Source organism: Ranitomeya imitator, chromosome 2 (genome assembly GCF_032444005.1).
Source record: "Ranitomeya imitator isolate aRanImi1 chromosome 2, aRanImi1.pri, whole genome shotgun sequence".
Lineage (NCBI taxonomy): Eukaryota > Metazoa > Chordata > Amphibia > Anura > Dendrobatidae > Ranitomeya > Ranitomeya imitator.
Genome location: NC_091283.1, coordinates 242,913,273 through 243,057,451, shown reverse-complemented (window position 1 = coordinate 243,057,451; position 144,179 = coordinate 242,913,273). Strand labels below are relative to the sequence as shown.

Sequence of the window (144,179 nt, the reverse complement as noted above, 5' to 3'; positions counted from 1 at the left end):
CTCAACAGTGTTCACAAAGTACTCCTGCACCAGAGCCACACCATGAACACCATAAAAGGACGTCACCGGAGGAAGATGGGAGGCACCTGACCGTACCAACATCGGTTACGTCCTTTTGGTTCAGTTTAATGTATTGTCTTTTTCTCTAAGGTTACATCGGGGGCTTATCTACTGCATTATAGAATGCTGTACATAAGCCCCTGATGCCGGTGGGCTTACCTCACCCACGATTATTTTGGGTGACAGGTTCCCTTTAATAGTGTATTGTCCTCTTCTTGTGTTTCAGCTGTGGTTCTGGTGCTGGCGTACTTTGAACAAACTCGAAAGCTTATTATAAATTAATGATGCGCCCAGGAGACGTGAAAGGTAAGAGGCGCACAGCGCATGCGCACTGCATTAATTTGCTCTGCCCTCAATACGGCACACAAAGTACGCCAGGGCCCTAGCCGTCACAGCAAGACAAGAAGAGGATGTCATCCTATTTTGTTTGGAGGAAACAGAGCATAACAAAACGCACATTGTACAGTTCCACTGCTGGAACGCCCATTGGTGAGTATAACATAAAAATTTGTTTTTTGCATTTTTCAGGTAATAACGTTGGCTTATGTACATCCTTAGCCAAATTCAATAGATAAACCCCTAATGCAGGTGGAATTAAATAATAAAATGTTGTTTGTGGTTGACATCTTCACTTGTAATATAACGGTAACTTTTTGGTGGAATAATAAAAACACTATTCATGTAGTTTACACATGTTCACTATAAATCAGTCTTTGTAATAGTTATCTTCAAAAAATGTTAACATTTATTATTTTACTACTTGTTTAGTGTTTTTTCATGTCAATTTTGTTTTGTTAGCATAAATTTTGGCTAATCTAAATATTTTTAAATCGGAAAATTCTTTTTTTTTTTTAAATCTTCTTTTTTTGGACGCTCTTTGTTGCTGACATTGGGGGGCATACAAGGAGTTCTGGAGATCCATGGAGAAGATATCTCTCCTTTTGCAATTCTTAGAACATTTACAGAGAGTTCCTCTAAATATTCCACCGATACTTTATCAAAAACATCACTTACAATCCATCTACTTCTTCCTTTCGGAAACACAATTTTTGTCCGTTTGGTGCCCACAGCTTCAGTATTTTTTTGGCAACCTTTACTGTTGCAATTTGTCTCCCAACATTATAATTGTGTGTTAGAGCAGCGAGTTTTGTCCGTGCTTCCATTGAGTCAATCCCAAAATGGATGCGTTTGGGTCGGTATTTCAAAACCAGGCTATGGAAATTTTCCAAAGATCCTGTGTGACAATTGTGCACTAAGTGTGGCAAATCTTGCAACAATTGTCGGCTTGTCACAATGTTCTTAATATTTATGTAAGGTGGTGTCTCTTTCTTTAGCCACAGAATTTCACCATCCTCCGCATCTTCTACCAGTGGTCCATGACTGCATTGGTGGTACATGTTGCAGCCTTCCCACTCATGTATGTTTGTTATGTGTTGCAGGCACGACAACCATTTTTCCTGTAACAACTCAACATTGTCATTACAGGTTTTAATGGACCACCAGAGATGTAATGCAATTTTGTCTATCCAAGGAATTATCTCCTTGCTTAGCTTAGATTGACTTGCAGCTTTTAGTTTTTTCTTTACCGATTTAGCATAATGCCACACATCAAATTGATGATTGATTTGAGAATAGTCTTTACGCATTTTGCTTCTTATGCTGACGTGTCTATCAGAAGCAAAAATTTTGATTTTAAATCCTGAATTGAGTAGGCGATCCATACAAACTTTGAAGCCATAATTTTCCATAGCAACAGACGATGTGCATTGAGTTTGTTGCACTACCCCAAAGTCTATTATTTTCTCAGATATGGTGTCCATGACGGTATAGACACAGTATTTAGCACTGTGACCAGGACTGTCACATTCTCCGTCACCGGAAACTATGATGTTTTTTTGAATTATTTCCTTTGTAACATTTTCTTGTTGTGTTTTCCAAGCAATGTCAATAGCAGGGAATAAAAATTTGCTTTGGTACCTGTAGAAAGTTTTTTCGCATATTGACAACACTCCTAAAATGTTTAAAAGTTCCTGAACTTTTTGAAAATTCAGTCCACTGAATAGAATGGCGGAAGCCAGCAATATGTTTCCAGCTGCAAAATTTCCAATTTTTGGCTGTGATTCAAAAATATGACTTTGGTGACCCAGTCGGCATGTGCCAATAACTTTCATGTAACTACCCTCAACTATTTTTCTGGCACTTACTATTATATGTTTGCATCCGTTAACTTCTTGACATTTCACTTTTTTAAATAAATTATCTAAGCAGGATTCGAAAACAATTAGTTTCCTTTCAGTCACAGTTTCATTTACGGTTTTAACACACTCCTCACCTTGGATCGGTAATTGATCTTGAAAGCTTAGAGATGCAAAACCAAATAGATCCGATTCTACAGCACTTGGCAAATCTGGAATATATTCTGAATCTTCTCTAATAGTATTTTTCGGATTTTCATCACTAGAAATGTCAGCACTATAAGATAGAGGTGATAGTGTTCTTATCCCTTGTAAAAATTGCTTTTCTAACATCAATGATTTCTTTACATTGGAATTTTCCACCTGATGTCTTTTCTTTACTGGGGATTGTAACTCTGTCTCAAAATTTGGCGTGGAAAATAATGGTTGTTCTTCCCCCTTTCCAGAAGTTTCTACATCAGCTATTACTTCAGCACCATTATTTCCTTCACATCCCAATACTTGATTTAAGAATACTGAAGAATTTTCCAGAGTGAAGTCTGTCTGTGTGGCAATACTACAGGACTGTTTTTCTGATGCATCCGAACATTCTATGTTAAAACTACGGGTATCAGTTGAAACAGAGCTGCTACTTTCTGCTGTTTGCCGTTGCCTTTTTCTACGACTACGTTTTCCGATAGTCAAATTTTCTTGAATAACAAATTGTACCTCTTCTAAAGGAGGGAAGATGGATGGTAGAGCATTTGGACGCAATGTTCGTCCACTAACATTGTGAATGTAGCAATCAGATGTGAAGTGTTTAGAACATAAACGATATTTGTCGTTCTTGTTTCCATCCAATATATTCTGTGATAATAGATCAACATTGGAAAACACTTGACCAGTTTGGAGAAGCCATTGCGTAATTGCCTTAACATCCTTTGGAAATGGGTGTAAAATTATATCACGGCTCTGACCCTGTCTACCAGTCCCACTACCGCACTCATTAACGATGCAGTTTGGCATTGTGTCTTTCACATTTGTCCTTCAATTAAAAAAAAAAAAAAAATTATTAGTATTTAATACAAAATAAAACACAACACATTTCTCGATCACAAATTTAAAGATTACATCAAAATAGATTTATATATACAGTGGGGCAAAAAAGTATTTAGTCAGTCAGCAATAGTGCAAGTTCCACCACTTAAAAAGATGAGAGGCGTCTGTAATTTACATCATAGGTAGACCTCAACTATGGGAGACAAACTGAGAAAAAAAAATCCAGAAAATCACATTGTCTGTTTTTTTATCATTTTTTTTGCAGATTATGGTGAAAAATAAGTATTTGGTCAGAAACAAACAATCAAGATTTCTGGCTCTCACAGACCTGTAACTTCTTCTTTAAGAGTCTCCTCTTTCCTCCACTCATTACCTGTAGTAATGGCACCTGTTTAAACTTGTTATCAGTATAAAAAGACACCTGTGCACACCCTCAAACAGTCTGACTCCAAACTCCACTATGGTGAAGACCAAAGAGCTGTCAAAAGACACCAGAAACAAAATTGTAGCCCTGCACCAGGCTGGGAAGACTGAATCTGCAATAGCCAACCAGCTTGGAGTTAAGAAATCAACAGTGGGAGCAATAATTAGAAAATGGAAGACATACAAGACCACTGATAATCTCCCTCGATCTGGGGCTCCATGCAAAATCCCACCCCGTGGGGTCAGAATGATCACAAGAACGGTGAGCAAAAATCCCAGAACCACGCGGGGGGACCTAGTGAATGAACTGCAGAGAGCTGGGACCAATGTAACAAGGCCTACCATAAGTAACACACTACGCCACCATGGACTCAGATCCTGCAGTGCCAGACGTGTCCCACTGCTTAAGCCAGTACATGTCCGGGCCCGTCTGAAGTTTGCTAGAGAGCATTTGGATGATCTAGAGGAGTTTTGGGAGAATGTCCTATGGTCTGATGAAACCAAACTGGAACTGTTTGGTAGAAACACAACTTGTCGTGTTTGGAGGAAAAAGAATACTGAGTTGCATGCATCAAACACCATACCTACTGTAAAGCATGGTGGTGGAAACATCATGCTTTGGGGCTGTTTCTCTGCAAAGGGGCCAGGACGACTGATCCAGGTACATGAAAGAATGAATGGGGCCATGTATCATGAGATTTTGAGTGCAAACCTCCTTCCATCAGCAAGGGCATTGAAGATGAAACGTGGATGGGTCTTTCAACATGACAATGATCCAAAGCACACCGCCAGGGCAACGAAGGAGTGGCTTCGTAAGAAGCATTTCAAGGTCCTGGAGTGGCCTAGCCAGTCTCCAGATCTCAACCCTATAGAAAACCTTTGGAGGGAGTTGAAAGTCCGTGTTGCCAAGCGAAAAGCCAAAAACATCACTGCTCTAGAGGAGATCTGCATGGAGGAATGGGCCAACATACCAACAACAGTGTGTGGCAACCTTGTGAAGACTTACAGAAAACGTTTGACCTCTGTCATTGCCAACAAAGGTTATATTACAAAGTATTGAGATGAAATTTTGTTTCTGACCAAATACTTATTTTCCACCATAATATGCAAATAAAATGTTAAAAAAACAGACAATGTGATTTTCTGGATTTTTTTTTCTCAGTTTGTCTCCCATAGTTGAGGTCTACCTATGATGTAAATTACAGGCGCCTCTCATCTTTTTAAGTGGTGGAACTTGCACTATTGCTGACTGACTAAATACTTTTTTGCCCCACTGTAGATAGTTAACAGATAGGTTGATAATGATATAAGTAATGTAATGACAAATAATTGAGAGATAGCTGATAGATACATAGATAAAGTATAGAGTTATGTAGTCGGTGCAGAATTTTTATTAATCCTGTATTTCTAAGGATTACATTTATTAGTAATCAACAACTATATTCCTAATCACACTAAAAACATTTGCTATGGTGTATTACACCTCTCTCACAACACTCCACACAACTACCAATTTGTTTGTTGATTATTCTTGCACATGAATGTCAAATGCAACGTAACTTCAATTATGATAAAATCTAATGCTAATATTTACATTTTTTAGGTCAACACCGTCAGCCTATACTCACCCTTCAGCCTGCATCTTGTTGACATTACCATGCTACAAGGACTACTTGACAGACCAAATATTCATTTTCTCATTCCCCCTCGCCACCTACAAAATTACACACCTTGTCCATCTGTGTTCCTCAAGACTTGTTTCTAGGACACCTACTCTTCTCCACCAACTTCTTTTGCCTTGGAGAGCTTATATGATCCAACGGTATACAAAATTAAATCTAAAACGAAAATCCAAAAGATTAACCTATCCGTACTTGACGATTTTTTTTTTTAAATTACATGCTCTATAGTGTATGCCCCGTATGCTGCTGCTATAAAGAAAAAAAACAAAAAAACTTGGCACCTATCGTCGCTGTGCGCCGAGTGCTGGGGGGCATGAGCAGGCGTGGACACCGGTGCTCAGTGGGGGTCAGGTGCCGGTATCGCCAACAGCTCTGGCCCCCCAGCACTTACTATATTCATCTGTCCTCCATTCCACCGCTGTGCGCCGCCATCTTCCCGGTCATCGGCCTGTGACTGCGCCGGCGCTTTCGCTGTCTATAAAGGCTTGGGACAGAGTGACGTTCCCAGTGTTATATTATAGATCTTGTCCCGGTAATTTGATACACGCAACCTCCATTAATCTCAAGACCTCCATCTCTATTCCCCTATCATGTATTCTTCACACAAACGCATTAAAAACTTATCCCGTACTTCCCCTTGCTCTTTATGGTGATTAATCCGGCATATACCGTATATACTCGAGTATAAGCCGAGATTTTCAGCCCAAATATTTGGGCTGAAAGTGCCCCTCTCGGCTTATACTCGAGTCACGGTAGCGGTGGGGTCGGCAGGTGAGGGGGTGAGGGCGCTGAGGCATACTTACCTAGTCCCAGCGATCCTCGCGCTGTCCCTGCCTTCTTCCCCTCTTCAGCGGTCACGTGGGACCGCTCATTACAGAAATGAATAGGCGGCTCCACCTCCCATAGGGGCGGAGCCGCCTATTCATTTCTCTAATCAGCGGTGCCGGTGACCGCTGACAGGAAGAGGCTGCAGCACCGAAGACCGTGGGACGGCAGGGACAGCGCGAGGATCGCTGGGACTAGGTGAGTATGTTATATTTACCTGTCCACGTTCCAGCCGCCGGGCGTCGCTCCATCTTCCCGGCGTCTGCGCTGTGACTGTTCAGGTCAGAGGGCGCGATGACGCATATAGTGTGCGTGGCGCCCTCTGCCTGATCAGTCAGAGCGGGGAGTCGCCGGAACGAGATGCTGGGAGCTGCAATCAAGAGAGGTGAGTATGTGTTTTTTTTTTATTGCAGCAGCAGCGGCCATGGCACAGATTTATGTGCAGCATCTATGGGGCACAATGAACGCTGCAGAGCACTATATGGGGCATCTGTGCAGCATCTATGGGGCACAATGAACGCTGCAGAGCACTATATGGGGCATCTATGCAGCATCTATGGGGCACAATGAACGCTGCAGAGCACTATATGGGGCATCTGTGCAGCATCTATGGGGCACAATGAACGCTGCAGAGCAATATATGGGGCATCTGTGCAGCATCTATGGGGCACAATGAACGCTGCAGAGCAATATATGGGGCATCTATGGGGCACAATGAACGCTGCAGAGCACTGTATGGGGCATCTGTGCAGCATCTATGGGGCACAATGAATGCTGCAGAGCACTGTATGGGGCATCTGTGCAGCATCTATGGGGCACAATGAACGCTGCAGAGCACTATATGGGGCATCTATGGGGCACAATGAACGCTGCAGAGCACTGTATGGGGCATCTGTGCAGCATCTATGGGGCACAATGAACGCTGCAGAGCACTATATGGGGCATCTATGGGGCACAATGAACGCTGCAGAGCACTGTATGGGGCATCTGTGCAGCATCTATGGGGCACAATGAACGCTGCAGAGCACTATATGGGGCATCTGTGCAGCATCTATAGGGCAATATGAACGGTGCAGAGCACTATGGGGCATCTGTGCAGCATCTATGGGGCAATATGAACGGTGCAGAGCACTGTATGGGGCACAGATATTGGGCAAAAATGAACGGTGCAGAGCATATATGGGGCACAGATATGGGGCAATATGAACGGTGCAGAGCACTATATGGCACAGCTATGGGGAAATAATGATCTATTTTTATTTTTGAAATTCACCGGTAGCTGCTCCATTTTACACCCTAGGCTTATACTCGAGTCAATAAGTTTTCCCAGTTTTTGGTGGCAAAATTAGGGGGGTCGGCTTATACTCGGGTCGGCTTATACTCGAGTATATACGGCATTCGAAATTGTCATGAGCTGTGATTAACTAAGACTCTAATGTTGCCGTCACACTAGCAGTATTTCTTCAGTAGTTTACTAACCTTATTACACAATTTTGGTGTGATTGGAAGCTGTAAGCATGGTTTGTGTCTTAACATATGCCCACAACCTTTGATGGATTGTGTATTTCGCTACTGTTGTCGATTAGACCCCGACGTTATCTAAAAGACAAGGAAAAAAGTAATTTAAATAATGTACGACTGTTGATCACATTAAACACAATGGCCGTAGTGGGTTTGTTACATTGTACGGCGAAAATCTGTACTTGTTATGTTAGGTCAAAATGTCATACTAGTACGTATGCGCAGGATCTTCGACAATAAGCATCTTCGATGCAGTGATCGCATGTTGTTTGGAGGCGATACACAACCTGCAACTGCTATACCAATTGTACCAGTCAAAATATAAAAAATAGTAATGTGGTGTAATAACAATAAGATGTACAATGTTTCATACTAAAATCTGTGGAGTTATGTTACTATATTTATAGATATAATAAAAGAGCTATAATGCATAAATCATAGTGAACTAAGTAATACAAAAAGGTCTAATTTAAGTTACAGATAGATAGCTAAACATCATGAACCCATGGTGGGAAGCAAGTACCGATGTTGTAAGTTTGACAAAGAGATGCACAAAAAAAAACGGCGTGGGCTCCCGCGCAATTTTCTGCGCCAGAGGGGGAAAGCCGACGACCGTGGACCAATATTTGTAGCCTGCTATGAATACCAGCCCACAGCTGTCTGCGTAGCCTTTACTGCCTATAAAAATAGGGTGGCCCACCTAAAAAAATTGTCGTGGGGTCCCCCTATATTTTATAGCCAGAAAGGCTACGCAGACAGCTGCGGGCTGATATTCATAGCCAAGGGAGGGGCCATGGATATTGGCCCCCACTCCCGGCTACAAACACCAGTACGCAGCCGCCCCAGAAATGGCACTTCTGTCAGATGCGCCAATTCCGGCACTTAGCCCCTCTCTTCCCATTCCCGTGTAGCGGTGGGATATGGGGTAATAATGGGTTAATATCACCTTGCTATAGTAAGGTGACATTAAGCTGGGTTAATAACGGAGCGGCGTCAATAAGACACCTATCCGTTAGTAATCCAATGATAGTAAAGGATTAATAACAGACACACACATTTTTTCCAACAATTTTTTTTAATATTCTTCATTTCACCATACTTACCATAGTTCTGGACCTGTAAAAAACACTAAAATAACAAACCGTAAAATACCTGTCTTCGCCGGAGTCCAACAACGTTCTAGTGTTTCCCAAAACTATTTCACCTCCCTATAGCACAGTGACATCGGGTGATGTCTCTGATTTATAGGACCCTCAGTGACACGATGACAGGAGATAATGTCTCCTGCAGTGCATCACTGAAGAGGGTAACCATTTGTCATAGTCTCATTTTTTGACAAGGCTGCTTGAACAGCATTGGCAGCAGTGAGGCCAGGGAGTATCTTCAAAAAGTGGTGTAGGAATACATTGTGAGTAACACAATATGGAAGGATACTTTCCTACCATCATTGTGTTCCTTGAGCCCCTGGAGAGCAGTCTCATCTGCAGATGCTCCTGCTCTCCACGGGAGATCGTCGTGGGACACTCGTTAACATAGGATTTCTGCGGACAGGGTTTTTTTTTTTTTTTTATAGATGACACTGGCTTCGGGGATAAAAGTGACAAGTGATGGTGAGTATGTAATCTATGTTATATGTACTGTATGTATGTCTTGTATGTATGTTTAGTATGGTGCATGCTGCATGTTGCCACATGTCGCAACGTGCATGCTATCGCATGTCGCACGGTTATGAATTGTGAATGCTGACGGATGGTTGAGCATGTCGCATGTAGTTGCATGTCGCATGTAGTGTGATGTATTTGCTCGTTGCATGCTGTGGTATGTTGCATTTATTGTAATGTAGAATTTTGCATGTAATCTCATGTGGTCACATGTAGTGGCATGTTGCATGTCACATGTTGTTGCATGCCGCATTTGGTCGCATGTAGTTGCATGTTGCATGGCGCATGTTGTTGCATATATTTGCATATTGCAGCATGTCACATGTACTTGAACGTTGCCACATGTTATTGCATGTGACATGTAGTCGCATATTGTTGCATGTAGCATTTTTTGGCATGGTGCATGTGGAAGCATGTAGTGACATGTTGCACGGTGCATGTTGTTGCATGTAGTCGCATGTTGGCACATGTTGCATGTCGCATGTTGGTGAATGTTGCCGCATGTGACATGTAGTTGTATGTTGTTGCCTGTCGCATGTTCTTGCATGCAGCATGTGGTCGCATGTAGTTGCATGTTGCATGTTGTTGCATGTAGTTACATGTTGCTGCATGTCGCATGTACTTGCACGTTGCCACATGTTGTTGCATGTCACATGGTTTTGCATGCCGCATGTGGAAGCATGTAGTGGCATGTTGCATGGTGCATGTTGTTGCATGTAGTCGCATGTTGCATGTCGTTGAATGTTGACGCATGTGACATGTAGTTGCATGTTGTTGCCTGTCGCATGTTCTTGCATGCAGCATGTGGTCGCATGTAGTTGCATGTTGCATGGCGCATGTTGTTGCATGTAGTTACATGTTGCTGCATGTCGCATGTACTTGCACGTTGCCACATGTTGTTGCATGTGACATGTAGTCGCATGTTGTTGCATGTCACATGGTTTTGCATGCCGCATGTGGAAGCATGTAGTGGCATGTTGCAGGGTGCTTGTTGTTGCATGTAGTCGCATGTTGCATGTCGTTGAATGTTGACGCATGTGACATGTAGTTGCATGTTGTTGCATGTCGCATGTGGTGGCATGTTGTTCCATGTCGCATGTATCCGCATATTGTGGCATGTCGCATGTTGTCGCATGCTGTATGTAGTTGCATGTTGTTGGATGTGTCATGTAGTTGCATGTGTCATGTGGCATGTAGTCGCATGTTGTTGCAAGTCGCATGTATTCGCATGTAGACTCAAGTTGAATGTCGCCAGATGTTGCATATCGCATGTAGTCGCATGTTGTGTGTCGCATGTTATCGTATGTCGCATGTTGTCGTCGTACGTTGCATGTCGCACATAGTATGTTCAAAGTGGTATGTTGCATGTAAAATGTGGTAGGTTACAAGTTGTATATCGCTGGGTGTATATCACAGTGTTTATGTTGCCGGTTGTATGTTGTATGTAACCTGCTCTTAGATGAGTTAGATAAAGAGATAGAAAGAAGGAATAAGAAAGTTAGAAGGGTGTAGTTAGCTGAAAAGAGAAAGATAGATAGATAGATAATATATAGATAGAAAGAACTGTAGAAAGATAGATGATAGATAGATATATAGATTCATATAACGATAGATAATAGATAGAAAGATCAATAGATATATAAATAATAGATAGATAGATAGATAGATAATAGATAGATAGATAGATAGATAGATAGATAGATAGATAGATAGATAGATAGATAGATGATAGATAGATAATAGATAGATGATAGATAGATGATAGATAATAGATAGGCAGATAGATAGATAATAGATAGATAGATAGATAGATAGATAGAACTATAGATAAATAGATAATATATAGAAAGTTAAATATAGATATATATATATATATATATACAGGTCCTTCTCAAAAAATTAGCATATAGTGTTAAATTTCATTATTTACCATAATGTAATGATTACAATTAAACTTTCATATATTATAGATTCATTATCCACCAACTGAAATTTGTCAGGTCTTTTATTGTTTTAATACTGATGATTTTGGCATACAACTCCTGATAACTCAAAAAACCTGTCTCAATAAATTAGCATATCAAGAAAAGGTTCTCTAAACGACCTATTACCCTAATCTTCTGAATCAACTAATTAACTCTAAACACATGCAAAAGATACCTGAGGCTTATATAAACTCCCTGCCGGGTTCATTACTCAAAACCCCCATCATGGGTAAGACTAGCGACCTGACAGATGTCAAGAAGGCCATCATTGACACCCTCAAGCAAGAGGGTAAGACCCAGAAAGAAATTTCTCAACAAATAGGCTGTTCCCAGAGTGCTGTATCAAGGCACCTCAATGGTAAGTCTGTTGGAAGGAAACAATGTGGCAGAAAACGCTGTACAACGAGAAGAGGAGACCGGACCCTGAGGAAGATTGTGGAGAAGGACCGATTCCAGACCTTGGGGAACCTGAGGAAGCAGTGGACTGAGTCTGGTGTGGAAACATCCAGAGCCACCGTGCACAGGCGTGTGCAGGAAATGGGCTACAGGTGCCACATTCCCCAGGTAAAGCCACTTTTGAACCATAAACAGCGGCAGAAGTGCCTGACCTGGGCTACAGAGAAGCAGCACTGGACTGTTGCTAAGTGGTCCCAAGTACTTTTTTCTGATGAAAGCAAATTTTGCATGTCATTCGGAAATCAAGGTGCCAGAGTCTGGAGGAAGACTGGGGAGAAGGAAATGCCAAAATGCCTGAAGTCCAGTGTCAAGTACCCACAGTCAGTGATGGTGTGGGGTGCCATGTCAGCTGCTGGTGTTGGTCCACTGTGTTTCATCAAGGGCAGGGTCAATGCAGCTAGCTATCAGGAGATTTTGGAGCACTTCATGCTTCCATCGGCTGAAATGCTTTATGGAGATGAAGATTTCATTTTTCAGCACGACCTGGCACCTGCTCACAGTGCCAAAACCACTGGTAAATGGTTTACTGACCATGGTATTACTGTGCTCAATTGGCCTGCCAACTCTCCTGACCTGAACCCCATAGAGAATCTGTGGGATATTGTGAAGAGAAAGTTGAGAGACGCAAGACCCAACACTCTGGATGAGCTTAAGGCCGCTATTGAAGCATCCTGGGCCTCCATAACATCTCAGCAGTGTCACAGGCTGATTGCCTCCATGCCACGCCGCATTGAAGCAGTCATTTCTGCCAAAGGATTCCCGACCAAGTATTGAGTGCATAACTGAACATTATTATTTGTTGGTTTTTTTGTTTGTTATTAAAAAACACTTTTATTTGATTGGATGGGTGAAATATGCTAATTTATTGAGACAGGTTTTTTGGGTTATCAGGAGTTGTATGCCAAAATCATCAGTATTAAAACAATAAAAGACCTGACAAATTTCAGTTGGTGGATAATGAATCTATAATATATGAAAGTTTAATTGTAATCATTACATTATGGTAAATAATGAAATTTAACACTATATGCTAATTTTTTGAGAAGGACCTGTATAACGATAGATAGATAGATAGATAGATAGATAGATAGATAGATAGATAGATAATAGATAGATAGATAGGCAGATAGATACGCAGATAGATAATAGATAGATAGATAGATGATAGATAGATGATAGATAGATGATAGATAGATAATAGATAGATAGAACTATAGATAAATAGATAATATATAGAAAGTTAAATATAGATATATATATATAACGATAGATAGATAGATAGATAGATAGATAGATAGGCAGATAGATAATAGATAGATAGATAGATAGATGATAGATAATAGATAGATAGATAGATGATAGATAATAGATAGATAGATAGATAGATAGATTAATAGATAGATGATAGATAGATAGATGATAGATAGATAGATAGATAGATAGATAGATAGATAGATAGATAGATAGATGATAGATAATAGATAGATAGATAGATAGATAGATAGATAGATAGATAGATAGATAGATAGGCAGATAGATGATAGATTGATAGATAGATAATATATAGATGATAGATAGATAGATAGATAGATAGCTAGATAATAGATAGATAGATAGGCAGATAGATAGATAGATAGATAGATAGATAGATAGATAGATAGATAGATGATAGATAGATAATAGATAGATGATAGATAGAAAGATAGATAGATGATAGATAGATAGATAGATAGATAGATAGATAGATGATAGATAGGCAGATAGATAATAGATAGATAGATAGGCAGATAGATAATAGATAGATAGATAGATAGATAGATAGATAGATAGATAGATAGATAGATAGATAATAGATAGGCAGATAGATGATAGATTGATAGATAGATAATAGATAGATGATAGATAGATAGATAGATAGATAGATAGATAGATAGATAGGCAGATAGATAGATAGATGATAGATAGATAGATAATAGATAGATGATAGAAAGATAGATAGATGATAGATAGATAGATAGATAGATAGATAGATAGATGATAGATAGGCAGATAGATAATAGATAGATAGATAGGCAGATAGATAATAGATAGATAGATAGATAGATGATAGATAATAGATAGATAGATAGGCAGATAGATGATAGATTGATAGATAGATAATAGATAGATGATAGATAGATAGATAGATAGATAGATAGATGATAGATAGATAATAGATAGATAGATAGATAGGCAGATAGATAGATAGATAATAGATAGATAGATAGACTGAGCGCCCACAGCCTACTCATCGAATCCGGGCGGCACCGACAGAACTACAAGCCTCGAGAGAGCAGACTCTGCCAGCAGTGCCCCCAGGAGGCCGTGGAGGATGAGGCCCACTTCCTGCTGAGGTGCCCCAAATACTCCGCAGTGAGGGACACTCACTTCAAGAGGCTGTCTGATCTCCTCCCAGATTTCACCTCCAAGGAGGAGGAAGAGAAACTGCCGATAATACTGGGGGAAGAGGAAAGTGCAGTGGCCGTAGCAGCGGAATATGTCAGTGCCTGCCACAGACTAAGAGGAGCCTGATATGTCATGGACTCCCGTACCCCAACACTGGACATATCCCTATCCCCCGACTAAAGAGCCCGATATGTCATGGACTCCTATACCCCACCCTGGAAACATCCCCTATCCTCTAAAAGGAATTTGATATTCCCTGGACCTCTATATGCCCCCACTCCCCCACCCCCGTATTTTTACCATATGCTTTGGCAATGCTAACATGTACTTAGTCCTGCCAATAAAGCTCATTTGAATTTGAATTTGAATTTGAATTTGATAGATGATAGATAGGCAGATAGATAATAGATAGATAGATAGGCAGATAGATAATAGATAGATAGATAGATAGATAGATGATAGATAATAGATAGATAGATAGGCAGATAGATGATAGATTGATAGATAGATAATAGATAGATGATAGATAGATAGATAGATAGATAGATAGATAGATAGATGATAGATAGATAATAGATAGATAGATAGATAGATAGGCAGATAGATAGATAGATAATAGATAGATAGGCAGATAGATAGATAGGTAGATATATAGATGATAGATAGATAATAGATAGATGATAGATAGATAGATAGATAGATAGATAGATAGATAATAGATAGATAATAGATAGATAGATAGGCAGACAGATAGATAGATAGATAGATAGATAGATAGATAGATAGATGATAGATAGATAATAGATAGATGATAGAAAGATAGATAGATGATAGATAGATAGATAGATAGATGATAGATAGATAGATGATAGATAATAGATAGATAGATAATAGATAGATGATAGATAGATGATAGATAGATAGATAGATAATAGATAGATAGATAGATAATAGATAGATAATAGATAGATAGATGATAGATAGATAGATAGATAATAGATAGATAGATGATAGATGATAGATAGATAGATAGATAGATAGATAGATAGATAGATAGATAGATAGATAATAGATAGATGATAGATAGATGATAGATAGATAGATAGATAGATAGATAGATAGATAGATAATAGATAGATAAATAATAGATAGATAGATAGATAGATAATAGATAGATAGATAGATAGATAGATAGATAGATAGATAGATAGATAGATGATAGATAGATAATAGATAGATAGATGATAGATAGATAGATAGATAATAGATAGATAGATAGATAGATAGATGATAGATAGATAGATAGATAGATAGATAGATAGATAATAGATAGATAGATGATAGATAGATGATAGATAGATAGATAGATAGATAATAGATAGATAGATGATAGATAGATAGATAGATAGATAGATAGATAGATAGATAATAGATAGATGATAGATAGATGATAGATAGATAATAGATAGATAGATATATAATAGATAGGTAGATAATAGATAGATGATAGATAGATAGATAGATAGATAGATAATAGATAGATGATAGATAGATATAAAGATAGATAGATAGATAGATAGATAGATAGATAGATAGATAGATAGATAGATGATAGATAGATGATAGATAGATGATAGATAGATAAATAGATGGATGATAGATAGATGATAGATGGATAGACAGATAGATAGATAATAGATAGATGATAGATATATGATAGATAGATAGATAGATAATAGATAGATGTTAGTTAGATAGATAGATAGATAATAGATAGATGATAGATAGATAGATATATAATAGATAGATAGATAGATAGATAGATAATAGATAGATAAAAGATAGATAGATAGATAGATAGATAGATAGATAGATAGATAGATAGATAGATAGATAATGGATAGATAGATAGATAATGGATAGATATATAATAGATAGATAGATGATAGATAGATAGATAGATAGATAGATAGATAGATAGATAGATAGATAGATAGATAGATAGATCCCGCCCACCATTCACAGGAGTAAGCTGCATTTGACATGGGCTCCTGAAATTTAAGCAATTTATACCTTGTAATGGGCAACCTGTAAGACGAAACTTGGAAAATACGTGCTCCATGGAAGGCAAAAGCGAGCAGGACTAAAATACACCCAAGAAAGGAAAATATAAACCAGGATAAAAGAGGAATTTCGACGATAAGGAAGATCTACCCCCTGCACAGGATTCAAGCAGCAGAGCATATGAAAGCTGGAAGACCCCAGAGCTAAACACCAAGAGGTAAGGCCATCTCTCTGCATCTCAAACCCTTTAGCATTGAACTCTATAGAATCAAAACCTATAGAATCTCCCCAGAAAACAAGCACAATATAAAATAAGCAACATGGAAAGAAATAATATTTTGGATAATGAAAATCCCAGCACTATAGCTAAGCCCCCTATAGAGGTCAGTGCCTCAGCCCCAGCAGATGGCAGGGTCTCAGGCGTCAAGGAGATAACATATCCCAGAGATCACAGGAGCATGGGAGAAAAAAAGGCCATAAAACATTCCATCATCAAAGAGGAACCAGAAACTCTCTTTGCAGACTTTACTAAGAAACAGAATAGAAAAACAAATTATCTCTTCTATAGTGAGCAGCCTGAGGCATGGCACACAGCCTTCTGCAAATATTATAAAAACATTCTAAAAAATGACATCAACAGGGGCCGACAAATCAGAGTAAAAGACCCACAAAACGAGGATATCTCACTCACCATCAATCTATACCACTCTGGCATAATAGTCATACAGGGCAATGAGGACAACCTCGAGGCATTTGAGGAAATCTTCCCTCATATCAAACTCAAGGCTCAAAAATATAAAATAGAAAAGCCAGCACGTAGAAAGAGTGATGGGCCCACACGTACAAAAAAGACCACCAGGGACCCCCCTGCAGCCCAAAGCCCTAATAATGCACTCCCCTCATTGGACACCCTCAGAGAATGCCTGTCCCAGCTGGAGAGGGACTTCACACTGCTTAAGGAACAGATCCAAAGACAGACAAATGACCCAACATATGCAGAGATAACCAGACTGAAGTGTGCACTGGACTCAGCGGTGCAGGAAATCAAACATGAACTATATGAACTACGGCAAGAAAATGCTAAATTAAAAGGAGAAATAGAAAACCTAAAGAGCCAGACACCACCCCTAACACAGGAGGGGGACCCAGGGAAGGAGACAGGTGAAGACACAATGAGAGCTAACAGCCAAACCACCACTAACTTAAAGAACTGCCTAAATATTGAGGGCAAAAGAGAAAATAACCAAGAACCACAGGATGGGCCAGACCCAAGCACCAAACAAACCCCAAGTCTAGAACAAAAGCAGACCACAACAACAGGACAGAGCAACAAGAAGAACGAAAACAGAATCTCCCATAGGAGCAGCCAACCAACATGTCCTGATATAGTCCTGATTATAGACTCCAACGGAAAATACCTCAATACAAGGCGACTCTTCCCAGGAAAAAAGGTCTCCAAAATCCGCTGCTCAACTATAGAACTAGCAAAGGCCGTAATTGACAATCCATATTTCACCAACCCAAACCACATCGTCATACATACTGGCACCAACAATCTCCAGGACCAACACCAGCAGGTAGCAGGACAATTGTGTCAGCTGGCAGAGGCCACACAACAGAAGTTCCCCAGCAGCAAGATCATCCTGTCATCTCTGCTGCCAAGAAAAGATTCCTTCCAATACATCACCCAAGACGTCAACAGAGAACTAATAGCCAAGATCAATACGATGCTAGACATCACCCTGGCACAACATCCCATCATAAACCTCCACCACCTGTATGATGACAAACATCGTAACAACCAAGGAGTCAGCCTTCTTGCCAAAGAACTTAAAGACATTGTACTCAACAGAGTCCCTGGACCAAGAACCCATACAAACCGAAAACCTATAGGAAGAGCACCAACTAACAGACCTAAAATGGAATATGCACAACGAACTGAAAACTGCAACCTGTATGGAAAACCAGTCTATGAGAGACACAAACCATGGAAGACACCACCCTCTCCACACAGAGTGAAACAGGGCAGTGAGCTGGCAGAAATAAAGACCATGATCAGCTCCATATGCAAGAAACTGACGCGACTGGACCAATTGCCTACAACAAGGTCACCAGTCAGCAACCCAAGATGTCCTATGCAGGACAGCCCATTACAAGGTATACATCTACACAATGTCAACTCTAATCATTAGTAGCTGGAACATCCAGGGCCTGAACACCTCAGCCTTTGGATACAAGACAAATGACCCAGACTTTAACCAAAGACTGAAAGACATTGATATACAGATCCTCCTTGAAACATGGACTAAGGCCAATAATGAATCCTATGTCCCCATCGGATACAGGGAATTCTCTGTCTCCGCCCTGAAAAAAAAAAAACATCAAACAGGGCCGGAGCTCAGGAGGAATATTAGTATGGTACAAAGAAGAGCTCCATGAACATATCAGAGCAGTGAAGAGAGGAGACAGCCATATCTGGATAAGAATAAGCCGCTCCATCCTCACATCCGTGGCCGACATCTACCTCTGTGCAGTGTACGTAGCTCCTCCAGAGTCTCCATACTTCAACCCAGACAGCTTTGAGACCCTAAAGACTGAAGCTGCCCATTTCCAGACTCTTGGGAATGTTCTCATCTACGGAGACCTCAACGCAAGAACGGGAAGAGAAAGAGACTACCTGACCACTGATGGAAACATCTATATACTTGGAGCAGATACCGACTGTGACAACCCAGTGCACACCGACAGGAACAGCTATGATTGCACAGTTAATAAAAGTGGCAGAACGCTGTTGAACCTATGCCGAAGCCTTGGACTTCGTATCCTCAATGGCCGCACCAAGGGAGACTCACTGGGAAGACATACCCTAAACTCCCATGTGGGCAGCAGTGTGATAGACTATGCCATCACAGATATGGACCCTACAAATATTGGCGCCCTTATAGTCACCCCACAAACACATCTGTCAGACCATAACCAACTGCTCCTATACATCAAATCCACAAAGAAATCACCCTCACAAACCCCGCAAAAGACCGGCCTCTTTAGCCTGCCACCATCCTTCAAATGGTCCAAGATGTCGGCCCCAAAATACAAAGATGCCATCAACAGACCAGAGATCAAGGAGAAGCTCCAATGTTTCCATAATAACGTGTATGAACTCAACCCAGAAGGAGTACACCTAGCAGTAAGAGACCTTAACGACATTCTATATGCCATGGCAGAAATGTCTGACCTGAAAAGAAGCATCAACAAGAGACCGAGTAAACAAAATCCCAACAACTGGTTTGACAAAGAATGCAAGACCATACGGAAGGCCCTAAGAATGGCCTCAAATAAAAAACACAGAGACCCCAATAACCCCACTCTGAGAGAAGCCTACCACACCGTACAACGAAACTACAAAGCCATCCTCAGAAAGAAAAAGCAAAACGACATCTCTACCAAACTCCTCCAACTCCAAGATGCCCTTGAAGACAACAAATTTTGGGAACTGTGGAATCACCTTGGATCCAACCAGAAAAGCAACAGCCTCCACATCCAGAGCGGCAACATCTGGCTCCAGTACTTCAAGGACCTCTACAATGACATCCCAAGTGAAGACCTGAACCTGGCACAAAAAGAGCTTGTGAAAAAACTGAAAGATATGGAGGAAAAGTTCAAAGATTTCCAAAATCCTCTGGATACACCAATCACACTGACAGAAATAACAGAAAGGATCACACAGATAAAAGGTAAAAAAGCCAGTGGTCCAGATGGGATCCTCCCAGAAATGCTGAAATACAGCCCTCCAGACATCCAGGCTGCGATAACAAAACTATTTAATATTGTACTGCAGGCCGGCTGCTTCCCCAAAAACTGGAACCAAGGCCTCATAACCCCTATACACAAAAATGGGGACAAGTACGACCCAGCAAACTACCGAGGGATATGTGTCAGCAGCAACCTGGGTAAACTCTTCAACTGCATCCTGAACAAGAGGATCCTCACCTTCCTCACCGAGCACAACATCCTCAGCAAGAGCCAAGCAGGGTTCATGCCAAACCACCGCACCACTGACCACATCTACACTCTGCACAGCCTCATCAAGAGCCACGTCCACAATACAAAGAACGGGAAGATATACGCTTGTTTTGTGGACTTCAAGAAGGCCTTCGACTCAGTGTGGCACCCAGGACTATTCCTAAAATTGCTGGGGAGCGGAATAGGAGGCAAAACATATGATGTCATCCGAAGCTCCTACACAGAAAACAGTTGCAGTGTGAAGGTCAACGGAAGGAGGACAGCCTATTTCCAACAAAGTCGAGGAGTGAGACAGGGCTGCAGCCTCAGTCCAACGCTCTTTAACATCTACATCAATGAGCTGGCAGTGGCCCTAGAGTCCTCCTCAGCACCAGGACTCACCCTCCATGACACCCAGGTGAAATTTCTGCTGTATGCAGATGACCTCGTGCTGTTATCACCAACTGAGAAAGGCCTCCAAGATCATCTGAAAATCCTAGAGACCTTCAGCAGCACATGGGCACTGCCAATCAACGAGAAAAAAACTAATATCATGGTGTTCCAGAAAAGAAAGCAGAAACCCACTGGCAATCCTACCTTTATGATAGACAACCGTCCACTTACTGAAACCAACAGGTACACCTACCTGGGCCTAGAACTGAGCCAGTCAGGGAGCTTCAAGCAAGCCATAGAGTCACTAAAAGACAAGGCATCCAAAGCCTTCTATGCCATCAGAAGGCGTCTGTACCACCTCAAGGCACCAGTAACCGTATGGCTAAAAAATTTTGACTCCATCATTGCCCCAATTCTTCTATACGGTAGTGAGGTCTGGGGCCCAGTCTCATACCCAAACTGGTCAAAGTGGGACGCTGGGCCGACAGAAATATTCCACCTAGAGTTCTGCAAGCATCTTCTCCAAGTCCATCGGAGCACATCAAATAGCGCCTGCCGAGCAGAGCTGGGCAGATTCCCACTACACATCGCAATAAAGAAGAAGGCGCTGTCATTCAAGGCTCATCTACAAAGTAGCAGTCCCAGCTCCTACCATCACAAAGCCTTCCTACACCAGGAAGCCTCAGGAAGCCTCCCAAGAAAAAGTACCCAAAGCCAGTCTGACCAAGCCATCAACCTCCATGGCCTGACAAAAGGTGAAATCCACAAAATGATACACAAAGTCAAAGAGGAATATCTCAGCATCTGGAGGAACGACATAAACAAATCCCAGAAACTGACAATATACCGGAATCTACAGAGGGAGTACAAACTGGCCCCATATCTAGAGAAACTAGAAAACCCCAAAGATCGACAGATCCTGAGCCGGTACAGACTGAGCGCCCACAGCCTACTCATCGAATCCGGGCGGCACCGACAGAACTACAAGCCTCGAGAGAACAGACTCTGCCAGCAGTGCCCCCAGGAGGCCGTGGAGGATGAGGCCCACTTCCTGCTGAGGTGCCCCAAATACTCCGCAGTGAGGGACACTCACTTCAAGAGGCTGTCTGATCTCCTCCCAGATTTCACCTCCAAGGAGGAGGAAGAGAAACTGCCGATAATACTGGGGGAAGAGGAAAGTGCAGTGGCCGTAGCAGCGGAATATGTCAGTGCCTGCCACAGACTAAGAGGAGCCTGATATGTCATGGACTCCAGTACCCCAACACTGGACATATCCCTATCCCCCGACTAAAGAGCCCGATATGTCATGGACTCCTATACCCCACCCTGGAAACATCCCCTATCCTCTAAAAGGAATTTGATATTCCCTGGACCTCTATATGCCCCCCCTCCCCCACCCACGTATTTTTACCATATGCTTTGGCAATGCTAACATGTACTTAGTCCTGCCAATAAAGCTCATTTGAATTTGAATTTGAATTTGATAGATAGATAGATAGATAGATAGATAAATAGATGATAGATAGATAATGGATAGATAGATAATGGATAGATAGATAATAGATAGATAGATAATACACTGTGTTCCAAATTATTATGCACAAAGAGTTCAGGGGTGATAAGGTTAGAATTTTTTGTTTGTCATTTAAACTCATTGATGGTGATGTGTGTCAAGGTTGTTTATATCACTGAAAGCAATTGCAGATACCTGTGCAAAGTAGTTTGGCAGGTGTGTCCAAATAAAGGCAAGTCTACTTAAGAGGGCTGTTCCACATTATTAAGCAGCCTACATTTTTAGCCAAAATGGGAAAGAAAAAGGATGTGTCGGCTGCTGAGAAGCAACAAATTGTGGAGTATTTAGGTCAAGGCATGACTACAATCAACATTGCCAAGACACTTCATCGTGATCATTGCACAATCAAGAAGTATGTAGCTGGTTCCCAGCATACACGTTTGCGTGCTGATAAGGAAAAATTGAGGACTCTTTCCAACAGGCAATTGCGTAAGGTTAAAAAAGCAGCTGCAAAAATACCTTGTCATAGCAGCAGGCAAGTTTTTGAAGCTGCTGGTGCCTCCAATGTCCCCAGAACAACAAGATGCAGGGTCCTTCAGAGGTTTGCAGCTGTGCGTAAGCCATCCTGTCGACCACCTCTATCCACTGCACACAAGCAGAAATGGCTCCAGTGGGCAAAATGATACATGAAGACTGACTTCCAAACTGTTTTGTTCACCGATGAGTGCCGTGCAACGCTCGATGGTCCAGATGGATGGAGTGGAGGATGGCTGGTTGATGGACACCCCATGAAAACGCCAACAAGGAGGAGGTGGAGTAATGTTTTGGGCTGGAATCATAGGGAGAGAGATTGTCGGCCCCTTTATGATCCCTGAAGGGGTAAAGATGAACTCCATAATCTATGTGGAGTTTCTAAAACAACACTTCCTGCCATGGTTCAAGAGGAAGAACCGTGCTTTCCGCAGCAAGATCATTTTCATGCATGATAATGCACCGTCTCATGCTGCAAAAAACACATCTGCATCTCTGGCTGCTCTGGGCATAAAAGAGGACAAACTCATGGTATGGCCACCATCTTCCCCTGACTTCAACCCCATTGAGAACCTCTGGAGCATCATCAAAAGGAGTGTCTAGGATGGCGGGAGGCAGTTCACATCTAAGCAACAGCTCTGGGAGGGTATTCTGTCCACATGCAAAACAATTGAAGCAGAAACTATCCAAAAACTAACAAATTCAATGGACGAGAGAGTTCAGAAGCTTCTTTTGAACAAGGGGTCCTATGTGCAAATGTAACATCACCTAGAATAAAGTTTTCACTTGAAAACTGTTTGATTTCATTTTGTAATAAGCTGATAATGCTTATAACTTCACAATTGACCATTTTTTTGTTCAAAATTAAATAAAAAAGGTTGAAAACTCTGCTGTGCATAATAATTTGGAACATGCATTTTGAGTGCTTATTTTTTTTTTTAAAGATACTGTTTTCATAGGCAGTTTGTTCCACAACATTGCAATTATACTAGAATAGTAGATGACTGGAAAATAACAATGACTGCAATTCAGATAGGTAATTTAGAGAAAATATGAGGAAATATTATTTGCATAATAATTTGGAACACAGTGTAGATAGATAATAGATAGATAGATAGATAATAGATAGATAATAGATAGATAGATAGATAGATAGATAGATAATAGATAGATAGATAATAGATAGATAGATAATAGGTAGATAGACAGAAAAAACAATAGATAGAAATAAATAACTATAGATAGACAGAAAGAACGATAAATAGATAATAGATAGAAAGATCGATAGATAGAAAGTTCTATAGATAGATGATAGATAGATAATAGATAGATGATAGATAATAGATAGACAGATAGATAATAGATAGAAAGAACGATAGATAGATAATTGATAGATAGAAAGATCTATAGATAGATAGAAATAACTATAGATAGACAGAAAGAACGATATATAGATTGCTAAAAAGAACGCTAAATTGAACGATAGGCAGGCGAGCGATCTTGGCACAAAACTTACGCTCGCAGTGTGGGATGAGAAAGTTTTTACGGCATCCAGAATAACACTTTGCCGATATGACAACTTCCGGGGCACACCGGCTAAAGTGAAGACCCGCGCATGCGCACTGATGTCAATTATGCTTTGCCCACAGTTGGGCAAAACATAATGCGCAGGCGCCGTAGGCAAATTCACTGCGCAGGCGCTAAACATAACGCCAACGGTGGAACTAAACTTCGCAGGGAAACGCAAGAGGTGGGGGAGGAACCGCTATTTTACAACGCCCATCCGACCTGACCAACTTGACTGACAGGACAAAACGGACACTTCACAAAGGTATTTCGGCAGCATCCCGGGGGAATAAAGGCACCAAAAGGACACTAATGTAAAGCCCAGCTCTGCCCCTATTTCACACTATTTATATTTAATCTTTCAAAAACGGGGTGACAGGTTCTCTTTAATGCAGCATTATATGGGGCATATTTTAATATGGAGCATCTTATGGGGCCCATCATAAACTGTATGGAGCATCATATGGGGCTGCTGACTCAATATGGATATTCAAAAACACTTACCCTACTGATGTCTCAATTAATTTTACTTTTATTGGTATCTATTTTTACTTTTGACATTTACCGGTAGCTGCTGCATTTTCCACCCTAGGCTTATACTCGAGTCATTAAGTTTTCCCAGTTTTTTGTGGCAAAATTAGGGGTCTCGGCTTATACTCAGGTCGGCGTATATACGGTAGTTTGAGATCTGGGATCTGCCAATATGTGGCTGGTTTTCTGACTGTTTCGGATAACATGATACATGATTTTAGGTTTTTTTTGTCTAGTCTCGCTTGAATATAGGTCAATATTAAATAGTCTCCTGATGAGTCGCCTTTGGTGAGGACGATGAAACCCGTAGAAATGAAAGGCTTGGAGAGTGAGTGTGTATACGTCACCTCACCCTATATACTGAACTGTGGGGTATATGTTTTTTCTATTATTCACCTACTCACTAATCTTCAGGGGGTGAATTATGGGTATAGTTTTACATTTGGAATGAATAAAGTTTATTTTTATCCTTTTGTCAGCAAACATGAGGAATGACAAGAGACAACCCATTTAAGAAGATTTCATTTTGGTTACAAGCATTCCAAGATTATGAACATAAAAAAAGTCTACTCCCCCATGTGACATCTCTCATGTTTATTAACAGTTGATTTACAAGTAAAATATTTCCCACATTAAGAAAATGAAAAAGACTTCTCTGTGTGACGGCTCTGATGTCTAACAAGAAGCGCTTTCTGGTTAAAACATTTCCCACATTCTGAACAGGAAAAAGGCTTCTCCCCTGTGTGAGTTCTATGGTGTCTAACAAGATGCTCTTTATAGGTAAAATATTTCCCACATTGTGAACATGAAAAAGGCTTCTCTCCTGTGTGAGTTATTTGGTGTGTGACAAGATTCCCTTTATAGTTAAAACATTTCCCACATTCTGATCAGGAAAAAGGCTTCTTGCCCATGTGAGTTCTATGATGATTAACCAAATCTGATTTCCTGGTAAAACATTTTCTACATTCTGAACATGAAAAAGGCTTCTCCCCTGTGTGAGTTCTATGGTGACTAACAAGACTCCCTCTATAGTTAAAACATTTCCCACATTCTGAACATGAAAAAGGCGGGGACCTGCTCATTAAAGTAATTAATATGGACTCCACTTCCATAGGGGTGGAGTTGCATATTCATTACTGTAATGAGTGGTACCAGGGACCGCTGAACACAGGAAAAGCTGCGGGCGTCCGGAGGCCATCGGACATGCAGGGACCGCATTGGGAGCAGATGAGTATAACAGGGGAGGGTGACATTTCATATTCACCTTTCCACCGCCGGGCGCCGCTCCGTCTTCCGCCACTTCTGGCTGTGACTGTTCAGGTCAGAGTGCGTGATGACGTATTAGTGTGCGCGCTGCCCTCTGCCTGAACAGTCACTGCGGAGAGACGGAACGCTGAAGAGCAGCGGGCAGCGATGAGAGGTGAGTATGTCATTTTTTTTTATTGAAGCAGCATTACATGTGGCACATTTTTATATGGAGCATCTTATGGGGCCATAATGAACTTTAATGCAGCATTATATGGGGCATATTTTAATATGGAGCATCTTATGGGGCCCATCATAAACTGTATGGAGCATCATATGGGGCTACTGACTCAATATGGATATTCAAAAACACTTACCCTACTGATGTCTCAATTAATTTTACTTTTATTGGTATCTATTTTTACTTTTGACATTTACCGGTAGCTGCTGCATTTTCCACCCTAGGCTTATACTCGAGTCATTAAGTTTTCCCAGTTTTTTGTGGCAAAATTAGGGGTCTCGGCTTATACTCGGGTCGGCGTATATACGGTAGTTTGAGGTCTGGGATCTGCCAATATGTGGCTGGTTTTCTGACTGTTTCGGATAACATGATACATGATTTTAGTTTTTTTTTGTCTAGTCTCGCTTGAATATAGGTCAATATTAAATAGTCTCCTGATGAGTCGCCTTTGGTGAGGACGATGAAACCCGTAGAAATGAGAGGCTTCGAGAGTGAGTGTGTATACGTCACCTCACCCTATATACTGAACTGTGGGGTACATGTTTTTTCTATTATTCACCTACTCACTAATCTTCAGGGGGTGAATTATGGGTATAGTTTTACATTTGGAATGAATAAAGTTTATATTTATCCTTTTGTCAGCAAACATGAGGAATGACAAGAGACAACCCATTTAAGAAGATTTCATTTTGGTTACAAGTATTCCAAGATTATGAACATAAAAAAAGTCTACTCCCCCATGTGACATCTCTCATGTTTATTAACAGTTGATTTACAAGTAAAATATTTCCCACATTAAGAAAATGAAAAAGACTTCTCTGTGTGACGGCTCTGATGTCTAACAAGAAGCGCTTTCTGGTTAAAACATTTCCCACATTCTGAACAGGAAAAAGGCTTCTCCCCTGTGTGAGTTCTATAGTGTCTAACAAGATGCTCTTTATAGGTAAAATATTTCCCACATTGTGAACATGAAAAAGGCTTCTCTCCTGTGTGAGTTATTTGGTGTGTAACAAGATTCCCCTTATAGTTAAAACATTTCCCACATTCTGATCAGGAAAAAGGCTTCTTGCCCATGTGAGTTCTATGATGATTAACCAAATCTGATTTCCTGGTAAAACATTTTCTACATTCTGAACATGAAAAAGGCTTCTCCCCTGTGTGAGTTCTATGGTGACTAACAAGACTCCCTCTATAGTTAAAACATTTCCCACATTCTGAACATGAAAAAGGCTTCTCCCCTGTGTGAGTTCTATGGTGAATAACAAGCATTGATTTATGTGCAAAACATTTCCCACATTCTGAACAGGAAAAAGGCTTCTCCCCTGTGTGAGTTCTCTGGTGACTAACAAGATTCACTCTATAGTTAAAACATTTCCCACATTCTGAACATGAAAAAGGCTTCTCCCCTGTGTGAGTTCTATGGTGAATAACAAGCAGTGATTTATCTGTAAAACATTCCCCACATTCTGAACAGGAAAAAGGCTTCTCCCCTGTATGAGTTCTAAGGTGTTTAACCACATCTGATTTCAGGTTAAAACATTTCCCACATTCTGAACATGAAAAAGGCTTCTCCCCTGTGTGAGTCCTCTGGTGACTAACAAGACTCCCTTTAAGGCTAAAACATTTCCCACAATCTGAACATGAAAAAGGCTTCTCCCCTGTGTGAGTCATCTGGTGAGTAACAAGATTCCCTTTAAGGCTAAAACATTTCCCACATTCTGAACATGAAAAAGGCTTCTCCCCTGTGTGAGTTATCTGGTGCCTAACAAGATTCCGTTTCTGGTTAAAACTTTTCCCACATTCTGAACATGAAAAAGTCTTCTCCCCTGTGTGAGTTATCTGGTGATTAACAAGATGCCATTTCTTTGTAAAACATTTCCCACATTCTGAACATGAAAAGGACTTCTTTGCTTTAGGAGCAGTTTGCTTTTTAATGCCTCTTTTGTGACTTTGATTTTCCTTAGTAGTCAGTAATGAATCAGAAGATGGGACCTGTTTCATAGGATCAGATGATAGATCTTTGCTGTGAATGGATGATGATCTATCTGGAGTAACAGCAATCACTTCAGTTGTATCTTGTAGGATCTCAAGATCATCAGATTTTAAAATTGAAGATGTCAGCTGTCCCTCTGATCTCCTGGTATAGTCATCTGCTAAGATACAAAACATTTTTTTTTAAATAAAATGTCCTCGAGTTTTATATTTTTGAACATTTCTACTTAAACTGTCCATAAAAATGGCAAGCTATGTAAAAAAACTTTAATTATTTACCAAGACAATGACAGTTCACAGTCTAATAGAAAACCTTGTTGGATGAACCAGTAGTGTGTGGTGTTCAACTGTTTGTTCATTCTGCCTCCCAAGTATCGAATAAAAAGAAACCAATAAATGCTATGTAGACAAAAATAATAATGGAAAAACAGAGGTTCCCGCACTATTAGTGGCTCAAAGGCTGATGAAAAGCAACAGAGTTCCTATAAACCAGTCCAGCAAAATCCGCTCTCACTTCTGAGTCTTGCAGTGTGCTCAAACAACATTTAGGATCTCTGTATTAAGCAATATTATAGTGAGAAGAATCCACTTAATTTGTGGTGTATGTCTCCTGGAGCACAATCTGGGCACGATGTGTGTTGTGAGTTCTGTTTTTGGGCTCCCTCTGGTGGTTACTGATGGTACTGGGTGATTTGTGTTCTGCTGTCTCTGGTGTCCACCTGTTCTATCAGGATATGGGAGTTTCCTATTTAACCGGGCTTTCTTGTCATTTCCTGGCCGGCTATCAAGGTTATCAGAGTGTTTTGTTACCTAAGCTTCTGGCTTCAGTAATCTTCAGGACAAGCTAAGTTTTGATTTTCCTTGTTTCTCGTTTTGCTTTATTTTTGTCTTGTCCAGCTTGCAGATACGTGTTTCTTTGCTGCTGGTTGCTCTAGTGGGCTGTAATTGCTCCTCATGTTCCATGAGTTGGAACATGAGTTCAAGTAATTTCAGGATGGTTTTTTGAAGGGTTTTTTGCTGACCGCGCAGTTTACTTTTGTATCCTCTGCTATCTAGTTTTAGCGGGCCTCATTTTGCTGAATCTGTTTTCATACTGCGTATGTGCCTTCCTCTCATTTCACCGTCATTATATGTGGGGGGCTGCTATTTCTGTGGGGTATTTCTCTGGAGGCAAGAGAGGTCTGTGTTTCTTCTAATAGGGGAAGTTAGATCTTCGGCTGGTGCGAGACGTCTAGGATCAACGTAGGCACGTTCCCCGGCTATTATTATTTGTGTGTTTAGGTTTAGGGTCGCGGTCAGCTCAGGTTCCATCACCCTAGAGCTCGTTTGTGCTTGTCCTTTTGTGATTCCCTGCCATTGGGATCATGACAGTATAGCCGGCCAAAAGGTTTTGGCTGAAGTAGGAGGAAAAGTAGTCTGAGGAAGTTTTTTTTTTTTTTTTCCCACTCCTCTGAGGTTGCTGCCTAGCCTTAATTGCAGCCTGGCTGATTTTTTCCTCCTCTTAATCCTTGAATGGCTCTGACCTTAGCTGTTTATCATGGACGTCCAGAGTTTAGCTTCGAGCCTGAATAATCTTGCTGCTAAGGTTCAAAATATACAAGATTTTGTTGTACATGCTCCTATGTCTGAACCTAGAATTCCTATCCCAGAGTTCTTTGCTGGAGATAGATCTAGTTTTCTGAATTTTAGGAACAATTGCAAGTTGTTCCTTTCTTTGAAATCTCGCTCTTCTGGAGACCCTGCTCAGCAGGTTAAGATTATTATATCTTTCCTGCGGGGTGACCCTCAAAATTGGGCATTTGCATTGGCACCAGGGGATCCTGCGTTGCTTAATGTGGATGCGTTTTTTCTGGCATTGGGTTTGCTCTATGAGGAACCTAATCAAGAGATTCAGGCTGAAAAAGCTTTATTAGCTCTCTCTCAGGGGCAAGATGAAGCAGAAATATATTGTCAGAAATTTCGGAAGTGGTCAGTGCTTACTCAGTGGAATGAGTGCGCCCTGGCTGCAAAGTTCAGAGATGGCCTTTCTGAGGCCATTAAAGATGTTATGGTGGGGTTCCCTGCGCCTACAGGTCTGAATGAGTCTATGACTATGGCTATTCAGATTGATCGGCGTTTACGGGAGCGCAAACCTGTGCACCATTTGGCGGTGTCTTCTGAACAGGCACTTGAGACAATGCAATGTGATAGAGTTCAGTCCAGAAGTGAACGGCAAAACTATAGGCGGAAAAATGGGTTGTGCTTTTATTGTGGTGATTCAGCTCATGTTATATCAGCATGCTCTAAACGCACAAAAAAGGTTGATAAGTCTGTTGCCATTAGTACGTTACAGTCTAAGTTCATTCTGTCTGTGACTCTGATTTGTTCATTATCATCCATTTCCGTCGATGCCTATGTAGATTCAGGCGCTGTCCTGAGTCTTATGGATTGGTCATTTGCCAAGCGCTGTGGGTTTAGTCTTGAGCCTCTGGAAGTCCCTATTCCTTTGAAGGGAATTGACTCTACACCTTTAGCTATGAATAAACCTCAGTACTGGACACAAGTGACCATGCGTATGACTCCCGTTCATCAGGAGGTGATTCGCTTCCTGGTATTGTATAATTTACATGATGTTCTAGTACTTGGTCTGCCATGGTTACAAACTCATAATCCAGTCCTTGACTGGAAAACAATGTCTGTGTTAAGCTGGGGATGTCAGGGGGTTCATGATGATGCACCTCCGATTTCTATTGCTTCATCTACTCCTTCTGAGATTCCTGTATTTTTGTCTGATTATCGGGATGTTTTTGAGGAGCCTAAGCTCAGTTCACTTCCTCCTCACAGGGATTGCGATTGTGCTATAGATTTAATTCCTGGTAGTAAATTTCCTAAAGGTCGTTTGTTCAATCTGTCAGTGCCAGAGCATACTGCTATGCGGGATTATGTTAGGCAGTCCTTGGAAAAGGGACATATCCATCCATCTTCGTCCCCTTTGGGAGCAGGTTTTTTTTTCGTGGCCAAAAAAGATGGTTCCTTGAGGCCTTGTATAGATTATCGTCTTTTGAATAAGATTACCGTAAAATATCAGTATCCTTTGCCTTTGTTGACTGATTTGTTTGCTCGCATTAAGGGGGCTAAATGGTTCACTAAGATTGATCTTCGGGGTGCGTATAATCTTATACGAATAAAGCAAGGTGATGAGTGGAAAACCGCATTTAATATGCCTGAGGGCCATTTTGAGTATTTGGTAATGACTTTCGGACTTTCTAATGCTCCTTCAGTCTTCCAGTCCTTTATGCACGATATTTTCCGTGAATATCTGGATAAATTTATGATTGTGTATTTGGATGATATTTTGTTTTTTTCTGATGACTGGGAGTCTCATGTTCAGCAGGTCAGGAAGGTGTTTCAGGTCCTGCGGGCCAATTCTTTGATTGTAAAGGGCTCAAAGTGTCTCTTTGGAGTCCAGAAGATTTCTTTCTTGGGGTATATTTTTTCCCCTTCTACTATTGAGATGGATCCCGTCAAGGTTCAGGCTATTTGTGACTGGACGCAGCCTACATCTCTTAAGAGTCTACAGAAGTTCTTGGGCTTTGCTAATTTCTATCGTCGTTTCATAACTAATTTTTCTAGTGTTGTTAAGCCTTTGACGGATTTGACTAAGAAGGGTGCTGATGTTGCTGATTGGTCTCCTGCGGCTGTGGAGGCCTTTCAGGAACTTAAACGCCGGTTTTCTTCTGCTCCTGTGTTGCGTCAGCCAGATGTTTCGCTTCCTTTCCAGGTTGAGGTTGATGCTTCCGAGATTGGAGCGGGGGCGGTTTTGTCACAGAAAAGCTCCGATTGCTCGGTGATGAAGCCATGTGCGTTCTTTTCTAGAAAATTTTCGCCCGCTGAGCGGAATTATGATGTTGGTAATCGGGAACTTTTGGCCATGAAGTGGGCATTTGAGGAGTGGCGTCATTGGCTGGAGGGTGCTAGACATCGTGTGGTGTTTTACCTTGAGTCTGCCAGGCGTCTGAATCCTAGACAGGCTCGTTGGTCACTGTTTTTCTCTCGTTTCAATTTTGTGGTTTCATACCTGCCAGGTTCAAAGAATGTGAAGGCGGATGCTCTTTCTAGGAGTTTTGTGCCTGACTCCCCTGGAAATTCTGAGCCCACTGGTATCCTTAGGGATGGGGTGATTTTGTCGGCTGTCTTCCCAGACTTGCGACGTGCTTTGCAGGAGTTTCAGGCGGGTAAACCTGATCGTTGTCCGCCTGAGAGACTGTTTGTTCCGGATAGTTGGACCAGTAGAGTCATCTCCGAGGTCCATTCTTCTGCGTTGGCAGGTCATCCTGGAATATTTGGTACTAGAGACTTGGTGGCCAGGTCTTTTTGGTGGCCTTCCTTGTTGAGGGATGTGCGTTCTTTTGTGCAGTCTTGTGAGGTTTGTGCTCGGGCTAAGCCTTGCTGTTCTCGAGCCAGTGGATTGTTGTCACCTTTGCCTATCCCGAAGAGGCCTTGGACGCACATTTCCATGGACTTTATTTCGGATCTCCCTGTCTCTCAAAAAATGTCCGTCATCTGGGTTGTGTGTGACCGCTTTTCTAAAATGGTTCATCTGGTACCCTTGCCTAAGTTACCTTCCTCCTCTGAGTTGGTCCCTCTGTTTTTCCAGAACATGGTTCGTTTGCATGGGATTCCGGAGAACATCGTTTCTGACAGGGGATCCCAGTTTGTGTCTAGATTTTGGCGGACGTTCTGTGCTAAGATGGGCATTGATTTGTCCTTTTCGTCTGCATTCCACCCTCAGACGAATGGCCAGACGGAGCGAACTAATCAGACCTTGGAAACTTATTTGAGGTGTTTTGTTTCTGCTGATCAGGATGGCTGGGTTACCTTTTTGCCGCTGGCCGAGTTTGCCCTTAATAATCGGGCTAGTTCTGCTACCTTGGTTTCTCCTTTCTTTTGTAATTCGGGGTTTCATCCTCGTTTTTCCTCTGGTCAGGTGGAGCCTTCTGATTGTCCTGGAGTGGACATGGTGGTGGATAGGTTGCATCAGATTTGGAGTCATGTGGTGGACAATTTGAAGTTGTCCCAGGAGAAGGCTCAGCAGTTTGCTAATCGCCGTCGCCGCGTGGGTCCTCGACTTCGTGTTGGGGACTTGGTGTGGTTGTCTTCTCGTTTTGTTCCTATGAAGGTCTCTTCTCCTAAGCTCAAGCCTCGGTTCATCGGTCCTTATAGGATCTTGGAAATTCTTAACCCTGTGTCGTTTCGTTTGGATCTCCCGACATCGTTTGCTATTCATAATGTGTTCCATCGGTCGTTGTTGCGGAGGTATGAGGTACCTGTTGTTCCTTCGCTTGAGCCTCCTGCTCCGGTGCTGGTGGAGGGAGAATTGGAGTATGTTGTGGAGAAGATCTTGGATTCTCGTGTTTCCAGACGGAAACTCCAATATTTGGTCAAGTGGAAGGGTTATGGTCAGGAGGATAATTCTTGGGTGGTTGCCTCTGATGTTCATGCTGATGATTTGGTCCGCGCTTTTCATAGGGCTCATCCTGGTCGCCCTGGTGGTTCTCATGAGGGTTCGGTGACCCCTCCTCAAGGGGGGGGTACTGTTGTGAGTTCTGTTTTTGGGCTCCCTCTGGTGGTTACTGATGGTACTGGGTGATTTGTGTTCTGCTGTCTCTGGTGTCCACCTGTTCTATCAGGATATGGGAGTTTCCTATTTAACCGGGCTTTCTTGTCATTTTCTGGCTGGCTATCAAGGTTATCAGAGTGTTTTGTTACCTCAGCTTCTGGCTTCAGTAATCTTCAGGACAAGCTAAGTTTTGATTTTCCTTGTTTCTCGTTTTGCTTTATTTTTGTCTTGTCCAGCTTGCACATACGTGTTTCTTTGCTGCTGGTTGCTCTAGTGGGCTGTAATTGCTCCTCATGTTCCATGAGTTGGAACATGAGTTCAAGTAATTTCAGGATGGTTTTTTGAAGGGTTTTTTGCTGACCGCGCAGTTTACTTTTGTATCCTCTGCTATCTAGTTTTAGCGGGCCTCATTTTGCTGAATCTGTTTTCATACTGCGTATGTGCCTTCCTCTCATTTCACCGTCATTATATGTGGTATGTGGGGGGCTGCTATTTCTGTGGGGTATTTCTCTGGAGGCAAGAGAGGTCTGTGTTTCTTCTAATAGGGGAAGTTAGATCTTCGGCTGGTGCGAGACGTCTAGGATCAACGTAGGCACGTTCCCCGGCTATTATTATTTGTGTGTTTAGGTTTAGGGTCGCGGTCAGCTCAGGTTCCATAACCCTAGAGCTCGTTTGTGCTTATCCTTTTGTGATTCCCTGCCATTGGGATCATGACAGATGTGCTGGGTAATAAAATGGCAAATGTCTAATTTTCATCCACTGCATGTTAATTTCCAGAAAGTGGCTGTGGAGTCAAAATATTCACACCTCCTACACATGTGGTCAAAATTGTTGGTACCCCTCATTTAATGACAGAAAAACCCACAATGGTGACAGAAATAACTTGAATCTGACAAAAGTAATACAGTTAGGTCCATATATATTTGGACAGAGACAACATTTTTCTAATTTTGGTCATAGACATTACCGCAATGAATTTTAAACAAAACAATTCAGATACAGTTGAAGTTCAGACTTTTAGCTTTCATTTGTGGGTATCCACATTAAAATTGGATGAAGGGTTTAGGAGTTTCAGCTCCTTAACATGTGCCACCCTGTTTTTAAAGGGACCAAAAGTAATTGGACAATTGACTCCAAGGCTATTTCACGGACAGGTGTGGGCAATCCTTTCGTTATGTCATTCTCAATTAAGTAGATAAAAGGCCTGGAGTTGATTTGAGGTGTGGTGCTGCATTTGGAAGGTTTTGCTGTGAAGTAAACATGTGGTCAAAGGAGCTCTCCATGCAGGTGAAACAAGCCATCCTTAAGCTGCAAAAACAAAAAAAAAACCCATCCGAGAAATTGCTACAGTATTAGGAATGGCAAAATCTACAGTTTGGTACATCCTGAGAAAGAAAGAAAGCACTGGTGAGCTCATCAATGCAAAAAGACCTGAGCGCCCACGGAAGACAACAGTGGTGGCTGATCGCAGAATAATCTCCATAGTGAAGAGAAACCCCTTCACAACATCCAACCAAATGACCAACACTCTCCAGGAGGTCGGCGTATCAATATCCAAATCTACCATAAAGAGAAGACTGCATGAAAGTAAATACAGAGGGTTCACTGCACGCTGCAAGCCACTCATAAGCATCAAGAATAAAAAGACTAGACTGGACTTTGCTAAAAAACATCTAAAAAAGCCAGCACAGTTCTGGAAGAACATTCTTTGGACAGATGAAACCAAGATCAACCTCTGCCAGAATGATGGAAAGAGAAAAGTATGGCGAAGGCGTGGTACAGCTCATGATCCAAAGCATACCACATCATCTGTAAAACACAGCGGAGGCAGTGTGATGGCTTGGGCATGCATGGCTGCCAGTGGCACTGGGTCACTAGTGTTTATGGATGATGTGACACAGGACAAAAGCAGCCGAATGAATTCTGAGGTATTCAGAGCCATACTGAGGGCTCAGATCCAGCCAAATGCAGCCAAACTGATTGGTCGTCGTTTCATACTACAGATGGACAATGACCCAAAACATAAAGCCAAAGCAACCCAGGAGTTTATTAAAGCAAAGAAGTGGAATATTCTTGAATGGCCAAGTCAGTCACCTGATCTCAACCCAATTGAGCATGCATTTCACTTGTTAAAGACTAAACTTCAGGCAGAAAGGCCCACAAACAAACAGCAACTGAAAACCACGGCAGTGAAGGCCTGGCAGAGCATCAAAAAGGAGGAAAAACAGTGTCTGGTGATGTCCATGAGTTCAAGACTTCAGGCAGTCATTGCCCACAAAGGGTTTTCAACCAAGTACTAAAAATGAACGTTTTATTTAAAATTATTGAATCTGTCCAATTACTTTTGGTCCCTTTAAAAACAAGGTGGCACATGTTAAGGAGCTGCAACTCCTAAACCCTTCATCCAATTTTAATGTGGATACCCACAAATGAAAGCTGAAAGTCTGAACTTCTACTGCATCTGAATTGTTTTGTTTAAAATTCATTGTGGTAATGTCTATAACCAAAATTAGAAAAATGTTGTCTCTGTCCAAATATATATGGACCTAACTGTAAATCAAAAATGTATGAAAATGAACAAATGAAAGTCAAACATTGCTTTTCATCCATGCTTCCACAGAATAAAAAAAAACAAAAACTCATGAAATAGGTCTGGAAAGAAATGATCGTACCCTTAACTGCTTTGTGACCGTCAACGGTAGATAAACGTAGGTGCTAGCAGGGCTTTGTGCAGTGCCGACGTTTGTCTACGGTCGGTGGTTTTGTGATCATCAGGACCCCACATACCTTATAACGAGGTGTACAACGCATCCTGTGACCCCCGACCTCATCGAGACCTGATTGGTTCAGGTCCTGATGATGTCAGCATCACACCAGCCAATGAGCCAAATCACTAGGAAAGTGTTTGGTAGCAACAAACATTCTCGGGCGATCTGCCTCATAAAAATGCTATTTCTCCTCAGATCTCCTGTCAGTGAGAGATTAGAGGAGAAACAGTGTTAGAAGTGCTGCTGGCAACAGCTGTGTCAGTCAGTGATCTTGTTAAAAAGAAGAAAAAACAGATAAGGCGGGTTAGGATTAGTGCTATAGTTAGGGTTAGTGTTGGGGCTAAAGTTAGGGTTACTGTTAGGCTAAAGTTAGGGTTAGGATTTATTCTAAAGTTAGGGATAGGCTAAAGAATTAGGCTTTTCTCATTTATCTCGCCAATAATTTGGTCACGTCAGAGTTTTCTATTAGCTTGCTAGAGCATATTTTCTTACAAACAAATTTATATACGTCCCAATTCATCAGTCAGAATCCATGATCCTATCATGCTAGGTCAAATTTATGGACACCAACTAATGTCCTAGAAATGAAAACATTTTTAGGACTTACATTCGCTATGGGGCTTGTTAAAAAAACGAGCATTCGGTCCTATTGGTCCAACCTCCCTGTTCAAGCCACCCCATTGTTTTCTGCAGTTCTTCCTAGGACCCGTTATGAAATGCTCATGTGATTTTGGCATTTTAACGACAATAGTCAATGCCTGCCCAGAAATGCCCCAGGACATGACAGAAAATTCAAAATCAGACCCATCATCGAAGACTTGACAGAAAAGTACTTAAAGCTCTACACCCCAACAGAAAACATTTCCATTGATGAGTCCCTTGTAAAATTCAAAGGAAGACTGTACCTCAAGCAATTTATTCCTTCTAAGAGGGCAAGGTTCGGAATAAAGCTCTCTAAAATGTGCGAGAGTTCAACCGGATACACATTAGCTTTTCACATTTATGAAGGAAAGATAGTCAAGTAAACCCACCAGGATGCCCTACTTATCTGGGGACATCTGGAAAAATCGTTTGGAGCGGATAACTCCATTATTACAAAAAGGCTACAACCTGTATGCTGATAACTACTACACCACTATACCCCCATTTAAAAGTCTGGTTGAACGTAACATGGGGGATTGTGGGACCGTTCGCAAAAACTGTCAGGGGTTTCCACAATTATTGGTCAATGCAAAGATCCGAAAGGGGCAGTCAGGGGCTTTACACAATGGAGAGCTGCTTGCCCTCAAGTAGAAGGATAAAAAAGATATTTTTATCCGGAGCTCGATCCACACAGATGCCACAAAGGCTACTGCAGACCAACAGGGATCCACTAATCCAAAACCTGTGTCTGTCATTGACTACAACAAATACATGAGGGGTGCGGACCTTGCAGATCACGTTCTACAGCCATACCAGGTATCAAGAAAATCATATACCTGGTATAAGAAGTTAGTCTTTAATTTGTTTCAGGTGGCCGCATATAATTATTTTGTGTCATACAAAAAAGCCAGAAATGCAAATACTTTCCTTGATTATCAGGAAAAGTTCATTGAAAATCTTGTTTTTGGAAATTTTGTCCCCGCCAATCCTTTAGAATCTGAAGATATCAGAAGACTCACTGAGGGACATTTTATTGCACTCATTCCAGCAACTGAAACAAGAAAGAACCCGCAGAGAAGATGTCATGTATGTTCCAAGAGAGGAATGAGGTATGATATCCGCTAATATTATTGCCCACAATGCCCATCATTGCCGGCCTTATGCCTCCATGACTGATTTAACATCTTCCACATTCAAGCATTTGGTTTATTTAGCGACAGACACATTTGAGTAGAGCTGACTTAACAATTTCCGGGGGTAGGTGGGGGGATGTCTCCAGAGACACAAGCTGGGCACAATATATTGGGCACTACAATGACATTTGTGCTCTAAAACTTCCACTAAGTGTTTCTGGAAATCATCCGTATAGTGAAAATGGTCACTATATCCATAGATGAATTTCCAGAGGTGTGTCATTTCCAAAATGGGGTCACTTCAGGAGGGATTCTGTGCAAAGTGCCATAACAGCAGAATCCCCCCTGAAGTGACCCCATTTTGGAAATGACACCCCTCTGTGAATTCAAAATGACACCCCTCTGCGAATTCATCTATGGGTGTAGTGACCATTTACCTATCAACCTATTTTCCAATGTAAAATTTGGGGTTAAACAACATTTTAGTGGTAAAAATGTAATTAATTTTTCTTCACTGCCCAATGGTATAATTTTCTATGGAACAGCTGTGGTGTCAGTATGCTCACTGCACCACTAGAAGAATTCATTCAGGGAAGTATTTTGTAAAATGCAGTCACTTTTGGGGGCTTATGCTGTTCTGGCACCTCAGGGGCTCTGACAATGTAACATAGTAACATAGTAACATAGTTAGTAAGGCCGAAAAAAGACATTTGTCCATCCAGTTCAGCCTATATTCCATCATAATAAATCCCCAGATCTACGTCCTTCTACAGAACCTAATAATTGTATGATACAATATTGTTCTGCTCCAGGAAGACATCCAGGCCTCTCTTGAACCCCTTAACTGAGTTCGCCATCACCACCTCCTCAGGCAAGCAATTCCAGATTCTCACTGCCCAATGGCAAAATAGAAAAAAGTAGGCGCGCACTTACCCTGTTGCGGTGAATATCACTTTATTGGGACATATAAACAAACGGATAGCAGGGAGGGATAGAGTCAGCCACGGACAACGATTGTTTCGTGCTCTACGGCACTTCAACGGGTCCTTTTGCCATTGGATTCTGTGTACATTTTTTCTGGCAGCAGCACCCCGTTGATTCAGGTGTAGAGGATTCATACAGTCAGTATCACTTTCTGTGGTGCTAGACCGATAATATAATACGGTCATTGAGTCTGACCTTTGAGCAGTGCGGATGTGTGTTTTTTCTACTATTGACCTCAGATTCTCACTGCCCTAACAGTAAAGAATCCTCTTCTATGTTGGTGGAAAAACCTTCTCTCTTCCAGACGCAAAGAATGCCCCCTTGTGCCCGTCACCTTCCTTGGTATAAACAGATCCTCAGCGAGATATTTGTATTGTCCGCTTATATACTTATACATGGTTATTAGATCGCCCCTCAGTCGTCTTTTTTCTAGACTAAATAATCCTAATTTCACTAATCTATCTGGGTATTGTAGTTCTCCCATCCCCTTTATTAATTTTGTTGCCCTCCTTTGTACTCTCTCTAGTTCCATTATATCCTTCCTGAGCACCGGTGCCCAAAACTGGACACAGTACTCCATGTGCGGTCTAACTAGGGATTTGTACAGAGGCAGTATAATGCTCTCATCATGTGTATCCAGACCTCTTTTAATGCACCCCAAAGTGACATGTCACTCACAAACAATTCCAGCAAAATCTGCTCCCCAATATGGCGCTCCTTCCCTTCCGAGCTCTGCCATGCGCTCAAACAGTGGTTTACCCCCGCACATGGGATGTCGGCATAATCAGGGCAAATTGCACAACTTTTGGGATCAAATTTCTGCTATTACCCTTTGAAAAAAAAATTAGGGTGAAAAGATCATTTTTTGTGCAAAAACTATGATTTTTTATTTTCACAGCTCTATGTAATTAACTTCTGTGAAGCCCTTGAGGGTTAAAAGTGCCCACCACACATCTACATAAGTTGCTTGGGGGGGTCTAGTTTCCAAAATGGGGTCACTTGTTGGGGGTTTCCACTGTTTAGACAAGGGCTAGCCAAACGTGACATGTCAACCGCTAATTATTTCAGCAAAATCTGCTCTCCAATATGGCGCTCCTTCCCTTCCGAGCTCTGTCATGTGCCCAAACAGTGGTTTACCCCCACATACGGGGTATCGGTGTGCTCAGGAGAAATTGGAAAACAAAAGGTATTATCCATTTTTTCCTGTAAAACTTGCGAAAGTAAAAAAATTACCGTATATACTCGAGTATAAGCCGACCCGAGTATAAGCCGACCCCCCTAATTTTGCCACAAAAAACTGGGAAAACTTATTGACTCGAGTATAAGCCTAGGGTGGAAATGCAGCATTTACCGGTGAATTTCAAAAATAAAAATAGATCATTATTTCCCCATAGCTGTGCCATATAGTGCTCTGCACTGTTCATATTGCCCCATATCTGTGCCCCATATATGCTCTGCACCGTTCATTTTTGCCCAATATCTGTGCCCCATACAGTGCTCTGCACCGTTCATATTGCCCTATAGATGCTGCACAGATGCCCCATAGTGCTCTGCACCGTTCATATTGCCCCATAGATGCTGCACAGATGCCCCATATAGTGCTCTGCAGCGTTCATTGTGCCCCGTAGATGCTGCACAGATGCCCCATATAGTGCTCTGCAGCGTTCATTGTGCCCCATAGATGCTGCACAGATGCCCCATATAGTGCTCTGCAGCGTTCATTGTGCCCCATAGATGCTGCACAGATGCCCCATATAGTGCTCTGCAGCGTTCATTGTGCCCCATAGATGCTGCACAGATGCCCCATACAGTGCTCTGCAGCGTTCATTGTGCCCCATAGATGCTGCACAGATGCCCCATAGTGCTCTGCACCGTTCATATTGCCCCATAGATGCTGCACAGATGCCCCATATATTGCTCTGCAGCGTTCATTGTGCCCCATAGATGCTGCACAGATGCCCCATATAGTGCTCTGCAGCGTTCATTGTGCCCCATAGATGCTGCACAGATGCCCCATATAGTGCTCTGCAGCGTTCATTGTGCCCCATAGATGCTGCACATAAATCTGTGCCATGGCCGCTGCTACTGCAATAAAAAAACAAAAAACACATACTCACCTCTCTTGATTGCAGCTCCCAGCGTCTCGTTCTGGCGTCTCCCCGCTCTGACTGATCAGGCAGAGGGCGCCGCGCACACTATATGCGTCATCGCGCCCTCTGACCTGAACAGTCAGAGCGCAGACGCCGGGAAGATGGAGCGGCGCCCGGCGGCTTGAACGTGGACAGGTAAATATAACATACTCACCTAGTCCCAGCGATCCTCGCGCTGTCCCTGCCTTCCTCCCCGTCTTCTGTGCTGCAGCCTCTTCCTGTCAGCGGTCACCGGCACCGCTGATTAGAGAAATGAATAGGCGGCTCCGCCCCTATGGGAGGTGGAGCCGCCTATTCATTTCTGTAATGAGCAGTCCCACGTGACCGCTGAAGAGGGAAAGAAGCTGCAGCACAGAAGACGGGGAGGAAGGCAGGGACAGCGCGAGGATCGCTGGGACTAGTTAAGTATGCCTCAGCGCCCTCACCCCCTCACCCGCCGACCCCACCGCTACCGTGACTCGAGTATAAGCTGAGAGGGGCACTTTCAGCCCAAAAATTTGGGCTGAAAATCTCGGCTTATACTCGAGTATATACGGTAGGTCTAAATGACAATTTTTGTGTAAGAAAAGTATATTTTTATTTTTTCCTTCCACATTCCATTCATTCCTGTGAAGCACCTGAAGGGTTAATAAACTTCCTGAATGAGGTTTTGAGCACCTTGAGGGGTGAAAATTGTAGAATGGTGTCACACAATTTATATCAGAGAAAATTTACCACTATCATAAAGAAAACTATGTCAAAAGAAAACATTCTCAGAATCACCAGGATTCGTTGAAGCGTTTTAGAGTTATGACCTCATAAATAAACACTGGTCAGAATTGAAAAAATTGGCCCGGTCACGAAGGCAAAAACAGGTTCTTGCATGAAAGGGTTAATATTTTGCTGCACAACCTTTTGAGGCAATTACTGCAATCAAACGATTCCTTTAACTGTCAATGAGACTTCTGCACCTCTCGACAGGTATTTTGATCCACTCCTCAAGAGCAAACTGCTCCAGTTGTCTCGTGACTGAAGGTTGCCTTTTCAAGACGGCATGTTTCAGCTCTTTCCAAAGATGCTCAATAGGATTTAGGTCAGGGCTCATAGAAGGCCACTTCAGAATAGTCTGTTTCCCTCTTCGCCATTCTTGGGTGTTTTTAGCTGTGTGTTTTGGGTCATTATCCTGTTGCAAGACCCATGACCTGCGACTGAGACCAAGCTTTCTGACACTGGGCAGCACATTTCTCCCCAAAATCTCTTGTTAGTCTTGAGATTTCATTGTACCCTGCACAGATTCTAGACACCCTGTGCCAGATGCAGCAAAGCAGCCCCAGAACATAACAGAGCCTCCTCCATGTTTCACAGTAGGGATAGTGTTCTTTACTTGATATGCTTAATTTTTCCGTCTGTGAACATAGAGCTGATGTGGCTTGCTAAAAAGTTCAATTTTTGCCTCATCTGACCATAGGACATTCTCCCAGAAGCGTTGTGGTTTGTCAACATGTAGTTTGGCAAATTCAAGTCTGGCTTTTTATGACTTTTTTCAACAATGGTGTCCTCCTTGGTCGTCACCCATGAAGTCCACATACAACAACGGATGGTGCGATCTGACATTGATGTTCCTTGAGCTTGAATTTCACATTTAATCTGTTTAGAAGTTTTCCTGGGCTCTTTTGTTACTATTCTTATTATCTATCTCTTTGATTTGTCATCAACTTTCCTCCTGCGGCCACGTCCAGGGAGTTTGTCTACATCCCATGGATCTTACATTTCTGAATAAATATATGCAACTGTAGTCACAGGAACAACAAGTTTCTTGGAGATGGTCTTATAACTTTTACCTTTAACCTGTTTGTCTATAATTTTCTTTCTAATCTCCTGAGACAACTCTTTCCTTCGCTTCCTCTGGTCCATGTTGAGTGTGATACACAACACAAAAACAATGTAATTTATGAGATGAAGTGAATCCATGAAACCAGGACTGGAGCCAACACATCTCCTGCAGGCGGGAATAAATGTATATTACAGCCATCAGTGTTGTGAATTCTGCTTTTGGGCTCCCTCCGGTGATTGAAGGTGGTAATGCAGTTGTCCCTGGGCTGCAGTCTTGGTCATGTGTATCTGCTGATTGCAATTCTGACTGGGGTATTTAGGTTTGCAGGATTCATTAGTCCTTGCCAGTTGTCAACGGTTATTGGGAGGTGTTGGACCTCTGTCTGGTTTCTCCTGCTTAGCTGCCAATTCAGCAAAGATAAGTGTCTGGTTTTTTTTCTATGGCACACATGCTGGGTGCTGGATTTTTTTATTGTATTTCTGCTCTGTGTGTAGGATTCTCTGGAGTTGCAGATATACGTTGCACGTCTTTAGTTAGATGGAGGAATTTTTTGTATAATCTGCTGTCGATATTTTTGGAAGGGTTTTAATACTGACCGCACAGTATTCTGTCCTATCCTTTCCTATTTTAGCTAGAGTGGCCTCTTTTGCTAAATCCTGTTTTCTGCCTGTGTTTGTCTTTCCTCTCCTACTCACAGTCAATATTCGTGGGGGGCTGCCTATCCTTTGGGGTTCTGCTCTGAGGCAAGATAGTATTCCTATTTCCATCTATAGGGGTATTTAGTCCTCCGACTGTGACGAGGTGTCTAGGGTTTGTTAGGTACACCCACGGCTACTTCTAGTTGTTAGATCAGGATTTGCGGTCAGTACAGTTACCACCTACTCCAGTGAAAGTTATTCATGCGGCTCCAAGGTCACCGGATCATAACATATCAGCCACGCACAGCTCAGAGATATATCATGGCACCGGTGTGATGGGTTTCTGTAGATTATCACAATCCTCCTTGAAGTTAGTCGGTTTTAATACAAATTGAAAAGTCAGGATAAAGGGAAACTCTGTTATTGTGCAGAAATTCACACTTGGCCTCACTGCACATTTAATGTTGTCGCTCATAAAAGTGAAGTTTGGCCAGAAAGACTGGACCTGGTCTTGTAGGGACCATATGATCACATTCAGCAGCACAGAAGGGAGAGAAGGGAGATTCATCCGATAAGATCGCAGGGATCTAGGAAGCCAACAGCATCATTACCCTCCGCTTTCTCTTACAGGCCCATCATAATATTTTTCTTCAGGTGATTTTCTATCTTGTCAGCACATTCTACGTACGCTGTCATTTGGCTTTATAGTTTACAGATCTGGGCAGGTAACAGCGTCTCCTAAACCCAGGGGGTAGGTGGATCTACCAGGTTGTAAGTTCTATAGAAAAGGGCTTTCAATGCCCAAAGTCATTAGAACAGTTTTGGGTGGAGGAGAATGTTGTTGTCTAGAGGTAAAATGGTGATCATGGTAATATGGCCGGACTACACCACCGATAAAGCAGCCACAGCTGGTGACTGAGAAGAATTTGTGACTTCTCTGCATTTAGTGGTTACTACTCACCTGGGTAGCCATATGTGGGAATCTCCTCTTTACACCGCTCATCCCCCCTCACATATGTCTCTGTATTATTAATATGGGTCAGATCTTCAACCTGAAATAAATATTGTAAAAGTCACCGACAGATGGAGAAGTCACATCTATGATCAGCTCTAATCCTGCCATCTCCACCGTTCTCATTACACAAGTATAAAACATATAATATTGGTGGATAAAACAAGACTGAGCACAAGACCTTCACCGGCGCCTACACATCATAGGGGAGATCTCCTGACACCTTCTCTCCATCTACCTGATGATCCTGAGGAGCATTGGGATCTTCTTGTTTACAGTCCTGTGGAAGAAGAGGATGGGGACATCTCTCTGGTGTTGTCCTCTTACTGGATAGATCTGGAGGAAACACATACAGGGAGTGAATTCATTCTTTACATACAGATAATTATAGGCCGTGTGTATTTAGTCCTATTACCTGGAGATGTGAGGGGCTGGGGAACCTCCATTATGACGTTCTTGTACAGATCTCTGTGTCCTTCTAAATACTCCCACTCCTCCATGGAGAAATAGACGGCGACATCCTGACACCTTATAGGAACCTGACACATACAATGATACCGTCATCCCCCGATCCCTTCATAGTGTTACTGTATAATGTCCCAGCATTCCCAGCACTGTCACCTCTCCAGTCAGCAGCTCAATCATCTTGTAGGTGAGTTCTAGGATCTTCTGGTCATTGATGTCCTCATGTACCAGGGGGTGAGGTGGAGGCTCCGTGATTGGGCTCAGGGGTCTTCCCCATCCCTCAGACACAGGGTCCTGACAGTGATCACTGGAGGTCTTCTTCACCACTGTGTAATCCTGGTAATGGAGAGACACATTAATAAATCTCACTACAGACATTTCCAGAGTCCTCACCTCTCCAGTTCTGTCCATCTGTTATTCTCATAGATAAGAATGATGTAATGTGACGTCATCAGAATCTCTCACCTCTCCAGTAAGCCGGAAGAGGATCTCTAGGGTGAGGTGTAATATCCTCTCCGCCATCTTGTCTCTGTCTATATCCATCTTTGATGGGTAAATCAGGAAAATGTTCTTTTGTAGAAGATCTTCACTGAGAGGATCCGATATTGTAGAGACCTGAATGAGAAGATGAGCCGATGTAACATCATAAGAATCCTGTAATAATACAATTACTGGAGATAATGAGGGAAACATATGAGGAGATTTATTATTTTACAGTATTTAGTTTCCTTCTTTACATCTACTAATAAATCCTATATATTTAGGCCACAGACAACAAGCAGTTTCTTCCTCGGAGTCGGCAGCTGAATACGTTTCTCATAGACTCATCTTCCATAACGCTAATTCTCGTCTTATTTACCGTCCCTGGAATCGGCATTAGCAATACTGCAGGAGATATTCATTACACGCGACATGAGAAATAACTACTTCATGATGAGGACGACATCTTCATCTTCTAAAATGGCTCTAGAGACATATGTGACCAGAGTCTGTCACTGACTCCATCACCACCGGCCTCTATATGAAGGTTTCCCGTCTTCCCCGCACTGTAATCTTCTATCACGTTAGATCTCAGGTCTGACAGAGTTTGGCTGAACGCCCCCCCCCCCCAAGTACTCGATTGTATGGGGCGGCCTAGTTATTACGATACTTACATGCCTAATAATGGTGTCTGGGCTGCAATGTATGAAGGTCTATCAGGCCAGAGGCAGCGTCCAATAAGTTATCTTTTACCGCCCCCATACACATTAGACTAAAGTTCCATGAAATCACTGATTTCGGGGGTTTGGGCGACTATATCATGTATTTGGGGGCCTCCCGACAGATGAGGGTCAGGGCAGAGAAGGATCTGACATCCTGAATTTCAGAGGATAATCCGTTTGTTCTTCCTGTAGATAATCCTCCGCTAGAGGAGTCTGGAGGCGACTCTCTCATACAGACCCCAGGAAAGCTGGAATATTTGTGTGTATGGAGCAGTCGGGAGAGATGGCTGTCTGCCAAATGACCGTTCAGCCAACTCTTATCTCAGGTGTATGAGGCCGTTAGCATTACACTGACAGCAGTGATGATACACGGCACTACAGTAGTACAGGGCATCACCGGAGCCATCAGAGGCTTGTATGTTGTATGATCGCACTGATCAGAGGGGTTTAACAAAGGGTTAAAGTGAAAAACATCATAGTTTCAGCAACAAGAAATATTCATCACTATATAGAAAGCAGAGTCACTGCACAATGTTAGTTAAGTCTCGTCCATAACTACTTTATTATACTCTATTATCCTGTACACAGTGGAGGAGATAGAAATCACAGGTCCGACAGCAATAGCTGGAATCGGGCCCTCCAACGGAAATGAGTCACCCGCCAGGGCCGTGGGGTACTGGATACCGGGTCTGGTCAGCTTAAAGGGGGATGGCACTGTGGCGGCGACCCGGTCCTTGGCGCCCATGTTAAAGGGACGGACTTTAAAGGGGTTTGGTGAATAAAGGTTGTTCATGACACCACCTGTGGTATTCGGTCAATAGGGACCGACTCTCCTTAAGGGGGTTGTCACGATTCACACCGTGACCGTCACCCCTACGTCACGGATCGGGGTGACTTTAGGCCAACAGACGGCTATCACATGTGCAGGGGGACTAATCTTAGTTATCCCTCCACTCCACAATGTGATGAAACACACACAGAAGGCTATTGACCTCTTAGTTTACAGCACGGGCTTATTCTAGGTATCCCACTGCTCTTCAATATACCACGAACTCCAGGGATTTATGTATATCCCGCTTACAGTTCCACTTAAGACTTGCAGCTCTCTGGCGCCCCCCTTACTCTCAGGTCAGATTAGGTACTGCACCTGGGGTAATTAGTCGCCAGAAAGGCTGCCTGCTATGTACTGGCTATTGGGCACGCTGCAGCGTCGCGATAAACTACTCCCGCTCAGGCAGGAACAATAATTATCAACGCCGCAGTCGCTACAACAACACCCAAAAGCCTGCACACGGTAAGCTGCCACCAGCTTCGATTAAACGGGTTTGAAGCTAACCCAACACAGTAGCGTAATTCCCTTCAGAAGACTTAGGGTACGTTTTAGAGCAGGAAGAACGAAAACTAGTAATTTATATATTTTACTCCGAAAGAAGGCAGTGTTTGTAAAAAGGCATATAAAGATGTTACAATATGAGACAATTGAAATATGTACAAGATAATTATAAAATAAACAGGGATTAAATAAGAAAAGGTACAACTCACATGTTCTCAGTTTATATCAGGTCAGGCAAAAACCATGCTGGTGGGCGGAGCTCCCAAAAGTCCCAATGCATGAGGTACAGCTCTTCAGATCAGACTCAAATGTTCTTCCAACAGCAGACTGACTGCTGGGATCTGGCCAGACAGTTATAGCTGCAGCCTGTGACATCCCAGAAAGGAGTTGGATCACCTTGTCCCTCCTACCTCTTCAGTTAACTAATTTTACCCTAACTTTTATCTAATGTCCGTAACTCCGCTACAGAACATGTCATAGACATAACAAACCCAGCATTCATCTCGTCTTAACATTGGCATTCTAATGAGATCAAATATGTCATATGTGTGATGCGTCATTACAGCGAAACCCCTATGTTTTTACCTGATGGTGTTAGAAGCTCATGTTTAGAGTGATGGATAGATCCACCGAGGGAGATTAAGAATATGCATTTTCCTGTTCCTTTCTTAATTGGTTTGCCTAATATCTTAAAAAAAGAGAACAAAGGACTTTCATGGATTCCTGGAAACTTCTCTACCAGTTTAAGCTGGTACAACTAATTATGCAGTATGCCGGTCGTAAATTCCTTTGCTCTCAGAGCTAGAGGCAATACAATCCTCTTCCCCCATACCTTGGAAAGGAAAGCTCTTGGCTGAGTGAAAGGGAAGGGGGGCTTTTTAGCCCGCAGCCTGGCTAACAAGAGAACCTAAACTTATATGATATTTCATACAACATCGTGACAGGGGTCCTCTGAAGTGATGGTATGGCAGCTAGATGGTATAACTTCCCACAGATGAAATAGGTCCACAGGGCTCCTGATGTGTAGATGGAGATGGTGAATGGCGCAGTGAAGAACAAGGACACAGGTTTCAGTCTCTTTACCTTGTTTACTGTAGCTTCAGGCAGCCTGTTGTGAATTCTGTTGTCGGGCTCCCTCCTGTGGTCATGAATGGTACTTCGGCTGGTTCTGTCCATGGACTTCCTCTGGTGGGTGTTTCTGAGTTTCACAGGTGACGAGGTTAATTTGTTAGCTGCTGCTCTATTTAACTCCACTTAGATCTTTGCTCCATGCCACCTGTCAATGTTCCAGTATTGGTCTGTTCACTCTTGGATCGTTCTTGTGACCTGTCTTCCCATCAGAAGCTAAGTTCCAGCTTGTATTTCTTTGGTTTGCTATTTTTCTGTCCAGCTTGCTATTTAATTTATTGTCTTGCTTGCTGGAAGCTCTGGGACGCAGAGGGAGCGCCTCCGCACCGTGAGTCGGTGCGGAGGGTCTTTTTGCGCCCTCTGCGTGGTCTTTTTGTAGGTTTTTGTGCTGACCGCAAAGTAACCTTTCCTATCCTCGGTCTGTTCAGTAAGTCGGGCCTCACTTTGCTAAATCTATTTCATCTCTGTGTTTGTATTTTCATCTTTACTCACAGTCATTATATGTGGGGGGCTGCCTTTTCCTTTGGGGAATTTCTCTGAGGCAAGGTAGGCTTTATTTTTCTATCTTCAGGGCTAGCTAGTTTCTTAGGCTGTGCCGAGTAGCATAGGGAGCGTTAGGCGCAATCCACGGCTATTTCTAGTGTGTTTGATAGGTTTAGGGATTGCGGTCAGCAGAGTTCCCACGTCCCAGAGCTCATCCTTATTATCAGTAACTATCAGGTCATTCCGTGTGCTCTTAACCACCAGGTCCATTATTGTCCTGACCACCAGGTCGTAACAGTACAGGTGGCCCAAAGTACTAATGCATCTCAATAGAGGGATAAGATAAGTTCTGAGACCATTTTTTTTTCTTTGCACTGTGTTTTGTCTCTATTTTCCCCTTTACCTCTGGTTGGTTCAGGACACTGGTGTAAACATGGAAATTCAAGGTCTGTCCTCTTGGATGGATAATCTCACTACAAGGATACAAAACATTCAAGATTTTGTGGTTCAGAATCCGATGTCAGAGCCTAGGATTCCAATTCCTGATTTGTTTTTTGGTGATAGATCTAAGTTCTTGAATTTCAAAAATAATTGAAATTGTTTCTTGCCTTGAAACCTCGCTCCTCAGTTGACCCTGTTCAACAAGTAAAGATAATTATTTCTTTGTTACGTGGTGACCCTCAAGACTGGGCATTTTCCCTTGCGCCAGGAGATCCAGCATTGCGTAATGTTGATGCGTTTTTCCTGGCGCTTGGATTGCTTTATGACGAACCTAATTCAGTGGATCAGGCAGAGAAAATCTTGCTGGCTCTGTGTCAGGGTCAGGATGAAGCGGAGATATATTGTCATTGTATTTGATGAGCCCAAAGCCAGTGCCCTACCTCCTCATAGGGATTGCGATTGTGCAATTAATTTGATTCCTGGTAGTAAGTTTCCTAAGGGCCGATTGTTCAATTTATCTGTGCCAGAACACGCCGCTATGCGGAGTTATATAAAGGAATCCTTGGAGAAAGGCCATATTCGCCCGACGTCATCACCGTTAGGAGCAGGGTTCTTTTTTGTGGCCAAGAAGGATGGTTCTTTGAGACCTTGTATTGATTACCGCCTTCTTAATAAAATGACAGTCAAATTTCAGTATCCTTTGCCGTTGCTGTCTGATTTGTTTGCTCGTATTTAAGAGGCTAGTTGGTTCACCAAGATAGATCTTCGAGGGGCGTATAATCTTGTGCGTATTAAACAAGGCGATGAATGGAAAACAGCATTTAATACGCCCGAGGGCCATTTTGAGTACCTGGTTATGCCATTCGGGCTTTCCAATGCTCCATCAGTATTTCTGTCCTTTATGCATGACATCTTCCGAGAGTACCTGGATAAATTCCTGATTGTGTACTTGGATGATATTTTGGTCTTTTCGGATGATTGGGAGTCTCATGTGAAGCAGGTCAGAATGGTGTTCCAGGTCCTTCGTGCGAATTCCTTGTTTGTGAAGGGGTCAAAGTGTCTCTTTGGAGTTCAGAAGGTTTCATTTTTGGGGTTCATTTTTTCCCCTTCTACTATCGAGATGGACCCTGTTAAAGTGCAGGCCATTTACGATTGGACTCAGCCAACATCTGTGAAGAGTCTGCAAAAGTTCCTGGGCTTTGCTAATTTTTATCGGCGCTTCATCGCTAATTTTTCTACTGTTGCTAAACCGTTGACTGATTTGACCAAGAAGGGTGCTGATGTGGTCAATTGGTCTTCTGTGGCTGTAGAGGCTTTTCAGGAGTTGAAGCGTCGTTTTTCTTCTGCCCCTGTGTTGTGCCAGCCAGATGTTTCGCTTCCGTTTCAGGTTGAGGTTGATGCTTCTGAGAGTGGAGCAGGGGCTGTTTTGTCGCAAAGAAGTTCTGATGGCTCGGTGATGAAGCCATGTGCTTTCTTTTCTAGAAAGTTTTCGCCTGCTGAGCGTAACTATGATGTTGGTAATCGTGAATTGTTGGCCATGAAGTGGGCATTCGAGGAGTGGCGTCATTGGCTGGAAGGAGCCAAGCATCGCGTGGTGGTCTTGACAGATCACAAGAATTTGACTTATCTTGAGTCTGCCAAACGGTTGAATCCGAGACAGGCTCGATGGTCAGTATTTTTCTCCCGTTTTGATTTTGTGGTTTCGTACCTTCCGGGCTCTAAGAATGTGAAGGCTGATGCCCTGTCAAGGAGTTTTGTGCCTGACTCTCCAGGTGTTCCTGAGACGGCGGGTATTCTCAAAGAGGGGGTAATTTTGTCTGCCATCTCCCCTGATTTGCGGCGGGTGCTGCAAAAATTTCAGGCTGATAGACCTGACCGTTGCCCAGCGGAGAAACTGTTTGTCCCTGATAGATGGACTAGTAGAGTTATCTCTGAGATTCATTGTTCAGTATTGGCTGGGCATCCTGGAATCTTTGGTACCAGAGATTTGGTGGCTAGATCCTTCTGGTGGCCGTCTTTGTCGTGGGATGTGCGTTCTTTTGTGCAGTCCTGTGGGATTTGTGCTCGGGCTAAGCCCTGCTGTTCTCGTGCCAGTGGGTTGCTTTTGCCCTTGCCGGTCCCGAAGAGGCCCTGGACGCATATTTCTATGGATTTTATTTCGGATCTCCCCGTCTCTCAAAAGATGTCAGTCATTTGGGTGGTTTGTGATCGCTTTTCTAAGATGGTCCATTTGGTACCTTTGTCTAAATTGCCATCCTCCTCTGATTTGGTGCCATTATTTTTCCAGCATGTGGTTCGTTTACATGGTATCCCGGAGAACATCGTTTCTGACAGAGGTTCCCAGTTTGTTTCAAGGTTTTGGCGATCCTTTTGTGCAAGGATGGGCATTGATTTGTCTTTTTCCTCGGCTTTCCATCCTCAGACAAATGGCCAAACCGAACGAACTAATCAAACTTTGGAAACATATCTGAGATGCTTTGTTTCTGCTGATCAGGATGATTGGGTGTCCTTTTTGCCGTTGGCTGAGTTCGCCCTTAATAATCGGGCCAGCTCGGCTACTTTGGTTTCGCCGTTTTTCTGCAATTCTGGTTTCCATCCTCGTTTCTCTTCAGGGCAGGTTGAGTCTTCAGACTGTCCTGGTGTAGATACTGTGGTGGATAGGTTGCAGCAGATTTGGACTCATGTGGTGGACAATTTGACATTGTCCCAGGAGAAGGCTCAACGTTTCGCTAACCGCCGGCGCTGTGTGGGTCCCCGACTTCGTGTTGGGGATTTGGTTTAGTTGTCGTCTCGTTATGTTCATATGAAGGTTTCCTCTCCTAAGTTTAAGCCTCGTTTCATTGGTCCGTATAAGATTTCTGAGGTTATCAATCCTGTGTCATTTCGTTTGGCCCTTCCTGCTTCTTTTGCCATCCATAATGTGTTCCATAGGTCGTTATTGCGGAGATACGTGGCGCCTGTGGTTCCATCCGTTGATCCTCCTGCCCCGGTGTTAGTTGAGGGGGAGTTGGAGTATGTGGTGGAGAAGATTTTGGATTCTCGTGTTTCGAGACGGAAACTCCAGTACCTGGTCAAGTGGAAGGGTTATGGTCAGGAAGATAATTCCTGGGTTTTTGCCTCTGATGTTCATGCTGCCGATCTGGTTCGTGCCTTTCATTTGGCTCATCCTGGTCGGCCTGGGGGCTCTGGTGTGGGTTCGGTGACCCCTCCTCAAGGGGGGGGTACTGTTGTGAATTCTGTTGTCGGGCTCCCTCCTGTGGTCATGAATGGTACTTCGGCTGGTTCTGTCCATGGACTTCCTCTGGTGGGTGTTTCTGAGTTTCACAGGTGACGAGGTTAATTCGTTAGCTGCTGCTCTATTTAACTCCACTTAGATCTTTGCTCCATGCCACCTGTCAATGTTCCAGTATTGGTCTGTTCACTTCTGGATCGTTCTTGTGACCTGTCTTCCCATCAGAAGCTAAGTTCCAGCTTGTATTTCTTTGGTTTGCTATTTTTCTTTCCAGCTTGCTATTTAATTTATTGTCTTGCTTGCTGGAAGCTCTGGGATGCAGAGGGAGTGCCTCCGCACCGTGAGTCGGTGCGGAGGGTCTTTTTGCGCCCTCTGCGTGGTCTTTTTGTAGGTTTTTGTGCTGACCGCAAAGTAACCTTTCCTATCCTTGGTCTGTTCAGTAAGTCGGGCCTCACTTTGCTAAATCTTTTTCTTCTCTGTGTTTGTATTTTCATCTTTACTCACAGTCATTATATGTGGGGAGCTGCCTTTTCCTTTGGGGAATTTCTCTGAGGCAAGGTAGGCTTTATTTTTCTATCTTCAGGGCTAGCTAGTTTCTTAGGCTGTGCCGAGTTGCATAGGGAGCGTTAGGCGCAATCCACGGCTATTTCTAGTGTGTTTGATAGGTTTAGGGATTGCGGTCAGCAGAGTTCCCACATCCCAGAGCTCGTCCTTATTATCAGTAACTATCAGGTCATTCCGTGTGCTCTTAACCACCAGGTCCATTATTGTCCTGACCACCAGGTCATAACAGCAGCCGCAGTCCAGGGCCCCAGATCACAGGCGGGGTCCGGTCGGCTTGGAAGCGAATCCAGAGTCCCCTTTACCAGGTGGAGATGAAAGCCTTCCTCAAAGCGCGGTGGTGTTGTAGTCCCTGCCTATGGCTTCGGATAAGGTCCTCACAGTTCCTCTCTGTCCTACATGAAGGTGGGACACAAAACCCACATGACAGGTGGCTCGAGATTTTTTATAGAGTCTCTATCACGACCCAGGCTCTATGTGCCACTGTGCCTCCTGGGTAACAAGGTGGACAGGTAACTTGCAGTTCAGCTGTCCTGCCAGTTTTTGCTGTGCCTCCTAGAGTCCGACCTGACCTCGGTCTTCTGGCTACCGGAATCTGCGCTCTGCCAGGGAGGTAGCTCAGTACTAGCTGTCCTCCCCAGGTGTCTCTCTCCTGCTCACATTCAACAAACTGCTCTTTCCTTCTTAGTTCTTTCTCCAGGAGCTGCAGCAACTCTGGCTACACGCACCTTCAGTCTTTCTGACACTCAATGTCTGATTGCACTCTTCTCTGTCCTCTGACAGACTGCTCCCTTCTCCACTGTCTGCTCCGGACTGCTCAATAACTTCCCCTCCAGCCAGACTATATATCAAGAGCAGCTCCCCGGAAAGCCAGGTTCAGAGTTCCCCCTTCTGGCCTGGAGTATGAACATGTGTTTATGTGATTACCTGATAGAAGAGATCTTTCATTGCTTCCAAGCGTGACATCACTCTCCCCGTGAGGAAAGCAATTCCACTGTGACGACCAGGACCCTGGGGCATCACATAAAGAAAAAAAAAAAATATATATATATATATATATATATATATATATATAAAGCTGAGTGAGTGTATTTATGTATGTATGTATGTATGTATTGTATGTATGTATGTATGTATGTGTGTGCGTGTCCAGCCACGCCCACTCCACAGAGCAACCAATCACTAAGCATCTTTCATTTCACCAGAGCTGTTTAAAAGAAGCCGAGCTGTGATTGGTTGCTGTGAGCAACAGTTTTCCCACTTCACAACACCTCAGCAGACACTGGGGTCAGTGGGAGAAATCTAGCATCCCTGGGAAAATAAGCTCCAGCCATTGTCTGCCCCCCAGAAAGGAGCAGAGAGCACATGACAGAAATGAATCCCCCTCCTCTATTACTGCCACGCTCTATTGTTACCGGCGTAGAAAATCGTATCATCAGCGGCTGCACACAGAGCCGCACTGCCAGGTTACATAACAGCACATCTCCAGGAAATCCCTGCTCAGCACCACCCAGCTCGCGACTATGGGATGGAGGATGTGTGATGGGCGTATGGGCACGGGACTATGGGATGGAGGATGTGTGATGGGTATATGGGCACTGGACAATGGGATGGAGGATATGTATGATGGGTATATGGGCTCGGGACTATGGGATGAAGGATGTGTGATGGATATATGGCCACGGGACTATGGGATAGAGGATATGTATGATGGGTATATGGGCATGGGATGGAGGATGTGTGATGGGTATATGGGCATGGGACTATGGGATGGAGGATATGTATGATGGGTATATGGGCACTGGACTATGGGATAGAGGATGTGTATGATGGGTATATGGGCACTGGACTATGGGGTGGAGGATGTATGATGGTTATATGGGCACTGGACTATGGGATGGAGGATATGTATGATGGGTATATGGGCATGGGACTATGGGATGGAGGATATGTATGATGGGTATATGGGCTCGGGACTATGGGATGGAGGATGTATGAAGGCTATATGGGCACGGGACTATGGGATGGAGGATATGTATGATGGGTATATGGGCTCGGGACTATGGGATGGAGGATATGTATGATGGGTATATGGGCACTGGACTATGGGATGGAGGATGTGTATGATGAGTATATGGGCACAGGACTATGGGATGGAGGATATGTATGATGGGTATATGGGCACTGGACTATGGGATGGAGGATGTATGAAGGCTATATGGGCACGGGACTATGGGATGGAGGATATGTATGATGGGTATATGGGCTCGGGACTATGGGATGGAGGATATGTATGATGGGTATATGGGCACTGGACTATGGGATGGAGGATGTGTATGATGAGTATATGGGCACAGGACTATGGGATGAAGGATATGTATGATGGGTATTTGGGCACTGGAATATGGGATGGAGGATATGTATGATGGGTATATGGGCATGGGACTATGGGATGGAGGATATGTATGATGGGTATATGGGCTCGGGACTATGGAATGGAGGATGTATGAAGGCTATATGGGCACGGGACTATGGGATGGAGGATGTATGATGGTTATATGGGCTCAGGACTATGGGATGGAGGATATGTATGATGGGTATATGGGCACTGGACTATGGGATGGAGGATGTGTATGATGAGTATATGGGCACAGGACTATGGGATGGAGGATGTATGATGGTTATATGGGCACTGGACTATGGGATGGAGGATATGTATGATGGGTATATGGGCATGGGACTATGGGATGGAGGATATGTATGATGGGTATATGGGCCCGGGACTATGGGATGGAGGATGTATGAAGGCTATATGGGCACGGGACTATGGGATGGAGGATATGTATGATGGGTATATGGGCTCGGGACTATGGGATGGAGGATATGTATGATGGGTATATGGGCACTGGACTATGGGATGGAGGATGTGTATGATGAGTATTTGGGCACAGGACTATGGGATGGAGGATATGTATGATGGGTATATGGGCACTGGACTATGGGATGGAGGATGTATGAAGGCTATATGGGCACGGGACTATGGGATGGAGGATATGTATGATGGGTATATGGGCTCGGGACTATGGGATGGAGGATATGTATGATGGGTATATGGGCACTGGACTATGGGATGGAGGATGTGTATGATGAGTATATGGGCACAGGACTATGGGATGAAGGATATGTATGATGGGTATTTGGGCACTGGAATATGGGATGGAGGATGTATGATGGGTATATGGGCACTGGACTATGGGATGGAGGATATGTATGATGGGTATATGGGCACTGGACTATGGGATGAAGGATGTGTGATGGGTATGTGGGCACGTGACTATGGGGTGGAGGATATATGATGGGTATATGGGCACTGGACTATGGGATGGAGGATATGTATGATGGGTATATGGGCACTGGACTATGGGATGGAGGATGTGCGATGGGTATATGGGCACGGGATTATTGGATGGAGGATGTATGATGGGTATATGGGCACTGGATTATGGGATGGAGGATATGTATGATGGGTATATGGGCACGGGACTATGGGATGAAGGATGTGTGATGGGTATATGGGCACGGGACTATGGGATGGAGGATGAATGATGGGTATATGGGCACTGGACTATGATATGGAGGATATGTATGATGGGTATATGGGCACTGGTCTATGGGATGGAGGATATTCATTATAATGTTATAAATAACTACAGTATATATATATATATATATATATATATATATATATATACACACACCCAGTAAAGACCAAAAGATTGGACACCTTCTTATTCAAAGATTTTTCTGTATTTTCATGACTATGTGGAATTATATACTTAACAAAAAAGTGTGAAACAATTGAAAATATGTCTTATATTCTACTTATATTCTAGGTTCTTCAAGGTAGCCACCTTTTGCTTTGATGACTGCTTTGCACACTCTTGGCATTCTCTTGGTGAGCTTCAAGAGGTATTCAACGGGAATGGTTTTCACTTCACAGGTGTCCCCTATCAGGTTTAACCCCTTTCTGCCCATGGACATACTATTCCGTCCATGTGGGGTGGGCCCTACTTCCCAAGGACGGAATAGTACATCCAGGGCGATCGGCTGCGCTCACGGGGGGAGCGCGGCCGATCGCGGCCGGGTGTCAGCTGCTTATCGCAGCTGACATCTGGCACTATGTGCCAGGAGCGGTCACGGACCGCCCCCGGCACATTAACCCCCGTCACACCGTGATCAAACATGATCGCGATGTGCCGGCGGTGCAGGGAAGCATCGCGCAGGGAGGGGGCTCCCTGCGGGCTTCCCTGAGACCCCTGCAGCAACGCGATGTGATCACGTTGCTGCGAGGGTCTCCTACCTTCCTCCCTGCAGCAAGGCCCGGATCCAATATGGCCGCGGCATCCGTGTCCTGCAGGGAGGGAGGTGGCTTACCAAGTGCCTGCTCAGAGCAGGCTCTTGGTAAGCCTGCAGCGCTCTGAGACAGATCGGTGATCTGACAGAGTGCTGTGCAAACTGTCAGATCACTGATCTGTGATGTCCCCCCCTGGGACAAAGTAAAAAAGTTTAAAAAAAAATTCCAAGTGTGTAAAAAAAAAAAAAAAAAAATCCTAAATAATGAAAAAAAAAAATTCCCATAAATACATTTCTTTATCTAAATAAAAAAAACAATAAAAGTACACATATTTAGTATTGCCGCGTCCGTAACGACCCGACCTATAAAACTGTCCCACTAGTTAACCCCTTCAGTAAACACCATGAGAAAAAAAAAAAAAACGAGGCAAAAAACATTGCTTTATTATCATACTGCCGAACAAAAAGTGGAATAACACGTGATCAAAAATACGGATATAAATAACCATGGTACCGCTGAAAGCGTCATCTTGTCCCGCAAAAAACGAGCTACCATACAGCAACATCAGCAAAAAAATAAAAAAGTTATAGTCCTCAGAATAAAGCGATGCAAAAATAATTATTTTTTCTATAAAATAGTTTTTATCGTATAAAAGCGCCAAAACATAAAAAAATGATATAAATGAGGTATCGCTGTAATCGTACTGACCCGAAGAATAAAACTGCTTTATCAATTTTACCGAATGCAGAACGGTATAAACGCCTCCCCCAAAAGAATTTCATGAATAGCTGGTTTTTGGTCATTCTGCCTCACAAAAATCGGAATAAAAAGCGATCAAAAAATGTCACGTGCCCGAAAATGTTACCAATAAAAACGTCAACTCGTCCTGCAAAAAACAAGACATCACCTGACTCTGTGGACTCAAATATGGAAAAATTATAGCTCTCAAAATGTGGTAACATTAAGTAAAAAGCATCTTTCAGTGTGTGACGGCTGCCAATCATAAAAATCCGCTAAAAAACCCGCTATAAAAGTAAATCGAATCCCCCTTCATCACCCCCTTAGTTAGGGAAAAATTAAAAAATTAAAAAAATGTATTTATTTCCATTTTCCCACTAGGGTTAGGGCTAGGGTTAGGGCTAGGGTTAGGGCTAGGGCTAGGGTTAGGGCTAGGGTTAGGGTTAGGGCTAGGGTTAGGGCTAGGGTTGGGGCTAGGGTTAGGGCTAGGGTTAGGGCTAGGGTTAAGGCTACAGTTAGGGTTAAGGCTACAGTTAGGGTTGGGGCTAAAGTTAGGGTTAGGGTTTGGATTACATTTGCGGTTGGGAATAGGGTTGGGATTAGCGGTGTGTCTGGGTTAGAGGTGTGGTTAGGGTTACTGCTGGAGTTAGGGTTAGGGGTGTGTTTGGATTAGGGTTTCAGTTATAATTGGGGGTTTCCCTCGAGAAAATACAAAACTGGGGGCTAAAAAATAATTTTGGGGGGAAATTTTTATTTTTTATTTTCACGGCTCTGCATTATAAACTGTAGTGAAATACTTGGGGGCTCAAAGTTCTCACAACACATCTAGATAAGTTCCTTGGGGGGTCTAGTTTCCAATATGGTGTCACTTGTGGGGGTTTTCTACTGTTTAGGTACATTAGGGGCTCTGCAAACACAATGTGACACCTGCAGACCATTCCATCTAAGTCTGTATTCCAAATGGCGCTCCTTCCCTTCCAAGCCCTCCCATGCGCCCAAACGGTGGTTCCCCCCCACATATAGGGTATCAGCGCACTCAGGACAAATTGCACAACAACTTTTGGGGTCCAATTTCTCCTGTTACCCTCAGGAAAATACAAAACTGGGGGCTAAAAAATAATTTTTGTGGGAAAAAATTTTTGTTTTATTTTTACGGCTCTGCATTATAAACTTCTGTGAAGCTCTTGGTGGGTCAAAGTGCTCACCACACATCTAGATAAGTTCCTTAGGAGGGTCTACTTTCCAAAATGGTGTCACTTGTGGGGGGTTTCAATGTTTAGGCACATCAGTGGCTCTCCAAACGCAACATGGCGTCTCATCTCACTTCCTGTCAATTTTGCATTGAAAAGTCAAATGGCGCTCCTTTCCTTCGGAGCTCTGCCATGCGCCCAAACAGTGGTTTACCCCCACATATGGGGTATCGGCGTACTCAGGACAAATTGTACAAAAACGTTTGGGGTCCATTTTCTCCTGTAACCCTTGGTAAAATAAAACAAATTGGAGCTGAATTATATTTTTTGTGAAAAAAGTTAAATGTTAATTTTTATTTAAACATTCCAAAAATTCCTGTGAAACAACTGAAGGGTTAATAAACTTCTTGAATGTGGTTTTGAGAACCTTGAGGGGTGCAGTTTTTAGAATGGTGTCACACTTGGGTATTTTCTATCATATAGACCCCTCAAAATGACTTCAAATGAGATGTGGTCCCTAAAATAAAATGGTGTTGTAAAAATGAGAAATTGCTGGTCAACTTTTAACCCTTATAACTCCCTAACAAAAAAAATTTTGGTTCCAAAATTGTGCTGATGTAAGGTAGACATGTGGGAAATGTTACTTATTAAGTATTTTGTGTGATATATCTCTGTGATTTAATTGCATAAAAATTCAAAGTTGGAAAATTGCGAAATTTTCAAAATTTTCGCCAAATTTCCGTTTTTTTCACAAATAAACGCAGGTAATATCAAAGAAATTTTACCACTATCATGAAATACAATATGTCACGAGAAAACAATGTCAGAATCACCAGGATCCGTTGAAGCGTTCCAGAGTTATAACCTCATAAAGGGACAGTGGTCAGAATTGTAAAAATTGGCCCGGTCCATAACGTGCAAACTACCCTTGAGGGTAAAGGGGTTAATAAGTAGGATTTTTAAATGGTATTGGGACCATCAGTTGTGTTGTGCAGAAGTCTGGTAGATACACAGCTGATAGTCCTACTGAATAGACTGTAATCATTTGTATTATGGCAAGAAAAAAGCAGCTAAGCAAAGAAAAACGAGTGGCTATTATTACTTTAAGAAATGAAGGTCAGTCAGTCCGAAAAATTGGGAAAACTTTGAAAGCGTCCCCAAGTGCAGTGGCAAAAACTATCAATCGCTACAAAGAAACTGGCTCACATGAGGACCGCCCCAGGAAAGGAAGACCAAGAGTCACCTCTGCTTCTGAGGATAAGTTTATCCGAGTCACCAGCCTCAGAAATCACAGGTTAACAGCAGCTCAGATAAGAGACCAGGTCAATGCCACACAGAGTTCTATCAGCAGACACATCTCTACAACAACTGTTAAGAGGAGACTTTGTGCAGCAGGCCTTCATGGTAAAATAGCTGCTAGGAAACCACTGCTAAGGACAGGCAACAAGCAGAAGAGACTTGTTTGGGCTAAAGAACACAAGGAATGGGCATTAGACCAGTGGAAATCTGTGCTTTGGTCTGATGAGTCCAAATTTGAGATCTTTGGTTATAACCACCGTGTCTTTGTGCGATGCAGAAAAGGTGAATGGATGGACTCTACATGCCTGGATCCCATCGTGAAGCATGGAGGAGGAGGTGTGATGGTGTGGGGATGCTTTGCTGGTGAAACTGTTGGGGATTTATTCAAAATTGAAGGCATACTGAACCAGCATGGCTACCACAGCATCTTGCAGCGGCATGCTATTCCATCCGGTTTGCGTTTAGTTGGACCATCATTTATTTTTCAACAGGACAATGACCCCAATGGGATAGAGGTACTGTGAGGACATTATACTGTGTGTGGTGGGATGGAGGTACTGTAGGAACATTATACTGTGTGTGGGGGTATGGCGGTACTATGAGAACATTATTCTGTGTGTGGGGGTATGGTGGTACTATGAGAACATTATTCTGTGTGTGGTGGGATGGAGGTACTATAAGAACATTATACTGTGTGTGGGGGTATGGCGGTACTATGAGAACATTATACTGTGTGTGGGGGTATGGCGGTACTATTCTAATGTATAATGTCCTTCTGTCAACTCCACTGTCATGTCAACTATGTAATTCCTTTATGATTTTTATGATTTAAGTTGTGCTGCTGTGATACCATAATTTCCCACGGGATCAATAAAGTGTATCGTATCGTACTGTAGGAACATTATACTGTGTGTGGGGGATGGAGGTCCTGTGAGAACATTATACTGTGTGTGGTGGGATGTAGGTACTGTAGGAACATTATACTGTGTGTGGGGGTATGGCGGTACTATGAGAACATTATACTGTGTGTGGGGGTATGGCAGTACTATGAGAACATTATTCTGTGTGTGGTGGGATGGAGGTACTATGAGAACATTATACTGTGTGTGGGGGTATGGCAGTACTATGAGAAAATTATACTGTGTGTGGGGGTATGGCGGTACTGTAGGAACATTGTACTGTATGTGGGGGATGGCGGTACTATGAGAACATTATACTGTGTGGGGGGTATGGCGGTACTGTAGGAACATTATACTGTGTGTGGGGGTATGGCGGTACAGTAAGAACATTATACTGTGTGTGAAGGTATGGCGGTACTATGAGAACATTATATTGTGTGTGGTGGTATGGTGGTACTGTAGGAACATTATACTGTGTGTGGGGGTATGGCAGTACTATGAGAACATTATACTGTGTGTGGTGGGATGGAGGTACTGTAGGAACACTATACTGTGTGTGAGGGTATGGCGGTACTATGAGAACATTATACTGTATGTGGGGGTATGGCGGTACTATGGGAACATTATACTGTGTGGGGGTATGGCGGTACTATGAGAACATTATTCTGTGTGTGGGGGTATGGCGGTACTATGAGAACATTATACTGTGTGTGGGGGTATGGCGGTACTATGAGAACATTATACTGTGTGGGGGTATGGCGGTACTATGAGAACATTATACTGTGTGTGGGGGTATGGCGGTACTATGAGAACATTATACTGTATGTGGGGGTATGGCGGTACAATGAGAACATTATACTGTGTGTGGGGGTATGCTGGTACTATGAGAACATTATACTGTGTGGGGGGTATGGCGGTACGGTAGGAACATTATACTGTGTGTGGGGGTATGGCGGTACTATGAGAACATTATTCTGTGTGTGGTGGGATGGAGGCACTATGAGAACATTATACTGTGTGTGGGGGTATGGCAGTACTATGAGAACATTATACTGTGTGTGGGGGTATGGCGGTACTGTAGGAACATTGTACTGTGTGTGGGGGATGGCGGTACTATGAGAACATTATACTGTGTGGGGGGTATGGCGGTAATGTAGGAACATTATACTGTGTGTGGGGGTATGGCGGTACAGTAAGAACATTATACTGTGTGTGAAGGTATGGCGGTACTATGAGAACATTATACTGTGTGTGGTGGTATGGTGGTACTGTAGGAACATTATACTGTGTGTGGGGGTATGGCGGTACTATGAGAACATTATACTGTGTGTGGGGTATGGCGGTGCTATGAGAACATTATACTGTGTGTGGTGGGATGGAGGTACTGTAGGAAAACTATACTGTGTGTGGGGGTATGGCGGTACTATGAGAACATTACACTGTATGTGGGGGTATGGCGGTACTATGAGAACATTATACTGTGTGGGGGTATGGCGGTACTATGAGAACATTATACTGTGTGTGGGGGTATGGCGGTACTATGAGAACATTATACTGTGTGTGGGGGTATGGAGGTACTATGAGAACATTATACTGTGTGGGGGTATGGCGGTACTATGAGAACATTATACTGTATGTGGGGGTATGGCGGTACAATGAGAACATTATACTGTGTGTGGGGGTATGGCGGTACTATGAGAACATTATACTGTGTGGGGGGTATGGCGGTACGGTAGGAACATTATACTGTTTGTGGGGGTATGGCGGTACTATGAGAACATTATACTGTGTGTGGGGGTATGGCGGTACTATGAGAACATTATACTGTGTGGGGGTATGGCGGTACTGTAGGAATATTATACTGTGTGTGGGGTATGGCGGTACTATGAGAACATTATACTGTGTGTGGGGGTATGGTGGTACTATGAGAACATTATACTGTGTGTGGGGGTATGGCGGTACTGTAGGATCATTATACTGTGGGGTGGTATAGCGGTACTATGAGAACATCATACTGTGTGTGGGGGTTGTTATGATTAGGTAATTCAGAACCACAATGGACCTTGAAGTTCAGAGCACACAAAGTGACCTGACAATAACCAAAAGACACAGGACGAGCTCTGAGACGTGGGAACTCTGCTGACCGCAATCCCCAATCCTATCCAACCACACTAGAGGCAGCCGTGGATTGCGCCTAACGCTCCCTATGCAACTCGGCACAGCCTGAGAAACTAGCTAGGCCCAAGATAGAAAAATAAGCCTACCTTGCCTCAGAGAAATACCCCAAAGGAAACGGCAGCCCCCCACATATAATGACTGTGAGCAGAGATGAAAATACAAACGCAGAGATGAAATAGATTTAGCAAAGTGAGGCCCAACTTACTGAACAGACCGAAGATAGGAAAGATAACTTTGCGGTCAACACAAAACCCTACAAACAACCACGCAGAGGGGGCAAAAAGACCCTCCGCACCGACTAACGGTACGGAGGTGCTCCCTCTGCGTCCCAGAGCTTCCAGCAAGCCAGAAAAACCAATTAAGCAAGCTGGACAGAAAAAATAGCAAACAAAAATAACACAAGCAAAACTTAGCTTATGCAGAGCAGACAGGCCACAGGAACGATCCAGGAGGAAGCAAGACCAATACTAGAACATTGACTGGAGGCCAGGAGCAAAGCACTAGGTGGAGTTAAATAGAGCAGCACCTAACGACTTCACCAGATCACCTGAGGAAGGAAAATTAGAAGCCGCAGTACCACTCACCTCCACCAACGGAAGCTCATAGACAGAATCAGCCGAAGTACCACTTGTGACCACAGGAGGGAGCTCTGCCACAGAATTCACAACAGTACCCCCCCTTGAGGAGGGGTCACCGAACCCTCACCAGAGCCCCCAGGCCGACCAGGATGAGCCATATGAAAGGCACGAACAAGATCGGCAGCATGGACATCAGAGGCAAAGACCCAGGAATTATCTTCCTGACCATAACCCTTCCACTTAACCAGATACTGGAATTTCCGTCTCGAAACACGAGAATCCAAAATCTTCTCCACAATATACTCCAACTCCCCCTCCACCAAAACCGGGGCAGGAGGATCAACAGATGGAACCATAGGTGCCACGTATCTCCGCAACAATGACCTATGGAATACGTTATGGATGGAAAAAGAATCTGGAAGGGTCAAACGAAAAGATACAGGATTAAGAACCTCAGAAATCCTATATGGACCAATGAAACGAGGCTTAAACTTAGGAGAGGAAACCTTCATAGGAATATGACGACATGACAACCAAACCAAATCCCCAACACGAAGTCGGGGACCCACACAGCGTCTGCGATTAGCGAAACGTTGAGCCTTCTCCTGGGTCAAGGTCAAATTGTCCACTACATGAGTCCAAATCTGCTGTAACCTGTCCACCACCGTATCCACACCAGGACAGTCCGAAGACTCAACCTGCCCTGAAGAGAAACGAGGATGGAACCCAGAGTTGCAGAAAAACGGCGAAACCAAGGTAGCCGAGCTGGCCCGATTATTAAGGGCGAACTCAGCCAAAGGCAAGAAGGACACCCAATCATCCTGATCAGCAGAAACAAAGCATCTCAGATATGTTTCCAAGGTCTGATTGGTTCGTTCGGTCTGGCCATTAGTCTGAGGATGGAAAGCCGAGGAAAAAGACAAATCAATGCCCATCCTAGCACAAAAAGCTCGCCAAAACCTCGAAACAAACTGGGAACCTCTGTCAGAAACGATGTTCTCTGGAATGCCATGTAAACGAACCACATGCTGGAAGAACAATGGCACCAAATCAGAGGAGGAAGGTAATTTAGACAAGGGTACCAAATGGATCATCTTAGAGAAGCGATCACAAACCACCAAAATGACCGACATTTTTTGAGAGACGTGGAGATCCGAAATAAAATCCATAGAGATATGTGTCCAAGGCCTCTTCGGGACCGGCAAGGGCAAAAGCAACCCACTGGCACGAGAACAGCAGGGCTTAGCCCGAGCACAAATCCCACAGGACTGCACAAAAGAACGCACATCCCGCGACAGAGACGGCCACCAAAAGGATCTAGCCACTAAATCTCTGGTACCAAAGATTCCAGGATGACCAGCCAACACCGAACAATGAACCTCAGAGATAACTTTATTCGTCCACCTATCAGGGACAAACAGTTTCTCCGCTGGGCAACGATCAGGTTTATTAGCCTGAAATTTTTGCAGCACCCGCCGCAAATCAGGGGAGATGGCAGACAAAATTACTCCCTCTTTGAGAATACCCGCCGGCTCAGACAAACCCGGAGAGTCGGGCACAAAACTCCTAGACAGGGCATCCGCCTTCACATTTTTAGAGCCCGGAAGGTACAAAACCACAAAGTCAAAACGGGAGAAAAACAGCGACCAACGAGCCTGTCTAGGATTCAACCGTTTGGCAGACTCGAGATAAGTCAAGTTCTTGTGATCAGTCAATGCTTAGCTCCTTCAAGCCAATGACGCCACTCCTCGATTGCCCACTTCATGGCCAGCAACTCTCGATTACCAATATCATAATTTCGCTCAGCAGGTGAAAACTTCCTGGAAAAGAAGGCGCATGGTTTCATCACCGAGCAATCAGAACTTCTCTGCGACAAAACAGCCCCCGCTCCAATTTCAGAAGCATCAACCTCGACCTGGAACGGAAGCGAAACATCTGGTTGACACAACACAGGGGCAGAAGAAAAACGACGCTTTAACTCTTGAAAAGCTTCCACAGCAGCAGAAGACCAATTGACCACATCAGCACCCTTCTTGGTCAAATCGGTCAATGGTTTAGCAATACTAGAAAAATTACAGATGAAGCGACGATAAAAATTAGCAAAGCTCAGGAACTTTTGCAGACTCTTCAGAGATGTCGGCTGAGTCCAATCATAGATGGCCTGGACCTTAATAGGGTCCATCTCGATAGTAGAAGGGGAAAAAATGAACCCCAAAAATGAAACCTTCTGAACACCAAAGAGACACTTTGATCCCTTCACAAACAAAGAATTAGCACGCAGGACCTGGAACACCATTCTGACCTGCTTCACATGAGACTCCCAATCATCCGAGAAGACCAAAATATCATCCAAGTATACAATCAGGAATTTATCCAGGTACTCTCGGAAGATGTCATGCATAAAGGACTGAAACACCGATGGAGCATTGGCAAGTCCGAAAGGCATAACTAGGTACTCAAAATGGCCCTCGGGCGTATTAAATGCAGTTTTCCATTCATCGCCCCGCTTAATACGCACAAGATTATACGCACCACGAAGATCTATCTTGGTGAACCAACTAGCCCCCTTGATCCGAGCAAACAAATCAGATAGCAGCGGCAAGGGGTACTGAAATTTGACCGTGATTTTATTTAGAAGGCGGTAACCTATACAAGGTCTCAGCGAACCATCCTTCTTGGCCACAAAAAAGAACCCCGCTCCCAATGGCGACGATGACGGGCGAATATGACCTTTCTCCAAGGACTCCTTCACGTAACTCCGCATAGCAGCGTGCTCAGGTACAGATAAATTAAACAGTCGACCTTTAGGAAACTTACTACCAGGTTTCAAATCGATAGCACAATCACAATCCCTATGCGGAGGTAGGGCATTGGACTTGGGCTCATCAAATACATCCCGGTAATCAGACAAGAACTCTGGGACCTCAGAAGGGGTGGATGACGAAATAGACAGAAATGGGACATCACCATGTATCCCCTGACAACCCCAGCTGGACACAGACATTGATTTCCAATCTAATACTGGGTTATGGACTTGTAGCCATGGCAACCCCAACACGACCACATCATGCAGATTATGCAACACCAGAAAGCGAATATCCTCCTGATGTGCAGGAGCCATGCACATGGTCAGCTGGGTCCAGTACTGAGGCTTATTCTTGGCCAAAGGCGTAGCATCAATTCCTCTCAATGGAATAGGACACTGCAAGGGCTCCAAGAATAACCCACAACGCCTAGTATACTCCAAGTCCATAAAATTCAGGGCAGCGCCTGAATCCACAAATGCCATGACAGAATAAGATGACAAAGAGCAGATCAAAGTAACGGACAAAAGAAATTTTGACTGTACCGTACCAATGGTGGCAGACCTAGCGAACCGCTTAGTGCGCTTAGGACAATCGGAGATAGCATGAGTGGAATCACCACAGTAGAAACACAGCCCATTCTGACGTCTGTGTTCTTGCCGTTCAACTCTGGTCAAAGTCTTATCGCACTGCATAGGCTCAGGTTTATGCTCGGATAATACCGCCAAATGGTGCACAGATTTACGCTCACGCAAGCGTCGACCGATCTGAATGGCCAAAGACATAGACTCATTCAGACCAGCAGGCATGGGAAATCCCACCATGACATCCTTAAGGGCTTCAGAGAGACCCTTTCTGAAAATAGCTGCCAGCGCACCTTCATTCCATTGAGTGAGCACGGACCACTTTCTAAACTTCTGACAATAAATCTCTATCTCATCCTGACCCTGACACAGAGCCAGCAAGATTTTCTCTGCCTGATCCAGCGAATTAGGTTCATCGTACAGCAATCCGAGCGCCAGGAAAAACGCATCAATATTACATAATGCAGGATCTCCTGGCGCAAGGGAAAATGCCCAGTCTTGAGGGTCGCCACGTAATAAAGAAATAATGATCCTAACTTGTTGAACTGGGTCACCAGAGGAGCGAGGTTTCAAAGCCAGGAACAGTTTACAATTATTTTTGAAACTCAGAAATTTAGCTCTATCTCCAGAAAACAAATCAGGAATAGGAATTCTTGGTTCTAACATAGAATTCTGAACCACAAAGTCTTGAATATTTTGTACTCTTGCAGTGAGATGATCCACACATGAAGACAGACCTTTAATGTCCATCACTACACCTGTGTCCTGAACCACCCAAATGTCTAGGGGAAAAAAAAGGCAAAACACAGTGCAAAGAAAAAAAAAATGGTCTCAGAACTTCTTTTTTCCCTCTATTGAGAAGCATTAGTACTTTGGGCCTCCAGTACTGTTATGATTAGGTAATTCAGAACCACAATGGACCTTGAAGTTCAGAGCACACAAAGTGACCTGACAATAACCAAAAGACACAGGACGAGCTCTGAGACGTGGGAACTCTGCTGACCGCAATCCCCAATCCTATCCAACCACACTAGAGGCAGCCGTGGATTGCGCCTAATGCTCCCTATGCAACTCGGCACAGCCTGAGAAACTAGCTAGGCCCAAGATAGAAAAATAAGCCTACCTTGCCTCAGAGAAATACCCCAAAGGAAAAGGCAGCCCCCCACATATAATGACTGTGAGCAGAGATGAAAATACAAACGCAGAGATGAAATAGATTTAGCAAAGTGAGGCCCAACTTACTGAACAGACCGAAGATAGGAAAGATTGCTTTGCGGTCAACACAAAACCCTACACACAACCACGCAGAGGGGGCAAAAAGACCCTCCGCACCGACTAACAGTACGGAGGTGCTCCCTCTGCGTCCCAGAGCTTCCAGCAAGCCAGAAAAACCAATTAAGCAAGCTGGACAGAAAAAATAGCAAACAAAAATAACACAAGCAAAACTTAGCTTATGCAGAGCAGACAGGCCACAGGAACGATCCAGGAGGAAGCAAGGCCAATACTAGAACATTGACTGGAGGCCAGGAGCAAAGCACTAGGTGGAGTTAAATAGAGCAGCACCTAACGACTTCACCACATCACCTGAGGAAGGAAACTCAGAAGCCGCAGTACCACTCACCTCCACCAACGGAAGCTCAGACAGAATCAGCCGAAGTACCACTTGTGACCACAGGAGGGAGCTCTGCCACAGAATTCACAACAGGGGGTATGGCGGTACTATGAGAACATTATACTGTGTGTGGGGTATGGCGGTACTATGAGAACATTATACTGTGTGTGGGGGTATGGCGGTACTGTAGGAACATTATACTGTGTGTGAGGGTATGGCGGTACTATGAGAACATTATACTGTGTGTGGAGGTATGGCGGTACTATGAGAACATTATACTGTGTGTGGGGGTATGGCGGTACTATGAGAACATTATACTGTGTGTGGGGGTATGGCGGTACTATGAGAACATTATTCTGTGTGTGGAGGTATGGCGGTACTATGAGAACATTATACTGTGTGTGGGGGTATGGCGGTACTATGAGAACATTATACTGTGTGGGGGGGGGGGGTATGGCGGTAGTGTGAAAATACCTTTTTTACGAGAGATGCCAGTACTGTGGAAACATTACACTGTGTGAGCGCCATCATATATATTACATGAGGGGTGTAAAAAGGAGAGTCATAAAAAGACTCCTCAGGGCTGTGCTGCATTTGTACAGAAAGACTGCTCTATGCCGTCAAGACGGGACCATGTGACCTCAATGGGAAGAGAGAGGTTTTCCGGAGGGAAGCGTCTAGAGGGTGCACCTGGTCAGGAGTAGTGTTGAGCATTCCGATACCGCAAGTATCGGGTATCGGCCGATATTTGCGGTATCGGAATTCCGATACCGAATTCCGATACTTCCCGCGTATCGGATACCGGAATCGGAAGTTCCCAGAATTCAAATTGAACGCAGCAGCCAATGAGGAATGAATGGAAGTGTGGGCACATCCTGTTTAGCATGGTGGGCATGTAAGTACTGGCAAGGCTGGGATTGGCTGCTGAAATGATGTCCCTCTGCACTATAAAAAACGCTGCCGCCATTTTGCGCTCACTCTGCTGTGATTTCAGTTAGGGACAGGACGCTGTGTTCTAACTGAGGGCCAGTTGAGCTAGCTAATTGCTTTATTTTCCTTTCTAAAGGCTAATTTAGCAAAACGCTGTGTGTTCTTCACTGTTCACCTTGCTCTTGCCTTGCAGCGCTGTTTTAACAGCGTTCTGCAAGGTCTCTGTGTGTGTGTGTGTGTGCAGCTCACTCTGTAGTCTGTGTGCAGCCATATACCCGGTTGTATTCAGCTCAGGGGGGGTTCACACTGCCTCACACAGTTGTCCTTTTTTGCTCTTAGTGCAGCCTGCTGCACATTTTTTCTCAAATTTCATATTAGTGTTTTTCCACCAGTCTCCAGCTCTATTGTGGAAAAACACTACATAGGATAACCTAGAAGGGGGTTTTTGGGCCTTGCAGCGCTGTTTACGGCTGTCTGCACGGTCTCCGTGTGAGCCCAGCTCGCCCTGTAGTCTGTGTGCAGCCATAGCCGGTTGGATTCAGCTCAGGGTTCGTTACTGGCTCATACCTTGAGAAAAATTTTCCTTTTTTTCAAATAGTGCAGCCTGTTTAAAATTTGAAAAAAAAAAATTCCTATTAGTGTCTTTCCACTCGTATCCAGCTAAATAGTGGAAAAACACTATATAGGATAACCTAGAGGAGGGTTTTTTGGCCTTGCAGCGCCGTTTACGGCTGTCTGCACGGTCTCCGTGTGAGCCCAGCTCGCCCTGTAGTCTGTGTGCAGCCATAGCCGGTTGGATTCAGCTCAGGGTTCGTTACTGGCTCATACCTTGAGAAAAATTTTCCTTTTTTTCAAATAGTGCAGCCTGTTTAAAATTTTAAAAAAAAAATTCCTATTAGTGTTTTTCCACCAGTCTCCAGCTCAATTGTGGAAAAACACTACATAGGATAACCTAGAGGGGTTTTTTTGGGCCTTGCAGCGCCGTTTACGGCTGTCTGCACGGTCTCCGTGTGAGCCCAGCTCGCCCTGTAGTCTGTGTGCAGCCATAGCCGGTTGGATTCAGCTCAGGGTTCGTTACTGGCTCATACCTTGAGAAAAATTTTCCTTTTTTTCAAATAGTGCAGCCTGTTTAAAATTTGAAAAAAAAAAATTCCTATTAGTGTCTTTCCACTCGTATCCAGCTAAATAGTGGAAAAACACTATATAGGATAACCTAGAGGGGGGTTTTTTGGCCTTGCAGCGCCGTTTACGGCTGTCTGCACGGTCTCTGTGTGAGCGCAGCTCGCCCTGTAGTCTGTGTGCAGCCATAGCCGGTTGGATTCAGCTCAGGGTGCGTTACTGCCTCATACCTTGAAAAACAATTTCCTTTTTTTCAAATAGTGCCGCCAGTTTAAAATTTGAAAAAAAAAATTCCTATTAGTGTCTTTCCACTCATATCCAGCTAAATAGTGGAAAAACACTATATAGGATAACCTAGAGGAGGGTTTTTTGGCCTTGCAGCGCCGTTTACGGCTGTCTGCACGGTCTCTGTGTGAGCGCAGCTCGCCCTGTAGTCTGTGTGCAGCCATAGCCGGTTGGATTCAGCTCAGGGTGCGTTACTGCCTCATACCTTGAAAAACAATTTCCTTTTTTTCAAATAGTGCCGCCAGTTTAAAATTTGAAAAAAAAAATTCCTATTAGTGTCTTTCCACTCGTATCCAGCTAAATAGTGGAAAAACACTATATAGGATAACCTAGAGGAGGGTTTTTTGGCCTTGCAGCGCCGTTGACGGCTGTCTGCACGGTCTCCGTGTGATTTAAACTAGCTCTGTAGCCCGATCTGCACCAAAAAAAAAGTTAAGTTCACCAAACACAACTTAACACTTGTGTAGGCCACATTTGAAAAATAATAAAGTTTAGTCCACAATTTACAACATTAGTGTTTCTTACACCTGTTAGGAGGAGCATTACAGGAATAAGCACACTAAGGCCTTAGTACTTTTCTGCTTATCTTTATCTGTCAACCAAGATGAAGAGGGCAGGGAGTAAGGCACGTGGACGTGGGCGCGGAGCAGGGAGAGGAGCAGGGAGAGGACGTGGTGATTCTGTGCCTGCTGCGGGCGCCGGTGACTCGTCGTCACTCAGTTTCAGCAGGGAACAGTCCTTCATGCGCAGCTTTGTCGGAGAGCGCCGTGCACCGCTGCTGCGTGAAGACCAAATTGAAGCCGTTGTCGGGTGGATGGCAGCTAACGCCTCGGCATCGACTTCAGTTAGTGCCACATCCTCTCAGGCACAGAGCACTGGAGAGCAGCCATCTGTCTCTTCACCACCTGCCAAATTGGCCAGGCAGTCAGAGAGCCCAGGACAGGAGCCGTCTCTACTTCTGTTCTCTGAATCTCTTGGCTTGGAAACAGGGGGCCAGCCAAGCAGCATTGGAGAAATGGAAGAAGAGGCAGTGTGCAGTGATGCCAAACAGCTTTTTCTCTCTGACTCTGAAGAGGCAGGTGGGCCAGTGCCTCCGGTGACCACAGCGCAGTACGCATCTGATGATGAAACTCAGGTGCCGCTTTCTCGTGCGTACTGTGCTGCTGAGACTACCCAGGAGGAGCAGTTGGTGGCAGAGGGTAGTGGAGATGATGAGGTCCTTGACCCATCGTGGCGTGAGGAACAGGAAGGTGGTGGGAGCAGCTCAGAGGAAGAGCTTCCTCTTATGGGCCAAAGAGGGAGAGGGAGGGGGAAGACTGCGGAGCCTGTAGCCTCCACTTTGGCACCCGTTAGGAGCCTGTCTCTTTCCAAAGCCAAAAAGGGCGCTCCCAAGACTTGCAGTGCCTGGTCCTTTTTTGACACAGTTGCAGATGACATTTGTTTTGTCAAATGCAAGCTGTGTCATCAGAAAGTAAAAAGAGGGAAAAATGTCAGCAACCTCAATACCACAAATATGTGGAAACATGTGCGGACCAGGCACGCGGTGGAGTTACAGAAACACACTGAAGATGTAGGCCAACCAACAGCGGCAGCTACCACCTCTTCAGCTCGTGTTGCCTCTTCCTCCAGCTCACGCACAGCTGGTTTGGCTTCCTCCCAGAGACCTTGTGTAATTCCACCCACAGCACCACCTTCCCAGTCATCCTCACACTCCCAGTCTACTCTACAGCCATCGGTAGTACAGGCATGGGAGAAAAGGCGGGCATTCTCGGCCAACCACCCCCGAGCACAGGCTCTGAATGCAGGCATTGCCAAACTGTTGTCCCTGGAAATGCTCTCGTTCAGGCTGGTGGAGACTGACAGCTTCCGTGACTTGATGGCATTGGCAGTCCCACAGTACAAGGTGCCCAGCCGCTTTTACTTCAGCAGGCAGGCTGTCCCTGCCCTGCACAGGCATGTTGAGGCAAACATAAAACATGCGCTACTGAACGCCGTCAGTAGCAAGGTCCACCTCACTACCGATGCGTGGACCAGTCAGCATGGACAGGGGCGATATGTTTCCCTCACTGCCCATTGGGTTAATGTTGTTGAGCCAGGTACAGATCGTGCGAGTGGCGCAGGACGTGTCCTGCCCACTCCAAGGATTGCAGGAATCCAGTCTGTACGCATCGACTCCTCCTCTTACACCAGTTCCTCTGATTCCTCTCTGCAGGATCCGTCACAGTCCACCTCCACATGGACCCGTGAACGTTTACCTATGACCGACATGAGCACAGCCATGGCCAAACGTCAGCAGGCCATCTTGAAACTAGTTTCATTGGGGCATCGAAGCCACACAGCGCAGGAGCTCTGGAATGCCATCAAGCAGGAGAGCGATGTGTGGTTACTGCCAGCGAATCTCCAGCCAGGCATGGTAGTGTGTGACAATGGCCGAAATCTGGTGGCAGCTTTGGCCCTTGGCAACCTCACTCACATCCCATGTCTGGCACATGTGCTCAATTTGGTTGTGCAGAGTTTTCTGAGGGACTATCCGGATCTTGATGCCCTGCTGCACAAGGTCCGCCTAGAGTGTGCTCACTTGCGGCGTTCCAGCTTGGCCAGATCCCGCATTGCTGCTCTGCAGCGCCGATTCCGCCTTCCGGAACACCGCATCATATGTGACCTACCTACCCGGCGGAATTCCACGTTACATATGTTGGAGCGGTTGTGTGAGCAGCAGCAAGCAGTTATGGAGTACCAGCTGCATCAGGCGCAAAGAAGTCGCAGTCAGCGCCGATCAGACTTCACAACCACAGAGTGGGCCACTATGAAGGACGTCTGCCAGGTTTTGCGTCCTTTTGATTATTCCACGCGGATGGCAAGTGCAGATGATGCACTAGTCAGCATGACTGTCCCCCTTATCTGCCTGCTTCAGCAAACTTTGCAAGGGTTAAGGGATGATGTGGTGGAAGAGGTGGAGGATGAGGAGTCACCTTTTCCATCAGCTTCTGGAGAGTCAGCGCCACGTGGTTCCTCACAAAGGGGTACGCAGGGGCCAATTTGTGAGGAGGATGAGGAGGAGTCAATGGAGGAGGAAGAGCTCCGTCCAGAGGAGGGAGCGACACAATTGTCCAGTGGTCAGTGTGTACAGCGAGGGTGGGGTGATGACGAGCGGGCAGAGATCATGTCTCAAGCAGGGGACAGCGTTTCTGGGCCAGTTGGCACTCTGCAGCACATGGTGGATTTTATGCTGCAGTGCCTGAGAAACGACCGCCGCATCGACCACATTCTCAACATGCCTGATTATTGGGTGTTCACCCTCCTCGATCCTCGCTACTGGGACAACGTCCAAAACCTCATCCCTGCGTTGACCCGGGAGCGTAAATTGCGGGAGTACCACGACACACTGGTGAGTTCCATCATCTTCTCCTGTCCAACTGAGAGGAGTGCTGCTAGTGCTTTACAAAGCAGCTCAGTGCGTCGAGGCAGTGGGGGAGGCTCTGCCCAAAGAGGGAGCAGAAGCAGTGCCTCTGCCCAAGGCAAGCCCAGTATGGCACAACTCTGGCACACTTTTGTGTGCCCGCCCCAAATGTCTACACCATCACCGGCGGCTCCAGTCAGCAGGAGGCAACGGTTCCGTCAGATGGTGACAGACTACATGGCTTGCCCTCTTACTGTACTCCCAGACGGCTCTTCCCCGTTCAAGTTTTGGGTCTCTAAGCTGGATACATGGCCAGAGCTAAGCCAGTATGCATTGGAGGTGCTGGCTTGCCCTGCGGCTAGTGTCTTATCGGAACGTGTCTTTAGTGCCGCTGGTGGTGTACTAACAGACCGTCGCATGCGACTATCCTCCGATAACGTTGTCCGGCTTACTTTCCTGAAAATGAACCAGGCCTGGATCTCGCAGGAATTTGCCACTCCTCTGCCTGATTAATTAATTGGGTGTCATCCAGGTCTCCTGCTGTTTTCATCTTTCTACCACCTGAACTGCTATTCTTGGGCTCCAACACCGCCAGATGCGGCTCAGAAGTGCAGGCTGCACAGTAAAAACATACGACCCAGTGTTATTGGGTTTCAGTAACGTCAGCTGATCCCCAGCTGTGTAGCCGGCAATGTGTCCTGCGACCGCCACGCTGGCACAACAACCTAAATGTAAGGGAACCTGCCTCCCCCCCCCCCCGTCGTTTGTTACTGAAAGAGCCATCTTGTGCAGCAGTAATGCTGCACAAGGAAAAGGTAGCTCTTTTTTTTTGGCTCCTTGCACACGCAGAACTTAACACTTATAAAATGTGTTCACTGATACCGTTATACCGTCCCGGAGCTGGGACTTTCCTTCGTAATGTGACGCAGCACAGCCGTCATTCCTACCCCCTTGGTGCCATGCGCTGCCTCCTCAGCGTTGTTTTAAGCTGTCACGGAGCCTGCGCTGTTCTGTTATCCCTTGGGCATGCCCTATTTGCGCTGCCTGTCTTCTGACATAATTTGGTGTCAGGCTGGCTGCGCCTGTGCGGCCGTGCTGCCATAGATCCCGCCTCGCAGTGTCTTCTGATTGAGTCACACTGCGGGCCTGGGATCCATGGGCATGCGCAGTGCATATCTTCCCCTCGGGCTCTCGCTCATTTCCCTCCGCCTTCTTTAGACTGTGCGCCGTCAGCTGATCCCTAACAGCATGCCACGGCCGTGACAACGCACAGTCTGAAGAAGAGGGAAGGAGGGGAGTGAGAGTCGAGGATATGTACTGTGCATGCCCATGGATCCAAGGCCCGCAGTGGGATTACGTTAGACGAGACTGCGAGGTGGGATCTGGAGCAGCGTGGACGCACAGGCACTGACAGCCTGACACCAAATTATGTCAGAAGACAGGCAGCGCTAATTGGGCATGGCCAAGGGCTAACAGAACAGCGCAGGCTCCGTGACAGCTTAAAACAACGCTGAGGAGGCAGCGCACGGCACCAAGGGGATAGGAATGACAGCTGTGCTGTGTCCCATTACGAAGGAAATTCGCACCTCCGTGACGGTTTAACGGTATAAGGGGACACATTTTTAGTGTTTACTTCTGTGTTTGCAAGGAGCATAATTAAAAGAGCAACCTTTTCCTTTTGCATCCTTAGCGCTGCACAAGATGGCTCTTTCAGCTACAAACGTCTTGGGGGGGGGGGGGGTTAAAGGTTCCCTTTCAACTTGCTCCAATCAGGCTTCGGCCTACACTCTGTTCCTCTGCTCCTCCTGCTGTCCCTGGGCTCTAACACCGCCAGTTGGTGCCTGGAAGTGCTGTCTGAACAGTCAACAGTCGCTCCTCTGTTATTGGGGTTCAGTAACGTCAGCTGATCCCCAGCTGTGTGTGCGGCAATACCTCCAATCTGCTCCTCCTGCTGTCCCTGGGCTCTAACACCGCCAGTTGGTGCCTGGAAGTGCTGCGTGCACAGTCAACAGTCGCTCCTCTGTTATTGGGGTTCAGTAACGTCAGCTGATCCCCAGCTGTGTGTGCGGTAATACCTCCAATCTGCTCCTCCTGCTCTCCCTGGGCTCTAACACCGCCAGTTGGTGCCTGGAAGTGCTGTGTGCACAGTCAACAGTCGCTCCTCTGTTATTGGGGTTCAGTAACGTCAGCTGATCCCCAGCTGTGTGTGCGGTAATACCTCCAATCTGCTCCTCCTGCTGTCCCTGGGCTCTAACACCGCCAGTTGGTGCCTGGAAGTGCTGTGTGCACAGTCAACAGTCGCTCCTCTGTTATTGGGGTTCAGTAACGTCAGCTGATCCCCAGCTGTGTATCCGGCAACGTGTCATGCGACCGCCACGCTGGCACAACTAAAATGTAAGGGGACCTGTCCCCCCCCCCCAGGCGTTTGTTACTGAAAGAGCCACCATGTGCAGCACTAATACTGCACAAGGGAAAGGTCGCTCTTGAAATTATGCTCCTTGGAAACGCTGAACTACACACTCATGTAATGTGTCCCCTCACACCGTCCAACCGTCCCAGAGGTGGGACTTTCCTTTGTAATGTGACGCAGCACAGCCGTCATTGCTACCCCCTTGGCACCGTGCGCTGCCTCCTTACCATTGTTTGATTCCGTCATGGACCCTGCGCTGTTATGTTATCCCTTGGTCATGCACAGTTTGCGCTGCCCGTCCTCTGACATCATTCGTTGTCGTCCTGGCTGCGCCTGTGCGTCCACGCTGCCCGAAATCACACCTGGCAGTGTCGTCTAATGTGATCCCACAGTGGGCCTGGTATCCATGGCCATGCGCAGTGCATATACTAGCCTCTCACTCCCCTTCTTCACGCTTCTTCAGACTAGGCGGCGTCAGCTGATCCCTAATAGCATGCCACGGCCGTGACGCCGCACAGTCTGAAGAAGCAGGAAGGAGGTGAGTGAGAGGCGATGATATGCACTGCGCATGCCCATGGATCCCTGGCCCGCAGTGGGATTACATTTGATGACACTGCAAGGTTGGATCTCGGGCAGCTTTGACGCACAGGCACTGCCAGCCTGACACCTAAATGATGTCAGAAGACGGCACCGCTAACTGTGCATGGCCAAGGGATAACATTACAGCGCGGGCTCCGTGACAGAACCAAACAACGTTGAGGAGGTGGCGCACGGCACCAAGGGGGTTGGAATGACGGCTGTGCTGTGTCACATTACAAAGGAAAGTCCCACTTCCGGGATGGTTTGACGGTGTGAGGGGACACATTATATGAGTGTGTACTTCAGCGTTTGCAAGGAGCGTAATTTTCGGAGCCACCATTTTCCATGTGCAGTATTACTGCTGTACAAGATGGCTCTTTCAGCAACAAATGCCTGGGGGGGTGGGGTTAAAGGTTCCCTTTCCACTTGCTCCACTACAGGCTTCGGCCTACACTCTGCTCCTCTTTGATTCCCTGGGTTTCAACACTGTCAGTTGACACCTGGAAGTGTTGTCTACACAGAAAATACACTAGGTGATGTGTCAGTGGGGTTCAGCACCGCCAGCTGTTCCCCTGTTGTGTAGTCGGCATCGTGTCCAGCACAAGCCACGCTGGCACAACCGACCAAAAGCTGCCACCAGTGCAGGCTTCGGCCTACACTTTGCTCCTCTCCTCCTCCTCCTGCTGACCCTGGGCTCTAACAACGCTAGTTTTTGCCCGGACATGCGAGCTGCACAGCGAAAAACACCAGTCAATGTGTCAGTGGGGTTCAGCAACGCCAGCTGTTCCCCTGCTGTGTAGCTTGCATCGTGTCCAGCACAAGCCACGCTGGCACAACCGACCAAAAGCTGCCACCAGTGCAGGCTTCGGCCTACACTTTGCTCCTCTCCTCCTCCTGCTGACCCTGGGCTCTAACACCGCCAGTTTTTGCCCGGACATGCGATCTGCACAGAGAAAAACACCAGTCAATGTGTCAGTGGGGTTCAGCAACGCCAGCTGTTCCCCTGCTGTGTAGCTTGCAACGTGACCTGCAAACGCCACGCAGGCACATGAACTGAAATTGAAGGGAGCCTGCCCCCCACCCCCAGGTGTTTCTATGTATAACAGCCACCTTGTACAGCAGTACTGCTGCATTTGTACAAGGTGGCTGACTTTTTCTCCTTGCCCACGTGGAACTCAACACGTACAAAATGTGTCTCTTTGAGACCATTCCACTGTCCCTGAGGTGTGACTTTCCTTTCTAATGATACGCAGCACCCCCCTTGGTAGCGCTTCCCGTCTTCTGACATCATTGGTTGGCTAGTTGCGCCTGTGCGTCCGCCCTGCCTGAATAAAATGTTCCTCGTTGTCTTACTTATTTTGACTGCGAGGGTGTGATTGATGGGCACGAGCAGTGCATATCTTCGCCTGTCTTAACTCATCTCCTTCCGCCTTCTTCAGACTGTGCAGCCTCATGGCCGCGGCATGCGAGAAGGGATCAGCAGAGGCCGCCCAGTCTGAAGCAGGTGTAAGGACGTGTGTGAGCGGCCAAAATATTTACTGCTCAAGGCCACGAATCCCAGCACCGCAGTGTGAATTTTTAAAAAAAACACTGTGGGTCTGGGATTCATGTCCACCGCTAACCGCAACGGCCAACATGAAATGAGGTCATAAGACAGGAAGCGCTCACAGCGCATGGCCAAGGGATCACAAGAGCGCAGACTCCTGTACAGCAACTAACAATGCTCAGGAAGCTGCGCCCATGCAAAAAGGTGTTATTTTCGACACCTGTGCTGCTTTTCTTTAAAAAGACAAGTCACGCCTCCACTACTGTTTTACAGTATAATGGGCTAAATAGTGTACGTGTTGCATTCAGCGTGTGCAAGTAGACAAATTAATAGAGCAACCTTTTACTTGTGCAGCATTAATGCTGCAGAAGGTGTGGCTCTTGTACTTTGTAACACCTGAGGGGGGGTTAAAGGTAACCTTTGAAATTGGTTCAACTAGGCTTCGGCCTACACTCTGCTCCTCTCCTCCTCCTGCTGACCCTGGGCTCTAACAACGCTAGTTTTTGCCCGGAAATGCTAGCTGCACAGAGAAAAACACCAGCCAATGTGTTAGTGGGGTTCAGCAACGCCCGCTGTTCCCCTGCTGTGTAGCCGGCATCGTGTCCAGCACAAGCCACGCTGGCACAACCGACCAAAAGCTGCCACCAGTGCAGGCTTCGGCCTACACTTTGCTCCTCTCCTCCTCCTCCTGCTGACCCTGGGCTCTAACACCGCCAGTTTTTGCCCGGACATGCGATCTGCACAGAGAAAAACACCAGTCAATGTGTCAGTGGGGTTCAGCAACGCCAGCTGTTCCCCTGCTGTGTAGCTTGCAACGTGACCTGCAAACGCCACGCAGGCACATGAACTGAAATTGAAGGGAGCCTGCCCCCCACCCCCAGGTGTTTCTATGTATAACAGCCACCTTGTACAGCAGTACTGCTGCATTTGTACAAGGTGGCTGACTTTTTCTCCTTGCCCACGTGGAACTCAACACGTACAAAATGTGTCTCTTTGAGACCATTCCACTGTCCCTGAGGTGTGACTTTCCTTTCTAATGATACGCAGCACCCCCCTTGGTAGCGCTTCCCGTCTTCTGACATCATTGGTTGGCTAGTTGCGCCTGTGCGTCCGCCCTGCCTGAATAAAATGCTCCTTGTTGTCTTACTTATTTTGACTGCGAGGGTGTGATTCATGGGCACGAGCAGTGCATATCTTCGCCTGTCTTAACTCATCTCCTTCCGCCTTCTTCAGACTGTGCAGCCTCATGGCCGCGGCATGCGAGAAGGGATCAGCAGAGGCCGCCCAGTCTGAAGCAGGTGTAAGGACGTGTGTGAGCGGCCAAAATATTTACTGCTCAAGGCCACGAATCCCAGCACCGCAGTGTGACTTTATGAAAAGGCACTGTGGGTCTGGGATTTATGGCCATCGTTAACCGCACCGGCCAACATGAAATGATGTCATAAGATGTGCAGCGCTAACAGGGCATTGCCAAGGGATAACACAAGAGCGCAGACTCCTGTACAGCAAATAACAACGCTCAGGAAGCTGCGCCAAACACCAAGGCGTTATTTGGGACACCTGTGCTGCGTCTCATCAAAAAACCAAGTCACGCATCCACTACAGTTTGACTGTAGAATGGGGTAAATTGTGTACGTCTTTCATTCAGCGTGTGCAAGTAGACAAATTAATAGAGCAACCTTTCACTTGTGCAGCATTAATACTGCACAAGGTGTGTCTCTTGTACTTTGTAACACCTGAGAGGGGGGGGTTAAAGGTTTCCTTTGAAATTGGTTCAACTAGGCTTCGGCCTACACTCTGCTCCTCTCCTCCTCCTCCTGCTTCAACACGGGCTCTAACATCGCTAGTTTTTGCCCGCAAGTGCTAGCTGCACAGAGAAAAACACACGCCATTGTGTTAGTGGGGTTCAGCAACGCCAGCTGTTCCCCCAGTGTGTAGCCGGCAAAGTGTCCTGCAAACGCAACGCAGACACAAAGCTGTCTCCAGTGCAGGCTTCGGCCTACACTCATCTCCCCCTGCTTACCCTTTGCTCAAACACCGCTAGTTGGGGCTCTAGGAAGACAATCTTTAATAGGCAAGGCAACGCATCTGGGTTCCAGCACCGCCAGCTGGTTCTCGGCAGTGTTTTTGTCACGGGTACTCCCTCGTGCCCAGCCTGGTTCCAGCACCGTCAGCTGTTTCCGGGTACTGTCAAACTCACTGAGACACCTATGCGTTGCCCCGTCGTGTTGCGGTCGAGTTAGCCAACTCCAGGGTGCCTCCAGTTTAGGAGCTTCCTATGTGGGCTGCGTGAATTGGTAGTCAAGGCTGGTTCTGTAGTGCCAGTAGGCCCAGCTCCCCCTGTAGGACTGTTGGGGTTCGGTAACTGCGGCTGCCTCGCGGCATAGCTGTTCTCTCCTCTCCTGTGGGCCTTCGGGTCCACCACCTGGTTCCAGCACCGTCAGCTGGTTCCGGGCCGAGCCTTTGGCTTTGGTGCCTCCTCCTGGGTATCCGAGTTCCGCCAACGCCAGGCGGTCCTTGGTAGTGCTTTTAAGCGCGGGCACCTACAGCTTAGTAACCGGGTTCCAGCACCGTCAGCTGGTCCTCGGTCGTGCCATTGGCTCTTGCACACTGGGGCAACGCATCTGGGTTCCAGCACCGCCAGCTGGTTCTCGGCAGTGTTCTTGTCACAGGTACTCCCTCGTGCCAAGCCTGGTTTCAGCACCGTCAGCTGTTTCTGGGTTGTGTCAAGTTCACTGAGACGCCTATGCTTGCACCGTCGTGGTGCGGTCGGGTTAGCCAACTCCAGGGTGCCTCCAGTTTAGGAGCTTCCTATGTGGGCTGCGTGAATTGGTAGTCAAGGCTGGTTCTGTAGTGCCAGTAGGCCCAGCTCCCCCTGTAGGACTGTTGGGGTTCGGTAACTGCAGCTGCCTCGCGGCCTAGCTGTTCTCTCCTCTCCTGTGGGCCTTCGGGTCCACCACCTGGTTCCAGCACCGTCAGCTGGTTCCGGGCCGAGCCTTTGGCTTTGGTGCCTCCTCCTGGGTATCCAAGTTCCGCCAACGCCAGGCGGTCCTTGGTAGTGCTTTTAAGCGCGGGCACCTACAGCTTAGTAACCGGGTTCCAGCACCGTCAGCTGGTCCTCGGTCGTGCCATTGGCTATTGCACACTGGGGCAACGCATCTGGGTTCCAGCACCGCCAGCTGGTTCTCGGCAGTGTTCTTGTCACAGGTACTCCCTCGTGCCAAGCCTGGTTTCAGCACCGTCAGCTGTTTCTGGGTTGTGTCAAGTTCACTGAGACGCCTATGCTTGCCCCGTCGTGGTGCGGTCGGGTTAGCCAACTCCAGGGTGCCTCCAGTTTAGGAGCTTCCTATGTGGGCTGCATGAATTGGCAATCAAGGCTGGTTCTGTAGTGCCAGTAGGCCCAGCTCCCCCTGTAGGACTGTTGGGGTTCGGTAACTGCGGCTGCCTCGCGGCCTAGCTGTTCTCTCCTCTCCTGTGAGCCTTCGGGTCCACCACCTGGTTCCAGCACCGTCAGCTGGTTCCGGGCCGAGCCTTTGGCTTTGGTGCCTCCTCCTGGGTATCCGAGTTCCGCCAACGCCAGGCGGTCCTTGGTAGTGCTTTTAAGCGCGGGCACCTACAGCTTAGTAACCGGGTTCCAGCACCGTCAGCTGGTCCTCGGTCGTGCCATTGGCTCTTGCACACTGGGGCAACGCATCTGGGTTCCAGCACCGCCAGCTGGTTCTCGGCAGTGTTCTTGTCACAGGTACTCCCTCGTGCCAAGCCTGGTTTCAGCACCATCAGCTGTTTCTGGGTTGTGTCAAGTTCACTGAGACGCCTATGCTTGCCCCGTCGTGGTGCGGTCGGGTTAGCCAACTCCAGGGTGCCTCCAGTTTAGGAGCTTCCTATGTGGGCTGCGTGAACTGGTAGTCAAGGCTGGTTCTGTAGTGCCAGTAGGCCCAGCTCCCCCTGTAGGACTGTTGGGGTTCGGTAACTGCGGCTGCCTCGCGGCCTAGCTGTTCTCTCCTCTCCTGTGGGCCTTCGGGTCCACCACCTGGTTCCAGCACCGTCAGCTGGTTCCGGGCCGAGCCTTTGGCTTTGGTGCCTCCTCCTGGGTATCCGAGTTCCGCCAACGCCAGGCGGTCCTTGGTAGTGCTTTTAAGCGCGGGCACCTACAGCTTAGTAACCGGGTTCCAGCACCGTCAGCTGGTCCTCGGTCGTGCCATTGGCTCTTGCACACTGGGGCAACGCATCTGGGTTCCAGCACCGCCAGCTGGTTCTCGGCAGTGTTCTTGTCACAGGTACTCCCTCGTGCCAAGCCTGGTTTCAGCACCGTCAGCTGTTTCTGGGTTGTGTCAAGTTCACTGAGACGCCTATGCTTGCCCCGTCGTGGTGCGGTCGGGTTAGCCAACTCCAGGGTGCCTCCAGTTTAGGAGCTTCCTATGTGGGCTGCGTGAACTGGTAGTCAAGGCTGGTTCTGTAGTGCCAGTAGGCCCAGCTCCCCCTGTAGGACTGTTGGGGTTCGGTAACTGCGGCTGCCTCGCGGCCTAGCTGTTCTCTCCTCTCCTGTGGGCCTTCGTGTCCACCACCTGGTTCCAGCACCGTCAGCTGGTTCCGGGCCGAGCCTTTGGCTTTGGTGCCTCCTCCTGGGTATCCGAGTTTCGCCAACGCCAGGCGGTCCTTGGTAGTGCTTTTAAGCGCGGGCACCTACAGCTTAGTAACCGGGTTCCAGCACCGTCAGCTGGTCCTCGGTCGTGCCATTGGCTCTTGCACACTGGAGCAACGCATCTGGGTTCCAGCACCGCCAGCTGGTTCTTGGCAGTGTTCTTGTCACAGGTACTCCCTCGTGCCAAGCCTGGTTTCAGCACCGTCAGCTGTTTCTGGGTTGTGTCAAGTTCACTGAGATGCCTATGCTTGCCCCGTCGTGGTGCGGTCAGGTTAGCCAACTCCAGGGTGCCTCCAGTTTAGGAGCTTCCTATGTGGGCTGCGTGAACTGGTAGTCAAGGCTGGTTCTGTAGTGCCAGTAGGCCCTGCTCCCCCTGTAGGACTGTTGGGGTTCGGTAACTGCGGCTGCCTCACGGCCTAGCTGTTCTCTCCTCTCCTGTGGGCCTTCGGGTCCACCACCTGGTTCCAGCACCGTCAGCTGGTTCTCGGCAGTGTCTTTTGCTCTTGTACCTTCTGCTCCCCATCCTGGTTCCAGTACCGTCAGCTGGTTCCGGGCAGAGCCTTTGGCTTAGGTGCCTCCTTCTGGGTATCCAAGTTCCACCAACGTCAGGTGGTCCTTGGTAGTGCTTTCAGGCACGGGTACCTCCTGCTTAGTAACCGGGTTCCAGTAACGTCAGCTGGTCCTCGGTAGTTCCATTGGCTCTTGGACCTTCGGCTACCCATCCGGGTTCCAGTACCGTCAGCTGGTTCTCGGCAGTGTCTTTTGCTCTTGTACCTTCTGCTCCCCATCCTGGTTCCAGTAACGTCAGCTGGTTCCGGGCAGAGCCTTTGGCTTAGGTGCCTCCTTCTGGGTATCCGAGTTCTGCCAACGTCAGGCGGTCCTTGGTAGTGCTTTTTAGCACGGGTACCTCCTGCTTAGTAACCGGGTTCCAGTAACGTCAGCTGGTCCTCGGTAGTTCCATAGGCTCTTGAACCTTCGGGTAGCCATCCGAGTTCCAGTTCCATCAGCTGGTTCTTGGCATTTTCTCAGCCTTCTTGTACCTTCTGCTACATTTCCAAGTTTAAGACCCTAAAGTCGACGACCCGGAAGACCACCCCGATGACGACGACCCGGAAGACCACCCCGATGACGACGACGACGACGACGGCGGAGACGACGACGGCGGAGACGACGACGGCGGAGACGACGACGGCGGAGACGATGACGTCGGAGACGACGACAGCGGAGATGACGACACAGAAGACGACGACCCTGGAGACGACGACATGGAAGACCGAGAAGCAGAAGAACAAGAGGCTGCAGAACAAAGAGCAGAAGAACATTAAGCATAAGACTTAATATCAGAGCAAAAGATATTATCTAAATTATATGCAGAAGAAGACTAAGCAGTGTATGGGGGTGAGTCCGTTCCTCCTCGTGGTGCCCCTGGATAAAGCCTGATGCTGCAGGCCAAACTGAACGCGGACAAATGTAACTTTTGTGACTGGCAGAACGGAAGGTGTAATCTTCCAACTTTTATAGATAACAACTACGGGAATGCCTGTCACAAATGAGAATATGATGAAGAAGTAGAATAGGAAGAATAATAACAGTGGCATAAAAAGAATATGTAGAATAGGAAGAATAATAATAGTTGAATAAAATGAATATGAAGAATGTAATAAAAAAAAAATAGGTAGAAGATGAAGAAGAAGATGAATAAGGTGAAGAAGTTGATGTCAAAGATGCTGATGATGATGAAGATGAAAGTGTGGGAAAAGGAAAAAAAAAGAAGGGGAAGGTCGTGGAATAGTGAAACATCAATATCTGACAAAATAAAAAAAAATTTACATAGTCTATATCTTTTTCACTCCGAACGTCTTTAAAAAAAAAAAATCATGCTATTCTATTTGATTGGGCTAAACCTCATTGCCTTTAATGTCTCCGCCACCTCCCCCAATACATCCTACATTATTCTTAGTTGTTTTCCTTCATGTAGAATGAACCTACAAGGAAAGAAAGGGTTTATTTTAATTCCGATATTTTGGTCCCATTGACTTGCATTGGGATCGGGTATCGGTATCGGCGATATCCGATATTTTTTGAATATCGGCCGATCCCAACCGATACCGATACTTTCCGATATCGGAAGGTATCGCTCAACACTAGTCAGGAGTAGGGTTGAGCGAAACAAATCGTTCATTTTCAAAAGTCGCCGACTTTTGGCACAGTCGGGTTTCATGAAACCCGACCCGATCCCTGTGTGGGGTCGGCCATGGGGTACGCGCCAAAGTCGCGTTTCAATGACGAGAAAAGCGCCATTTCTCAGCCAATGAAGGTGGATGCAGAGTGTGGGCAGCTGTTGTGAATTCTGTTGTCGGGCTCCCTCCTGTGGTCATGAATGGTACTTCGGCTGGTTCTGTCCATGGACTTCCTCTGGTGGGTGTTTCTGAGTTTCCTTCCACAGGTGACGAGGTTAATTCGTTAGCATGCTGCTCTATTTAACTCCACTTAGATCTTTGCTCCATGCCACCTGTCAATGTTCCAGTATTGGTTTAGTTCACTCCTGGATCGTTCTTGTGACCTGTCTTCCCAGCAGAAGCTAAGTTCCAGCTTGTATTTCTTTGGTTTGCTATTTTTCTGTCCAGCTTGCTATTTTTTTTATTGTCTTGCTTGCTGGAAGCTCTGGGACACAGAGGGAGCGCCTCCGCACCGTGAGTCGGTGCGGAGGGTCTTTTTGCGCCCCCTGCATGGTCTTTTTGTAGGTTTTTGTGCTGACCACAAAGTAACCTTTCCTATCCTCAGTCTGTTCAGTAAGTCAGGCCTCACTTTGCTAAATCTATTTCATCTCTGTGTTTGTATTTTCATCTTTACTCACAGTCATTATATGTGGGGGGCTGCCTTTTCCTTTGGGGAATTTCTTTGAGGCAAGGTAGGCTTTATTTTTCTATCTCTAGGGCTAGCTAGTTTCTTAGGCTGTGCCGAGTTGCATAGGGAGCGTTAGGCGCAATCCACGGCTATTTCTAGTGTGTCTGATAGGATTAGGGATTGCGGTCAGCAGAGTTCCCACGTCCCAGAGCTCGTCCTTTATTATCAGTAACTATCAGGTCATTCCGTGTGCTCTTAACCACCAGGTCCATTATTGTCCTGACCACCAGGTCGTAACAGTACAGATGGCCCAAAGTACTAATGCATCTCAATAGAGGGATAAGAGAAGTTCTGAGACCATTTTTTTTTCTTTGCACTGTGTTTTGTCTCTCTTTTCCCCTTTAACTCTGGGTGGTTCAGGACACAGGTGTAAACATGGACATTCAAGGTCTGTCCTCTTGGATGGATAATCTCACTACAAGGGTACAAAACATTCAAGATTTAGTGGTTCAGAATCCGATGTCAGAGCCTAGGATTCCAATTCCTGATTTGTTTTTTGGTGATAGATCTAAGTTCTTGAATTTCAAAAATAATTGTAAATTGTTTCTTGCCTTGAAACCTCGCTCCTCAGGTGACCCTGTTCAACAAGTAAAGATCATTATTTCCTTGTTACGTGGTGACCCTCAAGACTGGGCATTTTCCCTTGCGCCAGGAGATCCGGCATTGCGTGATGTTGATGCGTTTTTCCTGGCGCTTGGATTGCTTTATGACGAACCTAATTCAGTGGATCAGGCAGAGAAAATCTTGCTGGCTCTGTGTCAGGGTCAGGATGAAGCGGAGATATATTGTCAGAAGTTTAGAAAGTGGTCTGTGCTCACTCAGTGGAATGAATGTGTCCTGGCAGCAATCTTCAGAAAGGGTCTCTCTGAAGCCCTTAAGGATGTCATGGTGGGATTTCCCATGCCTGCTGGTCTGAATGAGTCTATGTCCTTGGCCATTCAGATCGATCGACGCTTGCGTGAGCAATAAAGCTGTGCACCATTTGGCGGTACTATCTGAGCATGGGCCTGAGCCTATGCAATGTGATAGGACTTTGACCAGAGCTGAACGGCAAGAACACAGACGTCAGAATGGGCTGTGTTTTTACTGTGGTGATTCCACTCATGCTATCTCCGATTGTCCTAAGCGCACTAAGCGGTTCGCTAGGTCTGCCACCATTGGTACGGTACAGTCTAAATTTCTATTGTCTGTTACTCTGATTTGCTCTTTGTCATCCTATTCTGTTATGGCATTTGTGGATTCAGGCGCTGCCCTGAATTTGATGGACTTGGAGTATGCTAGGCGCTGTGGTTTTTTCTTGGAGCCCTTGCAGTATCCTATTCCATTGAGAGGAATTGATGCTACGCCTTTGGCCAAGAATAAGCCTCAGTATGGGACCCAATTGACCATGTGCATGGCTCCTGCACATCAGGAGGATATCCGCTTTCTGGTGTTGCATAATCTGCATGATGTGGTCGTTTTGGGGTTGCCATGGCTACAGGTTCATAATCCAGTATTGGACTGGAAATCTATGTCTGTGTCCAGCTGGGGTTGCCAGGGGGTACATGGTGATGTTCCATTTTTGTCTATTTCGTCTTCCACTCCTTCTGAAGTTCCAGAGTTTTTGTCGGATTATCGGGATGTATTTGATGAGCCCAAAGCCAGTGCCCTACCTCCTCATAGGGATTGCGATTGTGCAATGAATTTGATTCCTGGTAGTAAGTTTCCTAAGGGCCGATTGTTCAATTTATCTGTGCCAGAACATGCCGCTATGCGGAGTTATATAAAGGATTCCTTGGAGAAGGGTCATATTCGCCCGTCGTCATCACCGTTAGGAGCAGGGATCTTTTTTGTGGCCAAGAAGGATGGTTCTTTGAGACCTTGTATTGATTACCGCCTTCTTAATAAAATTACAGTCAAATTTCAGTATCCTTTGCAGTTGCTGTCTGATTTGTTTGCTCGTATTAAAGGGGCTAGTTGGTTCACCAAGATAGATCTTCGAGGGGCGTATAATCTTGTGCGTATTAAACAAGGCGATGAATGGAAAACAGCATTTAATACGCCCGAGGGCCATTTTGAGTACCTGGTTATGCTATTCGGGCTTTCCAATGCTCCATCAGTATTTCAGTCCTTTATGCATGACATCTTCCGAGAGTACCTGGATAAATTCCTGATTGTGTATTTGGATAATATTTTGGTCTTTTCGGATGATTGGGAGTCTCATGTGAAGCAGGTCAGAATGGTGTTCCAGGTCCTTCGTGCGAATTCCTTGTTTGTGAAGGGGTCAAAGTGTCTCTTTGGAGTTCAGAAGGTTTCATTTATGGGGTTCATTTTTTCCCCTTCTACTATCGAGATGGACCCTGTTAAAGTCCAGGCCATTTACGATTGGACTCAGTCGACATCTGTGAAGAGCCTGCAAAAGTTCCTGGGCTTTGCTAATTTTTATCGGCGCTTCATCATTATTTTTTCTACTGTTGCTAAACCGTTGACTGATTTGACCAAGAAGGGTGCTGATGTGGTCAATTGGTCTTCTGCAGCTGTAGAGGCTTTTCAGGAGTTGAAGCGTCGTTTTTCTTCTGCCCCTGTGTTGTGCCAGCCAGATGTTTCGCTCCCGTTTCAGGTTGAGGTTGATGCTTCTGAGATTGGAGCAGGGGCTGTTTTGTCGCAAAGAAGTTCTGATGGCTCGGTGATGAAGCCATGTGCTTTCTTTTCTAGAAAGTTTTCGCCTGCTGGGCGTAATTATGATGTTGGTAATCGTGAGTTGTTGGCCATGAAGTGGGCATTCGAGGAGTGGCGTCATTGGCTTGAAGGAACCAAGCATCGCGTGGTGGTCTTGACAGATCACAAGAATTTGACTTATCTTGAGTCTGCCAAACGGTTGAATCCGAGACAGGCTCGATGGTCGTTATTTTTCTCCTGTTTTGATTTTGAGGTTTCGTACCTTCCGGGCTCTAGGAATGTGAAGGCTGATGCCCTGTCAAGGAGTTTTGTGCCTGACTCTCCGGGTGTTCCTGAGCCGGCGGGTATTCTCAAGGAGGGGGTAATTTTGTCTGCCATCTCCCCTGATTTGCGGCGGGTGCTGCAAAAATTTCAGGCTGATAGACCTGACCGTTGCCCAGCGGAGAAACTGTTTGTCCCTGATAGATGGACTAGTAGAGTTATCTCTGAGATTCATTGTTCAGTGTTGGCTGGGCATCCTGGAATCTTTGGTACCAGAGATTTGGTGGCTAGATCCTTTTGGTGGCCGTCTTTGTCACGGGATGTGCGTTCTTCTGTGCAGTCCTGTGGGACTTGTGCTCGGGCTAAGCCCTGCTATTCTCGTGCCAGTGGGTTGCTTTTGCCCTTGCCGGTCCCGAAGAGGCCCTGGACGCATATTTCTATGGATTTTATTTCGGATCTCCCCGTCTCTCAAAAGATGTCGGTCATTTGGGTGGTTTGTGATCGCTTTTCTAAGATGGTCCATTTGGTACCTTTGTCTAAATTGCCTTCCTCCTCTGATTTGGTGCCATTGTTTTTCCAGCATGTGGTTCGTTTACATGGTATTCCGGAGAACATCGTTTCTGACAGAGGTTCCCAGTTTGTTTCGAGGTTTTGGCGATCCTTTTGTGCAAGGATGGGCATTGATTTGTCTTTTTCCTCGGCTTTCCATCCTCAGACAAATGGCCAAACCGAACAAACTAATCAAACTTTGGAAACATATCTGAGATGCTTTGTTTCTGCTGATCAGGATGATTGGGTGTCCTTTTTGCCGTTGGCTGAGTTCGCCCTTAATAATCGGGCCAGCTCGGCTACTTTGGTTTTGCCGTTTTTCTGCAATTCTGGTTTCCATCCTCGTTTCTCTTCAGGGCAGGTTGAGTCTTCGGACTGTCCTGGTGTAGATACTGTGGTGGATAAGTTGCAGCAGATTTGGACTCATGTGGTGGACAATTTGACATTGTCCCAGGAGAAGGCTCAACGTTTCGCTAACCGCCGGCGCTGTGTGGGTCCCCGACTTCGTGTTGGGGATTTGGTTTGGTTGTCGTCTCGTTATGTTCCTATGAAGGTTTCCTCTCCTAAGTTTAAGCCTCATTTCATTGGTCCGTATAAGATTTCTGAGGTTATCAATCCTCTGTCATTTCGTTTGGCCCTTCCTGCTTCTTTTGCCATCCATAATGTGTTCCATAGGTCGTTATTGCGGAGATACGTGGCGCCTGTGGTTCCATCTGTTCATCCTCCTGCCCCGGTGTTGGTTGAGGGGGAGTTGGAGTATGTGGTGGAGAAGATTTTGGATTCTCGTGTTTCGAGATGGAAACTCCAGTACCTGGTCAAGTGGAAGGGTTATGGTCAGGAAGATAATTCCTGGGTTTTTGCCTCTGATGTTCATGCTGCCGATCTGGTTCATGCCTTTCATTTGGCTCATCCTGGTTGGCCTGGGGGCTCTGGTGAGGGTTCGGTGACCCCTCCTCAAGAGGGGGGTACTGTTGTGAATTCTGTTGTCGGGCTCCCTCCTGTGGTCATGAATGGTACTTCGGCTGGTTCTGTCCATAGACTTCCTCTGGTGGGTGTTTCTGAGTTTCCTTCCACAGGTGACGAGGTTAATTCGTTAGCAGGCTGCTCTATTTAACTCCACTTAGATCTTTGCTCCATGCCACCTGTCAATGTTCCAGTATTGGTCTAGTTCACTCCTGGATCGTTCTTGTGACCTGTCTTCCCAGCAGAAGCTAAGTTCCAGCTTGTATTTCTTTGGTTTGCTATTTTTCTGTCCAGCTTGCTATTTTTTTTTGTTGTCTTGCTTGCTGGAAGCTCTGGGACGCAGAGGGAGCGCCTCCGCACCGTGAGTCGGTGCGGAGGGTCTATTTGCGCCCTCTGCGTGGTCTTTTTGTAGGTTTTTGTGCTGACCGCAAAGTAACCTTTCCTATCCTCGGTCTGTTCAGTAAGTCGGGCCTCACTTTGCTAAATCTATTTCATCTCTGTGTTTGTATTTTCATCTTTACTCACAGTCATTATATGTGGGGGGCTGCCTTTTCCTTTGGGGAATTTCTCTGAGGCAAGGTAGGCTTTATTTTTCTATCTCTAGGGCTAGCTAGTTTCTTAGGCTGTGCCGAGTTGCATAGGGAGCGTTAGGCGCAATCCACGGCTATTTCTGGTGTGTCTGATAGGATTAGGGATTGCGGTCAGCAGAGTTCCCACGTCCCAGAGCTCATCCTTTATTATCAGTAACTATCAGGTCATTCCGTGTGCTCTTAACCACCAGTTCCATTATTGTCCTGACCACCAGGTCATAACAGGCAGCGTGATGACATAGGTCTCAGTCCCCACCATCTTACAGAAGGGCATTGCAGTGATTGGCTTGCTGTCTGTGGTGTCACAGGGGCTATAAAGGGGCATTCCCGCCGACCGCCATCTTACTGCTGCTGATCTGAGCATAGGGAGAGGTTGCTGCCGCTTCGTCAGAAGCAGGGATAGCGTTAGGCAGGGTCCATTAACCCCCAAACCGCTTGTGCTGTAGCGATTTCTACTGTCCAACACCACCTTTTGTTTGCAGGGACAGTGGAAGCTACATTTTTTTTCCTCAGCGCTGTAGCTCATTGGGCTGCCCTAGAAGGCTTCCTGATAGCTGCATTGCTGTGTGTACGCCGCTGTGCAAACCAACTGCTTTTTTCAAAGCACAAATCCTGTTGTTCCTTCCTTTCTGCACAGCTATCTTGTTTGTTTTTCCACACTTTTGATTTAAAGGGACTCTGTCACCTGAATTTGGCGGGACTGGTTTTGGGTCATATGGGCGGAGTTTTCAGGTGTTTGTTTCACCCTTTCCTTACCCGCTGGCTGCATGCTGGCTGCAATATTGGATTGAAGTTCATTCTCTGTCCTCCATAGTACACGCCTGCGCAAAGCAATCTTGCCTTGTGCAGGCGTGTACTATGGAGGACAGAGAATGAACTTCAATCCAATATTGCAGCCAGCATGTAGCTAGCGGGTAAGGAAAGGGTGAATCAAACACCCAAAAACTCCACCCATATGACCCAAAACCAGTCCCGCCAAATTCAGGTGACAGGTTCCCTTTAATTTGTGCAGTAGTCCACTCCTTGTTATTGCTGCCTGCCATACCTTGCTGAGATTACTGCAGGGAGATAGTAATTGTAGGACAGTACCTGTTTTTTTTTTTTTTTAAATTCTCCCTGAAAAAAAAAATAGTGGGAGATTAATCTTGGCATTTGTGCTTGAGTGCTAGTCGTGTGTGCCATCTTTCTCCAATTGTGGGGCACAGAAAGCCTAGTGTCTATAATCCTTTTTTTTTTTTTTTTTAATTCTCCCTAAAAAAAAAAAATAGTGGGAGATTAATATTGGCCTTTGTGCTTCTGTGCCAGTCGTGTGTGCCATCTCTCTCAAATTGTGGGCCACAGAAAGCCTAGTGTCTGTTTTTTTTTTTATTTTGGTTTTTAAATTCTCCCTGAAAAAAAATAAATAGTGGGAGATTAATATTGGCCTTTGTGCTTCTGTGCCAGTCGTGTGTGCCATCTCTCTCAAATTGTGGGCCACAGAAAGCCTAGTGTCTGTTTTTTTTCTATTTTGGTTTTTAAATTCTCCCTGAAAAAGAATAAATAGTGGGAGATTAATATTGGCATTTGTGCTTCAGTGCCAGTCCTGTGTGCCATCTCTCTCAAATTGTGGGCCACAGAAAGCCTAGTGTCTGTTTTTTTTCTATTTTGGTTTTTAAATTCTCCCTGAAAAAAAATAAATAGTGGGAGATTAATATTGGCATTTGTGCTTCTGTGCCAGTCGTGTGTGCCATCTCTCTCAAATTGTGGGCCACAGAAAGCCTAGTGTCTGTTTTTTTTTATTTTGGTTTTTAAATTCTCCCTGAAAAAAAAAAAATAGTGGGAGATTAATATTGGCATTTGTGCTTCAGTGCCAGTCCTGTGTGCCATCTCTCTCAAATTGTGGGCCACAGAAAGCCTAGTGTCTGTTTTTTGGTTTTTTTTTTTCAATTCTCCCTGAAAAAAAAATAAATAGTGGGAGATTAATATTGGCCTTTGTGCTTCTCTGCCAGTCATGTGTGCCATCTCTCTCAAATTGTGGGCCACAGAAAGCCTAGTGTCTATTTTTTTTTTTTTGGTTTTTAAATTCTCCCTGAAAAAAAATAAATAGTGGGAGATTAATATTGGCCTTTGTGCTTCTGTGCCAGTCGTGTGTGCCATTTCTCTCAAATTGTGGGCCACAGAAAGCCTAGTGTCTGTTTTTGGTTATTTTGGTTTTTAAATTCTCCCTGAAAAAAAATAAATAGTGGGAGATTAATATTGGCATTTGTGCTTGAGTGACAGTCCTGCGTGTGTGGCATCTCTCTCATTTTGTGCCACAGAAAACCGAGTGTGTAACATTGTGCCTGATTTTCCTTGCAGTCTCACCCACCTATAAAGGGATATCTAAATCCTACAGAAGTTTGAGTTCACCTTGTAAGTTGTTTAACAGTAACAAATACTGTTACTTTGGTTACGTTTTTAAAACAATGAGGAAGTCTGGTGGAAGAGGTCGTGGCCGTGGGCGGTCATTGCCAGCTGGTAATGATGGTAGTGGTGGTGGAGCATCAGGTGGTCATGGGAAAAGCAATATAGCACCTAAGTCTCGAGCTGTGGAGCCAGGTTCGTCGTGTGGTTACACAAGGCCTCGAACGCTCCCTTTTCTGGGAGTAGGAAAACCGCTTTTAAAGCCGGAGCAGCAAGAGCAAGTTTTGGCTTTCCTTGCTGACTCAGCCTCTAGCCCTTTTGCCTCCTCTTCTGAAACTGGTAAATGTAAAAGCAGCGCGTCGTTAGTGGATGTTCACGCTCAGGGACAAGTCGCTCCATTGTCCTGTTCAGCAAAAACAACAACAGAGAAGGATGCGTCAGGCGACACAACGGGTTACTCCATGGAGCTCTTTACACTTACCGTTCCTGGGTTAGAAAGAGAAACCGTTAACAGGCCATGCCCATTACAAGTTGAATCGGACATGGAGTGCACAGATGCACAGCCACAGCCAGATTACTATGCTGTTCCTTTGACTCAGACCACAATATTGCCCTCGCAGTGTACTGATCCAGAATCAGACACTGATGAGACTATGGTGCCCCGTCATGAACGCTATACCACCGGCTTACACGGTGACACAGATGAAGTTGCACACGAGATAGAAGAGGAGGTCATAGATGACCCAGTTGTTGACCCCGATTGGCAGCCATTGGGGGAACAGGGTGCAGGCGGCAGTAGATCTGAAGCGGAGGAGGAGGGGCCGCAGCAGGCATCAACATCGCAACAGGTTCCATCTGCCGGGCTCGTATCTGGCCCAAAACACGTGGCAAAGCCAAAACCTGTTGGAGGACAGCGTGGCCATCCGGTTAAAGCTCAGTCTGCAATGCCTAAAAAGGGATCCGATGCTAGAAAGAGTGCAGTGTGGCATTTTTTTAAACAACATCCAATTGATCAGCGCAAAATCATCTGTCAAAAATGTTCAACTACCTTAAGCAGAGGTCAGAATCTGAAAAGTCTAAATACAAGTTGCATGCATAGACATTTAACCACCATGCATTTGCAAGCCTGGACTAACTACCACACGTCCCTTAAGGTTGTAGCACCCTCGGCCAATGAAGCTAGTCAGCAACGCTACATCCCTTCCATCACTGTAAGGGCACCATTTTCCGCACCACCTGCAGTATCTGTGCAGGTTTCGTTGCCAGGCCAAAGCAGTCAGGGTCAGGGAATCACCAGTTTCGTAGTAGGAAACACTGCATGTAGGGCACCGGCAAGAATACCGTCTCCAACCGTCTCTCAGTCTGCCATGTCCACCGGCACCCCCGCTAGTTCCACGATCTCCAGCTCTCCAGTCCAGCTCACCCTACATGAGACTCTCGTTAGAAAAAGGAAGTACTTAGCCTCACATCCGCGTACACAACGCCCACATAGCTAGACTAATCTCGTTAGAGATGATGCCCTACTGGTTAGTTGAAAGCAAAGCTTTCAAAGCCCTGATGGACTACGCTGTACCACGCTACGAGCTACCCAGTCGACACTTCTTTTCGAGAAAAGCCATCCCAGCCCTCCACCAGCATGTTAAAGAGCGCATCGTCCATGCACTCAGGAAATCTGTGAGTACAAAGGTGCACCTGACAACAGATGCATGGACCAGTAGGCATGGCCAGGGACGTTACGTGTCCATCACGGCACACTGGGTGAATGTGGTGGATGCAGGGTCCACAGGGGACAGCAATTTTGGGACAGTTCTGCCTAGCCCACGGTCCAGGAAACAGTTGGCTGTAGCCATTCGCACCCCCTCCTCCTCCTCCTCCTCGTCCTCCTGCAGAAGCGAGAGCTCGTCCACAGACCGCAGTCGCACAACCACTCCATCCGCAGCTGCCACTGTTGCACACCAGGTGTCCCATTATGGGGCAGCTACTGGCAAGCATCAGCAGGCTGTATTGGAAATGAAGTGTTTGGGCAACAACAGACACACCGCGGAAGTTCTGTCCGAGTTCTTGCAGAAAGAAATGCAGTCGTGGCTGGGCACTGTAGATCTTGAGGCAGGCAAGGTAGTGAGTGATAACAAAAGGAATTTCATGGCTGCCATCTCCTTTTCCCAACTGAAACACATTCCTTGCCTGGCTCACACCTTAAACCTGGTGGTGCAGTGCTTCCTGAAAAGTTATCCGGGGTTATCTGACCTGCTCCTCAAAGTGCGCGGACTTTGCTCGCATATCCGCCATTCGCCCGTACACTCCAGCCGTATGCAGACCTATCAGTGGTCTTTGAACCTTCCCCAGCATCGCCTAATCATCGACGTTGCAACAAGGTGGAACTCAACACTGCACATGCTTCAGAGACTGTGCGAACAGAGGCATGCTGTTATGTTTTTGTGGGAGGATACACATACACGGGCAGGCAGTAGGATGGCAGACATGGAGTTGTCAGGTGTGCAGTGGTCGAAGGTACAAGACATGTGTCAAGTCCTTCAGTGTTTTGAGGAATGCACACGGCTGGTTAGTGCAGACAACGCCATAATAAGCATGAGCATCCCCCTAATGCATCTGCTGATGCAAAGTTTGACGCACATAAAGGAGAAGGCGTCTGCAGCAGAGGAAGAGGAAAGCCTTCATGACAGTCAGCCATTGTCTGGTCAGGGCAGTGTACAGGACGAGGTAGCGGGCGAACAGGAGGAGGAGGATGAGGAGGATGATGGGGATGAGTATTTTTTTAATGAGGAAGCTTCTCCGGGGCTAATAGCAACTGGTGGCGTTGCAAGGCCGGGTTCAGGTTTTTTTAGGGAGACAAGTGACGTAGATTTGCCTGAAGCTGCCCCTCAACCCAGCACAACCGCAGATTTGACAACTGGAACTTTGGCCCACATGGCGGATTATGCCTTACGTATCCTGAAAAGGGACCCACGCATTATTAAAATATTGACCGATGACGATTACTGGTTGGCCTGCCTCCTTGATCCTCGCTATAAAGGAAAATTGCAAAATATTATGCCACCTGAGAACCTGGAACAAATATTAGCAACCAAACAATCAACTCTTGTTGACCGTTTGATTCAGGCATTCCCAGCACACAGCGCCGGTGATCGTTATCACATGAGCTGCAGGGGGCAGCAGGCCAGAGGTGTTAGAGGTGCACAAATCAGAAGTGGCGTTTGACAGAGGGATTTTCTAACCAGGTTGTGGAGTGATTTTGCTATGACCGCAGACAGGACAGGTACTGCAGCATCAATTCAAAGTGACAGGAGACAACATTTGTCCAGTATGGTTACTAACTATTTTTCATCCCTTATCGACGTTCTCCCTCAACCGTCATTCCCATTTGATTACTGGGCATCCAAATTAGACACCTGGCCAGAATTGGCAGAATATGCATTGCAGGAGCTTGCTTGCCCAGCAGCTAGTGTGCTATCAGAAAGAGTATTCAGTGCTGCTGGTTCAATATTAACCGAAAAAAGGACTCGTCTGGCTACCCAAAATGTTGATGATCTAACCTTCATTAAAATGAACCACTACTGGATTTCGAATTCTTTTGCCCCACCTTTCCCGGCTGACACCTAGCTTTCCTATGAAAAGGTCTTGCTTGTGGACTGCTTTGACTGACTTTTCCAATCTCGTAATTTGCAGCAGCTGTTTGTCCAGCATACGACATGTTTACACCTCCCTAAATGGCCAAACTCCCCCCATGGGTGTTGTGAATTCTGTGGCAGAGCTCCCTCCTGTGGTCACAAGTGGTACTTCGGCTGGTTCTCTCTGTGAGCTTCCGTTGGTGGAGGAAAGTGGTACTGCGGATTCTGAGTTTCCTTCCTCAGGTGATGTGGTGAGGTTGTTAGGTGTTTCCCTATTTAACTCCACCCAGTGCTTTGATCCTGGCCTCCAGTCAATGTTCTAGTGTTGGACCTGTTTCCTCCTGGATCGTTCCTGTGGCTTGCTGCTCTGCATAGCTAAGTTCCTCTTTGCTATTTGTTTGCTGTTTTTTTCTGTCCAGCTTGTCAATTTGTTTTTTTCTGCTTGCTGGAAGCTCTGGGACGCAGAGGGTGTACCTCCGTGCCGTTAGTTCGGTACAGAGGGTCTTTTTGCCCCCTTTGCGTGGTTTTTGAAGGGTTTTGTGTTGACCGCAAAGTTACCTTTCCTATCCTCGCTCTGTTCAGAAAGTTGGGCCTCACTTTGCTAAATCTATTTCATCTCTACGTTTGTCTCTTAATCTTTACTCACAGTCATTATATGTGGGGGCTGCCTTTTCCTTTGGGGTATTTCTCTGAGGCAAGGTAGGCTTATTTTCTATCTTCAGGCTAGCTAGTTTCTCAGGCCGTGCCGAGTTGCATAGGCAGCGTTAGGCGCAATCCACGGCTGCCTCTAGTGTGGTTTGTTAGGATCAGGGATTGCGGTCAACAGAGTTCCCACGTCTCAGAGCTCGTTCTCGTTTTTTGGGTTATTGTCAGGTCACTGTATGTGCGCTGACCTCTATGTCCATTGTGGTTCCGAATTATCTTTCATAACAGTACTGGAGGCCAATGTACTAATGATTCTCAATAGAGGGAAAAAAGAAGTTCTGAGACCATTTTTTTTCCTTTGCATTGTGTTTTGCCTTTTTTTTTCCCCTAGACATTTGGGTGGTTCAGGGCACAGGTGTAGCAATGGACATTAAAGGTCTGTCTTCATGTGTGGATCAGCTCACGGCAAGAGTACAAAGTATTCAAGACTTTGTGGTTCAGAATTCTATGTTAGAACCGAGAATTCCTATTCCTGATTTGTTTTTTGGAGATAGAACTAAATTTATGAGTTTCAAAAATAATTGTAAACTATTTCTGGCTTTGAAACCTCGCTCCTCTGGTGACCCAGTTCAACAAGTTAGGATCGTTATTTCTTTTTTGCGTGGCGATCCTCAGGACTGGGCATTTTCCCTTGCGCCAGGGGATCCTGCATTAAGTAATATCGATGCATTTTTCCTGGTGCTCGGATTGCTGTACGATGAGCCTAATTCTGTGGATCAGGCAGAGAAGAATTTGCTGGCTCTGTGTCAGGGTCAGGATGAAATAGAGGTATATTGTCAGAAATTTAGAAAGTGGTCCGTACTCACTCAGTGGAATGAAGGTGCGCTCGCAGCTATTTTCAGAAAAGGTCTCTCTGAAGCCCTTAAGGATGCTATGGTGGGATTTCCTATGCCTGCTGGTCTGAATGAGTCTATGTCTTTGGCCATTCAGATCGGTCGACGCTTGCGCGAGCGTAAATCTGTGCACCATTTGGCGGTATTACCTGAGCTTAAACCTGAGCCTATGCAGTGCGATAGGACTTTGACCAGAGTTAAACGGCAAGAACACAGACGTCTGAATGGGCTGTGTTTCTACTGTGGTGATTCCACTCATGCTATCTCTGATTGTCCTAAGCGCACTAAGCGGTTCGCTAGGTCTGCCACTATTGGTATGGTACAGTCAAAATTTCTTCTGTCTGTTACCTTGATCTGCTCTTTGTCATCGTATTCTGTCATGGCATTTGTGGATTCAGGCGCTGCCCTGAATTTGATGGACTTGGAGTATGCTAGGCGTTGTGGGTTTTTCTTGGAGCCCTTGCAGTGTCCTATTCCATTGAGAGGAATTGATGCTACGCCTTTGGCCAAGAATAAGCCTCAGTACTGGACCCAGCTGACCATGTGCATGGCTCCTGCACATCAGGAGGTTATTCGCTTTCTGGTGTTGCATAATCTGCATGATGTGGTCGTGTTGGGGTTGCCATGGCTACAAGTCCATAATCCAGTTTTAGATTGGAAATCCATGTCTGTGTCCAGCTGGGGTTGTCAGGGGGTACATGGTGATGTCCCATTTCTGACTATTTCTTCATCCACCCCTTCTGAGGTTCCTGAGTTCTTGTCTGATTACCGGGATGTATTTGATGAGCCCAAGTCCGATGCCCTACCTCCGCATAGGGATTGTGATTGTGCTATCGATTTGATTCCTGGTAGTAAATTCCCTAAAGATCGACTGTTTAATTTATCTGTGCCAGAGCACGCCGCTATGCGGAGTTATGTGAAGGAGTCTTTGGAGAAGGGGCATATTCGCCCGTCATCGTCGCCATTGGGAGCAGGGTTCTTTTTTGTAGCCAAGAAGGATGGTTCACTGATACCTTGTATAGATTACCGCCTTTTAAATAAGATCACGGTTAAATTTCAGTACCCCTTGCCATTGTTATCTGATTTGTTTGCTCGGATTAAGGGGGCTAGTTGGTTCACCAAGATAGATCTTCGTGGTGCGTATAATCTTGTGCGTATTAAGCGAGGCGATGAGTGAAAAACTGCATTTAATACGCCCGAGGGCCATTTTGAGTATCTTATAATGCCATTCGGACTTGCCAATGCTCCATCAGTGTTTCAGTCCTTTATGCATGACATCTTCCGAGAGTACCTGGATAAATTCCTGATTGTGTACTTGGATGACATTTTGATCTTCTCGGATGATTGGGAGTCTCATGTGAAGCAGGTCAGAACGGTGTTTCAGGTCCTGCGTGCTAATTCTTTGTTTGTGAAGGGATCAAAGTGTCTCTTTGGTGTTCAGAAGGTTTCATTTTTGGGGTTCATCTTTTCCCCTTCTACTATCGAGATGGATCCTGTTAAGGTCCAAGCCATCCATAATTGGACTCAGCTGACATCTCTGAAAAGTCTTCAAAAGTTCCTGGGCTTTGCTAATTTTTATCGTCGCTTCATCTGCAATTTTTCTAGTATTGCTAAACCATTGACCGATTTGACCAAGAAGGGTGCTGATTTGGTCAATTGGTCTTCTGCTGCGGTGGAAGCTTTTCAAGAGTTGAAGCGTCGTTTTCCTTCTGCCCCTGTGTTGTGTCAATCAGATGTTTCTCTTCCGTTCCAGGTCGAGGTTGATGCTTCTGAGATTGGAGCAGGGGCTGTTTTGTCGCAGAGAAGTTCTGATTGCTCGGTGATGAAACCATGCGCCTTCTTTTTCAGGAAGTTTTCACCTGCAAAGCGTAATTATGATGTGGGCAATCGAGAGTTGCTGGCCATGAAGTGGGCATTCGAGGAATGGCGTCATTGGCTTGAGGGAGCTAAGCATCGCGTGGTGGTCTTGACTGATCATAAGAACTTGACTTATCTCGAGTCCGCCAAGCGCTTGAACCCTAGACAAGCTCGTTGGTCGTTGTTTTTTGCCCGTTTTGACTTTGTGATTTCATACCTTCCGGGCTCTAAAAATGTGAAGGCGGATGCTCTGTCTAGGAGTTTTGTGCCCGACTCTCCGGGTGTATCTGAGCCCGCGGGTATCCTCAAAGAGGGAGTAATTGTGTCTGCCATCTCCCCTGATTTGCGGCGGGTGCTGCAAAAATTTCAGGATAATAAACCTGATCATTGCCCAGCGGAGAAACTGTTTGTCCCTGATAGGTGGACGAATAAAGTTATCTCTGAGGTTCATTGTTCGGTGTTGGCTGGTCATCCTGGAATCTTTGGTACCAGAGAGTTAGTGGCTAGATCCTTCTGGTGGCCATCTCTGTCGCGGGATGTGCGTACTTTTGTGCAGTCCTGTGGGATTTGTGCTCGGGCTAAGCCCTGCTGTTCTCGTGCCAGTGGGTTGCCTTTGCCCTTGCCGGTCCCGAAGAGGCCTTGGACACATATCTCTATGGATTTTATTTCAGATCTTCCCGTCTCTCAAAAGATGTCAGTCATTTGGGTGGTCTGTGATCGCTTCTCTAAGATGGTCCATTTGGTACCCTTGTCTAAATTGCCTTCCTCCTCTGATTTGGTGCCATTGTTTTTCCAGCATGTGGTTCGTTTGCATGGCATTCGAGAGAATATCGTTTCTGACAGAGGTTCCCAGTTTGTTTCGAGGTTTTGGCGAGCCTTTTGTGGTAGGATGGGCATTGACTTGTCTTTTTCCTCGGCTTTCCATCCTCAGACTAATGGCCAGACCGAACGAACCAATCAGACCTTGGAAACATATCTGAGATGCTTTGTTTCTGCTGATCAGGATGATTGGGTGTCCTTTTTGCCTTTGGCTGAGTTCGCCCTTAATAATCGGGCCAGCTCGGCTACCTTAGTTTCACCGTTTTTCTGCAACTCTGGGTTCCATCCTCGTTTCTCTTCAGGGCAGGTTGAGTCTTCAGACTGTCCTGGTGTGGATACTGTGGTGGACAGGTTGCAGCAGATTTGGACTCATGTAGTGGACAATTTGACTTTGTCCCAGGAGAAGGCTCAACGTTTCGCTAATCGCAGACGCTGTGTGGGTCCCCGACTTCGGGTTGGGGACTTGGTTTGGTTATCTTCTCGTCATATTCCTATGAAGGTTTCCTCTCCTAAGTTTAAACCTCGTTTTATTGGTCCATATAGGATTTCTGAGGTTCTTAATCCTGTGTCTTTTCGTCTGACCCTTCCAGATTCATTTTCCATCCATAACGTATTCCATAGGTCATTGTTGCGGAGATACGTGGCACCTATGGTTCTATCTGTTGATCCTCCTGCCCCGATTTTGGTGGAGGGGGAGATGGAGTATATTGTGGAGAAGATTTTGTATTCTCGTGTTTCAAGACGGAAACTCCAGTATCTGGTTAAGTGGAAGGGTTATGCTCAGGAAGATAATTCCTGGGTCTTTGCCTCTGATGTCCATGCTCCTGATCTTGTTCGTGCCTTTCATATGGCTCATCCTGGTCGTCCTGGGAGCTCTGGTGAGGGTTCGGTGACCCCTCCTCAAGGGGGGGTACTGTTGTGAATTCTGTGGCAGAGCTCCCTCCTGTGGTCACAAGTGGTACTTCGGCTGGTTCTCTCTGTGAGCTTCCGTTGGTGGAGGAAAGTGGTACTGCGGCTTCTGAGTTTCCTTCCTCAGGTGATGTGGTGAGGTCGTTAGGTGTTTCCCTATTTAACTCCACCCAGTGCTTTGATCCTGGCCTCCAGTCAATGTTCTAGTGTTGGACCTGTTTCCTCCTGGATCGTTCCTGTGGCTTGCTGCTCTGCATAGCTAAGTTCCTCTTTGCTATTTGTTTGCTGTTTTTTTCTGTCCAGCTTGTCAATTTGTTTTTTTCTGCTTGCTGGAAGCTCTGGGACGCAGAGGGTGTACCTCCGTGCCGTTAGTTCGGTACAGAGGGTCTTTTTGCCCCCTTTGCGTGGTTTTTGAAGGGTTTTGTGTTGACCGCAAAGTTACCTTTCCTATCCTCGCTCTGTTCAGAAAGTTGGGCCTCACTTTGCTAAATCTATTTCATCTCTACGTTTGTCTCTTCATCTTTACTCACAGTCATTATATGTGGGGGCTGCCTTTTCCTTTGGGGTATTTCTCTGAGGCAAGGTAGGCTTATTTTCTATCTTCAGGCTAGCTAGTTTCTCAGGCCGTGCCGAGTTGCATAGGCAGCGTTAGGCGCAATCCACGGCTGCCTCTAGTGTGGTTTGTTAGGATCAGGGATTGCGGTCAACAGAGTTCCCACGTCTCAGAGCTCGTTCTCGTTTTTTGGTTTATTGTCAGGTCACTGTATGTGCGCTGACCTCTATGTCCATTGTGGTTCTGAATTATCTTTCATAACACACGGGGCTGTGGTCTCGCCACTTGGCGCCAGCACCCGTGAGAGTGCTGTTTGTCTGAAGAGGTGGGTGTGCCCGCTTTTGGTCGACGGCACTGTCACTGGGTCCCTCATAGTACAATAAAGTGTCTCTGGCAGTGGTGGTGCGCACCCAACGTCAGACACACACCGTTGTAACATGAGGGGCCCTGGGCCTGTACCGCCGGCCACAAGAGAGTCCCCCCCCAGCTCAAACAGTGCTCTACCACTTGCAAAATTATCTCTCACAGCTCCACCAATGTTTAGTCTATGCGCTAACATTCTTCAATGCCTGGCACTGACAATACCAATGTGTTGACATGTATGATGCTACTTAAAATAGTCAGGGGCAGTGTCCTATATTTACACCAGTAAATACTTTGCGCCAAATTACTAGGTCTGAAACTCAGCAGAGGAGCCCACCCCTGTACCTAAGTATGCCACCCTTTTGTGTTTTGGTTTTGTTGTATTGCGAGACATTAACATCTATTTATTTTTTGTGAGTACTAACTGTCAGACACTCATTAAAATCGGCCTCCGCTGACAACACCAATGCTGCCTGTGTACCCCTGCAAGATATTTCCAAGTGTCTAGAGCCCACTTTTGTTATGTTAGGCCTACTAAGCCTGTCTGCGGTCCCTCCTTCCAATAGTCCTCCACTAACCAGACCAATGCTGCCCGTGTACCCCTGGAACCTATTTTAAAGTGCCTACAGCCTACTTTTGTTATGTTAGGCCTACTAAGCCTGTCTGAGGTCCCTCCTTCCAATAGTCCTCCACTGACCAGACCAATGCTGTCCGTGTACCCCTGGAACCTATTTTAATTTGCATAGAGCATCCTTTTTTTAATTGTAGGCGTACTAAGTATGTCTGCGGTCCATAATTGCAATTTTCCTCCACTGACCAGACAAATGCTGCCTGTGTACCCCTGTAACCTTTTTTAACCTCTTCATGACCCAGCCTATTTTGACCTTTAAGACCTTGCCGTTTTTTGCAATTCTGACCAGTGTCCCTTTATGAGGTAATAACTCAGGAACGCTTCAACGGATCCTAGCGGTTCTGAGATTGTTTTTTCGTGACATATTGGGTTTCATGTTAGTGGTAAATTTAGGTCAATAAATTCTGCGTTTATTTGTGATAAACACGGAAATTTTCACATTTTGAATTTTTATTCTGTTAAACCAGAGAGATATGTGACACAAAATAGTTAATAAATAACATTTCCCACATGTTTACTTTACATCAGCACAATTTTGGAAACAACATTTTTTTTTGTTAGGAAGTTATAAGGGTTAAAATTTGACCAGCGATTTGTCATTTTTACAACGAAATTTACAAAACCATTTTTTTTAGGGACCACCTCACATTTGAAGTCAGTTTGAGGGGTCTATATGGCTGAAAATACCCAAAAGTGACACCATTCTAAAAACTGCACCCCTCAAGGTACTCAAAACCACATTCAAGAAGTTTATTAACCCTTCAGGTGCTTCACAGCAGCAGAAGCAACATGGAAGGAAAAAATGAACATTTAACTTTTTAGTCACAAAAATGATTTTTAGTAACAATTTTTTTATTTTCCCAATGGTAAAAGGAGAAACTGAACCACGAAAGTTGTTGTCCAATTTGTCCTGAGTACGCTGATACCTCATATGTTGGGGTAAACCACTGTTTGGGCGCACGGCAGGGCTTGGAAGGGAAGGAGCGCCATTTGACTTTTTGAATCAAAAATTGGCTCCACTCTTTAGCGGACACCATGTCATGTTTGGAGAGCCCCCGTGTGCCTAAAAATTGGAGCTCCCCAACAAGTGACCCCATTTTGGAAACTAGACGCCCCAAGGAACTTATCTAGATGCATAGTGAGCACTTTGAACCCCCAGGTGCTTCACAAATTGATCCGTAAAAATGAAAAAGTACAAAAGTACAAAAAAATTCTTTTAGCCTCAATTTTTTCATTTTCATATGGGCAACAGGATAAAATGGATCCTAAAATGTGTTGGGCAATTTCTCCTGAGTACACCAATACCTCACATGTGGGGGTAAACCACTGTTTGGGCACATGGTAAGGCTCGGAAGGGAAAGAGCGCCATTTGACTTTTTGAATGAAAAATTATTTCCATCGTTAGCGGACACCATGTCACGTTTGGATAGCTCCTGTGTGCCTAAACATTGGCGCTCCCCCACAAGTGACCCCATTTTGGAAACTAGACCCCCCAAGGAACTTATTTAGATGCCTAGTGAGCACTTTAAACCCTCAGGTGCTTCACAAATTGATCCGTAAAAATGAAAAAGTACTTTTTTTTCACAAAAAAATTCTTTTCGCCTCAATTTTTTCATTTTCACATGGGCAGTAGGATAAAATGGATCATAAAATTTGTTGGGCAATATCTCCCGAGTACGTCGATACCTCATATGTGGGGGTAAACCACTGTTTGGGCACTCGGCAGGGCTCGGAAGGGAAGGCGCGCCATTTGACTTTTTGAATGGAAAATTAGCTCCAATTGTTAGCGGACACCATGTCGCGTTTGGAGAGCCCCTGTGTGCCTAAACATTGGAGCTCCCCCACAAGTGACCCCATTTTGGAAACTAGACCCCCCAAGGAACTTATCTAGATGCATATTGAGCACTTTAAACCCCCAAGTGCTTCACATAAGTTTATAACGCAGAGCCATGAAAATAAAAAATAATTTTTCTTTCCTCAAAAATGATTTTTTAGCCTGGAATTTCCTATTTTGCCAAGGATAATAGGAGAAATTGGACCCCAAATATTGTTGTCCAGTTTGTCCTGAGTACGCTGATACCCCATATGTGGGGGTAAACCACTGTTTGGGCGCACGGCAGGGCTCGGAAGGGATCGCACGCCATTTGGCTTTTTAAATGGAAAATTAGCTCCAATCATTAGCGGACACCATGTCACGTTTGGAGAGCCCCTGTGTGCCTACACATTGGAGATCCCCCAGAAATGACACCATTTTGGAAACTAGACCCCCAAAGGAACTAATCTAGATGTGTGGTGAGGACTTTGAACCCCCAAGTGCTTCACAGAAGTTTATAACGCAGAGCCATGAAAATAAAAAATAAAAATTATTTTCTCAAAAATGATCTTTTAGCCTGCAATTTTTTATTTTCCCAAGGGTAACAGGAGAAATTTGACCCCAAAAGTTGTTGTCCAGTTTCTCCTGAGTACGCTGATACCCCATATGTGGGGGTAAACCACTGTTTGGGCACATGCCGGGGCTCGGAAGTGAAGTAGTGACGTTTTGAAATGCAGACTTTGATGGAATGCTCTGTGGGCGTCACGTTGCGTTTGCAGAGCCCCTGATGTGGCTTAACAGTAGAAACCCCCCACAAGTGACCCCATTTTGGAAACTAGACCCCCAAAGGAACTTATCTAGATGTGTGGTGAGCACTTTGAACCCCCAAGTGCTTAATAGAAGTTTATAATGCAGAGCCGTGAAAATAATAAATACGTTTTCTTTCCTCAAAAATAATTATTTAGCCCAGAATTTTTTATTTTCCCAAGGGTTACAGAAGAAATTGGACCCCAAAAGTTGTTGTCCAGTTTCTCCTGAATTCGCTGATACCCCATATGTGGGGGTAAACCACTGTTTGGGCACATGCCGAGGCTCGGAAGTGAAGTAGTGACGTTTTGAAATGCAGACTTTGATGGAATGCTCTGTGGGCGTCACGTTGCGTTTGCAGAGCCCCTGATGTGCCTAAACAGTAGAAACCCCCCACAAGTGACCCCATTTTGGAAACTAGACCCTGAAAGGAACTTATCTAGATGTGTGGTGAGCACTTTGAACCCCCAAGTGCTTCATAGAAGTTTATAATGCAGAGCCGTGAAAATAATAAATTCGTTTTCTTTCCTCAAAAATAATTATTTAGCCCAGAATTTTTTATTTTCCCAAGGGTTACAGGAGAAATTGGACCCCAAAAGTTGTTGTCCAGTTTCTCCTGAGTACGCTGATATCCCATGAGTGGGGGTAAACCACTGTTTGGGCACATGCCGGGGCTCAGAAGGGAAGTAGTGACTTTTGAAATGCAGACTTTGATGGAATGGTCTGCGGGTGTCACGTTGAGTTTGCAGAGCCCCTGGTGTGCCTAAACAGTAGAAACCCCCACAAGTGACCCCATTTTAGAAACTAGACCCCCAAGGAACTTATCTAGATGTGTGGTGAGTATTTTGAACCCCCAAGTGCTTCACAGACGTTTACAACGCAGAGCCGTGAAAATAAAAAATAATTTTTCTTTCCTCAAAAATTATGTTTTAGCAAACATTTTTTTAGATTCACAAGGGTAACAGGAGAAATTGGACCCCAGTAATTGTTGTCCAGTTTCTCCTGAGTACGCTGGTACCCCATATGTGGGGGTAAACCACTGTTTGGGCACACGTCAGGGCTCGGAAGTGAGGGAGCACCATTTGACTTTTTGAATACGAGATTGGCTGGAATCAATGGTGGCGCCATGTTGCGTTTGGAGACCCCTGATGTGCCTAAACAGTGGTAACCCCTCAATTCTAACTCCACCACTAACCCCAACACACCCCTAACCCTAATCCCAACTGTAGCCATAATCCTAATCACAACCCTAACCCCGACACACCCCTAATCACAACCCTAACCACAACCCTAATTCCAAACCTAACCCTAATCCTATGTGCCCACGTTGCGGATTCGTGTGAGATATTTCCGCACCATTTTTGAAAAATCCGCGGGTGAAAGGCACTGCGTTTTACCTGCGGATTTTCCGCGGATTTCCAGTGTTTTTTGTGCGGATTTCACCTGCGTATTCCTATTGAGGAACAGGTGTAAAACGCTGCGGAATCCGCACAAAGAATTGACATGCTGCGGAAAATACAACGCAGCGTTTCCGCGCGGTATTTTCCGCACCATGGGCACAGCGGATTTGGTTTTTCATATGTTTACATGGTACTGTAAACCTGATGGAACACTGCTGCGAATCCGCAGCAGCCAATCCGCAGCCAAATCCGCACAGTGTGCACATAGCCTAATTCTAAAGGTATGTGCACACGCTGCGGAAAACGCTGCGCATCCGCAGCAGTTTCCCATGAGTTTACAGTTCAATGTAAACCTACGGGAAACAAAAATCGCTGTACACATGCTGCGGAAAAACTGCACGGAAACGCAGCGGTTTACATTCCGCAGCATGTCACTTCTTTGTGCGGATTCCGCAACGGTTTTACAACTGCTCAAATAGAAAATCGCAGTTGTAAAACCGCAGTGAAATACACAGAAAAAAATGCGGTAAATCCGCCATAAATCCGCAGCGGTTTAGCACTGCGGATTTATCAAATCCGCAGCGGAAAAATCCGCAGAGGACCAGAATACGTGTGCACATACCGAAACCCTAACCCTAACCCTAACCCTAGCCCTAACCCTACCCCTAACCCTAGCCCTAACCCTCCCCCTAACCCTACCCCTAACCCTAACCCTAACCCTACCCCTAACCCTACCCCTAACCCTACCCCTAACCCTATTCTAACATTAGTGGAAAAAAAAAAATTCTTTATTTTTTTATTGTCCCTACCTATGGGGGTGACAACGGGGGGGGGGGGGGGGTCATTTATTATTTTTTTTATTTTGATCACTGAGATATAATCTATCTCAGTGATCAAAATGCACTTTGGAACGAATCTGCCGGCCGGCAGATTCGGCGGGCGCACTGCGCATGCGCCCGCCATTTTGGAAGATGGCGGCGCCCAGGGAGAAGACGGACGGGACCCCGGCTGGATCGGTAAGTATGATGGGGTGGGGGGGACCACGGGGGGGGATCGGAGCACGGGGGGTGGGGGAATCGGAGCGCGGGAGGGGTGGAACGGAGCACGGGGGGCGTGGAACAGAGCACGGGGGGGCTGGAATGGAGCACGGGGGGGTGGAACGGAGCACCGGGGGTGGTGGATCGGAGTGCAGGGGGGGTGATTGGAGCACGGGGGGGTGATTGGAGCACGGGGGGAGCGGACAAGAGCACGGGGGGGAGCGGAGCACTGGACGGAGGGGAGCCGGAGCAGTGTACCGGCCAGATCGGGGGGCTGGGGGGGCGATCGGTGGGGTGGGGTGGGGGCACATTAGTATTTCCAGCCATGGCCGATGATATTTTAGCATCGGCCATGGCTGGATTGTAATATTTCACCCGTTATAATGGGTGAAATATTACAAATCGCTCTGATTGGCAGTTTCACTTTCAACAGCCAATCAGAGCGATCGTAGCCACGAGGGGGTGAAGCCACCCCCCCTGGGCTAAACTACCACTCCCCCTGTCCCTGCAGATCGGGTGAAATGGGAGTTAACCCTTTCACCCGGCCTGCAGGGACGCGATCTTTCCATGACGCCACATAGGCGTCATGGGTCGGATTGGCACCGACTTTCATGACGCCTACGTGGCGTCATGGGTCGGGAAGGGGTTAAACTGCATTGAGCCACATTTTTTGTTTAAGGCCTACTACCTGTGTCTGTCTGCGCCACTCAATACAGCTGTCCTCCTCTGAAAAAAGCTGAGCGTCAATAGTCTGGTTTTCAGGCTATAGGAATTTGAAAACTGCATTGGGGCTACTACTTCGGTAGGGCCTACTAACGGTGTCTGCCGCTCCAAGGTGTTCTCCAGGTTGCCTCTCCATTGCTTCAATCTTCATGCTCGTGTTAAGTAGTTGTTGAAACAACACTACATTAGGCCTACAAGTTGGGTCTGGGTCGTAGAGACGGTGTCTGCCGCTCCAAGGTGTTCTCCAGGTTGCCTCTCCATTGCTTCAATCTTCATGCTCGTGTTAAGTAGTTGTTGAAACAACACTACATTAGGCCTACAAGTTGGGTCTGGGTCGTAGAGACGGTGTCTGCCGCTCCAAGGTATTCTCCAGGTTGCCTCTCCATTGCTTCAATCTTCATGCTCGTGTTAAGTAGTTGTTGAAACAACAGTACATTAGGCCTACAAGTTGGGTCTGGGTCGTAGAGACGGTGTCTGCCGCTCCAAGGTGTTCTCCAGGTTGCCTCTCCATTGCTTCAATCTTCATGCTCGTGTTAAGTAGTTGTAGAAACTACACTACATTAGGCCTACAAGTTGGGTCTGGGTCGTAGAGACGGTGTCTGCTGCTCCAAGGTGTTCTCCAGGTTGCCTCTCCATTGCTTCAATCTTCATGCTCGTGTTAAGTAGTTGTTGAAACAACACTACATTAGGCCTACAAGTTGGGTCTGGGTCGTAGAGACGGTGTCTGCCGCTCCAAGGTGTTCTCCAGGTTGCCTCTCCATTGCTTCAATCTTCATGCTCGTGTTAAGTAGTTGTTGAAACAACACTAAATTAGGCCTACAAGTTGGGTCTGGGTCGTAGAGACGGTGTCTGCCGCTCCAAGGTATTCTCCAGGTTGCCTCTCCATTGCTTCAATCTTCATGCTCGTGTTAAGTAGTTGTTGAAACAACAGTACATTAGGCCTACAAGTTGGGTCTGGGTCGTAGAGACGGTGTCTGCCGCTCCAAGGTGTTCTCCAGGTTGCCTCTCCATTGCTTCAATCTTCATGCTCGTGTTAAGTAGTTGTAGAAACTACACTACATTAGGCCTACAAGTTGGGTCTGGGTCGTAGAGACGGTGTCTGCTGCTCCAAGGTGTTCTCCAGGTTGCCTCTCCATTGCTTCAATCTTCATGCTCGTGTTAAGTAGCTGTTGAAACAACACTACATTAGGCCTACAAGTTGGGTCTGGGTCGTAGAGACGGTGTCTGCCGCTCCAAGGTGTTCTCCAGGTTGCCACATAATCGAAGCTGCATAGAGCCTATTTTGTTATTTTATGCCTACTAAGTCTTTCTGCGGTCCCTCCTTCCAATTGTCCTCCACTGAGCACACCAATGCAGACCGTGTACCCATGTAACCTTTTTTAAACCTGCGTCGAGCCAACTTTGTGGTGTAAGGCCTACTTGTAGTGTCTGGCTGCGCCACTCAATACAGCTGTCCTCTTTACAAAAAATGACCTACAATTATCTGGTTTTCAGCCTATCGGAATTTTAAAACTGCAGTGGGCCTACTAGTTGGGTTGGGGCCTTCTATCGGTGTCTGCCGCTCCTTGCTGTTCTCCTCCAGTGAACAAAGCTGTGCCGCCTGTTTACTACTGTTGCCAATTTTGAACTGCATTTAGACTACTTACTGATTTGGGCCTACTCTCTGTGTCAGCCTCTCATTCCAGTTGTCCTCCACTGAACAAAGCAATGCCCCCTGGTTAGTCCTGTTACCAATTTTGAATTGCATTTAGCCCACTTTATTCTTTGGGCCCATATCTGATTTCCCCTCATCCTGCCCATTGCCCAGCCAGTGATAGATGAGTCTGCTGGTACATTGACCCATAACGCAACATTCCCCGTGCACGCTACACTGCAAGATTGTGACCCTGCTGAAAGTCAGGTTCCCCTTCCCGCATACCATACCACCTTACACGGGAACAAAGAGGAAGGTGCAGATGAAGGTGCAGGTTCCTTCATCAGGTGGGGGGAGGAATACTCGTTGGCGACGTCACTGGCACAGGGCCCCTCATAGTACGCAAAAGTGTCGCTGCCGGTGGGAGGCGCCCCCGCCGTGCAAACACACCGCCGTACTTTGAGGGGCCTTGTGCCAGTGCCAATGCCAACCAGTGCCCCCCCCCCTGCTTGCTCAGGATCACAGCACTTGCAAAGTTGAAATACTTACCTCTCCCTGCTCCACTGCCGTGACGTGGTCCAGATTTCCTGGGCCCACTAAATACTTGAACCAGCCCTACCCCCCACAACTTTAGCCAAATGACCCCCAATTTCCAATCCCTTACTATTATTATAAGGTAAAGACTGACAAGCTTCAGTAACAAGAATGTATGTTTTTGCCATTAAAATGGGCACTGTACATGTTTTCCTGGCCTCCACTCACTGCCGACTATGCTTCCTCATTGACTTGCATTGGGTTTCGTGTTTTGGTCGATCCCCGACTTTTCGCGATAATCGGCCGATTCCACTCGACTCGACTCTTGAGATAGTCGGGTTTTGCGAAACCTGACTCGACTCTAAAAAAGTCAAGGTCGCTCAACCCTAGTCAGGAGACCTTGATGACGCAGTTACTGATATTATAAAGGCCAGAGCCCCAAAGGCAGAACAGATTTGGCGCCAAGCAAAGGAAAGGGGTGCGGGGAAGAATCTGAGGTACCAGCTCATGGTAAAGTGCCCGAGGCAGCTGGGTGTGGGGCAGAACCCTGCTTACAGGGCATAATGGGAGCATTACACTGTGTGGGGCCAAGAAAGGGGCCCTGTACTAGGAGAACAATCCGCTCCCTCACTTCCTGTCCTCCATAGTTGGTTCGTATGTATCTATTACAGGAAACAGAACAACAACGTTATGATTCTTATAAAGTGGCAACAACAACCCCAAAAGAGTCTCCGTGCAGAAGGGGTTAATGTCCCCGCGCTCAGTAATGGGGAATCTCCACATACCTCCACCTGCAGAGCCACACTCCACATATATGGCTGCTCTGTGCGCACAGGACCTGTGATGAGGTCACAGGGGGGAGGAGTCAGGAGTCACGTGATCCGCAGTGAAGACGCTACATGGAAACTTCTCCTCAGTCAGTGACATTTCCGCCATTATTCGCCCTCACTACTGGCACAATTACCTCGCGCCGCCTTTTCTACACAATGTTCTGTGTGGAATGTAACGTGTGATTTCTCTGGAGACAAATAGACCCCACACATGAGGGAATGATTACCGGTTACCGGACGTCTAGTATATGGCGGCATATGATTGTGCTATCGCCTCCACACCAGGAGCTAAAATGCCGAAATCTCGCTTATTTACGCCCTTCCAGTGTCCGGCTAAGGGTCATATACGGCCATGCACCTCTCCAGTCGCTGTGGGGTTTTGTTAATAGGATGGAGGGCGGCGTCCATGCTTGGACTTCAGAGAGAGTAATAAAATCACAGCTCACCTTCCCTATCCTTTACCCCTTACACCTGACCTGTTTAGCCAATTACCTGGAGATAAATGGTTTTACAGACTCAGGCTACATTCACAGTAGCATCGGCCAATTGCAGTGCGTCGGGCCGACATACCGACGCATACTGTGAAATACTGTGCGCGGTGGGAAATGGCGGACACGTCGCACAAAAAAAAGTTATATGTAACTTTTTGTGCCGACGGTCCGCCAAAACACGACGCATCCGTCACACGACGGATGCGACGTGCAGCGCCCCAGAGATCTGGTCGTTGCAGTAACGTCGCTCTGCCACTAAGAGGAGTAATGGTACGTCTGATGGCACTGAAGGAGTTCTTTGACCAGGTATCACCAGCACACATTACACTTCACACTCCAGCCACTAGGGGGAGAAAAAGGCTTTATTTATTGGGCCACTCCTCACACTGGTAAAACTAGGGTTTGGATAGGAAGTTAGATCAGAAGCTGACTGGGTTGGATTCAGGCAGCATCCCGTGGCAGGGAGTGCTGCAGGGAGAAGATTCAGGGGGGTCCCCATCAGGCGTGGGAACCTGGCAGGTACCTAGCGAACAGAACAGAACGTTACGGAACCGCGCCTGCACTTCCTTGCGGCGGTATCCTAAGAAAGAGACACGAAGCGAAGGATATTGTGGAACAGTGAGAAACGAGATCAGCACAAAGGAGATCCAGTAGGAGTCGTGCCCCGAGAACGGCAACATCCTACTGAGGCGCGTAGCCGGTGGCCGGAACACCGAGGAAGTAACTGACTCTATGCCTTACTTCAAACTCCGCAGGACAGTTAATTATAGGTTGGCTGTCTACCTTAAATTTCCTACGAAGACATAGGGGGCAACGCGTGGAGAGGGGCGTCTCTAGGGTCCCGGAAGAGCTCCGAGCCTTCCCGTCATACGGGTGCGTCCTAGCCATAACATAACTGGGGGACGAGAAACTAGTAACATCTGGAACGAAATAGAAAGAAAGAGAAAGAACTAGAAAGAACGAACTAGAACAGAAGTTGTGAGGACTATACCGAATGCTCAGCAGGGTAGCACTACAATGCACAGGTGCTATTGGTAAGCAACAATTTCCACCTGCAAGGGGTCTCTGACAGCCCGGTTAATCGTGCTCTGGATTGAGGATCCTGAAGTCTTCAGTAAAGAGGTAAAGAGACTGCAACCCTGTGTCCTCGTTATTGCCTGCACCTCACACCATCACCATCCACCTTACTGGGAAGCCCTGGGGACATACTTCACCTGTGGGAAGGTGTTGTGAATTCTGTGGCAGAGTTCACTCCTGTGGTCACAAGTGGTACTTCGGCTGATTCTCTCTGGGAGCTTCCGTTTGTGGAGGAAAGTGGTACTGCAGCTTCTGAGTTTCCTCCCTCAGGTGATCTGGTGAGGTCGTTAGGTGCTTCTCTACTTAACTCCACCTAATGCTTTGATCCATGCTTCCTGTCAATGTTCCAGTGTTGGACTTGTTTCTCCCTGGATCATTCCTGTGGCCTGCTGCTCTGCATAGCTAAGTTCCTCTTTGCTATTTGTTTGCTATTTTTTCTGTCCAGCTTGTCTATTTGTTTGCTGGAAGCTCTGGGACGCAAAGGGGTGTACCTCCGTGCCGTTAGTTCGGTACGGAGGGTCTTTTTGCCCCCTTTGCATGGTTTTCTTTAGGGTTTTGTGTGGACCGCAAAGTTATCTTTCCTATCCTCGCTCTGTTAAGAAAGTCGGGCATCACTTTGCTGAATCTATTTCATCTCTACGTTTGTCTTTTCATCTTAACTCACAGTCATTATATGTGGGGGGCTGCCTTTTCCTTTGGGGTATTTCTCTGAGGCAAGGTAGGCTTATTTTTCTATCTTCAGGCTAGTTAGTTTCTCAGGCTGTGTCGAGTTGCATAGGCAGAGTTAGGCGAAATCCACGGCTGCCTCTAGTGTTGTTTGGAGAGGATTAGGGATTGCGGTCTGCAGAGTTCCCACGTCTCAGAGCTTGTTCTATTATTTTGGGTTATTGTCAGATCACTGTATGTGCTCTGATCGCTATGTCCATTGTGATACTGAATTGCCTATCATAACAGTACAGGAAGCCCAAAGTGCTAATGATTCTCAATAGAGGGAAAAAAGAAGTTCTGAGACCATTTTTTTCCCTTTGCACTGTGATTTGTCTTTTTTTTCCCCTAGACATTTGGGTGGTTCAGGACACAGGTGTAACAATGGACATTAAAGGTCTGTCTTCATGTGTAGATCAGCTCACGGCAAGAGTTCAAGATATTCAAGATTTTGTGGTTCAGATTTCTTTGTTAGAACCGAAAATTCCTATTCCAGATTTGTTTTTTGGAGATAGAACTAAATTTCTGAGTTTCAAGAATAATTGTAAACTGTTTCTGGCTTTGAAACCTCGCTCCTCTGGTGACCCAGCGCAACAGGTTAGAATCGTCATTTCTTTTTTGCGTGGCGACCCTCAGGACTGGGCATTTTCTCTTGCGTCAGGAGATCCTGCATTAAGTAATATCGATGCGTTTTTCCTGGCGCTTGGATTGCTGTACGATGAGCCTAATTCAGTAGATCAGGCAGAAAAAAATTTGCTGGCTCTTTGTCAGGCTCAGGATGAGATAGAGGTATATTGCCAGAAATTTAGAAAATGGTCCGTGCTCACTCAATGGAATGAATCTGCGCTTGCAGCTATATTCAGAAAGGGTCTCTCTGAAGCCCTTAAGGATGTCATGGTGGGATTTCCTATGCCCGCTGGTTTGAATGAGTCTATGTCTTTGGCCATTCAGATCGGTCGACGCTTGCGTGAGCGTAAATCTGTGCACCATTTGGCGGTATTACCTGAGATTAAACCTGAGCCTATGCAGTGCGATAGGACTATGACCAGAGTTGAACGGCAAGAACACAGACGTCTGAATGGGCTGTGTTTCTACTGTGGTGATTCCACTCATGCTATCTCTGATTGTCCTAAGCGCACTAAACGCTTCGCTAGGTCTGCCACCATTGGTACTGTACAGTCAAAATTTCTTCTGTCCGTTACCTTGATATGCTCCTTGTCGTCGTATTCTGTCATGGCGTTTGTGGATTCAGGCGCTGCCCTGAATTTGATGGACTTGGATTATGCTAAGCGTTGTGGGTTTTTCTTGGAGCCCTTGCAGTGTCCTATTCCTTTGAGAGGAATTGATGCTACGCCTTTGGCCAAGAATAAGCCTCAATACTGGACACAGCTGACCATGTGCATGGCTCCTGCACATCAGGAGGTTATTCGCTTTCTGGTGTTGCATAATCTGCATGATGTGGTCGTGTTGGGGTTGCCATGGCTACAAGCCCATAATCCAGTATTGAATTGGAATTCCATGTTGGTGTCCAGCTGGGGTTGTCAGGGGGTACATGGTGATGTTCCATTTCTGTCAATTTCGTCATCCACCCCTTCTGAGGTTCCAGAGTTCTTGTCTGATTACCGGGATGTATTTGATGAGCCCAAGTCCGATGCCCTACCTCCGCATAGGGATTGTGATTGTGCTATCAATTTGATTCCTGGTAGTAAATTCCCAAAAGGTCGACTGTTTAATTTATCCGTGCCTGCGCACACCGCTATGCGCAGATATGTGAAGGAATCCCTGGAGAAGGGGCATATTCGCCCGTCATCGTCGCCATTAGGAGCAGGGTTCTTTTTTGTAGCCAAGAAGGATGGTTCGCTGAGACCATGTATAGATTACCGCCTTCTTAATAAGATCACTGTTAAATTTCAGTACCCCTTGCCATTGTTATCTGATTTGTTTGCTCGGATTAAGGGGGCTAGTTCGTTCACTAAGATAGATCTTCGTGGTGCGTATAATCTGGTGAGAATCAGGCAAGGCGATGAATGGAAAACTGCATTTAATACGCACGAGGGTCATTTTGAGTATCTAGTGATGCCGTTCGGACTTGCCAATGCTCCATCAGTGTTTCAGTCCTTTATGCATGACATCTTCCGAGAGTACCTGGATAAATTCCTGATTGTGTACTTGGATGACATTTTGATCTTCTCGGATGATTGGGAGTCTCATGTGAAGCAGGTCAGAATGGTTTTTCAGGTCCTGCGTGCCAATTCTTTGTTTGTGAAGGGATCAAAGTGTCTCTTTGGTGTGCAGAAGGTTTCATTTTTGGGGTTCATCTTTTCCCCTTCTACTATCGAGATGGATCCGGTTAAGGTCCAAGCCATCCATGATTGGACTCAGCCGACATCTCTGAAAAGTCTGCAAAAGTTCCTGGGCTTTGCTAATTTTTATCGTCGCTTCATCTGCAATTTTTCTAGTGTTGCCAAACCATTGACCGATTTGACCAAGAAGGGTGCTGATTTGGTCAATTGGTCTTCTGCTGCTGTGGAGGCTTTTCAGGAGTTGAAGCGTCGTTTTTCTTCTGCCCCTGTGTTGTGTCAACCAGATGTTTCTCTTCCGTTCCAGGTCGAGGTTGATGCTTCTGAGATTGGAGCAGGGGCTGTTTTGTCGCAGAGAGGTTCTGGTTGCTCAGTGATGAAACCATGCACTTTCTTTTCCAGGAAGTTTTCGCCTGCTGAGCGAAATTATGATGTGGCCAACCGAGAGTTGCTGGCCATGAAGTGGGCATTCGAGGAGTGGCGTCATTGGCTTGAAGGAGCTAAGCATCGCGTGGTGGTATTGACTGATCATAAGAACTTGACTTATCTCGAGTCTGCCAAGCGCTTGAATCCTAGACAAGCTCGTTGGTCGTTGTTTTTTGCCCGTTTTGACTTTGTGATTTCGTACCTTCCGGGCTCTAAAAATGTGAAGGCGGATGCTCTGTCTAGGAGTTTTGTGCCCGACTCTCCGGGTTTATCTGAGCCGGCGGGTATCCTCAAGGAAGGAGTAATTGTGTCTGCCATCTCCCCTGATTTGCGGCAGGTGCTGCAAAAATTTCAGGCTAATAAACCTGATCGTTGCGCAGCGGAGAAACTGTTTGTCCCTGATAGGTGGACGAATAAAGTTATCTCTGAGGTTCATTGTTCGGTGTTGGCTGGTCATCCTGGAATCTTTGGTACCAGAGAGTTAGTGGCTAGATCCTTTTGGTGGCCATCTCTGTCGCGGGATGTGCGTACTTTTGTGCAGTCCTGTGGGATTTGTGCTCGGGCTAAGCCCTGCTGTTCTCGTGCCAGTGGGTTGCTTTTGCCCTTGCCGGTCCCGAAGAGGCCTTGGACACATATCTTTATGGATTTTATTTCAGATCTTCCCGTTTCTCAAAAGATGTCAGTCATTTGGGTGGTCTGTGATCGCTTTTCTAAGATGGTCCATCTGGTACCCTTGTTTAAATTGCCTTCCTCCTCTGATTTGGTGCCATTGTTCTTCCAGCATGTGGTTTGTTTGCATGGCATTCCAGAGAATATTGTTTCTGACAGAGGTTCCCAGTTTGTTTCGAGGTTTTGGCGAGCCTTTTGTGGTAGGATGGGCATTGACTTGTCTTTTTCCTCGGCTTTCCATTCTCAGACTAATGGCCAGACCGAACGAACCAATCAGACCTTGGAAACTTATCTGAGATGCTTTGTTTCTGCCGATCAGGATGATTGGGTGTCCTTTTTGCCTTTGGCTGAGTTCGCCCTTAATAATCGGGCCAGCTCGGCTACCTTGGTTTCGCCATTTTTCTGCAATTCTGGGTTCCATCCTCGTTTCTCTTCAGGACAGGTTGAGTCTTCGGACTGTCCTGGTGTGGATACTGTGGTGGACAGGTTGCAGCAGATTTGGACTCAGGTAGTGGACAATTTGACCTTGTCCCAGGAGAAGGCTCAACGTTTCGCCAATCGCAGAGGCCGTGTGGGTCCCCGACTTCGTGTTGGGGATCTGGTTTGGTTATCTTCTCGTCATATTCCTATGAAGGTTTCCTCTCCTAAGTTTAAACCTCATTTTATTGGTCCGTATAGCATTTCTGAGGTTCTTAATCCTGTGTCTTTTCGTCTGACCCTCCCAGATTCTTTTTCCATCCATAACGTATTCCATAGGTCATTGTTGCGGAGATACGTGGCACCTATGGTTCCATCTGTTGAACCTCCTGCCCCGGTTTTGGTGGAGGGGGAATTGGAGTATATTGTGGAGAAGATTTTGGATTCTCGTGTTTCAAGACGGAAACTCCAGTATTTGGTTAAATGGAAGGGTTATGCTCAGGAAGATAATTCCTGGGTTTTTGCCTCTGATGTCCATGCTCCCGATCTTGTTCGTGCCTTTCATGTGGCTCATCCTGGTCGGCCTGGGGGCTCTGGTGAGGGTTCGGTGACCCCTCCTCAAGGGGGGGGTACTGTTGTGATTTCTGTGGCAGAGTTCACTCCTGTGGTCACAAGTGGTACTTCGGCTGATTCTCTCTGGGAGCTTCCGTTTGTGGAGGAAAGTGGTACTGCAGCTTCTGAGTTTCCTCCCTCAGGTGATCTGGTGAGGTCGTTAGGTGCTTCTCTACTTAACTCCACCTAATGCTTTGATCCATGCTTCCTGTCAATGTTCCAGTGTTGGACTTGTTTCTCCCTGGATCATTCCTGTGGCCTGCTGCTCTGCATAGCTAAGTTCCTCTTTGCTATTTGTTTGCTATTTTTTCTGTCCAGCTTGTCTATTTGTTTGCTGGAAGCTCTGGGACGCAAAGGGGTGTACATCCGTGCCGTTAGTTCGGTACGGAGGGTCTTTTTGCCCCCTTTGCGTGGTTTTCTTTAGGGTTTTGTGTGGACCGCAAAGTTATCTTTCCTATCCTCGCTCTGTTAAGAAAGTCGGGCCTCACTTTGCTGAATCTATTTCATCTCTACGTTTGTCTTTTCATCTTAACTCACAGTCATTATATGTGGGGGGCTGCCTTTTCCTTTGGGGTATTTCTTTGAGGCAAGGTAGGCTTATTTTTCTATCTTCAGGCTAGTTAGTTTCTCAGGCTGTGTCGAGTTGCATAGGCAGAGTTAGGCGAAATCCACGGCTGCCTCTAGTGTTGTTTGGAGAGGATTAGGGATTGCGGTCTGCAGAGTTCCCACGTCTCAGAGCTTGTTCTATTATTTTGGGTTATTGTCAGATCACTGTATGTGCTCTGATCGCTATGTCCATTGTGATACTGAATTGCCTATCATAACAGGAAGGTTTACCATCTAGCTGCCATCACATCACCCCAGTGGACCCCAAGCAGCGTCGGTCACCCTGACCGAATACCACAGGTGGCGTCACGAAACCTTGACAGACTCCTATCACCTTTTATTGGGCGCCCCTTAGCAGGGTCACGGACCGGGTCCAGCCACCGTGACATCCCCAGAACCGAGACAAAGAGGACTGGTACCGAGTAACCCGCGGCCCTGCGTCTGGGGGCGATCCACGATGTGTGGTATTGCGTCGCTAATGCAAGTCTATGGAGAAAAAACGCATCCTGCGGGCAACTTTGCAGGATGCGTTTTTTCTCCAAAACGACGCATTGTGACGTGCCTCATACGACGCTAGTGTGAACGTAGCCTTAACGTGAGAGGGGCATATAACCTTATACGTATACACCATGGTGATGGGTGGAAGACCGCATTCACTACACCTGAGGGGCAGGTTGAACATTTGATGCTGCCATTTGGGGTAACCAATGCTTCGGCAGTCTTTGAAAATGTCATTAAAGGGAACCTGTCACCTGAATTTGGCGGGACCGGTTTTGGATCATATTGGCGGGGTTTTTGAGTGTTTGATTCACCCTTTCCTTACCCGCTGGCTGCATGCTGGCTGCAATATTGGATTGAAGTTCATTTGCTTTCCTCCGTAGTACACGCCTGCGCAATCTTGCCTTGTGCACGCACAGTATGCTTTGCCCAACTGCGGGCAAAGCCGAAAAGCATTAGTGCGCATGCGCCGGTGCACTATGTCTCGGAAGTATTTCGCTGTGTTCCGGGACATAGTGCGCCGGCGCATGTGTACTATTGCTTTTCGGCTTTGCCCGCAGTTGGGCATACAGGCGTGTACTACGGAGGACAGAGAATGAACTTCAATCCAATATTGCGGCCACCATGCAGCCAGCCGGTAAGGAAAGGGTGAATCAAACTCCCGAAAACCCCGCCCATATGACTGAAAACCGGTCCCGCCAAATTCAGGTGACAGGTTCCCTTCAATTATATTTTTTCTCACTGATTGGTAGATTTGTGGTGATTTTCCTGGATGATATATTGAATTCCTCACATACTCTGGAGAACATTACCTAGCAATCCGTTTTTGGCATTTCGACTCCATCATTAAAAAATGTCCTAGCACCAAGAAAGATAAAAAAGAAGATGGAAGATTCACTAAAAGTGGCATCTTCTGAATAAAGTCATTACATGGGATCTGACAAATTGTCTATGTTGTCCTGTGATCTGCCATGGTCTCTCTGAATTCACCCTTATTTCTACAGGTGACATTTTCCCTATGAAAAGTCCCATGTCATGTTCCACCAGTTCTGTCATCTGTGTGATTATATGCTAATGTCAGAATGTATATGTGGGAAGGACGACCCAACCCCCCACAAAAGGCTGGACTCACACCGTCCCAAGATCCAATAGGGTTTTCTCAAACATGGGCTTTCACGCCATTGCACCATCAAACACAATAAAGATGACAAACAACGGAAAATATTCCCCACAGAGGAGATTCCCCCACAGGCCCAGAATCGCATTGGACCACGACATCAGAAAGAAATCTTGTGGATTTATAAACTAAACACCTTACTGCAAATGGACTCAGCAAAATCACAGATGTATTTTTGTGACTTCATAAATTGTATTATTTATTATAACAGTTTATTGTCATATTCGTAATACATTTTATTGGTCTGTTCATTGGGGATCTTAATTATTCTAATATTTTTACCATACTTCTAATACTTTCATAAATGTCATTGTCATATTTATCACTCTTATTTATAATAGTTTTCATACATTTCTACTATAATAACACAATTTATATCACATCGGGTAACTATTCTTTTCCTATCCCGATATATACTATATTATATACTGCACACTTGTCACCAATTCCTGTGTGTGTAGATTAGTGATGGGCGAGCACTAAAATGCTCGGGTGCTCGATGCTCGGGTCGAGCAGATTGGAATACTCTGGTACTCGACCCGAGCAACGAGCCCAATGTAAGTCTATGGGAAACCGAGCATTTTTGTCGCGATCCCCCCGGGGTCCTTTTAGGGTCTAAAAACATCAGAAATTGATGGGAACACTGCTCAAATGACAGGGGAACATCATGGGGAAGACCCCTGGAAGCATTTCTGACTCCTCGGTCACAGCTGTGACCAATGTTGTCAGAGTGTGACACCACTTTTACAGGCGCACAATAAAACATACAAAAACAAAACCAAAATGGATTTTCCTGGGAAATATGTTAAGGAACATCCTTCCAGGGTAATAATTTGTATATAAAGCAAAATAAAGAACCTCAAAAAAAATGTTCCTCCGCCACTTGGGCTTTGTTCACACGCAGCGTTTTTGAAGCGTTTTTCAACTTTAACGTTGCTTTCAACCACTACAAATACATTCACTGGGAAATGTCATTGTAACCTGTAACCCCCCTAGCTGGCCATGTGGTGGGTGACACATAAGGAGACATCTTGTTTCATTTATGGAGGAGGGACTCTTGAAGTCACAGAGCCTATTTTTATAGGGGAATCAGGCGGCATTAATATTCTTTTTTTTTTTTTAACTCTTTTATTGAAAGATTCCACAAAATAATATAGCAGACATATGACATTGCAATGTAAAATCAAAATAATCCAGCAAATCATCGTCCACAATGTCAGGGATAAAGTCATACTTTCAATGACAAAACCAACAGGTAAAATGGAAACAATCAAACATTGATCATATTGTATTCTCGGCAGCATTGCACCATCAAGCAGAAAGTTCTGTATCGAGGTCTAGGGCATGTGACAGTTCAGGTAATAATAAGCAAATATTCCTAAGTCCACATAGAGCATCACGTTCATGCACTGAAGAAGGTTAGATCTCAGGGGTTAGATCTCGCGGGTGAGGAATTCACAGCACCAGGGGCCAGGTGTGTCCAGGGTGAATCGCACCATCTTTCCCAAGTTTTATGACATTTCTGGGGACGACCTCTGTTCCTATATAGTATGTTCTCATATGGAATTATACCATTCACTAATTTATTCCACTGATTGACCGAAGGAGACTTTCCCCCCATCCACCTGAGCTCAATCGCTTTCCTAGCCATGAATAGAGCCTCTCTGAGAAATATTCTGTCATAAGGAGTCCACATTTTTTCATCCCCGACACCCAACACACACCACTCCGGACTACATTCAACCGGTAACCCAAGAATCCTCTCCAGGGTAAAAATCACATCCTTCCAATACCTTCTAGTCTACAATCCCAAATGAGAGGCCAAAAATCCGCTCCCTCCTCCCCGCATCTATGACATTCATCATTTACTGTTCTGCCAAATTTATGTAACCTACTCGGGGTCAAATAGGATTGGTGGAATATATATAACTGAATTAATTTATTATTTACAGCTGGAGACACCATCGTATGCGGCTCCAGTGCTTCATTCCACTGGTCATCAGTGATAGAGGGGATTAGGTGCCTCCATGTCTCAGCTGCAGGTATCTATAAAAATCTCTATGACGGATTCCAAATTTTATATGGAATTGTTCGAATGATAATAAAATTTGATTTTCAAAGATCTGATTGAGCGTTGCTATATTATATTGTTTCCAGAAGCCTGCATCTTGCAAATTCGGGAGATGTCAAAATTCAGGATTATCCCATATCCAAGTTTCCCCGACCTGATCAGAAAACTTTAAAGGGAACCTGTCACCCCGAAAATCGCGGGTGAGGTAATCCCACCGGCATCAGGGACTTATCTGCAGCATTCTGTAATGCTGTAGATAAGCCCCCGATGTTACCTGAAAAAGGAGAAAAAGACGTTAGATTATACTCACCCAGGGGCGGTCCCGCTGCTGGTCAGGTCGGATGGGCGTCTCTGGTCCGCTGCGGCGCCTCCCATCTTCATTACAAGACGTCCTCTTCTGATCTTCAGCCACGGCTCCGGCGCAGGCGTACTTTGCTCTGCCCTCTTGAGGGCATAGGATAGTACTGCAGTGCGCAGGCGCCGGAAAGGTCAGAGGCCCGGCGCCTGCGCACTGCAGTACTTTGTCTGCCCTCAACAGGGCAGAGCAAAGTACGCCTGCGCCGGAGCCGTGGCTGAAGATCAGAAGAGGACATCATGGAAAGAAGATAGGAGGCGCCGGAGCGGACCAGAGACACCCATCCGACCTGACCAGCAGCGGGACCGCCCCTGGGTGAGTATAATCTAACGCCTTTTTCTCCTTTTTCAGGTAACATCGGGGGCTTATCTACAGCATTACAGAATGCTGCAGAAAAGCCACTGATGCCGGTGGGATTACCTCACCCCCGATTTTCGGGGTGACAGGTTCCCTTTAAGATACGCTTATTTTCCCGCCAGACCTGTATCGCTAGACTGTGCAAACAGCAAACCCTATGGTTCTTTATGAGTCCTCCAATATTGCCCATGATGTGTGCCCCCCAGAAAATGAATGAGATGAACCTCTGCATTATTGAGTTTATCATGGGCCAACCAATGTGTTAAGTATCGTAGTTGGCCAGCTAGGTAATATAGGAAAAGGTCAGGCACCGCATATCCGCCTTCTCTCTTGGGCCTTTGTAAGGAATCAATATTTACTTTAGGCCTGGAGAAGCCCCATATAAACGCTGCCATTAAGCTATGCATTTTCTTAAAGAAACCTTTAGGGGCTCTAATTGATGTGTGTTCCAACATATATAAACACTTTGGGAGGATTATCATTTTGATTAGTCCAATTCTGCCCGCTACAGATAGGGGAAGTCGAGACCATATCCCAAACTCATCATATCCTCGAGGGGGTATATATTGTCTCCAAGATCTTTAATTGGATTCTAATTTATTACGATGCCCAAATATTTAAATTTGTTAACTACTTTTAAACCAAACAACACGGGTTCTGTTATATTATCGACTATCGACATCACTACCGATTTGCTCCAATTAATTCTAAGACCCAACAACTCTCCAAAGCAATTAATTAGGTCAATCGCCCTAGGAAGGGACTGTCCAATTCTATTCAGGAAGAGCCCCAGGTCATCCGCATATAATCCTACCTTGTCCACTCTAGAGGTTATGTCGATTCTCTCCACCAAATGATCTTCTCTAATTTTAAGTGCAATCGGTTCAATCACCAGTGCAAAGAGCATTGGGGATAGTGGGCAGCCCTGTTTGGTGCCCCTGCTCAGACTGAAATACTCCGATAGCACGCCATTTACCAGTATATTAGCTCTCGGCATGTGATAGAGCAATTCAATCCATTGGCAAAATTTAACAGAGAAACCAAATTTCAGAAGCACCCGTTGCAGGAATTTCCATTCCATTCCATTCCTTTGCGGTATCTAAAGAGGCTATTGCCCAAGGTCTGTTATCTTCATGGCCTCTCTGCGTCAGCACCTGCACTCTTCTTATATTAAAGGAGGTAGATCTTCCTGGCATAAAACCAGTTTGGTCCTCATGTATAATGCCCAGTATTACTGCCTTCTGTCTATTAGCAATACGAATTTTATTGTCAGTATTGAGCAAGGATATGGGACGGTAAGAACCACACTCCTCATCAGGCTGGTCAGGCTTTGGAACCACCACAATAGTGGAATCATAACAGGATTGGGGGAGTGAGTGTCCTGCAAGTGCTTCAGATAGGGTCTGCAATGGAATAGGCCCTAATTGGTCTAAATATCTTTTATAAACCTCCGTGGGCATACCGTCAGGTCTGGGAGTTATTCCACTAGGAAGGGGCATGGTTGCTTCCCGAATTTCCTCCAAAGTGATATCCCTATCCAAGAAAGCCTGGTCCTCATCAGAAAGTTTAGGAAATTCAATCTGGTCTAAATACTCATGAATTTCTTTTACAGTAAGGTTTAATTGAGAATTATACAACGCTTTAAAGTGCTCTTCAAATCTGCAATCTGGTCAGACCTGAGCAATGGGGTTCCCTCCCTCGTGTTTATGGACAGAATGGATGGGGACTGTTATGAAAGGCAATTCAGTATCACAATGGACATGGAGGTCAGAGCACATACAGTGATCTGACAATAACCCAAAATAATAGAACGAGCTCTGAGACGTGGAAACTCTGCAGACCGCAATCCCTAATCCTCTCCAAACAACACTAGAGGCAGCCGTGGATTGCGCCTAACTCTGCCTATGCAACTCGGCACAGCCTGAGAAACTAACTAGCCTGAAGATAGAAAAATAAGCCTACCTTGCCTCAGAGAAATACCCCAAAGGAAAAGGCAGCCCCCCACATATAATGACTGTGAGTTAAGATGAAAAGACAAACGTAGAGATGAAATAGATTCAGCAAAGTGAGGCCCGACTTTCTTAACAGAGCGAGGATAGGAAAGATAACTTTGCGGTCTACACAAAACCCTAAAGAAAACCACGCAAAGGGGGCAAAAAGACCCTCCGTACCGAACTAACGGCACGGAGGTACACCCTTTGCGTCCCAGAGCTTCCAGCAAAACAAATAGACAAGCTGGACAAAAAAAATAGCAAACAAATAGCAAAGAAGAACTTAGCTATGCAGAGCAGCAGGCCACAGGAATGATCCAGGGAAAAACAAGTCCAACACTGGAACATTGACAGGAAGCATGAATCAAAGCATTAGGTGGAGTTAAGTAGAGAAGCACCTAACGACCTCACCAGATCACCTGAGGGAGGAAACTCAGAAGCCGCAGTACCAGTTTCCTCCACAAACGGAAGCTCCCAGAGAGAATCAGCTGAAGTACCACTTGTGACCACAGGAGGGAGCTCTGCCACAGAATTCACAACAGTACCCCCCCTTGAGGAGGGGTCACCGAACCCTCACCAGAGCCCCCAGGCCGACCAGGATGAGCCACATGAAAGGCACAAACAAGATCGGGAGCATGGACATCAGAAGCAAAAATCCAGGAATTATCTTCCTGAGCATAACCCTTCCATTTAACCAGATACTGGAGTTTCCGTCTTGAAACACGAGAATCCAAAATCTTCTCCACAATATACTCCAATTCCCCCTCCACCAAAACCGGGGCAGGAGGGTTAACAGATGGAACCATAGGTGCCACGTATCTCCGCAACAATGACCTATGGAATACGTTATGTATGGGAAAAGAATCTGGGAGGGTCAGACGAAAAGATACAGGATTAAGAACGTCAGAAATCCTATACAGACCAATGAAACGAGGTTTAAACTTAGGAGAGGAAACCTTCATAGGAATATGACGAGAAGATAACCAAACCAGATCCCCAACACGAAGTCGGGGACCCACACGGCGTCTGCGATTAGCGAAATGTTGAGCCTTCTCCTGGGACAAGGTCAAATTGTCCACTACATGAGTCCAAATCTGCTGCAACCTGTCCACCACAGTATCCACACCAGGACAGTCCGAAGACTCAACCTGTCCTGAAGAGAAACGAGGATGGAACCCAGAATTGCAGAAAAATGGCGAAACCAAGGTAGCCGAGCTGGCCCGATTATTAAGGGCGAACTCAGCCAAAGGCAAAAAGGACACCCAGTCATCCTGATCGGCAGAAACAAAGCATCTCAGATAGGTTTCCAAGGTCTGATTGGTTCGTTCGGTCTGGCCATTAGTCTGAGGATGGAAAGCCGAGGAAAAAGACAAGTCAATGCCCATCCTACCACAAAAGGCTCGCCAAAACCTCGAAACAAACTGGGAACCTCTGTCAGAAACGATATTCTCTGGAATGCCATGCAAACGAACCACATGCTGGAAGAACAATGGCACCAAATCAGAGGAGGAAGGCAATTTGGACAAGGGTACCAGATGGACCATCTTAGAAAAGCGATCACAGACCACCCAAATGACTGACATCTTTTGAGAGACGGGAAGATCTGAAATAAAATCCATAGAGATATGTGTCCAAGGCCTCTTCGGGACCGGCAAGGGCAAAAGCAACCCACTGGCACGAGAACAGCAGGGCTTAGCCCGAGCACAAATCCCACAGGACTGCACAAAAGTACGCACATCCCGCGACAGAGATGGCCACCAAAAGGATCTAGCCACTAACTCTCTAGTACCAAAGATTCCAGGATGACCAGCCAACACCGAACAATGAACCTCAGAGATAACCTTATTAGTCCACCTATCAGGGACAAACAGTTTCTCCGCTGGACAACGATCAGGTTTATTAGCCTGAAATTTTTGCAGCACCCGCCGCAAATCAGGGGAGATGGCAGACACAATTACTCCTTCCTTGAGGATACCCGCCGGCTCAGATAAACCCGGAGAGTCGGGCACAAAACTCCTAGACAGAGCATCCGCCTTCACATTTTTAGAGCCCGGAAGGTACGAAATCACAAAGTCAAAACGGGCGAAAAACAGCGACCAACGAGTTTGTCTAGGATTCAAACGCTTAGCAGACTCGAGATAAGTCAAGTTCTTATGATCAGTCAATACCACCACGCGATGCTTAGCTCCTTCAAGCCAATGATGCCACTCCTCGAATGCCCACTTCATGGCCAGCAACTCTCGGTTGCCCACATCATAATTTCGCTCAGCAGGCGAAAACTTCCTGGAAAAAAAAGCGCATGGTTTCATCACTGAACAATCAGAACCTCTCTGCGACAAAACAGCCCCTGCTCCAATCTCAGAAGCATCAACCTCGACCTGGAACGGAAGAGAAACATCTAGTTGACACAACACAGGGGCAGAAGAAAAACGACGCTTCAACTCTTGAAAAGCTTCCACAGCAGCAGAAGACCAATTGACCAAATCAGCACCCTTCTTGGTCAAATCGGTCAATGGTTTGGCAATAGTAGAAAAATTGCAGATGAAGCGACGATAAAAATTAGCAAAGCCCAGGAACTTTTGCAGACTTTTCAGAGATGTCGGCTGAGTCCAATCATGGATGGCTTGGACCTTAACAGGATCCATCTCGATAGTAGGAGGGGAAAAGATGAACCTCAAAAATGAAACCTTCTGCACACCAAAGAGACACTTTGATCCCTTCACAAACAAAGAATTAGCACGCAGGACCTGAAAAACCGTTCTGACCTGCTTCACATGAGACTCCCAATCATCCGAGAAGATCAAAATGTCATCCAAGTACACAATCAGGAATTTATCCAGGTACTCTCGGAAGATGTCATGCATAAAGGACTGAAACACTGATGGAGCATTGGCAAGTCCGAATGGCATCACTAGATACTCAAAATGACCCTCGGGCGTATTAAATGCAGTTTTTCCTATCGCCACGACAGCACCCACAACGAGAGAGGGGATCCGTCCACCTTCCGGACAGGAACCTACAGGTTAAAAAGGGGCGGTCCCCCTCGCCCTCCAGTTTTGGGTTCCTGTCCGGACGGCGGGAGCCTACAGGTCGTTTCGTCTTACCCGGGTCCGCCAAGCCTCTGTGCGGTGTCCGGGGAGAACGGCAGAGTCGGGGGCCCGGAAGCAGCGTCGGGGGAAGTCCTGTTTCCAGCTTCCCCCCTCGTCTGGCAAGGAGCGGCATGGCCGAGAGATAGAAGTGGCGTTCCCGGGGGAAGGCACGCCGCCCTGGGTCGTCCACACGCACGCGACGCTGCGGGAGCAGGTCGGCGCTTATGACCCGGAAGTAGGTGTAAACAACTTCCGGAGGAAGCCGGGAGGAGGAGCGCGGGACTTTCAAAAGGAGCAGCACTCAGGTGAGATCGGTGTGCGGCATCATGTCTTCAGCAGGAGACGCCGAACACCGACAGGCAGGAGAGCACAGTTCTCATAGCGGTGAACGTGGGCAGCAGGACCCTGGCAAATCAGCGTCACGTCGCACCTCACCTCCTCAAAAACCGGTACTCTACATTTTCCAGCGGTGGTGAGTGTATTATGTAAACCATTGCCTGATACAGCTGTTTTTTCTACACTATGCTTTATTGTAGGGGAAAAAGGTCTCCAAGTCTAAGCATAAGCAGTGTGCTGTATGTACAGAGCCTCTACCTGACGCCTATGTAAAAAGATTATGTCAATCATGCATATGTCGTATGTTAGAAGAAGAGGCCCCTCTCCGGGTATCGGATTTGAGGGAGGTAGTTAGGGAAGAGATAAAATCATCCCTTAAAACCAGACGGCATGAGAAAAGCAGTGTGGAGTTGGTATCCGATTCCAGCCCTTCAGTACAAGAGGGCGAATGTTCGGAAAGTTCTTCGGCATCCTCTTCAGATGAGGAGGGAAGACCTTGCTTTTCTACAGAGGGTATGGAAACCTTAATTAAGGCAGTCCGTGCGACTATGGGGGTCGCAGAGAGTAAGGAACCAAAAACAACCCAGGAGATCATGTTGCTTGGGCTGAGCCAGAGGAATAGGAAAGCTTTCCCGGTGGTCGATTCAGTTAAAGACCTGGTCAGACGGGAGTGGGACAAGCTAGATAAAGGATTTTTACCCTCAGCTGCAAAAAGGAGGTACCCCTTTGAAGATGACACTTTATCCCAGTGGATGAAGGTTCCGAAAATAGATGCGGCAGTAGCCTCTACTTCAAAAACAGCCTCACTTCCGTTAGAAGATGTAGGGCTCCTCAAGGATCCTTCAGACAGGAAGGCTGACATGCTCCTTAAAAAACTATGGGAGTCATCATCTGGAGCCTTTAAACCGGCTATCGCAGGCACCTGTACGGCCAGATCAATCATGGTCTGGGTGACTCAGCTGGAGGAACACATCAAAGCGAAGGTACCCAGGGATAAATTGTTGAATTCCCTGTCTCAAGTCAGAGAAGGAGCAGCTTATCTAGCGGATGCCTCAATTGACTCTCTGAAATTGGCCGCAAGATCGGCAGGTCTTTCAAATGCAGCCAGACGGGCACTATGGCTAAAGACATGGAAAGGGGATGCTCAGGCTAAAGCTAAACTTTGCTCCATTCCATGTAGGGGTGAGTACCTATTTGGCCCAGTGCTAGATGACATCCTTTCAAAAGCAGAAGATAGGAAGAAGGGTTTTCCTAAAACGTTTACTCCCACTTTTAGGAACGCCTTCCGAAGACGCATGCCCTTCAGAAGGTTCCAGGCAGATCAGCAGGGATATAATCGCGACTGGGAAACCTCAGATCAAAAGAAGAAAGGTGGATACTATAAGAACCCTTCATCTTTCTCAAGACGTAGGCGTAATTACAGATAATACAGACCTACCAGTAGGGGGAAGACTAAAGTTCTTCTCAGATAAATGGAAAGAGATTACTTCTAGCACCTGGATAATGGGGGTGGTTGAGTCCGGATTAAAATTAGAATTTTTAAGAACTCCCCCAGATTATTTTGTGATAACATCTCTGGACACTCCGGCCCAACAACAGGCCTTAGAGTTAGAGATTCAACAATTGCTTGCAAAGCGAGTTATTGAAGAAATACCAAAACATCAGGAGAAGTCGGGTTTTTATTCTCCGTTATTCTTAATCTCTAAACCTGACGGGTCCTTTAGGACTATCATAAATTTGCGAAAATTAAATAAATATCTTCAGTACCACGCTTTTAAGATGGAATCCATTAAGTCAACAACTAAGCTTTTGTTCCCTAGGTGCTACATGTCGGTCTTGGATCTAAAAGATGCGTACTACCATCTTCCAGTCCACAGAAATCACCAGAAATTCCTCAGGATGGCAGTATGGGTAAACCATCAGATTAAACATTTTCAATTTTTAGCAATGCCATTTGGCCTGTCCATGGCACCTAGAGTTTTTACTAAGATTGTTTCAGAAGTAATGGCCCATATCAGGGAGAGAGAAACCCTTGTGGTGCCCTATCTAGACGATTTTTTGATAGTAGGAAATTCAGTTGATCAGTGTACGTCTAGGGTAAATGCCATAATATCATCCCTACAGGAACTTGGATGGATAATCAACTGGAAAAAGTCAAAACTGGAACCCACAAGACGTCAAATGTTCCTAGGAGTTCTTCTAGACTCAGAAGATCAATCATCCTTCCTACCAGAAGAAAAGAAGCAGAAGATCGTTCAAAGGATCACGACAGTAAGGACAGTTACAAACTTAAGTCTAAGAGACGCAATGTCTCTACTAGGATCTCTGACTGCGTGTATACCGGCGGTGAGATGGGCTCAGGCTCATACCCGAATGCTGCAATACGAAGTTCTTCAAGCAGAAAAAGATCTTCATGGTGCTCTGAGCAGAAAGTTCAAATTATCACCCGCCACTCTTCACGATCTGAGATGGTGGCTCAATCCGGTACATTTGTCAAAAGGAGTTCTCTGGACCATCAATCCGAACAAGATAGTTACAACAGATGCCAGCCCGTTCGGTTGGGGAGCCCATATGGGAGATATTCTAGCCCAAGGGCGATGGTCGATTCAAGAGTCCCGGAACTCCTCAAATCTAAGAGAGCTTACGGCAGTCAATCAGGCTCTTCTTTCCTTACTACCATCCCTGAGGAATACGCATGTACAGATACAATCAGACAATATGACTGTAGTAGCCTATATCAATCATCAGGGGGGGACAAGATCTCGATCCCTGATGACCACTACAGCACAGATATTGTCTCTGGCCGAGAAACACCTTCAGTCCCTGTCGGCAGTTCATATAAAAGGGGAACTCAATATAGAGGCAGACTACCTCAGTCGCCATTCCCTTCGTCAGGGAGAGTGGTCCCTAGACCAACAAATATTCGATCAGATAGTCAATCTGTGGGGGTTGCCGACAATAGATCTGTTTGCTACGAGGAAGAACAGGAACGTCAGAAGGTTCGCATCTTTACAGATAGCAGACCAACCATTCATAGTGGATTCCCTTCGCGTCCGTTGGGATTTCCAGCTGGCATACGCCTTTCCCCCAATGTGTCTGATTCCGATAGTTCTCAGGAAAATCCGGGAGGAAAGAGCCAGAGTGATCTTAATAGCCCCCTTCTGGCCCAGGAGGCCTTGGTTCTCTCTCCTCAGGACAATGTCTGTGACCGATCCCTGGGTGTTGCCAGTGGTTCCGGAACTCCTTTCTCAAGGTCCATTTCGTCATCCAAATTTGGAGACTCTTCACTTAACGGCTTGGAACTTGAGAGGGAGCTTCTGAGGGAGAGGGGGTTCTCTAATGCTTTAATAGCTACCTTATTGAAAAGCAGGAAGGAGGTCACTACAAAGATCTACACAAAAATTTGAAAAAAATTCCTTACGTTTTATCAACAGCCGTTAGGAGATAAAGCGCCGATTTCGGCTATTTTAGAATTTCTTCAGAAAGGCTGGGAATTGGGTTTAGCAGTCAACACTCTAAGAGTTCATGTTTCAGCCTTGGGAGCTCTATATAGCAGTGATATAGCTGGTAATAGATGGGTTGCTAGATTTATTAAAGCATGTCAGCGTTCTAACCCAATCCATATTGTAAGAATACCCCCTTGGGATTTAAATTTGGTACTTGAGGCGTTGACTGAACCTCCTTTCGAGCCTTTAGACTCTATTTCAATAAAAAATTTAACCTTAAAAACAGCTCTACTCTTAGCATTAACATCTGCCAGGAGAGTCAGTGATATACATGCGTTATCAGTAGATCCTCCCTATTTGATAATTCTCCAGGATAAGATTGTCCTAAAACCTGATCCTGCATACCTACCGAAAGTAGCAACTAAATTTCATAGGAGTCAGGAAATTTATTTACCATCTTTCTATGAAAATCCAGGTTCAGAAGAAGAGAAAAAATATCATACTCTAGATGTAAAGAGGGCGATATTAGAATACCTGGATAGGACACAAAGCTGGAGACAGAGTAGGGCTCTGTTTGTTTCTTTTCAGAATCAGAAAAAGGGTTCTGGTGTCACGAAGAACTCTATCGCTAGATGGATTAGAGAAGCGATATGTCTTGCCTATTCTGCCAGGGGAGTAACACCACCAGAAGGCATCAGGGCGCACTCCACTCGGGCCATGGCATCATCCTGGGCGGAGAAGGCAGATGTCCCCATTGAAATGATATGTAAGGCGGCAACTTGGTCATCACCTTCCACCTTTTATAAGCACTATCGCCTTGATCTATCCGCTAATTCCAGCTTACAGTTTGGCCGTTCAGTACTTAGTGCTGTGGTCCCTCCCAGTTAAATAGTCTTTGAAAGTCTCTCGTTGTGGGTGCTGTCGTGGCGATAGGAAAACCGGTTTTTACGTACCGGTAATAGGATTTTACAGAGTCCACGACAGCACCCATACATTCCCCCCCGTATTTAGTTACTTATTCCTGCACTCTGTTGGAAAGTGTGCCTTAAAGATCACTCTTTAGAGGTGGTGGTATTTAGTAGTGTTTAAGATAATATTGTCATGTACTGATTCATTGGCGGTATCCCTTGTACTCTGGAACACAAACTGGAGGGCGAGGGGGACCGCCCCTTTTTAACCTGTAGGTTCCTGTCCGGAAGGTGGGCGGATCCCCTCTCTCGTTGTGGGTGCTGTCGTGGACTCTGTAAAATCCTATTACCGGTACGTAAAAACCGGTTTCCATTCATCGCCTCGCCTGATTCGCACCAGATTATACGCAGATCTATCTTGGTGAACCAACTAGCCCCCTTAATCCGAGCAAACAAATCAGATAACAATGGCAAGGGGTACTGAAATTTAACAGTGATCTTATTAAGAAGGCGATAATCTATACAAGGTCTCAGCGAACCATCCTTTTTGGCTACAAAAAAGAACCCTGCTCCTAATGGCGACGATGACGGGCGAATATGCCCCTTCTCCAGGGATTCCTTCACATAACTGCGCATAGCGGTGTGCTCAGGCACGGATAAATTAAACAGTCGACCCTTTGGGAATTTACTACCAGGAATCAAATTGATAGCACAATCACAATCCCTATGCGGAGGTAGGGCATCGGACTTGGGCTCATCAAATACATCCCGGTAATCAGACAAGAACTCTGGAACCTCAGAAGGGGTGGATGACGAAATTGACAAAAATGGAACATCACCATGTACCCCCTGACAACCCCAGCTGGACACCGACATGGATTTCCAGTCCAATACTGGATTATGGGCTTGTAGCCATGGCAACCCCAACACGACCACATCATGCAGATTATGCAACACCAGAAAGCGAATAACCTCCTGATGTGCAGGAGCCATGCACATGGTCAGCTGGGTCCAGTATTGAGGCTTATTCTTGGCCAAAGGCGTAGCATCAATTCCTCTCAATGGAATAGGACACTGCAAGGGCTCCAAGAAAAACCCACAGCGCTTAGCATATTCCAAGTCCATCAAATTCAGGGCAGCGCCTGAATCCACAAACGCCATGACAGAATATGATGACAAAGAGCAGATCAAGGTAACGGACAGAAGAAATTTTGACTGTACCGTACCAATGGTGGCAGACCTAGCGAACCGCTTAGTGCGCTTAGGACAATCAGAGATAGCATGAGTGGAATCACCACAGTAGAAACACAGCCCATTCAGACGTCTGTGTTCTTGCCGTTCAACTCTGGTCAAAGTCCTATCGCACTGCATAGGCTCAGGTTTAAGCTCAGGTAATACCGCCAAATGGTGCACAGATTTACGCTCACGCAAGCGTCGACCGATCTGAATAGCCAAAGACATAGAGTCATTCAAACCAGCAGGCATAGGAAATCCCACCATGACATCCTTAAGGGCTTCAGAGAGACCCTTTCTGAACATAGCTGCCAGCGCAGATTCATTCCATTGAGTGAGCAATGACCACTTTCTAAATTTCTGACAATATACCTCTCATCCTGACCCTGACAAAGAGCCAGCAAATTCTTTTCTGCCTGATCCACTGAATTAGGCTCATCGTACAGCAATCCGAGCGCCAGGAAAAACGCATTGATATTACTTAATGCAGGATCTCCTGGCGCAAGAGAAAATGCCCAGTCCTGAGGGTCGCCGCGCAGAAAAGAAATAATAATCAAAACCTGTTGAACTGGATCACCAGAGGAACGAGGTTTCAAGGCCAGAAATAGCTTACAATTATTTTTGAAACTCAGAAACTTAGTTCTATCTCCAAAAAACAAATCAGGAATAGGAATTCTTGGTTCTAACATAGATTTCTGATCAATAGTGTCTTGAATCTTTTGTACTCTTGCCGAGAGCTGAACCACAAATGAAGACAGACTTCTAATGTCCATCGCTACACCTGTGTACTGAACCACCCAAATGTCTAGGGGAAAAAAAAGACAAAACACAATGCCAAGAAAAAAAAATGGTCTCAGAACTTCTTTTTTCCCTCTATTGAGAATCATTAGTACTTTGGGCTTCCTGTACTGTTATGAAAGGCAATTCAGTATCACAATGGACATGGAGGTCAGAGCACATACAGTGATCTGACAATAACCCAAAATAATAGAACGAGCTCTGAGACGTGGAAACTCTGCAGACCGCAATCCCTAATCCTCTCCAAACAACACTAGAGGCAGCCGTGGATTGCGCCTAACTCTGCCTATGCAACTCGGCACAGCCTGAGAAACTAACTAGCCTGAAGATAGAAAAATAAGCCTACCTTGCCTCAGAGAAATACCCCAAAGGAAAAGGCAGCCCCCCACATATAATAACTGTGAGTTAAGATGAAAAGACAAACGTAGAGATGAAATAGATTCAGCAAAGTGAGGCCCGACTTTCTTAACAGAGCGAGGATAGGAAAGATAACTTTGCGGTTTACACAAAACCCTAAAGAAAACCACGCAAAGGGGGCAAAAAGACCCTCCGTACCAAACTAACGGCACGGAGGTACACCCTTTGCGTCCCAGAGCTTCCAGCAAAACAAATAGACAAGCTGGACAAAAGAAATAGCAAACAAATAGCAAAGAAGAACTTAGCTATGCAGAGCAGCAGGCCACAGGAATGATCCAGGGAAAAACAAGTCCAACACTGGAACATTGACAGGAAGCATGAATCAAAGCATTAGGTGGAGTTAAGTAGAGAAGCACCTAACGACCTCACCAGATCACCTGAGGGAGGAAACTCAGAAGCCGCAGTACCAGTTTCCTCCACAAACGGAAGCTCCCAGAGAGAATCAGCCGAAGTACCACTTGTGACCACAGGAGGGAGCTCTGCCACAGAATTCACAACAGGGGACATTTGATTTTGTTGGACTATATATGCCAAAAATTTACTTATTTGGTTCCCTAATTCAAAATAAGTTTGTTTGGTGAAGAAGAGTTTCCTCTGGGCTTTTTCCCATAAACACAACAGATATTCTCTCCCTTTCCCGAGCCATTTATTCAAAGAGTTTTCAGAGGGGTTGTTAATATATTCGGCTTCCAGTGATTTACAGTCCTCAGCAAGCCCTCGTTCCCCAATAAAGGATTCTCTTTTAATATATGAAATTGTGGATATAACACATCCCCTCCAATATGCCTTAAGCATGTCCCATAACACTAACCCATCAGGGAAATCAGCACGGTCTGTTATAGAGACATCCAGCTGGTCTATTATTCTGTCCTGCTCCCCAATAAGGGATAGCCAGAATGGATGTATACGGAACCTCTGATGTCCACCAGGACCACCCAGGTGAAGGCTCAACACTAATGGAGAGTGATCTGCTACTTCCATGGGAAGGTACTCCATTTCACGTAGATCCGATAATACGGCACTATTTCCAAATGCATGATCAATTCTGGATAAACAGCGAGCGGCCGACGTGTTGCAGGAGAATTCTTTCTTAAAAGGATGATGTCTCCATAAATCCATCCAGCCTATCTCCGCTATCACAGCACCCAACACAGTAGTGACTTGGCTGCCGGGCCTAGGATCATTCTATCCAAGATTAAGAATCACAGTGAAATCTCCCAGGCATAATATCTTAGCATCAGGATATTGTGATACGACATTGATTGCCTGACGGAGTACTTCCATCTTAGCTGGAGGGGGGTTGTAGATATTGAGCAGTATGTAAGGGACCATATCTATAAATGCATTTAAAAATACGAATCTTCCTTCCGAATCTTTCTTAATTGCTTGGACTGACCACCTCAATGACCCGTGCACCAGAACAACCACTCCCCTGGAATAGGACGTATGTGTAGCATGCTTCTGCCATTGTATCCACGGCTTATTCGTCCTGGACACAGTGTCTGGTGTCAAATGAGTCTCTCTGCGTTAATCTGAGAGAATACCATATTCCGCTTCCTGGCACTCCCCAACCCTTTAATGTTCCACGACAGGAGTTTAAGTGATGCCATGTGGACTTCGTAGGAAATCTTTACACAGGTTAGTATTTACTTTTGAATCATTCAGCTCCATCACAAACCATCCATGCAAACTGAATTATAGGGGCAGTGCTGGGTTTTATCTGAGATTCCTGGTAAACTCAGAATTATTGACCAATAGTGGCCACAAAAACAAGAGATGCCCATTAATGAGCAACAAGTTAGTTCACAATGTAGTACCAGTTGTCACCATTAGAGGTGAGTAGGTACACATTTATCCTGTTCTGTATCCAGGAGCTTATCACTTTAAGCCTGTGTTCTGACTAGAACCGCCCCCCTGGTTTCCCGGACAAAGTAGCCATTTTCCCCCGGACCTTGAGTCTTACACACGTGTTCCTGGCTCTCTTCCTGCAGATCATGGCTCTTGATAAGCGGATTCCTGTGAGGCACAACTGTACTTACATGTGTGTGTTATGGTAGAAGAGTTATGCAGCCACTGTGTAGCAGAGTGTGTAGTCCGCCATGTTGTGCTGTTTGTATGCAGATAGGAGTTTGTCTGTATTAAGTAGTGCAGTGCTGACAGCCTGAACCTGCCCTAGATAGCCATGATAACTGTGTATCTGCCTTATCCTGTGTTAGCCCTGTAATCTCTGTTATTCATGTTAGGCTACGTTCACATTAGCGTTGTGCGCCGCTGCGTCAGCGACGCAACGCACAACGCACGCAAAAACGCACCAAAACGCACGCAAAAACGCTGCTTTTTGCAACGCATGCGTAGTTTTTTACCGAAATTTGGATGCAAGAAAAATGCGACTTGTTGCGTTTTCTTGGTTCGACGCTTGCGGCAAAAAAAAAGCATGCGTCGCACAACGCAACAAACAAAAACGCATGCGTCCCCCATGTTAAATATAGGGGCGCATGACGCATGCGTCGCCGCTGCGTCGCCCGACGCAAACTAGCATAACGCTAGTGTGAACGTAGCCTTATTGCATCCTGTGACATGCTGTAATGTGCCAAATACTGATGCACTGTTATTTCCTGTGTAGTTTTTACCTGATCATCCATTATAGCACATATCTCACAATATCATCTACTATTGTTGTTCATCGTTCACCATCTCAATAAATATAGACTTCAGAACCTACACAGTCTGTTTACTGAGACAATGGATGAAGGTTTAGCCGTATGCTAGAATCCACACAGCATCGTACGTGGAGAAAGGCAGAACACCCATGAACTTCTTCAAACTGGAGCATAGGCATAAATGAACTCGTCATATTCTCTTTAATTTATCCGAACCACAAATAACAAATAGAACGGATTTAACACATATCCATAAAGTAGCTCCCCCCACCACCACCATTCCCCACCACGGGGAGACATTACCAGGATTATTGGCCCGACCACTCAGCTTTTGCCAGACCCTTAGGGTAGCAGAGTTTTCAGACCATGAGATGTGGCACTAATGCCCGCAGAGATGAGTGCCCCACGACACCTCAACTTTGAGGTCTCAATATTTACCATCATCCCCCCCCCAAGGAGCAGGAACCCAGATGTCTGCATACATAGGACAAACATATCATATGAATATATATCACGATAGTCCACAGGATAAAACTTTCAGGGGGGGGGGAAGGAGCAACAATGTCTAATCAACCAATATATTAACCTTTCAACAAAGCTATATGGGAGCAGTGTTAAAAATATTCTAAGTAATCTTTTCAATGACCTAACTTGGTACGTACGCAAGAGTGAGATACAAATATTGCGAAAAATTAAGACCCAAAGGTAGAAAGGTTGAATCAGCAATCACCATCTGAAATATGATGTTCAGCGCACACCCTACAATAAACCTTGCAACATTGACATGTAGTATCATCACTACTTGTGGCGTCTTTCTTTCTTGGAGATCCATTCCTCTGCCTCCGCCGGGTTCTGGAAAAAGTTACCCTGTTGCCCTCCACCACTCTCCATCTAGCTGGGTACGCCATCGAATAAATGACATTAGAGGTCTTCAGACGTCTCTTGAGGTAAAGAAGGCTCTCCGTTTCTGTAGATCCACCGAAAAGTCTCGGAACAAGATCACAGTGGTATCTTCATATTTAATTGTTTGGGCTTTTCTTGTCCAATGCAGAATATAGTCTCGGTCCTTCCAGTTGAGGAATCTGGCGAGCGGAGGTCTAGGAGGAGCCCGGGAGGATTCGGTTTTCCAGGCACCCGATGCGCTCGCTCCACCACATAAGCAACTGAGAAGGCAGCCTCCGGGAATAAATTGCGCATCCATTTTTCCACAAAGTCACTAGGATTGTTCCCTTCCGCTCTCTCCGGCAATCCTATTATACAAATATTGCTTCGCCTCAATCTATTCTCCAGGTCATCAGGTTTCTGGATACACATTTCCAACTTTTGTTCTATGCCTCTGAAACGTTCTGGTAAAGGTGCTGCTTGGTCCTCCAGAACTGAGATTCTGTCCTCCGCCTGTCTGACCTTCTCTCCCAAATTAGACATATCATTTCGGAGGAGACCCAAGTCAGTCTTTACCTCATCAATTTTCCCAGTCAATGAGGCTGTGCTACTCTGAATGGTGACCAGCAGTTGTGCGGACTCCTGCTTTAGGGTGGGTTCTGGATCCATATCCTCTGACTCCTCTTGACTTGATCTATTTCAGGATATTTAGTTGTTGTTGTGGAGCTATTCCTCCTGGCGCAGGTTTGCAATTATTCCACCTCAAATTGTGGTTTAGGAGGACTCGTAGTGCGTCTCCAAGATATGTCCATAATCCGAGATCTATTATTGGTGATGTAGCATGCTTTGGCAGAATAATTTGGTGGTCCGGAAATTAATTTCTAACAGGCTACAGAGTCATGTCTATTCAATTTCAGCATTATATTCTTACAAGCTGACAGCACAATACATAAAAAGAACACAGGTGGCAGCAGAGAGCAGTGATCTGCAAGTTCACTAGGACTACGAGGCTGAAGTTGGTTTCTTATTCGTCAGTTTCTTATTCGGCAATTTTTTCTTTTCTGTTTTTTTAGGTTTAACAACAAAAAATAAGCATCACAATAATAAAACACAATGCAGCGAGGTGCCCTGATGTGAATACGCCTAAAAGCGGCTACAAAAACAATAAAACTGGCACAAAAATGGTCATCAAAGTGGGCACCAAAGAACGCTGAAGAAAGGGTTAAGCCTTTGGGCCACTGATCTCACAGTGCAGACATATAGAACAGGGCGCCCCACATCCAAACCAGTTATTTCCAGCCTGGCCCAAATGGGTTCTGGGCATCAGAACTGGCATCAAAGTGGGCAAACAGGCCATTTTCGCAAATTTGAATAAGTAACCGATTTTTGGGGGATTAAATGCCTTAGGGCCACTAATCTGACACTTAAAATACACAGACAGTGATGCCCTGCATCAAACCTAGGTCCCTCCAGCTTGGCTCAAATGGGTTCTTGGCACCAGAATTGGCTTCAAAGTGGGCAAACTGTTATGTCTGCTAATGAGAGGTGTTATGAAGGCAATCCAGAGACACAGTGTGCCTAGCGATCAGAGCGCACACAGTGATCTGACAAATACCCAAAAACAAAAGAACGAGCTCTGAGACGTGGAAACTCTGTAGACTGCACACCTGATCCTATCCTAAACACAACTAAAAGCGGCTGTGGATTGCGCCTAACCACTACCTATGCAACTCGGCACAGCCTAAGAAACTAGCTAGCCTGAAGATAGAAAAATAGGCCTGACTTGCCCCAGAGAAATACCCCAAAGGAAAAGGCAGCCCCCCACATATAATGACTGTGAGTAAGATGAAAAGACAAAACGTAGGGATGAAATAGATTCAGCAAAGTGGGGCCCGATATTCTAGACAGAGCGAGGACAGTAAAGCGAACTTTGCAGTCTACAAAAAACCCTAAAGCAAAAACCACGCAAAGGGGGCAAAAAAGACCCACCGTGCCGAACTAACGGCACGGCGGTACACCCTTTGCGTCTCAGAGCTTCCAGCAAAACAAAAGACAAGCTGGACAGAAAAAAAGCAACAAAATAGCAAAAAAGCACTTAGCTATACAGAGCAGCAGGTCACAGGAACAATCAGGAGAAGCTCAGATCCAACACTGGAACATTGACAAGGAGCC

At 45.7% G+C, this 144,179-nt stretch overlaps 2 protein-coding genes and 1 long non-coding RNA gene across 4 annotated transcripts; all 3 read right to left on the bottom strand.

Annotated features, from left to right (window-relative positions):
* Positions 1-2,811: 2,811 nt before the first annotated feature.
* On the bottom strand, positions 2,812-7,818 carry LOC138667343 (uncharacterized). The gene is made up of 3 exons (XR_011318719.1): positions 7,703-7,818; positions 5,447-5,554; positions 2,812-3,279 (listed from the first exon to the last, which is right to left on the bottom strand). It is a non-coding gene; the product is annotated as an uncharacterized lncRNA (long non-coding RNA).
* A 17,705-nt stretch (positions 7,819-25,523) lies between these two features.
* On the bottom strand, positions 25,524-25,973 carry LOC138666342 (gastrula zinc finger protein XlCGF17.1-like). Its single transcript, XM_069754570.1, has 2 exons — positions 25,799-25,973; positions 25,524-25,747 (listed from the first exon to the last, which is right to left on the bottom strand). The coding sequence occupies exons 1-2, from the start codon at positions 25,971-25,973 to the stop codon at positions 25,524-25,526; spliced, it is 399 nt and encodes a 132-aa protein (XP_069610671.1).
* Positions 25,974-27,119: 1,146 nt separating this feature from the next.
* Positions 27,120-114,485, bottom strand: LOC138662867 (oocyte zinc finger protein XlCOF22-like). 2 transcript variants are annotated; one of them, XM_069748852.1, is made up of 7 exons: positions 114,442-114,485; positions 46,039-46,188; positions 45,730-45,909; positions 45,524-45,647; positions 45,347-45,444; positions 45,058-45,148; positions 27,120-28,527 (listed from the first exon to the last, which is right to left on the bottom strand). In XM_069748852.1, exons 1-7 carry the CDS (start codon positions 114,466-114,468, stop codon positions 27,428-27,430), a joined length of 1,770 nt encoding a protein of 589 aa, XP_069604953.1. In that variant the 5' UTR covers positions 114,469-114,485; the 3' UTR covers positions 27,120-27,427. The 2 variants fall into 2 exon arrangements, with proteins under 2 accessions (XP_069604953.1, XP_069604952.1); XM_069748851.1 differs by having other exon boundaries at positions 27,120-28,530; positions 114,442-114,483.
* Positions 114,486-144,179: the final 29,694 nt, after the last annotated feature.

Coding starts and splice junctions, on each gene's coding strand:
- LOC138666342 (XM_069754570.1), bottom strand. CDS start 25,973: ATGAGCAGGTCCCCGCCTTTTTCATGTTCAGAATGTGGGAAATGTTTT. Junction 25,748..25,798: donor TCATCATAGAACTCACATGG/GCAAGAAGCCTT, acceptor TTAACTATAAAG/GGAATCTTGTCACACACCAA.
- LOC138662867 (XM_069748851.1), bottom strand. CDS start 114,468: ATGTGGAGTGTGGCTCTGCAGGTGGAG. Junction 45,910..46,038: donor TCTTCCGGCTTACTGGAGAG/GTGAGAGATTCT, acceptor CTCCATTACCAG/GATTACACAGTGGTGAAGAA. Junction 45,648..45,729: donor TTGAGCTGCTGACTGGAGAG/GTGACAGTGCTG, acceptor TGTATGTGTCAG/GTTCCTATAAGGTGTCAGGA.